General features: G+C 35.5%; 1 protein-coding gene across 3 annotated transcripts; it reads right to left on the reverse strand.

Annotated features, from left to right (window-relative positions):
* Positions 1-1746: 1746 nt before the first annotated feature.
* Positions 1747-83983, reverse strand: LOC148943368 (glutamine synthetase-like). Of its 3 annotated transcripts, none has more exons than XM_089101564.1 (9): positions 83881-83955; positions 82168-82225; positions 31400-31610; positions 23662-23823; positions 21765-21910; positions 18639-18779; positions 16970-17157; positions 8032-8171; positions 1747-2063 (listed from the first exon to the last, which is right to left on the reverse strand). In XM_089101564.1, the coding sequence occupies exons 3-9, from the start codon at positions 31575-31577 to the stop codon at positions 1915-1917; spliced, it is 1104 nt and encodes a 367-aa protein (XP_088957690.1). In that variant the 5' UTR covers positions 31578-31610; positions 82168-82225; positions 83881-83955; the 3' UTR covers positions 1747-1914. The 3 variants fall into 3 exon arrangements, with proteins under 3 accessions (XP_088957690.1, XP_088957692.1, XP_088957689.1); XM_089101566.1 differs by lacking the exon at positions 82168-82225 and adding an exon at positions 54191-54340 and having other exon boundaries at positions 83881-83932; XM_089101563.1 differs by lacking the exon at positions 82168-82225 and having other exon boundaries at positions 83881-83983.
* Between the last annotated feature and the right edge of the window lie 40133 nt (positions 83984-124116).

Below are 124116 nucleotides of genomic sequence, written 5' to 3' on the forward strand. Positions count from 1 at the left end.
TGCAAAAAGTCGTGAAGTAAAGTTATGGGTGAAAAAGATGAGTACTTCAACTTGTAAAATTGGTTTAGGAAGGACATTACGTAAAGAACTTGCTCTGAAAAGATATAAAGAAGCCTTTTAAAAAGTATTGCTTGATGTTGGGGTATTCAAAAAGTTGTAAAGTAAAGTTGCGGTGAAAAGGATGAGAACTTCAACTTGTAAAATTGGTTTAGGAAGGATATTAAGAAAGGAACTTGTTCTGAAAAGATATAAAAAAGCCTTTTGAAAAGTATTGCTTGATGTTGGGGTATTCAAAAAGTTGTAGATTAAAGTTGTGGTGAAAAGGATGAGTACTTCAACTTGTAATATGGGTTTAAGAGGGGTATTAAGAAAGGAACTTGTTCTAAAAAGATATAATAAAGCCTTTTGAAAAGTATTGTTTGATGTTGGAGTGTGCAAAAAGTCGTAAAGTAAAGTTATGGGTGAAAAAGATGAGTACTTCAACTTGTAAAATTGGTTTAAGAAGGACATTACGTAAAGAACTTGTTCTGAAAAGATATAAAGAAGCCTTTTGAAAAGTATTGCTTGATGTTGGGGTATTCAAAAAGTTGTAAAGTAAAGTTGTGGTGAAAAGGATGAGTACTTCAACTTGTAAAATGGGTTTAAGAGGGGTATTAAGAAAGGAACTTGTTCTAAAAAGATATAATAAAGCCTTTTGAAATGTGGGAGGCCCTTCTGTGTCTCAAGTGCACAAAAAAGTATTGAAAATTGGGGGGGGGGGGGTTCTTTGGGGCCCTTTGGGGGCCCGGGGGCTCTTTGGGGGCCTGAGGGACCATTTGGGGGCAAGGGGGCCCTTTGGGGGCCCAGGGGCCCTTTTGGGGGATGGGGCCCTTTGGGGTTTGGGGTAGGGGACCTCACAACACTGTTCAAATGGAGCTTGTGTATTTTAACGACCATGGAGTTTCACCCAAATCATATTCAAAAATGTCTCAAACTGTTTCGCCTAAATCATATTCTAAAATGTCTCAAACGGTTTCGCCCAAATAATCCCTAAACGTAATTTCAGCGCGTTCCTTTTGTTTTGGCATCCCTGCGCTGTCACATTTGAAATTCCCAGGAAAACTATTTCCTGCATTAATCTCTTCATCTCTAAGGTGTTCCTAGCTACCCTAATAAGGTTTTGAAAGAATATTAATTTTATCACTAAGCCTAATGAACAGAGAAGCCATATTTTAAAAATAGAATATTAATTTATCTCTGTCACTAAAGACCATTTATCCCTCAGACCTAAAGATCAAAGAAGCCATAATGTTTCTATATTCCCCTTTCGCGGATCAATAATTCTCCGCCGATTATGTAAATCAGTTTCTCAGAAATCTAGTTCCCCTCTTGTCCTAGTCGATTATGCAATCAAGTTCTCAGAAATCTGTCCCCCTTTGTGGATCAATAATCCTTGAATAAATTATAGCCTGTCAGCATTACACTCAATTATAGATGGCGGCAGTGGTGTCGTTTTGGAGTCGTAAGGGCTTTCCTACTCAGGCTCGTAGCTTTTAATGGGTAAGACTAAACTTAGTGAAACTTTTATATTTCAGCATAATCAAAATAATAATCCAGTTCTTTTGATATATATATTGGTGTCAAAATTCCGTTTTTTAGAGTTTCGGTTACTATTGAGCCGGGTCGCTCCTTACTTGCAGCTTGTTACCACGAACTGTTTGATAACCCTTATAAATTTGAAAGAAATGAACGCGTGGAAGTCGTAAAGAGAAGCACGAGTTTGTTATTTATTCATTTTTCAACTCATTAAAATAAAGAAAATGTACAGACAGCACAAGCAACAGAAATTGTTCTTGCTAAACAGAAACCTCGATAACTTCAACAGTGGCCAACAAACTATAGAGCCGAAGCTGAAGAAGATAATCCTCAAAATAGTCATTCGTCCAAACACACAGTGCGTACTAAAAGCTCTGTAACTCGATATGGATCAGCATTGGCAGCAGGACGTCTATCTTCAAAGTAGCCTTTTCGGTCTTCGGCGACGCTGCGTGGAATTCTAATGCTGCAACCCCTGTTTGCAACTCCTGTAAAATAATAAAGAAAATTATCTGTAGGGGTAATATAAAGTGAAGGTCATAAGTAACACCGACCCTGTTGATATGTTAGTCAAAGGGCCAAATAATAAATTTTAAAGATCTCCCCGTATATTTCTAGAAGAAATCTTATTTGAAATTTCCAATGTGACCTTTCTGTTTTAGCTGGCGTAAAGATTTTTTTATTTACAAAAAAAAACAATATAATTTTTGCTCTATAATCTTATTTTTATAAAAACTTTCTGCATTTATTACAAAAAAGAACGCTTACCTGCCAGATCATAGTTAACACAATCCACAGAAAAAAAGAAACAAAACTCAATTTCCAAGTAGATACTCAGGTAGTGGATGGGTTTGAATATCCCTAAGCCAGAAATGAATCTAGTCAATTTGGTATTACCACTTCCCAAGTCTTTCATCCTGACTTTTTTATTTACATTTTTCAGCCTCCCTCCCCCCTCCTTCGAACAAAGATTATTTACATACCATCATTTTCTCTACTTCGTCTTGTGGCTGATCAAATCTCATCTTAGATTGGATCAAATAAGTGTCAAACACCTGAGAATATCTTTATCTCTATTTCGTCCCTATATCACTTCTAGAGACTTTATCAGTCGACAGATTGATGATTTGTGATTAATTTTCGATTTTTGTTTCTCGAGTGAGGAGTACGGCTTTTCCGAAAAATCTTTGTCTCAAGTTCATTTGTAGGCTTGACCAACCGTGCAGACTTCCTTTGTTAAAAAAAAATCTTTAGATCTGGTGGCTTTTGATTTTTCAGTAAAGGAGGGCTATTTTGGCCCTATATCATATATAGACACTTTATCAGTTGACAAATTGATGATTTGTGACCATTTTTCGATTTTTGTTCCTCGAGTGAGGAGTACGGCTTTTCCGAAAAATCTTTGTCTCAACTTAATTTCTAGCTTGGCCAACCTTGCAGACTTCCTTTGTTGAAAAAATCTTAATATCTGGTGGCTTTTTATTTTTGGGTAAAGGAGGGCTATTTTGGCCCTGTATCATATCATATCTAGAGACTTTATCAGTTGACAAATTGATGATTTGTGACCATTTTTCGATTTTTGTTCCTCGAGTGAGGAGTACGGCTTTTACGAAAAATCTTTGTCTCAACTTCACTTCTAACTTGGCCAACCGTGCAGACTTCCTTTGTTAAAAAAAACTTTATATCTGATAGCTTTTGATTTTTGGGTAAAGGAGGGCAATTTTGGCCCTATATCATATCTATAGACTTATATATCAGTTGACATATTGATGATTTGTGACCATTTTAGACTTTTGTTTCTAGAGTTAGGAGTACGGTTTTTCAAAAAATCTTTGTCTTAACTTCATTTCTAGGCTTGGCCAACCGTCCACATTTCCTTTGTTAAGAAAAATCTTAATATCTGGTGGCTTTTTATTTTTGGGTAAAGGAGGGCTATTTTGGCCCTGTATCATATCATATCTAGAGACTTTATCAGTTGACAAATTGATGATTTGTGACTATTTTTCGATTTTTGTTCCTCGAGAGAGTACGGCTTTTCCAAAAAATCTTTGTCTCAACTTCATATCTACCTTGGCCAACCGTGCAGACTTTCTTTGTTAAAAAATCTTTAGATCTAGCGGCTTTTGATTTTTGGGTAAAGAAGGGTTCCTTCAAAACACCTTACCCATAGCAAGGCCATGTAAAATTTGTTTTCAGTAATTATTGAATTCCTATAATAGTGGGGATATATCCTCCCATAACGTTCTAAAGTACCACCAAGGAAGTTTGAAATGTTATGTCCTGAAACTGTGTCGCTTATTTATTATTAACCCACAGAGTAAATATTTGGATACACCCCATCTACTCTGAAGACTTCGATCTAAGAGAACATACGCTTGTTAGGTTATAGCCGCGATTCTCAACGTGTGGTGGAGCCCCTTGGGCGGCGCGAGGTAATATTTTGGTGAATCATGGGCAGGACCTGCACCCTTCTATTGACTGTACTTTAGAGTCTAAATTTTCAAAAAAAAACATTTTTCATGCGAATGACGTAACATTCATATGCATTTAAAGAGCAAAAATAATATATGATAGTATTTTAATGATGTCATACATTGAAAAAGTTGTATATTCAGAGATTATTCTTCATTACTACAAAATATGCCTTAAGGACAACCCAAAAAAGATACCGTACCAAATTAATGGTCTTTTAAATTTGCTTCAGATGAATGCATGTTAAATTTTGAATAACAAAATTTAAATGAAGAAAAGGGGCCTCAGTATTTTAGAAATGCCTAAGTGGGGCATGGTCCAAAATTGATTAGGAACCACTGGTTTATACTGACGATGATTTGGATCGTATTTCACAGCTTTAAACGACTGTTAGTCTCTTCATATTGTTAAAATCCCTTTATAAGTCATTAATATATTAGAGGTTCTTTAGTTTTAAATTATAAATTCGATTTTAAATTTATTTATAAATTTTAAATTGGGTTTCGGATAAATTAGAGGTTCTTCGGTTTTTCCATTATCTAGTTTCTAGATTTTTATTTTCTATGTAATTATTTTGTTTGTTCCCAAGTGAAAGTATTTCAGTTTTGGATATTTAACTTGAAAAATGTTATCTCAAAGTTTGCTTGAACAGGTAAGAGATCAAATCCACTGAGAGTTCAGTCATAGCAGAGGTTTCACCTCAGAATAAGATACTATAAGCTGGAAACTCGTAGATATTCTTATATTTGGCGTTCCAAAAGTCGTCCCAAAAGCTGTATAAAATTCACTGTCTATGTAGTAAGGTTTTGAAGGTCAAGGGTGCCAAATTGATTTTTGTCATTTTCTTGCTAGTCAGTTCATGTTGTTAAAATCCCCTTTCTAAGTGATTAATATATTAGAGGTTTTTCGGTTTTAAACTATAAATTCAGTTTTAAATTTAATTATAAATTTTAAATTCGGTTTCAGATAAATTAAAGGTTCTTCGGTTTTTTCCATTATCTAGTGTCTAGATTTTTATTTTCTATGAAATTATTTTATTTGTTCCCAAGTGACAGTATTTCAGTTTTGGATATTTAACTTGAAAAATGTTATCTCAAAGTTTGCTAGAACAGGTCAGAGACCAAATCCACTGAGAGTTCAGTCATAGCAGAGGTTTCGCCTCAGAATAAGATACTATAAGGTGGTCATTCGTATAATATTCATTTTTGGCGTTCCAAAAGTGGTACCAATAGCTGTATAAAATTCACGAGGGCGTTGAGGAGGGGACAGTCCCTTTCATGTACGGAAGAATTTCTATTCGTTTTAAGTTTTAATGTCGTTCCTTACTTTCAGTTAAAAATACTTCTTTTTTTAATTTAATTTCTGAACGTTTTTGAATTTTGAAGAAATTTTCAGGTAAGTATTGCGCATTTGAACCTGACAAAGCTATTTAAGTGTCCTTTGAAACTATGCTTTAATGTCCTTTTTGAACGACTATATAGAAGAGTTATATATTAAGAGTAATAAGAGCTCTCCGTTCTTGTTATTAAAAGCTTTGCAAGTACCTTCTCATCCTCCCACCTCGGGTCGTAAATTCCAGATTAACTACGGAATACATATCTACTAATCCTGTCGCCTCCGTCACTCGCCGTAAGCCTCGCTCTTTACACCTGCACGCCTCGTTCTTTACGCTAAAGTTTTTTATTGTTTCAAAAGATAAAGTTGTGAGACAGAGTCAAACTTTAGCGTAAAGAGTGGGGCGTTGAGGAGGGGGCAGTCCCTTTCATATACGGCACAATTTCTGTTCGTTTTAAGTTTTAATGTCATTCCTTAGTTTCAGTTAAAACTTCTTTTTTTACTTAATTTTTGAAAGTTTTTGAATTACTGCAGCTTTGACTTTGGCTCACCGTATGTGAATAATTAAAACGAAATTTACACATTAATTTTACTTTTTTTTTGGCTAAATGGCTTTTTCAAAATTTTGATCTGGTGTAAATTACGAATTAACTTACGTAACAATCTTCTATGCTCGTATATTTTTATAACGTATATTACGGGGTTCACCCCTAGTCAATACCTTACTCTTTACGCTAAAGTTCAAATTTTGTTCCAATTCTTTAAGAATAACTCCTTATTCCCAAAGGCCATTGATTAGAATAAATAGCTCTGCCGAAAGTACAAAAAAAAATTTAGTGTAAAGAGCGAGGTAATTACTATGGGGTAAACCCAGTTATATACCTAATAATCTTTGTTCATTTAAAGTTTTGATATTGTTCCTTAATTTCAATTGATTTTTCTTTATTTAATTTCTCATCTTTTTTTAAATAATGCTGGGAAACCCGGTGCCCCCTTCATACCAATGTACCTTCCCCCATGAAAAATTCCTCCATGGAAAGATCCTCCGACGTAACCTCCGACCCTCCCCCCAAATGAAAGAAAAAATCCCCACTGAAAACTTCTATATACTTCCCAATAACCAATACTATATGTAAACATTGGGCAAAGTTCATAGCTTGCAGACCTTTCCCCGGGGGCTCTGGGGGATTAAGTCATCCCCTAAGACATATTTATTGTACTTTTCGACCATGCTGAACAAAATGGCTATCTCAAAGTGTTGATTGGGTGACTTTTGGAAAAAAATGAGAGTGGGAGGGAGCCTAGTTGCCCTACATTTTTTGGTCACTTAAAAGGGGCACTAGAGCTTTTAATTTCCGTTCAAATGAGCCCTACTGAGATATTCTAGGACCACTGGGCAGATACGATCACCCATGGCAAATAAAAATAATAAAAATAAAGACGCAACCGCGATCTTTCTTCTGGCAAAAAATACAAAATTCCACATTTCTGCAGATAAGAGCTTGAAACTACTATAGTAGGGTTCTCTGATTCACTAAATCTGATGGTGTCATTTTCATTAAATTTCTACGACGTTTAGTGGCACTTTTCCCCCTTTTTCGGAAAATAAGAGAAATTTTCTCAGGCGCATAGCTATTGATGGGCAAGACTAAACTTGGTGAAAATTATATATCTGAAATTGGAATAAATATCTGATTCTTTTGATGTATCTATTGGTTTCAAAATTCCGTTTTTTAGAGTTTCGGTTACTATTGAGCCGGGTATATAGCCTATATATATAAATATATATATATATATATATATATATATATATATATATATATATATATATATATATATATATATATATATATATATATATATATAATATATATATATAATATATATATATATATATATATATATATAAATATATATATATATATATATATATATATATATATATATATATATATATATATATATATATATATATATATATATATATATATATATATATATGTATATATATATATTTACTTAATGGTTTATCCACTTATGTATAGGTAGACATGAATGTATGCTTAGGAAAGGTGGCAAGGAAAGTTGGCTACATAAAGAATAACCACGTGTCTCTTCTTCTAGAATTTTAAAATGTTCAAATCAAGAAATATATCTTAATACTGTATATGAAAAATAAAAATATAGTTCTTAAACAATCAGGAGAGAGTTCAAAAAGTAGATTTTATTTCAATCATTAAAATTATTTGAAATTTGAAATTACCTGTAATTTGAAATTACTGGTTTGAAATTTATCATACCAATCATCAGTGCCAAGTACCCCGTTCTTTTGGCGTATGCTCATTTGGTCGAAAGACAGAGTACTTAAGTGAACTTTAGCATGGATATAGTCAAATTGACTTTAGAAAAAAAAGTTTTAGTTGAGAAAAAAGACAGTTTTGTCAATTTTGTGTGCTAATTCTCATTTTCTGGTGAATTTAACAGTTGATAGTCAAAAAAGTTTTCCGGTGCTAAATCCCAAAAAGTGGATTTGATAGAATTGGTCTCTGGAACTGCCACTCCTATGAAATTAGTTCAGTTCAATACTAAGCGCTGACAGTTTTAATTTCTGGTGAACTGTAGAAGTGGGTAAAATCTGTTTGAACTCACCTGCTGAAAAATCATTGATGTTTGAAGTTTCAAGAGAGCCAATAAGTCTCCTTTCATTGTCCTTTCCTTCGCGGAGATCATATGCCTGTATGTGTTTTAAGTGACGCTTTGATAGCTTTTCAATTGCTTTTTCAATTTCTCTATAAAAGAAGATTTTAGTACATATTAAGCTTAAGGACAAAGAAGGTAGTTATGACGTAAACAACCCCCTAAGATGACTTAAGCTTCTAAGCTATACCCCAAGAAATACAAATTAAAGCCATATAGCAATGAACCTCATCGAATCTCTGTATATATGGTCACTGTCACGCAGGGTATCTAGTAAAATAAAAAAAAATCTAGTAAATTTAGAGGATCTAGTAAATTTCCCGAAATCTAGTAAAAAGTTATGATCTGTATTAAACAAATCTTTGATTATTTTCCATGAATTAAAGGGAAAAAACTAGGGTCTATTCATTATAACATCTGATTTCGATTATGTTAGATATTATGGCTACTATTGCTCTCATTTTTGCGATTTCGCGTCAACCCTAGGGCTTAAAAATCTTTACTTTTCTCTAGGCTTCTTCTTGATGCTCGCTTTGAAAGGCCAATTATTTAAAATCAGGACTGGTATGCCGGCTTAATTTGTTTTCAGAAAAATTTTCCTAGACTCTCATAACAGCTGCTACGTTTGTTAGTTAGCCTTGTCCCTTTTTAAAGACGCTGCTGGAAACGAACTTTTTCCATACTTGCCCAAGTTCTTTCTGGCTTTCTGCAGCTTACACCATTCAAGTGCTGAAGCAGAGAGACAGTATTTGAATTTGTCGGTCATCAAAATTAAAAATCGAAATAGTCTAAATGTCTCGAGTGTTTCGTCCCTGATGAAAACGAAGCAGCTTGTTCTCAAGTCGTCAAGTGGAGTACATGACTGGGTGATCCCCAGCGATTTGACTCGGGCTCTCAAGAAATGGAAACAAGTTGATCCCTTACGTCAGAATTCGACACTAGTGGATACTTTAAATTCGGATGAGGCCGAGGACGATTAAAGCCTTTTAAGTTCGACTTTTTTTAATTGTGACTACAAATTTTTCTTCTTTCTTTTCAATTTGTATGATTTGCCTGATCTGAAGAATATTGACACAATGTGATTTTTTTAAAACTAATTAGTGTATGTTTTCTTTTGTAAGTTTTCTTTTTCTTGGCAGCCCTATTCCAATTTGAGGTGTACTTTTTAATTTACATAATTTTGCAACTAAACCGGTAGCCAATTACGTCATTTCCGTTTTGAAGCGACACGGATCGTATTGGTTTTTGATTCCCTTGAGTACGAACGAGAGAGAATCCCGAAAAAATCAGTTCAAGAAAATCCTAAATTAATTGCTTTAAAATCTGTCAGAATTCTTTGTAAGCAGGTTATCTCTTATTTAAAGACCAGACCAATTAGTGTTTTAAAACTGGCAAATTTCCTCTTAAAAATGCAAAATTGAAGGGTTTAGATTTCAAACCTAAAAACAGAAACTGGGGGCAAATTTCAAAAGCCGTCACTTTTAAACACACTTCAGATTCTAAGCACTCCATCGTCTGAATTGCTTCGTGAATATGAGTTGTAGCTATTTTTCTTCGTTGATTGCTTTTTAATTTTTCAATTTTATGACCTGAAGACCATTGATAAATTTAAAGCCAGGCTTCATCAGCAGGCTTTCCAGAATCCAAGATTCCAGACTATTGTTTGACGTCTTGGATACACCGCATCTGGAACATGACGCCTATCCAGTCGTATATTCAAATAATCCAAAAAACGGATTTTTGAACTTATAGGTTGCCGGAATTTTCAATAATATTATGAAAACAAAAGAAAAAAAGACAAAAAACAAAAAAATTGAAAAAAAGATTGTGTAAGTCCTATTGATTATCCTCCTATAGTAAAAACCGGTGCTTGATGGTGTGCACGCGGAAATTTTTTTTTTGAGCATTTAGTAAAAACAGATGCGACTTAGTAAATTTTTCCTCTCAGATTTAGTAAATTCTGCCAGGCCAGGGTGGCAACCCTGCTGTCACACCTAAAGGGTATACCTGACATTTTTAAAATTCTGCAGTAATTGCCAAAGACCGAGAATATATGTATATATTGTCGCTGTCACGCCTAAAGGACATAGAGAGAGTGGCGAAATTCCCATAATATTATGACTGAGACCTCTAAATTTTTAGTCGTAAAATGAGCAACTAGCATTCCACATTTTTGTAGATAGGAGCTTGAAACCTCTACAGTAGGGTTCTCTGATACGCTGAATATGATGGTGTGATTTTCATTAAGGTTTTATAGTTTTTAGGGGGTCTTTCCCCCTTTTTCGAAAATCAGCCAAATTTTCTCAGGCGCGTAACTTTTGATAGGTAAGATTAAACTTGATGAAACTTATATATTTGAAATCAAAATTAAAATCTGATTCTTTTGATGTATCTATTGGTATCAAAATTCCGTTTTTTAGAGTTTCGGTTACCATTGAGCCTGGTCGCTCCTTACTTACAGTTCGTTACCACGAACTGTTTGAAAATGAGCAACTAGCATTCTATTTAAAAAACGATCAGAAATTAAATAAAAAAAACAAGTTTTTCGACTAAAAGTAAGGAGCAAGATTAAAACTTAAAACAAACAGAAATTATTATGTATGTGAGAGGGTTCGCCCCTCCTCAATACCTCGCTCTTTACGCTAAAGTATTTCTACTACTTTCAAAAGAGCTATTTATTCTAATAGAACGGCCTTTGTGATTCAGGGTCATTCTTATAGAATTGGAACAAAATTCGAACTTTAGCGTAAAGAGCGAGGCCTTGAAGAGGGGGCGAACCTCCTCATATACGTAATTATTTCTGTTCGTTTTAATTTTTAATATTACTCCTTACTTTCAGTTGAAAAACTTGTTTTTTTTTATTTACTCATTTAAATGAGTTAATCCCCAGTGACGCAAGCTACAAATACATGTAGTTGTGTTAAATCATGTTTCTGACAAAAAATTGAATTTAACTTGAAATATTCAGAATGATGACAAGATTTACTTTGTCTATGTTTGTTTGTCTTATCTATGATTCCAAAGTCATGGGATTATTGTTCTATGAAGTTTGAAATCTTATATACAATTAAATAAAAAACAAGTTTTTTTTTAACTGAAAGTAAGGAGTGACATTAAAATTTCGAACAGAAATTATTCAGTATATGAAAGGGTATGTCCCCTCCTCAGCGCCCTGCTCTTTACGCTAAAGTTTTTTATTGTTTTAAAAAATAAAGTTGTGAGACAGAGTCAAACTTTTGCGTAAAGAGCAAGGCGTTGAGGAGGGGACAGACCCTTTCATATACAGAATAATTTCTGTTTGGTTTAAGTTTTAATGTCGCTCCTTACTTTCAGTTAAGATTTTGTTTTTTTCATTTTTTTATATTCTGAACATTTTTGAATTAATGAAGCTTTGATTTTGGCTCACTGTACATGAATAATTAAAACGAAATTTGAATATTAATTTTCTTTTTTTTTTGGCTAAATTACTTTCTCAAAATTTTGTTCTGACGTAACTTACGAATTACCTTACGTAACAAACTTTTATATTCGTATGCTTTATTACGTATATAACGGAGTTCACCCTCTTGTCAATACTTCGCTCTTTACGCTAAAATTCAAATTTTGTTTGAATCACAAATCCCTGAATCACAAAGGCTGTTTAATTAGACTAGATAGCGCTTTTGAAAGTACTAAAAAAAACTTTAAGGTAAAGAGCGAAGTATTGACTAGGAGGCGAACCCCCTCATATACATAGTAATTTCTGTTTGTCTTAAGTTTTAATGTTGCTCCTTACTTTAAGTTGAAAAAAACTTTCAGTTGGGAAATCCGGCATCCCCTTCATAGAAATGTCCTTTTCCCCAAGGGAACATCCTCCATGGAAGGATCCTCCCTCGTAAGCCCATGCTCCGACCCCCCCACCACCAGAAAGAAATCCCTCCTGAAAACGTCTGGATACTTCCGAATAACCAATACTTTATGTAAACAATGGGCAAAGTTTATAACTTGCAGCTCTTCCCCTCGCAACTGTGGGGGATAAAGTCATCTTCAAAGACATATTTATTAGATTTTTGAATAGGATGAAGAAAATGGCTATCTCAAAATTTTAATTGGGTGACTTGGGGAACAAAATGAGCGTGGGAGGGGGCCAGGTGGCCCTCCAATTTTTTGGTTACTAAAAACGGGCACTACAGCTTTTAATTTCGAATGAGCCCTCTTACGATATTCTTGGACTACTGAATCGATGCGATCACCCCTGAAAAAAAAAAAAAAAACACATCCGTTATCTTCCTTCTGCCAAAAAAACAAAATTCCACACTTTTGTGGATAGAAGCTAGAAACTTTTGTAGTAGGATTCTCTTAAATGCTGAATCTGATGGTTTGATTTTTATTAAAGTTCTGTGACTTTTGCGGGTTGTTTTCCCTTTTTTTCGAAAATAAGGCAAATTTTCTCAGGCACGTAACTTTTGATGGGTAGGACTAAACTTGATGAAACTTTTACATTTGAAATTAGCATAAAAATATGATTCTTTTGATGTATCTGTTGGTATAAAAACTCTTTTTTTTAGAGTTTCAGTTACTATTGAGTCGGGTCGCTCCTTACTTGCAGTTACCACGAACTGTTTAATTGTGTACCTTCAAAGATGTTCCTCGAAGTAGAAAAAGAAAAAGCAGAAAGCAACAGATTTCGTTTTATGGTCTAAAAGATTTTAAAATCACAATGAAAGAATAATATTTATCATTTATTTACAATGTTCTTCTTATTGTTTATTTTACCTTGTTTATTTATTTATAGCTTTTTTACTTCTTATTGTTTATTTTTATTATTTTGTCTTTTCTATCATATTTTTTCTTCTTCTTCTTCTTCATTCTTACCAACTGTTTCCTAAATTTTCCAGATTGTAGCATAGCCTGTCTTTCAAAAAATCTTGGTACTTAAAAAACCCATATCAATAGGAAAAAATAAATCTTGGTTTCTGTATCAAACAGTTCGTGGTAACGAACTGTAAGTAAGGAGCGACCCGGCTCAATGGTAACCGAAACTCTAGAAAACGGGTTTTTGATACCAATAGATATATCAAAAGAATCAGATTTCAATGCTGATTTCAAATATATAACTTTCATCAAGTTTAGTGCTACCCATCAAAAGTTACGCGCCTGAGAAAATTTGGCTGATTTTCAAACAAAGGGAGAAAGACCCCCTAAAAGTTATAGAACCTTAATGAAAATCACACCATAATATTCAGCGTATTAGAGAACCCTACTGTAGAGGTTTCAAGCTCCTATCTACAAAAATGTGGAATTTTACATTTTTTGCCAGAAGAAAGATCATAGATGCATGTTTACTTGTTTGTTTGTTTTTTTTTTTTTTCCCAGGGGTGATAGTATGGACGCAGTGGTCCTAGAATATCGCGGGAGGGCCCATTTGAACGGACATTAAAAGTTCTAGTGCCTTTTATAAGTGACCAAAAAAATGGAGGGCAACTAGGCCCCCTCCCACCCTCATTTTTTTCCCAAAGTCACCCGATCAAAATTTTGAGGTAGCCATTTTGTTCAGCATGGTCGAAAATATGATAAATATGTCTTTTAGTATGAATTAATACCCCTAAGTGCCCAGTGGGAGGGATAAATGTTTTTAAATTTACCAACTTTTAACATTTAGTATTGTTTTTTGGTAAATTTACAGATTTTTTCAGGTGTTTTGTTTTCGGGTTGTGGGTGGTCAGGGTGGGTCAGTGGTTATTTTGGAGGATCTGTTCATGAAGGAAGTTTTCATGGGGAAAGGGAAATTGCCATGAAGGGGGCGCCAGACTTGCCAGCATTATTTATTGGCTATTGGGAAGTATACAACCATTTTCAGGAAGGATTTTTTCTGGAGGGGGGGCTAGAGGAGGGGATTACTCAGGAGAATCTTGCCGTGGAGGATGTTTCGTTGGGGTAAGGGAAATTTCTATGAAGGGGGCGCCGAATTTCCAAGCATTATTTAAAAAACGAGCAGAAATTAAATAAAAAAACAAGTTTTTTCAACTGAAATGTAAGAAGTAATATTAGAACTTAAAACCAACAGAAATTATAACGTATGTGAGGGGGTTCTCCCCCATGTCAATACCTCGCTCTTTACGCTACAGTTTTTTTTAGTGCTTTCAAAAGAGCTATCTATTCTAATTAAACGGCCTTTGTGATTCAGGGGTATGTGAATTAAATTTTTTTTTAACTTTTAACTTAAAGAGCGTGGAATTGACTAAGGGGAGAACCCCCTCATATGCGTAATAACATAGACGTAATAAAAAAAAAACTATAAAAAAACAGGCGATACGGCTCAATAGTAATCGAAACTTTTAAAAACGGAATTTTGATGTCAATAAATGTATCAAAAGAATGTGTTTATAATGCTGATTCTAAATATATAAATTTTATTAAGTTTAGTATTACTCATCAAAGGCTACGAGCCTGAGAAAATTTACTCGATTTTTTAAAAAGGGGCCCCTACAAGTGAAAGAATTTTAATGAAAATCACACCGTCAGATTCAGCGTATTAGAAAACCCTATTACATAGGTTTCAAGCTCATATCTGCAAAAATCTGCAACTTTGTATTTTTTGCCAGAAGAAAAATATACGAATATAGAAGTTAGTTACGTAAGTTAATTTGTAAAGACATTTATTTAGCAAAAGAAAAGTAAAATTTTTATGCAAATAAAAGCTGCATTAAGTAAAAAACGATCAGAAATTAAATAAAAAAAACAAGTTTTTTAAACTGAAAGTAAGGAGCGACGATAAAACATAACCCGCACAGAAAGTAGGCCGTAGATGAAAGGGCCTGGCCCCTCCTCAACGCCTCGCTCTTTACGATAAAGTTTTACTCTGTCTCACAACTTTACTTTTTAAAAAAATAAAAAACTTTAGAATAAAGAGTAAGGCGTTGAGGAGGGAACATCCCCTTTCATATACGGAATAATTACATTTCAACTGAAATGTAAGAAGGAATATTAGAAATTAAAAAGAACAGAAATTATAACGTATGTGAGGGGGTTCTCCCCCAAGTCAATACCTCGCTCTTTACGCTTCAGTTTTTTTTAGTGCTGTCAAAAGAGCTATCTATTCTAATTAAACGGCCTTTGTGATTCAAGGGGGTTTGGGGCTGTACCCGCCTCAAAGCCTTGCTCTTTAAGCTAAAGTTTGACTCTGTCTCACAAATTAATTTTTTAAAACAAAAAAAAATTTTAGCGTAAAGAGCGAGGCGTTGAGGAGGGGACAGCCCCTTTCATATACGGAATAATTACATTTCAACTGAAATGTAAGAAGGAATATTAGAAGTTAAAACGAACAGAAATTATAACGTATGTGAGGGGGTTCTCCCTCAAGTCAATACCTCGCTCTTCACGCTACAGTTTTTTTAGTGCTTTCAAAAGAGCTATCTATTCTAATTAAACGGCCTTTGTGATTCAGGGGTTTGTGAATCAAAGGTTTTTTTTAACTTTTAACGTAAAGAGCGTGGTATTGACTAAGGGGAGAACCCCCTCATATACGTAATAACATATACGTAAAAAAAAACAATAAAAAAACAAGCGATACGGCTCAATAGTAATCGAAATTTTTAAAAACGGAAGTTTGATGTCAATAAATGTATCAAAAGAATGTGTTTATAATGCTGATCCTAAATATATAAATTTTATTAAGTTTAGTATTACTCATCAAAGGCTACTAGCCTGAGAAAATTTACTCGATTTTTAAAGAGGGGGAAACATCCCCTACAAGTGAAAGAATTTTAATGAAAATCACACCGTCAGATTCAGCGTATCAGAAAACCCTATTACATAGGTTTCAAGCTCATATCTGCAAAAATCTGCAACTTTGTATTTTTTGCCAGAAGAAAAATATACGAATATAGAAGTTAGTTACGAAAGTTAATTTGTAAAGACATCCATTTAGCAAAAGAAAAGTAAAATTTTTATGCAAATAAAAGCTGCATTAACTAAAAAACGATCAGAAATTAAATAAAAAAAACAAGTTTTTTAACTGAAAGTAGGGAGCGACATTAAAACTTAAAACGAACAGAAATTATTCCGTATATAAAAGGGGCTGTCCCCTCCTCAACGCTTTGCTCTTTACACTAAAGTTTGACTCGGTCTCATAATTTATTTTTGAAACAATAAACAACTTTAGCGTAAAGAGCGAGGCGTTGAGGAGAGGACAGCCCCTTTCATATACAGAATAATTTCTGTTCGTTTTAAGTTTTAATGTCGCTCCTTACTTTCAGTTTAAAAAACTTGTTTTTTCTATTTAATACTTTTTAAAGACAAAAAAACTTTATAACCTGTTTTGCCTTTCGTCTCTGCATCCTGTGTTTTCCTGACAGGCGCAATACGACAGAAGCATTAAATTTAAGGAAAAATACGTCGGTTATTTTGCATTAGTCACGATCCAATAATAAAACTACTAAAGTTGAAGAAAAGGAGGAAGGCAATGACAATTAAAAACAAGACAAAAAAGTAAAAAACAAATAAACCTCCAGAAAAAAACAAAAAAACATTAAACTGTGTCCAGGCGCTTTTTTGACAGACATGTTAAAATCTTAAAAGGAGCTTTCAAATAAAAATCATGCTAAGATTTAGAAAAATGGAAGCAGGTTCATTTATCATTTAAACAGTGCACAAAATGCAGTTAATAAAGTTATAAATCCAGAGCTTACGTTCTAAAAAATAATCACTTTCTATTTTGGTTTTTGTAGATCTGAATTCCATTTTGGACCGGCTAGTGCTAAGTCATGTACTATGGCTGAGCTGAAGTCACTTGTCCTAATGGAAAATTTCCCAAACACCCACTACTTGAGAACAACTTTAGTCAACATAGTAGTACAAACATCAGTTCCAATGCCTTGCAATTTTAAGCAAAATAGTAAAAAAAACTCACATAATACCATTATCTTCTCTCATAGCTTGTGTTGAAAAATTAGTGTGAAGTGCTGACCCATTCCACTGACCGGTCATAGGCTTACAGTCAAGAGATACATTAACTCCAAAGTCTTCAGCAACACGATGCAAAATATACCTGGAGACCCACAGATCATCAGCCATGGTGATTCCTTCGCATGGACCGACCTTAAGAGGGGAAGGGCTTATTGGATAAACAGCGAAATATCTATAACAGTACCGTAGTTGCCCCTCAAGTTGGCTAGTTGCCCTCCAGCCTTTTTGTTACTAAAACGGAGTTTTAATATCTGTTTAAATGAGCCCTCTCCCGATGTTCTAAGACCATTGGTTCGACACGAGTCACCCATGGGAAAAACAAACAAACAAAAAATAAATAAACATACATCCGTTATCTTTCTTCTGGCAAAAAACACTTCCACATTTTTGTAGATAGGAGCTTGAAATCTGTACAATAGGATCCTCTATTACGGTAAATCTGACGGATTTTTGTTAAGGTTAATCGAATTTTAGGGGTGTCCCCTCTTTTTTAAAATCAGACAAATTTTCTCTGGCTCATAGCCTTTGATTGGCAACACTAAACTGAACGAACCTTATATATTTGGAATAAGCATAATAAGCCGATTTTTGATATATCGATTGATATCAAAATTCTGTTTTTTTAGTTTCGGTTACTATTGAGCCTTGTCGCCACTTACTTACCATTCTCTACCACGAAATGTTTTTTTTTTTAACAAAGAACAGAAATTAAATATTTCTTTTCTTAAATGAAAGTAAACAGTGACATTGAAACCAAAAAATCATAAATAATCTTGCATATGCAAGGGACCACCTCTCGCTCAGGCATCCACTCTCTGTGCAAAAGTTTGACGTTTTTCTACCAGCGTATGAAGAACAAATATTCTAATAGAAGAATGGCGTGAGAAAAGTTTGTTTATTAGTTCACATTTTCTTGAGAATTAATGAGTAACTAAAGCAGCTGCAAATACCAATTGACTATATTCTTAGCACTTTCAAAGGCCTTAAGTTAGCTCCTGTTGACTTAAGTCCTGTTGACAAAATTGTGAACTAAAGTCCTGTAGGACTTTAGTCCAACAGGACTAAAGTCCTGTTGACAAAATCTCTCATCCAAGAAATTTTCAGTTGAATAATCTATAGCTTGTGCAAAATATGAATGATTCGGTATATCTTTTTTTTTTGTCTGCGAAAATTATATTAGATCGTTAGACTGATCAGATATTTTGGGGATGTGGAAACACCGTACCCAGCTTTAAACCGAAGAAAACGATGTACATTAAGCGTAATAACCTCTTAATGTTAATATTACTTAACAGAATAAATGTATTTTATTCAAGTTATGTCTAAATCACAGTTTATATAATTATCGTATAGATAATTCTATAAACTGTGGTCTAAATGATGATTTGGTTTTTGACACATAGAGGAAGATAATATTTCATAAGAGCAACATAAAACATATTTGATAAAACTATATTATTAAGAAGCTTAATACAATGGTACATAATTGATACAATTTTTAAATAAATTAGATAACATGAATGGATTTATGTTAACGCCAACAATAAATTTAGCAGTTAACGAAACACATCTGCTACAAAGAGCAGAGAAAAACATAAACTCCGAAGATTTACCTGATATTCCCATTGACTTGCCATAACTTCAGCATTGGTTCCGCAGATTTGGATACCAGCATACAGGCATGCTCGATAATGGGCTTCAACAATGTCTCTGCCAAAGACCTTGTTTGCACCAACACCACAATAGTATGGACCCTAAAAAGTAAAATCATTTGCACTATATACAGGGGCAAATCTCTAGCATTTTAATTTGGAGGGGGGCAGAGGCTTCCAAATCTGGATAGTCAAGGGGAATGGGATAAATTTTCTGCGCATTATTGGGGGGAACTGCCCCTTCGCCCCCTCCCAACGATGCCCCTGAATATATGTGCACTGTATGCATTGTATGTACCAAATGGAGAAAAGTAGTTTAATTTAAGATTGAAGTAATTACAAAAGAAAACTGATTGGGGATTTAAAAGGAGCTCGAAAACTCTCAAAAAAAATTTGTGAAAAAAACAAACCTACCATTGATTTTACTATTTGAGAAAACCATTCTCTGGAAGTTTTCACCTCTCCACGTTAAAAATAAAAAAAAATTCAAAATTGAAAAATTGAAAAGCTTGGGTAGCGCTGAAATGCAAGGAAAGGCTTCTTTTTTTTCTTCTTTTTTTAACCAGGGTCAGAATATGACTAGAAAATATTAGAAAATAGTTAAGAGCTTAATCTTGAAACTAATGCTTAAGGATAAGAATTTAGGGACCTCCTGCCCCTGAATTATATTTATGAATTCTTTTTGACTTGTTAATGATCAAACTCCTTATAGAAATAATCCCCGTAAAGTGCACAGGGGTGGAGTTGGAAGAAGGTTGGGCTGAACTGGGGTTGAGTTCAATGGAGGTTAAGTTGTAAGGAAGTTGACTTGAATAAAGTTGAGTTAAGCAGAGGTTGAGGTAAACAAGGATTCAGTTATAAAAAGGTTCAGTTGAACGGGGCTCAATTAAACAGTGGTTTAGTTACATGGACATCGAACACGTCATTCTTCTTTTTCTACAATTTTAAAAGAAATTTACTTAAAAACTTTGAATGGTGTGCGTGTAAATGAACTCCCATTTAACTGAACATGGCTCGACTGAACCCATTCAACTCAACCCTTGTTCAGCTGAACCCTCGTTCGACTGAAATCCATGTTTTGTACAACCCCTGTTCAACATTACCCCAATGCAGCCCAACCTACGTTTAGCGAAACCCACATTTAAGTCAATTTAACTCCCTTGTAACAAAACGTTCATTTAATTCCACTCCATTTAACTCAACCCCCCTGCAACTCAGCCCCCGTTTAACTTAATCCCATCTAATTCAATTGTAATAATCGGATGTCAAAGGCCTGTTAGCCTAAATTATGTTTAATAGTGTTTAATGACTTAGAAAAATATGCTTTAAAATATTTGCAGAACAATATAGCGATATCTACACATATTGCAGAAATTCTATTCAGACAAATATTACCTGACTTCAGAGGCCAGATGGGTTTGTTTATTTTTGTGAGAAAGCATGTGGTAACCTTGGTTCTTTCGAAGTCTTTAAATGCGCGAAAGAGGGGAATTTCGGAAGATTATTTCTGCTTGGCTTTTGGGTGACAATGGGCAACAGAAAAATGTAAGTGGAGGTTAGTTTATTCTATAATGTTTTAATTCAAACTATTCTATAATTTTTATGAGGTTGCTCAAGATGCAACTTCACTTAGTTATTCTTGTAGCATAGTGCAGCTTATTAACAATTAACCAAAATTAATTTTCGATATTTTATCTTCAGAAGCATATCTTATCTTAAGAAGCATAAATTTTTAGCTTCTTTGATTGACAATCCACTGTTTTGATTATTGGTTAAATAAAGCTCCTAAAATTTAGCTCAGAAGTTCTCAAACTTATTTAGACACTTTACCCTTTTTTACCCACAAAATATTTTAGGTACCCCTTCTCAGTTACCAGTACCAAGTAAACTATAGCTAAAATATAAACAAAATTATGAGTCATAGAGTTAGTGGGTTTTTTTTTTTGCTGGCCGGCCGCGTACCCCCCAAAAATTTTTGCGTACCCCCAAGCGGTACACGTACCACAGTTTGAGAACCACTGATTTAGCTTATCAATAAACCTTCTATTCTTTTCTTTAAAATACCAAAGCAATAGGTTTTATAATAGTATTGGATTTGGTGCCTTAGACTAACATGTACAGGCTCCATCAAATTCAATCATATTGAAATTAACATCCATGCAACTCTACCACCCGTTTATCTCAGCCCTAGGTTAGGCAATTCTGCCTAACTTAAGGGTTGATCTGTACGGTGGCGAGTTAAACAGGGATTAAATTGTATGAAGACTGATTTAAATAGGTTTGAGTTTAACGAGGATTGAGTTGGGGAGGGACTCAATGTTTAAGATTAATGTGTTGATTTGTACGGGGTTCAATAAAACAAAGATTCAGTTTCACAGGAACTGTTTCCAATAAAGATATTGAATGGCAGTTCAAACGTATAGAGGTTATACATCTAGAATGACACTAACGATTGGATCAAATGTATGGCACTTGAATGCACTGTGCTAAGGGTTTAAAGATATCACAAGTTCAATGACTTGATGATCTGTGAATTGACTGGTTCACGTTTCATTTTGTTCACATTTCTTTCTGTTGATTTTGTGAAGCCACTTTACTCATTAAGGTCACAAGTGGCATGCTTGATTCATACTGCAGATCTGAAAAGATAAAGCAAAAAGAGAGTGACATAACTAGAACAGATCTAGAATTTTTTAGAATTGTTTTAACACCCTAAAGCTGTAATTGGCGAGACATCACCGTTTTAAGCCGTTTTAACCATAAACAAGAACACCAGTTTTATGCATGCTCAAGTTGGATCAAGCCCAAGAAAGCTTTCTATTTTCTAATATGTGGCAATGTTATAGCCATAAACCGATACCTGAAAACTATTAGGCTTAGGTGCGAAAGCAGCAATCGGATCAGCAATGCAGCAATCACCTGGTGTTGTAGGGTTTTTGTGAAATTTGTGGAAAATGCAAGACACGGACAAATTATGTTAAAACTATGAGAGTGTAATGGGAATAAATATCAAAATGTAACATTTTACAATTTAAATGGGGTTTAAGTAGCCACATTACTAATAAATCAGTCAAAAATATAATTTACTTGTGGACCAGGAAAGCCATTTTTGGGCCAGCCGAATGGATAATTGTCTTGATCTAAAATAGTATACTCTTGTTCGATGCCAAACCATGGGTGTTGATCTGCGGCCTTCTGCATTGCTTCTAAACAGGATTGTCTATGGCTTGTCTCTGAAATTATTTTGTTTAATTTGTGTTTAAAACAAACCAAAATAAATATAAACCGCTTAATCTGACTAATCTGACTTAATCTGACTAATCTGACTTAATCTGACTAAGCTGGAATTGTGTGTCTTTTGTCGAGACATCTGTTTCTACAGATACATTACACAGACCAAATTCACCACTTTTTCTCAGATTTCTTTTGGATCTCGTTTGGTGTGTTTACACCACAGTTCATATAATTATCCAGTAAGCTTATCGCAGATCATTTCTGGTCTTCGTTCTCGGTGCGAACAAAAAGCTCCTCCCACTTCTTTCTGCATTAGCGGGTTAGTCTGTTTCCGATCGTTTCGCGTGAAGTGCATTATTCGTAATAGCGGGTTTCCACTTGTTTCCGATTGTTTCACGCCTGACTTGTCTACCCGTGAAAAGATCTGACGCCGCTTATGTTTCTACGTTCTCTGGAGCACTCGCACCCCGGTCCGGGTTTTTTATAATGGGTGAGATAGGGAATGATCATACTGGATAATTCTATGAACTGTGGTATACACAAAAGTTTTAGCATTTCTTGTAAGCATATTGAATGTTGACTTGTCTTAAGAGCCATATATTTTGTTTTCTTTTTATCAAGTTCACCACAACTTTTTAGTAACCGAGTCCGTTGATTTTTGAATTAAAATCAAATTGGTGGACTGTGATGTAAAAATTTAAGAGCCGTGGTTAATTGGAGAAAAAGCTGACACAGTCTGAGTGAGAGGCATTAAAAGTGAGAATCAATTAATAAATAAACATAATTAATGTAAATTTCTAATTCACTATCCTCTGACACGACGCTATTCAAATAAATAATGAATAACATAGTTGGAAGTTAAAGGCTACAAACCCTAAAGAAATAAATAAAAATTACCTCTGTGATACAGTAAAGACTTCTTAATTGAGGAAGGACTTGCAATTTATTTGAGGAAGGACAAGAAAATCAATACCCACGCAAGTGCATAGGAGTGGAGTCGGGTCGAGACACCTTTTCCAAAATAACATGATTTTAATTTTGAACACCTATTTTTTGAACGTCCTCTCCCTAAATTCATTCAGGTAAATTGCTTAACAGATGTATACAGTCTATCGTTTTAGTTCTCACAGTACGTTGCTGTCTGAAATTCGTTTTTCTTTTCGTGGTTCCAGTTTTTTCCGACTAATCGGTGTGAAATCACTGTCCAACATTTTTTACCTGCACACTCCATGAGAATATCGATTTTGTGCTCATTGTCGATTGAGCACAATGAGCACCCTCATTCTCCCAAAGTTTTATAAGTAGTATTGCACAATCTTCAAAGCTTATAAACAAGTATTTATCTCGAAAACGTTGGTAATAACACTAGAATTAATATGATTATTAGTTTTACATTCACAAACAACCTGAGCGATTGTTTACATTCTTCGTCATTTAATGATGTTTTTCCTTTATTGATCCCGACTTCAAGAGCTATTCTTCATGTAAAGCACAAGATAATATTTTTATGAATTTTTACTCCTCTAATATGTGCCAACAGATAAAAATGCCGATTGAAACTAATTGTGGTGGCTGGGTGAGGAAAAACTCATTGAAGTTTATAATTCTGCTGTGTTAGTTAGAATTCAAGAAATAATAATAGGTTATTCGTGGAAACATTAAAAAAATGTCACCTAACAAACGCAACCTAAAAAATGAAATACATCAATAATCTAAAATAAAAGACGATTTATTTCAAAATATTGCCTACCTGTAGGTTTTTTGTTATATTTGTATGTCTCACACAGGACGATTTTGTTTGCGCCTTTGTTAAAAGGATCCTGATACATTGCACGGGGGTATAAGTATACATCCGAGTTGCTTCCTTCAGCTTGGTAAGTCGAACTGCCATCAAATATCCAAATTGGTAGCTCTAAATATAGACATAAAAATAAGCATCTGTATATTTGAGAGGAGATACAATAGATACTGAATGTTATGAATAGGGTTTTTGAACATCCTCTACCAATAACGTGCATGTAACATCTTTTCCCGAACAAAAGCAGGTAAGGATGGTACCCCTAAGTCATAATTGAACAGGTACTTACGCCAAATACTGATATTACAGGGGTCAAGGCCGGAAAAAGGGCGATTGGAACGATTTGGCTCGCCCGAACTCCGGGTTTGAAAGGGCCTCACGCTGCCATCAAAATCAACAATGGTAATCTCGAAATCGTGACGTATTTTTAACAGTTCCAGTAAGCGCCGGTTCTGGGAAGAGACCATTTTCTAGACTGAAACTAATAAAAAAAAAAAACTATATGATATCAACAATTAATTAAGATAGAATAAATATTTTAGCAATCATGTTGACTTAATGTGAAGACACACGGAAAATGGATTTGAAAAGACTATTTCAAAAGTATTTGCAGAAAAAAAATTTAGAAATATGTAAATTCATGTGCCCATATTCGGTAAAGTAAATTTGAAAAGGCATTTTTAGCAGTTTCATAATACCTTTGTTCCCTTTTTAATTTTACGAGTTTTTCTTCTTTTTGACAATTCGGTGATTCGGTATTGACCTTTTAATCTTTGAGTTTTCATTGTTTTTGACATTTTTATTTATTTGACATTGACCCTTTTATTATTTTTCTTGTTGTTGTTTGTTTTTGGCTTTTCTTTGTTTTATTGACGCTAAAGTGCGAATTCGGCCCATTTGGGCTTGTGATAGCCGTTTCCCCTGCAATAAATCTGATCTTATATTACTTAGGGGACACAAACTTAAATTAACGTAAGCACAAAATTAATGTAAAAAAGAACAAAAGAGGACAAAAACTTAAGCTCAAAATTAACAAACTGGACCATTAAATGAGACGACCTGAGAAATGTAAATGTACGGGTGATAATCAACAACCCAGACCATCAAAATTGACATGACCATTCCAAGCAAATAAGACAAAAGGCACTGAAAAAATGTCTGAAGCAATGATAAACAAAATAAAGATCAAAGAGATATGTAATTAAAATATTAGCGACACCGACAGTTAGAACAAGTCAAAAACGAAACTGAAGAGTATAGAAATATGCAGTTAAAAAATAAGTGGCAGCTAGAATCATAACGACTCAAAAACGAAAGTGAAGAAAAAAAATATGCGGCTACAAGACATGCGACAGTGTGGATCAGAACGAATCAAAATGAAAATGAAGAACAGAGAAATGTGTGGTTAGAAGATATACGACCACGAGAACACAGAAATATACAGTTAGAAGATAATCAGCAGTGATTATTACGATCACCAGCAGTTATAATAAATTACCCATGTTTAAAATGACGTACAAAGACGTACAGTGTTCTCATACGCACTAAATCAAATATAAAGAGTTTCAAAAATGACAGCAAAGAAGAACGAACTGTCCTGTCAAAGGAGTTTAAGAATCAGACTGAGTTATAAGTGAAAGTGCGGAAGAAAAAGAGGTACTTATGTACATAATGGTACTCACTCGAGAACAAACCGGTTTTATCTGTCTGTACTAAGAGACAATTAGCTTACGCTAGGTAGAAAACAGGTGACGGGTGACAGAATACATTGGACTTATATAATTTGGGCTATATTTTCACATTAGGGGGATGGGGATAAAGTATTTGGACATCGTGAAGTTAGAAAACAATTCCTACTTCATACTATGCAGAATAATTTTAGCTATAACATTTTGCATGCAGACCCGCTATGCCTTACCCCTCCCCCTCCTTCTAATGTGCAAACACATACACCAAATTTGTTTCTAAAGTATTATATTTTCATCATATTTTGGTATATTTCCTTAGAATTGACCTAACTTTACTTCTCGAGTGTGTACCATTATGTATGCAAGTACCGAAAAAAGTATTATGTTAGAAGAACAATGCTATCACAATCTGCGATGCCAGCAAATTTTGGCATGAAACCCAGCACAAACTTACAAAGATGCCATAAACTGCGCAATTGTTATTTGCAAGTCATTGGGACTTTGTGTGTATCCAGAGAGTCCCAAATCTGTATGTATTCACTGTGCAGTCCTCCATTATCCCCCAGGAAAATTAGCCAACGAAGATGATTTACTTGGGGGCTGCTGCCTATTTGGTCGAATTGCATTCTTGCATCAACAATTTCCAAATGAATTTGTCTGACCTGTTATAGGACATCACATGCTCTCTAAAAAATTTCCACACATGCGCACATGCGAAACTACAACTCATGTTTTGCTTTAGCTTCATTCAAAGTAAGCGATGATCAAACCAAAATTAGTCGTAATGTTTTAAGCTTCAAAATAGCTGGACAAATTTATCACAAAATCAATTTAGTGGCACACCCATCACAGACCCCTAAAGGTGATTTTGAACCATATTTATATGGCCAAATGTACGTTTTAGACCCCAATGGAGATGTTAAATAGCACCTTTCACATCTTTTAAATTATTAGATCAGTCGTAACCCAAAAGATCTCTAGGATAAAATATTGTGAGAGACAAACAGTATATATATATATATATATATATATATATATATATATATATATATATATATATATATATATATATATATATATATATATATATATATATATATATATATATATATATATATATATATGCAAAATTCAAATCCAGTATATAATATATATATATATATATATATATATATATATATATATATATATATATATATATATATATATATATATATATATATATATGTTTATTTATTTATATACTGGATTTGAATTTTGCTTGAAATTTAATATATAGAGGGGGGCCCACAAAAAATTCCCATCAGTCCCCACACCTAGTCAATCCGGCCCTGACAGGGGTATAAGTATTCATTGATAGCACAAGGGTATAAGTATATACTAATAGCACAGGGGTATAAGCATACATCCGAGTTGCTTCCTTCCGCTTGGTGAGTCGAACTGCCGTCAAATATCCAAATTAATAGCTCTAAATTTAGACATATAAATCTGTATATTTGAGAAAAGATAAAGAGAGGGGTACAATAGACATTGAAGATTATGAATAGGGTTTTTGAACCTGCTCTGCCAATAACGTGCCTTTAGTATTTTTTCACGAGCAAAAGCAGCTAAGGATGGTATCCCTATTACATAACTGAAGAGGCACTTACACCAAATATTGATATCACAGGGGTATAAACATTTATTGATAGCACAAGGGTATAAGTATGTATTGATTGTACATCGGTATTAGTGTACATCCGAGTTGCTTTCTTCCGATTTGTAAGACGAACTGCCGTCGAATATCCAAATTGGTAGCTCTAAATATAGACATATAAAGAAGTATATGTACATTTGAAGGGAGATAAAGAGGCATTAAAGTTTTTCGGTACGATAAGTAATGAAGAAAAAGAATACGTTTTTTGAAAAAGAAGAACTATCTAGTAATTTTAGAAAAAGTTTAATCAAACCCCTTTATAAAAAACCCCTTTATAAAAGTTGAAAAAGTTAATTCAATAAATGCGCATTTGCTCGATTTCTGTAGGAAGCAAATTACTTACAATAATGCTACTTTTAAGACTATACGAGACTTAGATAAAGCTTTAAGATAAGGAAAGTATGGTATGGAAGAGAGCCGGTGGATCTTTGAGAGAGAAGAGGGAGGCTGAAACGTTCCTCATCCCTACTTGTAGACATCCTGGAGCATTCAGATACATTTATTTACTATTTTATTAATATAATCCTTTTATATTATGTTTCATTATGATAATTAAACAAATGCATTTCGTTATGAAATAAATGCATTGTAATTTGCATGATAATTATATGCAATAAATGTAATAAATGCATGATAATTTATAACAAATAAGTCTAAATTTTAGCCAATTTCAAAGTAATTTATTGGAAATAGCTCTGTCTTTTACCATTTAAAAAAAGAACAGGACATCACAAATCAATACAGCCAGATTCTTTTTCTTAATCTGTCGTTTTAATTGATATTCACTTGGCCAAGAAGTTCTAAATGCCTAGTCTACAAAGACTGTAATTTTGAAGTCGGTCAGCGTAAGCAAAGTTTAAATTTCTGTGGGAGGAACTTCCGGACATCACTTTTAAAAGTTTATTGTTTTCGTTAAAGTGTCGTTGGTCCACTCAACCTACCCTGAATGTTTCCTGCAGGTTGGAGAAAATAATGTTTCACCCATTTTAATGTTTAACAAATTAATATAACCTACTTTTTTTCAATTTTTTTTATCCTCTTATGTTTTTATGGCCTAGAATACATGGCCAGTGAGCTTCAAGCAAGTTAGGGGAAAAAGGGCCACAAATGGGTATCACAAATCAATGGAACCTACTAAGTCAATATAACCTACATTTTTCAAGTTGTTTTTCCCCTTTGGTTTTTATGGCCTAGAATACGCGGCCAGTGACCTGCAAGTAAGTCAGGGAAAAAAGGGCCACAAATGGCTGTCACAAATCAATGGAACCTACTAAATCAATATAACCTACCTTTTTCAAGTTATTTTTTCTTCTTAGTTGTTTATAGCTTAGAATATATGGCCAGTGAGGTGCAAGCAAGTTAGGGAAAAAATAGCCACAAATGGGTGTCACAAATCAATGAAACAACTTCTTTAAAGATTTTTTCCTTCATTATCTTTGGGCAATGTATTTATTATTTTTGAGGTCGTCATATCTTTATATCTAACAGTTTTGTAAATGTTAGCTAGCCAGATAAAAAAAAATATTGTCCCAGTTTCACGAATCACCTAATGATATTAGGTTATTCGTTGCTACAATCATTGCTTCAATCTGAACAGAAACAAGGAAGCCTTTAGGCCAATTTCGGTGACCTCGTACCACATAGTGTCTTTTAATTTACCTCACTACTTAGACACAGAAAGATTCTTATTTATGCGGGGACTACTAGCGCAAAAATACTTAGATGAATCAGGGACAACTATTTTGGCCCCCCATCCTCCTTCTCAACACAGATTTTGCCTACACTAGCGGAAACTTTGAACTATATAGTCCAAGGCTTTACCAAGAAATTGCAGATATGCTATTTTGATTGCCTGCATTCAAGTAGTATCATTTGCTTTACCTTTGCCCCCTTTCCCAAGGCTTATCTCACATTGTAACAATCCCTTACTGTTTCAAATAAATGCACCAAGCCGTTCTTGAGATATTTCGGATGCCCTATTTTATTAACCTGGGTAAACATAGGGTCTTTCGATTCCTTTACTACTTCCCTATGAATAAATTTAGTCCTGTAGGGGCTTACAGTGCCAAAACTGTTAATTAGGCTATCTACAAAATATGTCACATCTTTTCCGCACCTCCTCCAAGACAAAATTGAGGTCTCTTAGCCTCCTCTCAAAGAATAGTCCCAAGAGTTTCAACTTTCTCTCCCAAGCCGTTCCCAAGATTGTGAAGACACTCCATCTTGATAACCTGGAAATATAATATCTTTGAATTGACCTCGCTACTTAACTGGGAGTAGATTCAAAGTCCCTCCCCTTCCTTCTCCTTCCTCTTGTTTCTCCTACTCTGCCTGACAGTTTCGACTTCCTTCCCCGACCCTTTCTTAAGATGCTGCATACATTGTATTTTGATAACATGGATACACATAGTCTCTTTTTATTCACCTCTAACCTCTCCCCAAAATCATAGCTGAATGTTTACTTCTCCCATCCCTCCTAACGATTCTCGAAAGTATTAATTTTATATCCCTAAACAGTTCCTGAGATATTATAAAAATGTCATTTTGATGGCCTGGCAACACGCTGGACCTTTTGATTTATGTCGCTATTAAACTCCGCATAAACTTTAAGTCCCATAGGAGCTTACAGTGTAAACAATTTTTTGTGAGTGACAGATAAATATTGCTTCATCCCTCCCCTCTTCCCTATTGCAAAACATGGAAGATACACGATTTTGGCTACCTGGATGAACTTATACATTTTGATTTAAGTCCATTCTATCTTCTAAGTCAAAATTGAGGCCCACTAGCCCCCATCATTTGTAAAATTTTCAGGAAATGTCATCCTGATACTCCAAACTTTTCCTTAGATATTACACGTAGGCCACACACTCATATATGCATACGTACACAAACAAACACGAACACACACACATCTCACACACACACAGGCACACACAAAAGGGGAACACACTGTTGCTAAATTGCTAAGTTTACGACACAGTATGAACATTATGGTAATTTACTCAACTATGAAGTATGCGACCAAAAATATAAAGTGAAAAAAAATTCTGAAATCTCAGTAGAAAATCAAGCATTCTTCCCTTTTGGCCCATCCAAACAGAAGACTCTGGGCACTTCTCATTCAAATTATCAAATCCGTTGTGCCTGCGAAGGACATTTTTGAATATGTACCCTAACCAATCGATGTGTAAATCATCAGTCAGGTATCTAAAGGATGTATCTCCATAATTGTAAATTTTCAGAAGAGCAGAAAAAAACCTCACAACTTTTTTTATTTCCCAAAAATTGTGAGGTTTTTTCTGCTCTTTTGGAAATTTACGATTATGGAGATATGTCCTTTTGATACCCGATGGACCAAATCTTAATTTAATCACTTTGGAAAAAAAGATCTTAGCTCCGGCACTCGTCACTAAGTTTATTATCACTGCTAAGTTTATGTGTATTTCTTCTTCTTTTTTCTTTTTTTTTCGTTTATTGCTGGGTCTTTTCCTTTTTTATCTTCTCAGATTCCAATTTTAAAGATGATTAGAAGGGAATACAACTTCGCCCCAGTTTTGGGACGGGTTCAGTTTTTCATGTTTTTCGTTTCAGACTTGTTTTCGAACTGTTCTTTGATATTACTGGTCTAAATTGCTTTCTCTTACAGTTCCATCCCTTTTTCCTTTTACCTTATTAGATATTTTCTCAAATTGTTTGTAAGCTTACTTATGCTACTTTCAGTTACAGAAATCTCACTGTCTGATAACTCAATTGCTCTGTTTTTAAGCTTTTTTGTGTTAAGAGGCTTTTTTCAAAAATTCCTTTAGCCTTGCTGATCTCACCACTTACTATTTCAATTCCGTGCGTTTCTCTTTTCAAACAGTTCGTGGTAACTAACTGTAAGTTAGGAGCAACCCGGCTCAATAGTAACCGAAACTCTAAAAAATCGGATTATGCTGATTTCAAATATATACGTTTGATTAGTCTTACCCATCAAAAGCCCAGTGATAGGAGAGCCGAGAAACGAGCTATTTCAATGAAAAAATGGGTATCGTTTCAGGGCGAAGCGTATATCTTACTCTGTAAATGGGGCGGGCCTATGCTTAGTTTTAAGTGATGGAGAGCACAATTCAGGCAGGAGAGTTTACCTTCTTAAAAAAAGCTGATGTGTGGTAGGTTTTACTAAAAGTGTTTGAGCATAAGCAAATGCCCTGGTATTTTCGGGTTGGGCCCCTGGAGACGTATATTTCTTTTTATTCCACATTTTCACCAATTGGTATCCCTCTTTCTTATTAGTCCCGCTATGTTCATAAGAAAATATTACCTGATGGATGCTTAGGACAGAAATCGACTGTCCTTGTCTTGGTTCTCACAAATTCTCCTGTACCATCAATCCAAACATAGGTCGCCAGGATTTTATTGTCCGGTTGAGGTAAGCTCATATACCTCTCTAGTACAGCCTTATTGGTTGCGGCAGAGTAGTTTGTGGGTGATAAAGCCATGCTGTTGGTCAGTTTCTCTTCTGGCTATGCTTCCTAGAAATTACAATGCTAAACCGTGAAATCTTGAATATTGATTGCAATTGTTATTTCCGCGTAAACCTGATAGTCACATAAGTTTCATGAATTTCTGACCAATCCAAAATTGGAACTGCTATAACATAGACTAAAAATAACTAAACATAAATAGATTAAAAAGTAACTAACATTAACATAAAATAACATAAACATAAAAAATAAACATAGACTAAACATAAGCACAAATTATCTGAGGGCCAGGGTTCTTGCCACCATTTAGGGAAAAATTACCATTTAGGTGATAATTCACACCATCTTCTCTCACCTAAGAAATTAATAGGGTTACTATCGAAGGTCCACAATTTAAGTTATCCATTGAACTTAACAGTTTACTGAATAATTCGTAAATCATAAGAATGGAAACTCTACTACTACTATTACTAACAATTCACTGAAGTACCAGGCCACCTGAGACCAACGGAGCTGCACACGCTCCCCCTTCAATCCCCCTCAATCCATTCAAATCTTTACTCTTTAGCCCTCCCGTGTGGTTCCAATTTTCTTTAAGTTCTTTCTTATGACTTTTTCCGATCTCATTCGTGGGCATCTGGCCCTAGATGGATGGCCAAAACGCACAATCTTTGGCAGTATGTCATTCTTCATCCGTGAAATGTGTCCCTGCCATCTCAACCTTTCTTTCACTATAGCTCTAAAAGATGGATCGAATCACATTTTTGTATAGCTTACAGTCAGTCACACGAGCACATAAGAGTACGTCTAGACAACTCCTTTGGGGAGTATTTAATAAGCTAGATCAGTGATTCCCAGTGATGACTAGACTACGACACATCTAGCAAAATTTTCCAATATTGGGACCCACCTTTTTGTTATCTTAGAGAAAAAAGGCATTAAATATTATATTCTACAACTAGATGAGTCTACCGACGTGCAATGCCTATCTCAACTACTTGTTTTGTGTGGTATACATGGCAGAACGACGTGCATGAAGATACCTTGTTCTGCAAGTCAATAAGTCGAGGAACTGCTGAGCAAATTTTCAATACAATTAATTCCCATATAAAAGAAAAAGCTTTACAGAGGAAGAGCTGTGTCGGTAAACGCACTGACTGTGCGCGGGCTATATGCGGAAACAATATTAGTGTGGTTATGAGAGTGAATTTTCTGCTGAAGAAATTTTTAATACAATTGATTCTTGTGTAAAAGAAAAAGCTTATGAGGGGAAGAACTCTATAGGTATATGCACTGACGGTGCGCGGGCTATGTGCGAGAAGATATCAGTGTGGTTATGAGAGTTAATTTTCTGGTGAAGTGATTTTCAATACAATTGATTCCCATATAAAATAAAAAGCTTTACAGTGGAAGAACCGTGTCGGTATATGCACTGCCGGTACGCGTGCTATGTGTGGGAAAAATAGCGGTATGATTAAAAGAGCTCTTGATTAAAGTCCGTGTGATTTGTGGACATACTGTAGCCTTCATAGAGAAGCACTGGTTCCTAAGGCATTGCCCGATGATTCTAAACAGTACTTGATGCAGCTGTGAAACTGTAAATTATATTGAAACAAAACGCTTAAAAACCTGCCTATTTCATAACTGTGTGAAGAAAGGGTGCATCCCACGATGCATCTCTTCTGCTACATACATAAGTCTGCTGGTTATCCAGGGGGAAAGTACTGACACAATATATGGAATTGTGGAATGAAGTTACAATTTACATGGAAGGAAAAAATGAATATATTAATTATCTACTGGACGGTGCACAGCATTGTCAAGCACACTCTTTTGGCGGATATTTTTTCCAATATAAATGAGCTTAATTTGTATTTGTAAGGTCCAAATGGATCAGACATTTTTGAAGCTCACGATAAAAATCGAGCTTTCATGGAAAAAACTTGTGCTGTGGAAAAGTTGCATTGATAATGGCAAGTATGACTGTTTTGAAACACTTGAAACTCTTATTATTGAGAACCAAGTCCAGCCTAAGATGAACGTGCTGTCTGAAATTTCCAGTTGTTTATCACTATTAAAATATAATTTTTACGACAATTTTGGGAAAGAGATGAAAACGTTTGTTTCGTTCAGTTGGATCTGTAGCCAATATCAATACGACTTACCAACTAGTATGTCAAAAAAAGCAAGTGAAGAACCCATTGATTTATCAGAAGATACGTCACGGAAAAATAGTGTTAATTGTTAAAAGTTATTGAAATTCTGGCTATCAGTTACCGACAGCATTGGATTTTTGGGATGCACAAGATTTCTAGCATTGGCATAAAAAATGATTTCCTCGCTTTCTAGCGCAAATTTCGAAAGTAAAAATGTGCTATACTCTTTTTACTTTGATTTTCATATTCAGAAGCAGTTTAGCTCAGGTTAAGAAAGTTCCTCTCTTCCTTTTCTTTGGGATCCCTGTGCTCAAGTATCTTAAATTTAAATCAGTATTAAAGGCTTTCTGGATGAGCTCCCTAACTCGTTCCTATTTTAGTAGTTTAAATAACATTTCGGATGTTGATGTAATCATCGAACGTGATTATCTTTCCCTAGAACAAGTATATCTAGGTTTGAACGCTAAGGGTAACATGACTGACTTGGAATCGGATCCCGAGCTCACTAAAAACAAATGAAAATATGGCAAGGGAAAAAGTTGTCATACAAATGTTGACAACTCTATCATATTATTAAAAAGTTATCATTAGAATTCATACAAATCTGCAGCTGTCATACCAATTGTCAATCCAGGCTGTCATACAAATCCACGATAGATCCCTCTCCAAGAGAAAATTCACAAGTTTGTTGAGCTAGAAAATCCTTCTTACGCAAACTCATGTCTTCAAAGCTCAACAATACCTTTTGGCATCATTTGGACTTCTTTCCCAGAATGAGGCAAACATTGGAAAAGAATGACAATTGTTTGCAAGAAATTCACCATTATAACGCCAACAAGATACAAAAAAAAAATTGAAAAAAAAATGCAATTTCCCCAGCTTCTCTTTTGCTGACATATTTCTTCATTTGCAGTTGAAAGGCATTTAAGTCTTTTAAAAGTAGCAAAAACTGAAAAATGCAGTAGATTAGCCGGCGTAACACTATGTGCTACTTTTCAGACGAAGTATGGAATGAAGTGAAAGATAGAAACCTAGTCCTTGACAATTCACTTCTAAAACGTTTAAAACGGGTCAAATCGAATACATCAATTTTAGAATGTTAAATGACGAAAAGGTCTAGTCTTGAGCATTGAAGGGTTGATGAAATAGTAGCCGTCATAGGAAGTAGAGTCTACTTCCGTAGATTTGACCTTTAAAGAGTAGTTTGAAGTTTTTGTAATCTTTTTTCTTTTAAAAAATAATTTTCATCTAGATATTTTTCTTACTTATTCTTTCAAACCCTATGCAGTTCCAATAAACTTACTTTTTTTCCTCTCCTATCCCTTTATAGATGGTGGCAAGTCAAAACAATCCCCTAATATATATACAACACCGCAAACCCGGGCATCTTATAGAGAAGGACCAATAAACTAATACCATTCACAATTGCTGAAGGCTGAGTAAGTGAAAAGATATGGCAAAAAATGGTGAAATCAGCTTTTTTGTAAACTCCTGAAAGATCCGAGTCACTTTAGTGCATATTCATAGTTGTTGCAGTGTTGCAACAACAGCAGTAACTTATCAAAAAGTGAACCCCGGCAGTGGCAGATCCAGGGGTGCAAGGGGGGCGTACCCCCCTAGCGTAGTCTAAAGTAGTGTAATTTACTTAATTAGTCCAAGTTTGCGTTAATAAAACTTGCTCCTAACGCAAGTTTATCGGATCAAACTATTCCCCCCCCCCTAAAATTGTTTTTTGGATCAACCTATTTTGCTCCCCCCCCCTTAAAAAAATCCTGGATCCCCCCCTGAACCACGACCCAGGTAAAAAAAGATTTGAGACGCATTTTGAGAAAAAAAAACTGTCTGTTAACGAAAAATTGCCATTTGAAAGTGGTTAAGGAACGATGAATAATATTGGAGTTAACCTTAATAGTAAAATTGTATTGCTAAAACAAATTTATAGGAATTTTGCAGAAAAGCTTAAAACCCCTTGAAAATGGCTGTGGGTAGGTATATAAAGCCTATCATTAAAACCACTTCTAAGCGTTGAAAAGTAGGTGGAGTAGGTAGAAAACCCCAAGTAGGAGAATTCCAGACCCCACTTCGAAAAACAAGGGTAATCAGTGTTTTTGTATGGGTAGGACTGCTGTGTCTACTTTTTTGCCTTCTCTTTACAGAATAATTATATCGAACAAGGTGCCGTTTCTAAGTAGCAAAAAGGACCGTGCCACATGAAAGTGGCCTATTCCACCATTTTGTGCCACAAAACATCAATTTTTGCCAAACGTGGGTCAAAATGCCGGTTGAACCAAATTCTAAGATCACCGATTGGTTTCTCATGGTCAACGACCCTGAACGCGAGGCTTCAAGCCCCTAGTATCTGTCGATGGCAGTTCATAGTTCTTTGGATTTTGTGCAAATCGCGGATATTGGCGAATGACTCGCTTTTATGGTTGTTTTATGGTTGTCCATTGTTTTTCGTTGTTTTCACATTGAATTTCCGCCATTTTTTTTTGTTTTTTTTTCTTCGGCACTTTCCTTGAATTTATTATTTCGTTTCGCGCTGAAGAAGAGAGGCGGTTGTCCTCTCGAAATATTTGCTTTATTTGTTTATTCAGTATTCTTGTTTGGCCTTAAAAAATATATTTTTGAGGGTTTGCTTTCCTAATGATAATAAACCACGACCCACAATAAGGAAAGTATTTTTTTTAATTGCCTAGTAGAAATAATTTCCATTTGAATCTGATGCTAACTATTGTAGAGAAGCTAACTTATTGATATATCGTAATAGTAAAATGTTATTTCAAAAACAAATATACAGGAATTTTGAAAAAGAGCCTGGAACCCTTGAAAAGGCCATTGGATTGAAATTAAAAGTGTGCCATCAAAATCCCCCTACACAGATAAACTACCCCGTCTAGAGCAACAAGGAAAATCAGTTTTTTTTTGTAGGGGTTGGAAAAGGACCCCTTTGTCCCCTCCCAATTGATGCGACTGGAACTAGCAGACAATTGTGAAATCGTAGAGCGATGTTTAGAGGCTCAATTTAAACATTTCATCATTTCAGATTATTTCAGCGTGTTTTGCACAGATTTATCAAACAGTTCGTGGTAACTGTAAGTAAGGAGCGACCCGGCTCAATAGTAACCGAAACTCTAAAAAACGGAATTTTGATACCTATAGATACATTGAAAGAATTATATTTTTAAGCTGATTTCAAATATACAAGTTTCATCAAGTTTAGCCTTACCCATCAAAAGTTACGCGCCTGAGAAAATTTGCCTTATTTTCGCAAAAAGGAGGACACACACCCTAAAAGTCACAGAAATCTAATGAAAATCACACCATCAAATTCAGCGTATCAGAGAACTCTACTATAGAAATTTCAAGCTCCTATTTGCAAAAATGTAGAATTTTATATTTTTTGCCAGAAGAAAGATCACGGATGCGGGTTTAGTTGTTTTTCCCCCAAGGGTGATCGTATCGACCCAGTGGTCTTAGAATATTGCAGGAGGAGTCTTTCAAAGGGAAATTGAAAGGTCAAGTAGTCATGAAGGATATAAAGGAAATTGGAACTGAATGGGAGGGGATAAACAGTGAACCGTTCAATGAATTGGGGCAAAGATGGGGCAAGCTAGTCTGTGTTGGCATCACGCTGTCTGTGCCCTTTTTAAGTGACCAAAAAAAATGGAGGGTAAATAGGCCCCCTCCCACGCTCAATTTTTCCCAGAGTCAACCAATCAAAATTTTGAGATAGCCATTTTTTTCAGCATGTTCGAAAAATACAATAACTATGTCTCTGCGGATGACTTAATAACCAGCAGTCCCCGGGGGAAGGTCTGCAAGTTATGAACTTTGCCCAATGTTTACATATAGTATTGGTTATTGGGAAGTATACAGAAGTTTACAGGTTTTTTTTTCTAGCAGTTGGAGGGGGGGGTGGGGGGGGGTCGGGAGTTACGTGGGAGGAACTTTCCATGGAGGAAGTTTTCATGGGGGAAGGGACATTGCTATGAAAGGGGTGCCGGTTTTCCCAGCATTATTTAGAAAAAAACTATCAGAAATAAAATTAAAAAAAACGATTTTTTTCAGCTGAAAGTAAGGAGCAACATCAAAACTTAAAACGAACAGAAATCATTACGTATGTGATTGGGTTCGCCCCCAGTTCATTACCTCGCTCTTTACGCTAAATTTTTTTTTGCACTTTCATCAGAGCTATTTATTCTAATTAACGGCCTTGGTGATTAAGGGGTCATTCTTAAAGAACTAGAACAAACTTTGAACTTTAGCAAAAAGAGCGGGGTATTGACTAGGGGGCGAACCTCCTAATATACGTAATGAAAATATACGAATATAGATGTTCGTTACATAAGTTAATTCGTAAGTTACGTCAGATCAAAATTTCGAGAAAGCCATTTAGCCAAAAAAGACTAAAATTAATGTGCAAATTTCGCTTAAATTATTCATGTACGGTGAGCCAAAATCAAAGCTGCATTAATTTAATAACGTTCACAAATTAAATAAAAAAACAAGTTTTTTTTAACTGAAAGTACGGAGCAAAATTCAAACTTAAACCGAACAGAAATTATTCCGTATATGAAAGGGGCTGTCCCCTCTTCAACGCCTCGCTCTTTACGCTAAAGTTTGACTCTATTTCACAACTTTTATTTTTTAAAACAATGAAAAACTTTAGTGCAAAGAGCGAGGCGTTAAGGAGGGGACAGCCCATTCATATACGGAATAATTTCTGTTCGTTTTGAGCCAAATGAACCTGAGCTTCATTTCCACAAATTCAAAATAAAAGTGGAGTGAAGTTTTTGGATTTCGTTAACCACTTTTGCTTTGAACCAACATTAATTGAAGCATCGGTATGTACCACTAGATCGTCAGATCTGATGAAAACAAGCGAAGTTTGTTAATGAAAAGTAAAAAAGCTAATTTAGAACTTAAAATGAAAAGAAACAAACTTAAAAAAGTTGTGAAATCTAAAATGAGCAAAAATTACTATCAGTGAAAAATAGACAATAATCAGACCTTTAATGTCAATATCCGATGATGTTTTGTATCAATCGTGTCATCCAGGTCTGAGTTATGGAGCTAGACAAGTGACTGTGGCTATCACGTCAGACCCAAACCCTCAAAAAAAGAAGACAAGTTCTAGCTTTTCAACAATATGAAATTACATTGAAAGCCATTAGACCCTTCTTTTGGACTCAAACAGGAAGAGTTTAGACCTTCTTAGAACAATTTGTATCTACACCTAGGCTGTAATGGTATATAGGCTATCATACGACCTAGCTCTAAGTTTGACCACTGATTTCTTCCGTTTGAAAACTAAGCTAGTTTTTTTTACTTACTTATGTAACTCATTAGTCTATAAGACAATAACATTTTATAATATAGAAGACATTTGACCTATCCATCAAGGGGACTCAATGTAAACTCTGCACCGAGGGAATGAGCGACGCAACCACAAACCGTAAAAAGAGCTGTCTGTTTATGATGAGGACTGTAATAGCAGATCTCAGAATATCACCTCAAATTTATTTTCTCTTTGGTACGCTTTCTTGCGTCTTTCCTTTTCCTACGGGAGAGGGTGCAGTGCCAATGATATTTAAGTATCCACAAATGAATCCCTCATATTCAGTTAAATATTATACTTTTACACAAGACTGTAGGGCGGTAGGGCGTTTGATCCCGCCCCCAAAAGTGTTTGTTAAACTCGTAAAAACGTAACAAAAATGAATATAAATAAGTTTCTCATGTGTTTTTAAAGTTTTTTTGTACCCCCCCGCACCCCAAGAAAATCCTGAATACGTTCCAGATTTTACAGATTATTCCTTACTTGGTTGCTCGAAGACCGAAAGTGCAAAGCTCTCGTTAGATTTCTAAAAACTTTTCTTGCTCTTTTAATAACATTTTATAAATTAGACTAAGACTAATGCATAACACTAAGGAGTTATCTGTTACAATACAAATATCATATTCCCGTCGAAATTATTACGGGGATGCCTCACTCTCAAACTACTAAAAGAAAAAAATTATTACTACCACCTTTTTTTGATAATTCCTTTCTTTAGATACCAAGAAACACAAACTGAAAGATAATTTGCGCTTCATCTGGCAACGTAAATTATCTCGATTATCTCAATTAACTTGATTGTATCCGGTCTCATTCACTCTGTCTGTTTTGGCTTTTGAATCCAAAATGTGCTTTTTTTTTATATATGAATTTCTTTTTACATATATGAGCTAATGCTGCGTTTCTTTGTCTCAAAATATAAAACTTGTGAAATTTTCATATGTTGTTGATCATGAAAAAAATTTAGTTCAATGCCTATTATCGACTAATTACAATATGAAAACCTTAGTGCTAATTGCCAAACAATATTAACTTATTATTCCCAGCTGTTGCGTAACCACTTACGTAAAGACGTAATTTTCCTACCCTAAAATGCGTTAAAACGAATAAAAAGGTAGACCCGTTAGTATCTAGCCCCTTGTCCTAGAAGAGAAACAACCTTTAAAATTCTTGTCACGCTCTGGCCTTTAGAAGGCTTAGAGGCGGTTACCCGACTCATTTTTGCTGTTCTTTCTGTTAATTATAAGCTTGGCTTGATTATTCATTTTAATTCATCTTTGTTTTAGGATTGATTTATATATCTATAGCAATATTTATTGTACTTACAGTAGGTGTGATGTGATTATTCATTATGATTTCTTTTTCTTCTGTGTTTCAATTGACTAATTGATAGTTTTGGCAGGCATGAATCCTGAGCCTTAATTTGGGATGGGCGGAAGAGTCGGGAGGAAAAAGTGGGACTTCACTCCTCCATTTAGATTTTTGCTTGAAATAAGTGAACTAAGGTCGGGTTTACTATAGACGTAACGTATCGCAACGGAAGGCTAAAACTAAGTGTCTTAATAGAACCGTTCAATGTCCAAGATCAACTGGATCAAGTTGTCCCTTGTGCAAGTCAATTGAAAACTTCGTCGAGATTGCAACTAACAGTTGACTTCCAATAGCTAATCAGAGGCGACCTCAGTAAAAAAAGGTTACGCACTTGTTGCCTGTGCGTCCAATAGGACCGTTCAACATTCAAGATCAACGTGATCACGTTCTCACTTGTGCAAGGCAACGAGAAACTTTGTTAAGACTGCAACTAGTCGTCAATTTCCGTTGGCCAATCAGGGGTGACCTCAGTAAAAGGAAAGGTTACGCACTTGTTAATTTTGCGTCCAATGCGTTTAATATGACAATTCAACGTTCAAGATTAACTGGATCATGTTGCCGCTTAGGCAAGGCACCGGGAAACTTTGTCAAGGCTGCAACTAACCGTCAATTTTCGTTGGCCAATCAGGGGCGACCTCAGTCAAAGGAAACGTTACGCACTTGGTACCTGTGCGTCCAATGCGTTCCATAGGACCATTCAACGTTCAGGATCAACTGGATCATGTTGCCGCTTAGGCAAGACAGCGGGAAACTTCGTCAAGGGTGCAACTAACCGTAAATTTCCGTTGGCCAATCAGGGGTGACCTCAATCAAAGAAAAGGTTACGCAATTGTTAACTGTGTGTCCAATGAGTTCAATAGGACCATTCAACGTTCAAGATCAACTGGATTATGTTGCCGCTTAAGCAAGGCAGTGGGAATATTCATCAAGGCTGCAACTAACGGTCAATTTCCGTTGGCCAGCAGGGGCGACCTCAGTCAAAGGAAAGGTTACGCACTTGTCACCTGTGCGTCAAATGTGTTCAATTGGACCATTCAACGTTCAAGATCAACTGGATCATGTTGCCACTTAGGCAAGGCAGCGGAAAACCTCGTCAAGGCTGCAACTAAGCGTCAATTTCCGCTGGCCAATAAGGGGCGACCTCAGTCAACGAAAAGAGTACGCACTCGTTACCTGTGCATCAAATGCGTTCAATAGGACGATTCAACGTTCAGGATCAACTGGATCATGTTGCCGCTTAGACAAGGCAGTGGGAAACCTCGTCAAGGCTGCAACTAACCGTCAATTTCGGTTGGCCAATCAGGAGCGACCTCAGTCAAAGGAAAGGTTACGCAACGTTCAAGATCAACTGGATCATGTTGCCGCTTAGACAAGGCAGCGGGAAACCTCGTCAAGGCTGCAACTAACCGTATATTTCCGTTGGCCAATCAGGGGCGACCTCAGTCAAAGGAAAGGTTACGCACTTGGTACCTGTGAGTCCAATGCATTCAATAGGACGATTCAACGTTCAAGATCAACTGGATCATGTTGCCGCTTAGGCAGGACAGCAAGAAACTTCGTCAAGGCCGCAACTAACCGTCAATTTCCATTGGCCAATCAGGGGTGACCTCAGTCAAAGGAAAGGTTAAGCACTTGTTACCTGTGCGTCCAATGGGTTCAATAGGACCATTCAACATTCAAGATCAACTGGATCATTTTGCAGCTTAGGCAAGTGAGTGGGAAACTTCGTCAAGGCTGCAATAGGACCATTAAACGTTCAAGATCAACTGGATCATGTTGCCACTTAGGCAAGGCAGCGGGAAACTTGTCAAGGCTGCTCAATTTCCCTTGGCAAATCAGGGGCGGCCTCAGTCAAAGGAAAGGTTACGCACTTTTTACCTGTGCGTCCAATGCGTTCAATGGGACCATTCAACGTTCAAGATCAACTGGATCATGTTGCCGCTCAGGCAAGTCAGCGGGAAACTTCGTCAAGGCTGCAACTAACCGTCAATTTCAGTTGGCCAATCAGGGGCGACCTCAGCATGGAAGACGGCAGGTGGGTTAGGAGGGCCATGGTCCTCTGAAAATTTGGGACTATAAAGTAATTATAAGGAAACCAAAGGAAAGAGAGCAAAATAAAGAAAAACCATGGAAAAAATATGTTTTGCCCCATTATGTTCTAATGGAAACCACCACAGCCCTCAGGGCAAGGGTTGTAAGTTATGTTCTAGTGGTTCTAAGGAAAATATATGTTCTAATTTATGATTGAGTGACCCCTAACCAGTTTTCCACAGACATTTCTTCTGTATGATTTGGTTGGAACAAAAATAAAAAAAAATCAAATACTTCATAGTAATGAATTGTAAGTAAATAATGGCCCTTGTCAATAACGAAAGTATAAGAGCCTAACTATTGATAAAATTCAATCAAAGAGTCAGCTTTTTATGGTAATCCTAAATATTTTTTTGTTTATTAGTAATTGGAGCAGTTATCAGAATACATGAATGTCCGTATAATTACAGAAAACACAAGGAAAACATCTTAATAAGGGCAGCCTCGGTAAGAATATTCCGTCAACTTTTGCTTACATTGCAAGAATACCCATGTGGTGATATATGACGCCACTATAATCAGAAATGTTTCCCCTGAACAGAATGCTGGGAATTTCTGTATTTTCCCCCTGAATAAATACGTTTTGTTGGTATATTATCATTTTTTTCTGGGAGTGATTGTATTTATATAGTTGTCACTTCGAAAATATTTAATTTTTTACAGTTATGAAGTATAAAGGTGTCAAATATACTGGCTTTTGGTATTCAAAATTAAATAAAAAATAATGAATTGAAATTTTTTATTTGATTTATTTAAACTTTGTACAGGCCAATGAGCCTTTGAGGGATTAATAACATGTAATATTATATGTGTATTTAATGAAGAATAAAACTTATCTTATCTTACCTTAGTTTTAATGTTTTACTTTGAACAAGCTACTTTGAAAATGCGTTACTTTTTATAAACACTGAATTTAGAGGCATTAAATATTTTGGTGTTTGATAACAAAGTTCAAAATTATCGATATTGTTAAAAAAAATATCCGTCCTACGCTTCGGCATTGCTCAACAGAAGTGAATGCTGGGAGTTTATATCTTAGTTTTTCTAAGTTGGCTATTGTTTTGAGTATTTTTTTAAATTACTTACTTTTAATTACTGAAAATTACTTGAAATTACTGAAATTACTTACTTTAATTGAAATTCTTTTTGCATTGCCTTTATAAAAATGTTTGTCTCTGAGCTTCATTAGATAAAGAAATAAAAGCAAGATTTTTCAACTGAAAGTAAGGAGTAATATTAAAACGAACAGAAATCATTATGTTTTTCGGCACTTTAAAAAAGTTACTTATTGTTCTAATCAAATGACCATAGTGTTTCAGGAGTCGTTTTTAAAGAATTGAGACAATATGTAAAGTTTAGCATAAGGAGCGAGGTTTTGAGAAGGGGGAAATCCCCTCACATACGTAATAATTTCTGTTCGTTTTACGTTTTAATGTTGCTCCTCACGTTCAGTTGAAAGCACCTTGTTATTTTTTAAATTTCTGATGATTTTTTAAATAAAACCAGGATACCTGGTTCCACTTCCGCGGAAAACCCCCTCCCCAGAAGGAATATCCTCTGGACAATTCAATCCTGGCGAAAATTTACCCTAAAAAATTACTCATAACATCTCCACGCGTAAAATTGAATTGGTAAAGAGAAAGCAAGACATATAAAGAAATTTCAAATATGAATTCTGGCAAATTCACCCAGTGTAAAATTTCCCCTGAAAAGTGGACTCCCCGGAAACTACCCTCTCCATAGAAAATTTTCCCAGCAGAAAATTCGTCCTCCCCTCCCCACCCGAAAAATGTATGCATACTTCTCAATAACAAATAAAACAATGGAAAAATTTATAAATTAAAAACCTTTCACCAGGGGCTGTACGGGGTCATTTTGCCTCCAAAAACTGAGTTATTGGGCCTTTTAACTATGCTGAACAAAACAGCTGTCTCAAAATTTTGATCGGACAATTTAAGGAAAAAATTGGCGTGGGAGGGGGCCTAGTTGCCCTCCAATATTTTCGGTCACTCAAATAGGGCACTCGAACTTTTTCTTTCCGTTAGAATAAGCCCTCTCTCGACAGTCTAGGCCCACTGGGTCAATACGGTCACCCTTGGGAAAAAAAGAAAGAAGAAATAAACACGCGTCCGTGATTTTTCTTCTGGCAAAATTTACGAAATTACACATTTTTGCAGATATAAGCTTGAAACCTCTACAGTAGGGTTCGTTGATACGCTTAATCTGATAGTGTGCTTGAGGGGGTCTTTTCCTCTTTTTTTAAGATCAAACAAATTTTCTCAGGCTCGTAGCTTTTGATGGGTAAGACTAAACTTATATATTTGGAATCATAGGCAGCTCAATTGCGCTGTCTAAGTAAAGAACGATGTTGGCACATTGTATTATTATTATTTTGTTTTTCATATCAAGGCACTTCGTATCGAAGGAGTTGTCGTAGAAACTTGGAAAATGGCTCATTCGATTGTAAATTGGAACAGCTAGTGCCCTTTTTAATAGTCGAAAGTGATTGGAAGGCAACTAACACCCCTTCCATGCCAACCATTACTCCAAACTCATCCAATCGAAATTTTGAGATAGCCATTATGTTCAGCGTAATTTATTTCAAGATAGAAATTATGTTCTTGAGGAGGACACTCCCCCACAGCCCTCAGGGCAATGTTTTTAAGTTATGCCCTGGGGGTAAATAAGAACGATGTTGGCACAATGTATTATTTCTTATTTTTTTCCTTTAGACCAGCACACTTTGTATTGAAGAAGTTGTCGTAGAATCTTCAAAATGGCTCATTCAATTGGAAATAGGAATGGCTTGTGCCCTTTTTAATAGTCGAAAGTGATCGGAAGGCAACTAATACCCCTTCCACGCCCACCATTTCCCGAAACACATCAAATCCAAATTTTGAGATAGCCATTTTGTTCAGCGTAATTGATTTCCAGGGAGAAATTATGTTTTTGAAAAGGACACTCCCCCACAGCCCTCAGGGTAAGGGTTGTAAGTTATGCCCTGGGGGCATATAAGGTTTTTATAGAAAGCATTGTCACATAGACTTCAAAAAGAGTTCTTTTAATTGAAAATTCAATGGGCTCCGGCCCTTTTTAATAGTAGAAAGTGATTGGAGGGCAACTAACCCCCCTCTCACGCCCACATTGTTCCCAGACATATACGATCAATATGTTTAGATAGCCATTTTGTTCAACATAGTTGACGGTTCTGGAAATCAGGTCATTGCGGTTGACAACCCCCCCATATTCCTCAGGGTAAGGGTTATAAGTTATACCCTGGGGGCATATAAGGTTTTTGTAGAAAGCATTGTCGTAGAAACTTCAAAAAGGGCTTATTCGATTGGAAACTCAAAGGGCTAGTGCCATTTCTAATAGTCAAAAGTGATTGGAGGGCAACTAACACCCCTTCCACGCCCACTATTTTCCCAAACACATTCAATCAAAACTTTGATATAGACATTTTGCTCAACGTAGTTGCAAGTTCTGGAAATTATACATTTGAGCCGGACATTCCCCCACAGTCTTAAGGGCAAGGGTTATAAGTTGTGCCCTGGGTGCATATAAGATTTTCATTGAAAGCGTTGTCGTAGAAACTTAAAAAAAGACTCGTTCGATTGGAAATTCAAAGGGCTAGTGCATTTTTAATTGTCAAAAGTGATTGGAGGGAAACTAGTCCCCCTCTCACACCCACCATTTATCTAAACACATCCAATCAAAATTTTGAGATAGCCATTTTGTTCAACATAGTTGAAAGTTTTGGAAATTATGTCTTTGAGGATGACAACCCCCCGCCCCCTTGAGCCCTCGTGGCAAGGGTTACAAGTTATGCCCTGGGGACATATTAGGTTTTTATTGAGGTTTTTACGACAACTTTTGAAGTTTTTACGACAACTTAATTATTAAAATCTTTTATGTCCCCAGGACATAACTTACAACTTTTGCCCTGGGGACTCACCTTAAATACATAATTTCCAGAACTTTCAACTACGTTGAACAAGATGGCTATCTCTAAACTTTGATTGAATGTGTTTGGGGAAATGGTGGGCGTGAGAGGGGGGTTAATTACTTTCCACTCGTCTTCGACTATCAAAAAGGGCAATTTCAATTTCCAATCAAATGAGGCCCTTTTGAAATTTCTACACCAATTTTCCATATTAACCTTATATGCCCCCAGGACATAACTTACAACCCTTGCATTGAGGGCTCTGATGGGGTTATCATCCTAAAAGACCTAATTTCCAGAACTTTCAACTACGTTGAACAAAATGGATATCTCAAAATTTTGATTGGATGGTTTTGTGAAATGGTGGACGTGAGAGGGGGTTAATTGCCCTTCAATCACTTTCGACTATTAAAAGGGCCCTAGCTCTTTCAATTTTCAATTGAATGAGCCCTTTTTGAAGTTTTTAAAACATTGCTTTCTATAAAAACCTTACGTGCTACCAGGGCATAACTTACAGCCCTTGCCCTGAGGGCTGTGAGGGGGACTGTCATCCTTAAAGACCTAATTTACTAATCTTTCAACTGCGTTGAATAAAATGGCTATCTAAAAAAATTGATTGGATGGGTTTGGGGAAAAGGGTGGCGTGAGAGAGGGGTTAGGTGCCCTCAAATCACTTTTGACTGTTAAAAAGGGCACTAGCCCTTTGAATTTCCCATCGAATGAGCCCTTTTTCAAGTCTCTACGACAATTATTTCAATATCAACCTTATATGCCCCCAGGGCATAACTTATAACCCTTGCCCTGAAGACTGTGGGGGGAGCGTCCTGCTCTAAATTATAATTTCCTGAACATTAAACTGCGTGGAACAAAATAGCTATCAAAAAATTTTGATTGGATATGTTTGAATTCGATTGAAAATTCAAAGGGTTAGTGCCCTTTTTAATAGTCAAAAGTGATTGGAGGGCAGCTAACCCCCCTATCACTCCCACCTTTTCCCCAAACACATCCAATCAAAATTTTGAGATAGTCATTTTGTTCAACGTAGTTGAAAGTTCTGGAAATTATGTCTTTGAGGATAACAACCCCCCCCTATATTTCTCAGGGCAAGGGTTGAAAGTTATGCCCTGGGCACATAAAAGTTTTTTTTTATAGAAAACGTTGTTGCAAAAACTTCAAAAAGGGATCATTCCATTGGAAATTGAAACGGCTAGTGCCCTTTTTAATAGTCGAAAGTGATTGGAGGGCAACTAACACCCCATCCATGCCCACCATTTCCCCAAACACATCCAATCAAAATTTTGAGATAGCCGTTTTGTTTAACGTAGTTGGAAGTTCTGGAAACTAGGTTTTTGAGGATGACAACCCCCTCACGGCCGTCAGGGCAAGGGTTTTAAGTTATGCCCTGGGGACATATCAGGTGTTTATAGAAAAGGTTGTCGTTGAAATTCAAAAAGGGCTCATTTGGTTGGAAATTGAAAGGGCTAGTGCCCTTTTTAATTGTCGAAAATGATTGGAAGGCTTGACATTTTGATAGTAAAGATCGACATGGGTACGATGTATTATTATTATTATTATTATTTTTTTTGTTTTGTTTAGACCAGGGCACTTCGTATCGAAGGAGTTGTCGCAGGAACTTTGAAAGGGCTCATTCGATTGAAAATAGAAAGAACTAATGCCTTTTTTAATAGTCGAAAGTGATCGGAGCGTAACTACTCCCCCTCGCACGCCCACCCTCCCATTTGCCCATTATGTTTAAAAACTAAATGTTGACTTAAGATTAAATCAAAATGCACTGTTTTAATTCTAATTCCCAATAAGGCATCTCAGCAATATCCCAAGAACGACAGAGGATATTATATTCGAACTTTATGGGCTACTTCTGCTCTTAAATATTAATCAAATCAAAATAGCGTAAGTGTATCCAAGCTATCAAAGAAAGTAAACAGATTTTTTTGCGAATAGTATCGATTTTTCCATTTCAGGTCAACTAGAGGAGGTATGAAACTAAATTAAACAGTATTATTTGTGTCCAGATTTTTAAAAGGGTGTATGTGGTTAAAAATTACTGAAAATTTTTCTCCAGCGTACAAACAGCAAGCCAAACTATAAAGTCTTAAAAAAAAACGAAAAGATTTAAAGTGTTATTTTCTTTTTCCCTGAAAAGACTATGCCAATATAAAAAGAACAGAAATTAATTAAAAAAAACTTATTGCACAAAATAAGTTTTTCAAATAAAAGTAAAGTACTCGATTAAACCAAAAATGAGCAAATATAAATGTAAATATATAAATATATAATTTATAAATGTATAAATGTAAATATAAATGTTTTTACTTTTATAGCTTTAATAAATCAAATAATATTAACATTTTGATTACTAAATATCAATATATGTATATTAAACTGACAATGCAAATTCATTTGTATTTTTTTCCGTGAAGTGCAAATTATGTTCTGGCCTTGTGAAGGCATAGGGGTTTTGAGCCCAACTTATGTTAATTTCTGGTCGCTTTGAGTTTGAATCGGTTATTTATTGTAATTTCTTTTTGTTTTGGGTTTGAATTATTTATCAATGCTGGTTTGTGGTAGTTTCAAACTTGGTAAATTATTTGATTTTATTTTTACTCATTTCTTGTTTATTGGGGTTCTTTACTTTTCTTTAAAAAACTTATTTTGTGGAAAAAAGTTTTTTAAATTAATTTCTGATCGTTTTATATTGACATAGTCTTTTCAGAGAAAAAGAAAATAATACTTTAAATCTTTTCGTTTTTTAAGAATTTATAGTTTGGCCTGCTATTTGTATGTTGGAGAAAAAATTTCAGTAATTTTTAACAACATACACCCTTTTAAAAATCTGGACACAAATAGTAGTGTTTAATTTAGTTTCATACCTCCTCTAGTTGACCTGAAATAGAAAACTTGATACCATTTGAAAAAAAATCTGTTTACTTTCTTTGGTAGCTTGACTACACTTATGCTATTTTGATTTGGTTAAATTTTCAGAGCAGAAGCAGCCCCGAAAGTTCGAACATAATGCCCTCAGTCGTTCTTGGGATACTGCTGAGATGCCTTATTGGGAATTAGCATTAACACAGTGCATTTTGATTTAATCTTATGGCAACATTAAATTTTTAAACATAAAGTCAAATGGGAGGAAGGGTGTGGGAGGGGGATTAGCTTCCCTCCAATCACTTTCGACTATTAAAAAGGGCATCAGCCCTTTCTATTTTCAATCGAATGATCCCTTTTTGAAGTTTCTACGACATCTCCTTCGATACAAAATGCCCTGGTCTAAACAACAACAACAACAAAATAAATAATACATTATACCAACATCGGTTTTTACTATAAAAATGTCAAGCCTTCCAATCACTTTCGACAATTTAAAAAGGGCACTAAGCCTTTCGATTTCCAATCGAATGAACCCTTTTTGAGTTTCTACGACAACACTTCCTATTAACACCTTATATGCCCCCAATGCATAAATTACAACTCTTACCCTAAGGGCTGTGAGGGTGGTTGTTATCCTCTAAGACCTAATTTCCAGAACTTTCAACTACATTAAACAAAATGGCTATCTCAAAATTTTGATTGAATGTGTCTGGAAAAATGGTGGGTGTGAGAGGGGCATTAATCTTTCTCCAATCACTTTCAACTATTAAAAAAGGCACTAGCCCTTTCAATTTACAATAAAATGAGCCCTTTTGAAGTTTCTAAGACAACGCTTTCAATAAAAACGTTATATGCCCCAGGGGAAAACTTAAAAACCTCGCCATGAGGCCTGGGGTGGGGGTTGTCATCCTCAAAGACCTAATTTCCAGAACATTCTGCTGCGTTGAACAAAATGGCTATCTGAAAATTTTGATTGAATGTGTTGGGGGAATGGTTGGCGTGAGAGGGGGGTTAGTTACCTTCCAATCACTTTTATAACTATTGAAAAGGGCACTAGCCCTCTCAATTTCCAATTGAATGAGACCCGTTTGAAGTTTTTACGACAACTTTATCATTAAAAACCTTATATGTCCCCAGGGCATAACTTACAACCTTTACCCTGGGGGATCTGGGGGGTTCATCATCCTGAAACACAGAATTTCCAGAATTTTCAGCTACGTTGAACAAAATAACTATCTCTAAACTTTGATTAAATGTGTTTGGGGAAATGGTGGGCGTGAGAGGGGGGTTAATTACTTTCCACTCGTCAGTAGAAGGCTATCTTATACTCCCGTACGTACCACGTGGTTTATGGTTTTCTCACTGAGAATGAAAAAACAGAATTTTTCTTACTTATCTTACTTTTGGAGTTCGACCAGTAGAATTGTTTCTGAGGCAAAGACATTAATGACTTGGATCTATTCCTGGAGAATCGTTTCTAGGCGAAAATTTTTAAGGTCTGACAGATGATGTCATTGGTTGATTGATCTGTCAAGAAAGGGGAAAAAATTTGTTGTTTCTAAGGGGAATTATTGATTCACGAAAGGGGAATTGAGGTCGACAGCACAGGTGTTCCAAATTCCCAATGACGGCATAACATTCACCTCGAACGTTGATCAACTATAGAAATTAATTGCCTCTAACTTTTGCAAGTTATTGATGGATGTTCTCTTGGATGGTTATGTGTGTCGGTCAATTTATTTGATGTTTTTCATGGATGTCAACAGCAATTCATGTCTGTTTTATGGTTTTTGTCAGTGAGAATGAAAAAACAGGAACTTTCTCACTTTCATGGATGTCAACAGCAATTCATGTCCTTCTTATGGTTTTTGTCAGTAAGAATAGAAAAACAGTAATTTTCTCGCTTTGAGGGTTTATTGAGTCTAACGGGGACCGGAGTCAATGACACTTCTTTCAAAATGTTGTTGTTGTTTTGGCCAAGTGCATGCTAGGGGTGAATGTTAAGGTGTCCAGGAATTTGGAACACCTGTGCTGTCGACCTCAATTCCCCTTTCGTGAATCAATAATTCCCCTTAGAAACAACAAATTAATTCCCCTTTCGTGAATCAATAATTCCCCTTAGAAACAACAAATTAATTCCCCTTTCTTGACAGATCAATCAACCAATGACATCATCTGTCAGACCTTAAAAATTTTCGCATAAAAACAATTCTCCAGGAATAGATCCAAGTCATTAATGTCTTTGCCTCGGAAACAATTCTACTGGTCGAACTCCAAAAGATATTAATAAACAATGCCATGGAAACAATTCTCCAAGAAACATCTTAGCGATGAATAGATTAACACGGGAATCAGGTTTCTTAGTAATTTCAACTGTGACAGCGCAGAGATGCCAAAACAAAAGGAACACGCTGAAGTTACGATTAGGGATTATTAGGGCGAAACCGTTTTAGGCATTTTAGGGAATTATTTCGGCGAAACAGTTAGAGACATTTTAAAAGATGATTTTAGAAAAGGTTATAGAAGAGGATTTGAGGGTGAAACTCTGTGGTCGTTATAATACACAAGTTGTATTTGAACAGTGTTGTGAGGTCCTCTACCCCAACCCCAAAGAGTCCTCATACCCTACCCCTACCCAAACGGCTCCGATCCCCCTACCCCCACCCCCCAGGAAGCCCCCCGTCCCCAAACGCCCCCGGGCGCCCAAAGGGCCCCCCGGCCCCTCAGACCCCCAAAGGCCCTCCCCGGGCCCCCAAAGAGTCCCCTCCATATTTTTTAATACTTTTTTAAAGGCTTTTTTATATCTTTTCAGAACAAGTTATTTTCTTAATGTCCATCCTAAACCCATTTTACAAGTTGAAATGGGCGAAACCGTTTTAGGCATTTTAGGGAATTATTTCGGCGAAACAGTTAGAGACATTTTAAAAGATGATTTTAGAAGATGTTTTAGAAGAGGATTTGAGGGTGAAACTCTGTGGTCGTTATAATTTGAACAGTGAACAGTGTTCAATAATTTGAACAGTGTCGTGAGGTCCCCTACCCCAATCCCAACGGCCCCCGGTCCCCCTAATGCCCATCGAGCCCCCAAAGACCACCGGAACCCCAGCCCCCCCATTTTTAAAAATAATTTTTGAATTGTTTTAACATGGTATTTTTTTAACTTTTTTACGTATCTTAAAATGACATGAAATATGCTTACAGCTCTACCAATCGTACACTGTGCTTGTTCATGGACACGACGCGGCTGTCTCACTGGTACTCTATGGCAGGTTATCGACACTACCTAGTTTAATGCGTGCATTAAATCAGTATTTTTTACCCAGTGGTAGGATAAACACACAATTCATATCTGTAAAAAAGTGAAGATGAATTATTCGACGAAAGTATGTGCACATGAAAAAATCATCGTCGTGTTGAATTCTGACAAGGAGAAATACCTGAACTATGAAATGAGTGCAAGTGGTAACACTATTGGAAATGTATGCATGCGTTGTCATGACAGCGAGAAGTTAGATTTCTTTGGAGTACCCAAGAATTTCAATCGTGTAAACGGTGGATATGCGAGAGTAACATTACCAGAGGAATTAGTGCTCAAAGAGAATGCAAACTTAAAAATAATTGTAGATGATTGGGGACAACTCCTTGCTACTTTTGCTGGTAACAAATTACCTGTTGATACATCCTATCATCATCTTTCCGGTATTAGCATTTTAAAGAGAACAAGAAGAAGACAAGCATACTCCTGCAATAATGTCATTAATCATATCTTGTCAATATGTCAAAACTGCTATCTTTGTAAAAATAATGTGACAATAGACAGTGAAATCGCAGGCAGAATAAAAAGGACATTAGCAGAAAATATCATCAATGAATATAAAGATGAATTGACGGAAAGTGAAGCGCAAGTGTACTAATAATGTATAATAATGTATTTAATGTATTTTTATATTAATATTCTACATGTCGTTATTTCATTAAAAATATCTTATGCATTATTTTGTTAAGTGTTCATTATTTTTAGGGCATGCTAGAACGTCAAACGTTCAGAATATCTATTAAAAAGGTCAGAGATGTAAAAAAAGAAATTTAGAGATAAAGATACTGCTAGAGGCTCAATTTTTCTTAGAAGATAGAAAAGTTCAAGATCTCTTCTGAATTTTACCAAAGAACACAATTCAATTCTAATTTCACCAGAGAAAATAAAAAGCTTCCACTTCAGTTTTATGTTTACCAAGACATAAGAAATTTAAAGTTCACTTCTAAATTTTTCCATAGAAGATAGGAAAAGTTATACTATGGTTGTGATTATTTTCTATGAAGATAAAAAGTTTCACTTTAATTTTAAATTTTCTGAAATTCAATTCCGACCTTTCTCAAAGAGTCAAATTTAAAGTTCTATTCCAAATATTTTCCCGAAAGAAGAAAAGTTCAACTTCGATTCTGAATTTCCTCAATGAAAATGAAATAAGTTATTGATCATTTCTATTCTCCCAAAATAATATTAAAATTTTCCACTTCAGTTCAGATTTTTCTCAAACATATTAAAAAATTTTAAATACTATTCCAAATTTTTCATATAATATATAAAATTTCAAGTTCTCCTATTAATTATACCAGAGAACACAATTCTATTCTAGAATCACCAGATAAAATAAAAAGCTTCCACATCAGTTTTAAGTTCACCAAGACATACGAAATTTAAGTTTACTTCAAAATTTTTCCTTAGAAGGTAGGAAAAGTTATACAATGATTGTGACTATTTTCTATGAAAATAAAAAGTTTTACTTTAATTCTAAATTTTCTTAAATCTTAAAATGACATGAAATATGCTTACGGCTCTACCAATCGTACTCTGTGCTTGTTCATAGACACGACGCGGCTTTCCCACTGGTACTCTATGGCAGGTTATCGACACTAGCTAGTTTATTGCATGCATTAAATCTGTATTTTTTATGCAGTGGAAGGATAAACACACAATTCATATCTGTAGAAAAGTGAAGATGAATTATTCAACGAAAGTATGTGCACATGAAAAAATCATCGTCGTGTTGAATGCTGACAAGGAGAAATACCTAAAATATGAAACGAGCGCAAGTGGTAACACTATTGGAAATGTATGCATGCGTTGTCATGACAGCGAGAAGTTAGATTTCTTTGGACTATCGAAATCATTCAACATTTCTCAAGGTGGATATGCGAGAGTGAGAGCACCAGAGATGATAGAGCTAAAGGAGAATGCCAACTTAAAAATAATTGTGGATGATTGGGGACAACTCCTTGCTAATGCTTCTGGTAGCACGATACCTATTGATAGATCCTATTCCCATCGTTCTGGTATTAGCATTCAAATGAAAGCAAAGAGGAAAAGAAAGGCCTACTGCTGCACTAGTGTAATAAATCATATCATGTCTATCTGCCATAACTGTTACCTGTGTAAAAATAATGTGACAATAGACAGTGAAATCGCAGGCAGAATAAAAAGGACATTAGCAGACAATATCATCAATGAATATAAAGATGAATTGATGGAAAGTGAAGCGCAAGTGTACTAGTAATGTATAATAATGTATTTAACATATTTTTATATTAATATTCTACATGTCGTTATTTCATTAAAAATACCTTATGCATTATTTTGTTAAGTGTTCATTATTTTTAGGGTATGCTAGAACGTCAAACGTTCAGAATATCTATTAAAAAGGTGAGAGATGTGAGAAAAAAGAATTTTGGAGATAATGATCCTACTAGCAGGTAAAATTTTTCATAGAAGATAGAAAGATTCAAATTCTTTTCTGAATTTTATCAAAGAACACAATTCAATTCTAATTTCACCAAAGAGAATAAAAAGTTTACACCTCAGTTTTAAGTTCACCAAGGCATAAAAAATTTAAGTTCACTTCTAAATTTTTCCGTAGAAGATAGGAAAAGTTATACTATGATTGTGATTATTTTCCATGAAGATAAAAAGTTTCACTTTAATTCTAAATTTTCTTAAATTCAATTCAGACCTTTCTCAAAGAGTCAAATTTAAAGTTCTGTTCCAAATATTTCCCCGGAAGAAGAAAAGTTCAACTTCGATTCTGAATTTTCTCAATTAAAATGAAATAAGTTATTGATCAATTCTATTTTCTCAAAATATTATAAAATTTACCACTTCAATTCAGATTTTTCTCAAAAAGATGAAAAAAATGAAAATATTGTTCCAAATTTGTCTTAGAAGATAGAAAAGTTCAAGTTCTAATCTGAATTTTACCAAAGAACATAATTCAATTCTAATTTCTCCAGAGAAAATAAAAAGCTTCCACTTCAGTTTTAAGTTCACCAAGAAATAAAAAATTTACAGTTCAGTTCTAAATTTTTACATAGAAGATAGAAAAAGTTATACTATGATTATTTTCAATGAAGATAAAAAATTTCACTTTAATTCTAAATTTTCTTAAATTCAGTTCCGACTTTACACATATAGATGAAAAACTTTAAAGTTCTGTTCCAAATTTTTCTTAGAAGATAGAAAACTTCAAGTTCTCTTCTGAATTTTATCAAAGAACACAATTCAATTCTAATTTCACCAGAGAAAATAAAAAGTTTCCACTTCAGCTTTAAGTTCACCAAGACATAAAAAATTTAAAGTTCAGTTCTAAATTTTTCCGTAGAAGATAGGAAAAGTTATACCATGATTGTGATTATTTTCTATGAAGATAAAAAGTTTCACTTTAATTCTAAATTTTCTTAAATTCAGTTCCGGCTTTTCTGAAAGAGATGAAAAAATTTAAAGTTCTGTTCCAAATATTTTCCCGGAAGAAGAAAAGTTCAACTTCGATTCTGAATTTCTTAATGAAAATGAAATCAGTTATGTATCAATTCTATTTTTCCAAATAATATAAAAAGTTTCCACTTCAGTTCAGATTTTTCTCAAAGAGATGAAAAAATTTAAAATACTGTTCCAAATATTTCTTAGAAGATAGAAAAGTTCAAGTTCTCTTCTGAATTTTACCAAAGAACACAATTCAATTCTAATTTCACCAGAGAAAAAAAAAGCTTCCACTTCAGTTTTAAGTTCACCAAGACATAAAAAATTTAAAGTTCACTTCTAAATTTTTCCGTAGAAGATAGGAAAAGTTATACCATGATTGTGATTATTTTCTATGAAGATAAAAAGTTTCACTTTAATTCTAAATGTTCTTAAATTCAGTTCCGACCTTTTTCAAAGAGATGAAAAAATTTAAAGTTCTATTCCAAATATTTTCCCGGAAGAAGAAAAGTTCTATTTTGATTCTGAATTTTCTTAATGAAAATGAAATAAGTTATTGATCAATTCTATTTTCCCAAAATAATATAAAAATTTTCCACTTCGGTTCAGATTTTTCTCAAAGAGATGAAAAATTTTAAATACTTCCAAAATTTTCATAGAAGATAGAAAAGTTCAAGTTCTCTTCTGAATTTTATCAACGAACACAATTCAATTCTAATTTCTCCAGAGAAAATAAAAAGCTTCCACTTCAGTTTTAAGTTCACCAAGACACAAAAAATTTAAAGTTCTGTTTTGAATTTTTCCGTAGAAGATAGGAAAAGTTATACTATGATTGTGATTATTTTCCATGAAGATAAAAAGTTTCACTTTAATTATAAATTTTCTTAAATTCAGTTCCGACTTTTCACATAGAGATGAAAAAAATTTAAAGTTCTGTTCCAAATTTTTCATAGAATATTGGGTAAGTTATACTTTGATCGTGAATATTCAAGTTCTCTTCTGAATTTTACCAAAGAACACAATTCAATTCTAATTTCTCCAGAGAAAATAAAAATCTTCCACTTCAGTTTTAAGTTCACCATGACATAAAAAATTTAAAGTTCAGTTCTAAAATTTTACATAGAAGATAGGAAAAGTTATACTATGATTGTGATTATTTCCTATGAATATTAAAAGTTTCACTTCAATTTTAAATTTTCTCAAAGAAGTGAAGAAAAGTTCAACTTCGATTCTGAATTTTCTCAATGAAAATGAAATAAGTTATTGATCATTTCTATTTTCCCAAAATAATATAAAAATTTTCCACTTCAGTTCAGATTTTTCTCAAACAGATGAAAAAATTTAAAATACTGTTCCAAATTTTTCATAGAAGATAGAAAAGTTCAAGTTCTCTTCTGAATTTTACCAAAGAACAAAATTCAACTCTAATTTCTCCAGAGAAAATAAAAGGCTTCCACATCAGTTTTAAGTTCACCAAGACATAACAATTTAAAGTTCAGTTCTAAATTTTTCCATAGAAGATAGGAAAAGTTATGCTATGATTGTGATTATTTTCCATAAAGATAAAAAGTTTCACTTTAATTCTAAATTTCCTTAAATTCAATTCCGACCTTTCTCAAAGAGATGAAAAAATTTGAAGTTCTGTTCCAAATATTTTCCCGGAAAAGAAAAGTTCAACTTCGATTCTGAATTTTCTCAATGAAAATGAAATAACTTATTGATCAAATTCTATTTTCCTAAAATAATATAAAATTTTCAACTTCAATTCAGATTTTTCTCAAAGAGATGACAAAATTTAAAATATTGTTCCAAATTTTTCATAGAAGATAGAAAAAGTTATACTATGATTGTGAATATTCTTCATGAAGATATGGAGTTCAACTTTAATTCTAAGTTTTCTCGAAGAAGTGCAAAATGTACAAATTCTCTTCTGAATTTTCTTAGAGAGGAGAAAAAAAAGTTAGCTCAATTCTGAAATTTACCAACGAAAATGAAAAAGCTTCCATTTCAGTTCATAATTTCTCAAAGGCATAAAAAATTAAAGTTCAATCCTAACTTATCTCATAGAAGATAGAAATGGTTATACTATGATTGTGATTATTTACCATGAAGATAAAAAGTTTCACTCTATTTCTAATTTTTCTTAAATTCAGTTCATTCATCTAACCACCAAAAACAATAGGTTAGGTTAGGTTAGGTATAAATAAATATTAATAAATAATTAGAAACATTTCTCCATGTTTAAGTTAGGCTAGTTTATATTGACTTATCATGAGCACTCATTATAAGCAAACCTAGACTTACTTAAACATGGTAAAAAGATTAAATTAGGTTAGGTTAGGCTAGGCTAGATTAAGTTAGGTTAGGTTAAGTTAGGTTAGGTTAGCCTACGTACGCGCGCGTACGTAGGCTAACCTAACCTAACCTAACTTAACCTAACCTAAGTCAGGAAGAGTACTTAGTCAGGGTCAGAGAATGATTTAAAGAAAAAAACATGTGGATAAAGGGGATGATAAATGGTGTTGCGGTACCTGGCCCTAGCAAAAGAAATTGCATCCCCCAAGGAATGTTCCCGCGTAAACGACCCCAGTGTTGTGTGTCAGAAAGGCTAGTTGGCCGTTTGGTGCCATGCAATGGGTTCCACTTGTAAGGATAAATAGGATGGTAGCCTTAGGGTTTCTCACCAAGTCCAGAGATATATTTAGTGGTCCTCCTCTGTGCACCTTAATCAGCTATATCAAGTTCAAGCACATTCAGTCAGTTCAATCTGGAGTATTATTAATATACATCTAAGGTAGCGGGCAGGTAGGACATTAATGTGTCAATCTAAGGTAGCGGGCAGGTAGGACATTACAGTTTCAATCTAAGGTAGCGGGCAGGTAGGACATTACTGTATCAATGTAAGGTTCAAGAGAGGTAGGACATTACTGCGCCAATGAATGGTAGCGGGCAGGTAGGACATTACTGTATCAATGAAAGGTAATAGAAAAGTAGGACATAATTATGTGTGTTATTATATGGTTGATTATGTGTTTTGTTGTATGGCTGGTGTTTTATTTAATGTTTTTTTTGTATGGATGTTTTATTGTATGGATATATGGATTTTTATTTTAATTCTTTTTCATTGATGTCTTTTTTTGTACTCTAATGATTATATGTTTTCTTGATTATATGTCTTGTTGTATGGCTGGTGTTTTATTTAATATTTTTTTTTGTATGAATGTTCTATTGTATGGATATATGAATTTTTATCTTAATTTTTTTTCAGGCTGATATAGATGTTATGATGTTAGGCATGATTCATCCTTGTGTTAGTGTTTGATTTGATGTTTTATTGTATGGATATATGGATTTTTATTTCAATAGTTTTTAATTGATGTCTTTTTTGTACTCTAATGATGATATGTTTTCTTTTCCAACGATACGTTTTTTTACATTCTAAGCAACTTCCCGTTAATTTTATGAAGATTTAATGCAATTTGTGTTTGATCTAGGAATCGAACTTGAGACCCGTGATTTAAAGAACGACAGGTTACTCAACTGAGCCAACAAGCCATTGAAAATATTATTATTTTAGGATACATTCAATGTATTGGTTCCGGGACATTGGCCAATTGATGTTAAGCGTCACAATATCATAACAAGTTATTTGCACATTCGATTTATCAATTGGATTTTTGGTAGGTGTTAACAGTGATCTGTATCAGGGCATCATTTATGGCATCATCCTGAGAATATGCATACCACGTTGATTTGAGACGTATACTGGACAGAGAATTTCGTCTGATGCTTGGGCCCCAAGTCCTCCCCCCTATCCCTCAACCCCATCCCTATATATTGTCGCTGTTACAGTCTGATGATGTTTCAGTGACTTTTGGAATTTTTTCGTTGAAATATAAGACTTCGAATATTTTGTATTGCTGTGTCGTGGTTTACCTTGTCACTGTTACATTCTGTTGATATTTCAAAGTTCATTTTGGAATTTTTTCATTGAAACGTAAGACATGGAGTATTCTTGTTATTTTCTGTCATGGTTCAACTTGTCACTGTTACATGCTTTTGATGTTTCAGAGTTCAGTTTGAAGTATTTTTCGTTTGTAATGTAAGACTTTAAATATTTTTGTAGTGTTGTGTCGTGGTTTACCTTGTCATTGCTACATTCTGTTGATGTTTCAAAGTTCATTTGGATTGTTTTAATTCAAATGTAAGACTTTGAATATTTTTATAGTGTTGTGTCGTGGTTTACCATGTTGCATTCTATTGATGTTTCAAAGTTCATTTGGATTTTTTCGTTGAAAGGTAAGACTTGGAATATTTTTTTAGTGTCGTATCTTGGCTTATCTTGTCACTGTTACAGTCTGTTTATCTTTCAAATCTCATTTTGGAATTTTTTCTTTGAAATCTAAGACTTGGAATATTTCTGTAGTGTTGTGTCGTGGTTTACATTGGCAGTGTTACATTCTGATGATGTTTCAAAGTTCTCTTTGGAATTTATTCGTTGAAATATAAGACTTGGAATATTTTTGTAGTGCTGTGTCGTTGTTTACCTTGTCACTGTTACATTCTGTTGATGTTTCAAAGTTCATTTTGGAATTTTTTCGCTGAAACGTAAGACATGGCGTATTTTCGTTGGGTTGTGTCGTAGTTCACCTTGTCACTGTTACATTCTGTTGATGTTTCAAAGTTCATTTTAGAATTTTTTCGTTGAAATGTAAGACTCTGAATATTTTTGTAATGTTGTGTCGTGATTTACCTTGTCACTGCTACATTCTGTTGATATTTCAAAGTAAATTTTTGAATTTTTTCATTGAAATGTAAGACTTGGAATATTTTCATAGTGTTGTGTCGGGGTTTACCATGTTACATTCTGTTGATGTTTAACAGTTTTTTTTGGAGTTTATTCGTCGAAATGGAAGAACTGGAATATTTTTCTAGCGTTCTACCTTGATTTACCTTGTCACTGTCATATTCTGTTGATGTTTCAAAGTTCATTTTGAATTTTTCTGTTGAAACGTAAGATTTGGAATATTTCTATAGTTTTGCGTAGTGGTTTATATTGTCACTGTTACATTCTGATAATGCTTCAGAGTTCTCTTTTGAATTTTTTCTTTGAAATATAAGACTTGGAATATTTTTGTAGTGTTGTGTCATGGCTTACCTTGTCACTGTTAAATTCTATTGATGTTTCAAGGTTAATTTTGGAATTTTTTCGTTGAAATGTAAGATTTGGAATATTTTTGTAGTGTTTTATCGTAGTCTATCTTGTCACTGTTACATTCTGTTGATATTTCAAAGCTCATTTTGAAATTCATTCGTTGAAATGTAAGACATTGAATATTTTTGTAGCGTTGTGTCGTGGTTTACCTAATCACTGTTACATTCTGTTGATGTTTCAAAGTTCATTTTGGAATTTTTTCGTTGAAATGTAAGACTTAGAATATCTTATAGTGTTGTGTCTTGGTTTACTTTGTCACTGTTACATTCTGTTGATGTTTCAAAGTTCAAATTGGAATTTTTTCATTGAAGTGCAAGACTTGTAATATTTTTGTAGTCTTGTGTCGAGGTTGATAGTATAATATTAAGGGTATTCAAGTGATAGTTCTAGCAAATAAATGATACACAAAAGACGCTTTGGAGAGTATTCAAGTGATAGTACAGTATTAAGGGTTTTCAAATGACAGTTCTAGCAAATAAACGCTACACAAAAGCAGTTTTGTCCTACCAGCTTTTCCAATTTAAACATAGATGGCAGCAAAACTGATTTTTTTTCCTCCAACTGGACTCCTGCAGCCAACTTACAAAAGCTCCTTTTTTCAAATAACTCCATTCAAGGTAGATTCATTTAGGTTCACCTAGCGTGGCGCGCCATGCTGGAGGCCTGGATGGTGGGGGGAGGGAGTGATGGGATTGGGTATAGGGATGGGGTTGAGGGATAGGAGGGAGGATTTGGGGCCCAGGCATCAGAAGAAATTGTCTGTAAAGTATGCATCCCAAATCATCGTTGTATGCATATTCTCACGATGATGCCATAAATATTGCCCCAAAATACATCATTGTTAACACCTACCAAAAATCCAATTGATAAATCGAATGTGCTTGAACTTGTTCCAGTTCAATGGAATGAACTTGTTACGATATTGTGACGCTTAACGTCAGTTGGCCAATGTCCCGGAAAAAATACATTGAACGTATCTCTAAAATCAAAATATTTCAATGGCTTGTTGGCTCAGTCGAGTAGTGTGCCGTTGTTTTGCTTTAGGAAGTCACGGGTCTCACGTTCGATTTCTAGATCAAACACAAATTTCATAAAATCTTCATAAAATCAATGGGAAGTTGCTTGGAATGTAAAAAAAACGTATCGTTGGAAAAGAAAACATATCATCATTAGGGTACAATAAAAACATCAATAAAAAAGTATTAAAATAAAAATCCATATATCCATACACTAAAACATCAAATAAAACACCAATACAATGAACAATCATGCCTATTATCATAACATCTATATCAGCATAAAAAAACATCAATACAAAAATCCATATATCCATACAATAAAACATCCATACAATAAAAAAAAAACAATAAATAAAACACCAGCCATACAACAAGACATATAATCAAGAAAACATCATCAGTAGAGTACAAAAAAAGACATCAATAAAAAAATATTAAAATAAAAATCCATATATCCATACAATAAAACATCCATACAAAAAACACATTAAATAAAGCACCAACCATACAACAAGACATATAAGTAGAGATGACCCTATTGGTCGTGTCAGGGCTCCTTATATGGGCATAGAATACTGACAGGGCTCCAAATACGGGCATAGCCTCCCTAGGGAGAAAGATTGCGTAATGGGGTCAATGACCTCTTTTTCCATGCTCGATTTATTTGATGTTGTGAGTGCACGCTCTCAGCGAATGTCAAAGTCGAGTTATTTGTTGTTGTTGTTGTAAGTGCACGCTCTCAGCGAATGTTATGATCCAGAAATAGTATTTGTTGTTGTTTTGGTCATGTACATGCTCGAGGCGAATGTCATGGTGTCCAGAAATAGTATTTGTTGTTGTTGCTCTCGAGCCAAATGTTAAGAGTTTCCCGGAAACAGTTAGATCATGTGTTTCCTTCTCAGCCAATCAGCGAGTCGGTTACATCCCCCCTCTCAGCCGATCAGAGGGCTAGCTACATATGGTTTCCCCAGTTACATAACAATTCGCCATTGAGATTTCGTATATATAGGGCATGCAATGTGATTCAATTATCAGAAACTATTGTGACACAATGGATAGAACATATGAAATTATTGATGAATTTGAAGCCTTGGCAGCCACAATTAGCAATTTAAGTTCTGTTTTCATTTTTATTTTCAAAATAAAATTGTTTTCCGTGGTCACCCTGTACTATATTCGGGTAAACCCCCCCCCCCTTAACAAACGTCCCTATATGATGTTTATACTCGATAAAAAGTGTAAAATACGCTCTTTTTTCGTTACGTAAACCCCATCCTTCCTTCCCCCTCTGTTTACGACCTTAATTCTAGCAAAAAGAAATAATTTTCTTTCGTTAAATTTATGCAATTTTAAGTGTCTATATCCTAGCTAAAAGCGATCATTGACTTCCGTCACTGTTGTTATTAACGGAACCTGGTTTTGACACAGGAATCTCTGGTGCGAGGCCTATAATTAGCTGTCACCCCTTTTCCTATGTGTTTACGAGCGCGGCAGCCAAAGTCAAAGGGAACTGTTTCTCCGTCAAAATTAAATACATAAAATATTTTCTTTTACCCTCAAAACCTAACCCCCCCCCTCACCGTTTTACAACAAAACTCTCGCAAAAAGAAATAATTATTACTTCGTTAAATTTATGCAATTTTCTCAATTGTAATCTTTTCTCTGAGACATCCATCGCTCTATTGTTATTAGCTCGCTCTGATTTGACACAAGGCTCTCTGGTGCGAGGCCTATAATTAGCTGTCACCCCGTTCCGGTGTGTTTACGAACGCAGCAGCCAAAGTCAAAAGGAACTGTTTCTCCTGTCAAATTAAAACGCTTTCATTCAGACAATTGCAATTTATTAAGCGCAGGCATATACAATCTCTTTTTGGAGAACCGGTGAAATCTCGTTATTTTCAAATTAAGATCTAACAATATATTTAGGACATTGGCGAAAGGGGGAGGGGGCCATGCCTAAAGTCTATCGCCATCATTGTAAGGTGAAAACAAACTGTTTCTTCGTGTGAAAAGTAAGGGGGGGTGAGTTTAAGAAAAAGATACATTGCTTTATTATGCGTAAATTGAATAGCATTTTTACCATATCTTTCGGTGGAGGGAGGGGGTATTTTCCTATGTCTTTTCTCAGGGATATTTTCCGTGGGGGTTATTTTCCGTGGGCTGTTTTTTCTGGGTGTGTGATAAATACCAGCTATCGTAAAAGGATATGGAAAGATAAAAAATACCGTTAATACTTTAAATGCATCAAACAAGGCGTGCACAATGCAGATTAAAACCAGAAAAGAACAGAAACGCCTAAAAATAAGAAATTAGGCCGATTTATATAGGCCGGCTTTTGAAGGGCTCAGTGAACCGTAATTCTTAGATTCAAAAAAGGATGCAATTAGTATATTTCACGAAATTTTTTACGTTGTGCTTTCTTAGTGATAAATGCCTTTTCTAGACAAAATTACATGTATGATGATACTAACTTTCTGTCTGTAAAAAAGGGGGCAAATTATTTAGGTATTAATTTTTTCTCTTCTTTTTAAGGCTAATTATGAAGAATGCGTGCCCCCTCCATCCAAGAAAGCCAGAGATGACAAGACAGCCCCATCAGTGCCAGCCCCAATGCAGCCTGGGTTTAAGTTAAAGAGAGAGTGGACGGCTTCTTATAATATGGTGAACCCTGCCGAAGCTATGCAAGATCGTGAAATAGCCGGCCCAGTCGCGCAAGAACATAGCGACGTCGCCCCGTCCACCCTCCAGCATGCACTACCTGGTCCTTCGGATGCCCAAGTGCAGCCGGGATATACAAATATAAGTATTTTTTCCTACCTTTCTATTTATTCATTTTTCAGTCCTTTTCAATCCCAATATAAACTTATCTCTGTGAGATATTAACCCCTCACCCCAACCAATGTTTTAAATTTATCTCCCTCGGAGATATCTAAATGTAATTTTTTACAATTAAACCACTCTTTTCTCTGCTCCCCCCTCCCTCGGAGATATCTAAATGTAATTTTTGCAAAGAAACCGCTCTTTTCTAATCTTTGCTATCGCTTCGATATCTCATAAGCGAATATTTTTAGGTAATTTCTATTAATAATCACTGCCTTTGAAACTTAAAATGCTATTTTTTCTAATCTTTGCTATTTTCTATGCATTCCCCCCTATCTCTTCGACGTTATCTCATAAGCGAATATTTTTCATGTGTAATTTCAATTAATGCTCACCATTTGAAACTCAAAATCCCCTATTTTTCACAATTGATTATCACAAAGTTTCAAGAGAAGGAACTGAGTGAGATTATTCATATATATCTATTTGTTACATATGGACCCCGTAATGTGCGCAATGACATTTTAAGATAACTTTCAATCTTACAAAGCCTTGCCAATATTTTAGTGATGTGGAAACATTGTTGACGATATACTGAGTTACCCGTTCTCAAATTTAATTGAACTGTTTCCCAGAGAATACGCTTGGAAACAGAACAGACACGCAATTAAAAATAATGTAGGCTCATTTGGAGTCATAGACAACCTGTACGGAGAGTAGGCGAAACGACTTGTGCCTCCTAACAATATGGTTTTTTGGGACATTAGGTAAACGGCTGGGAGCCACGGAGCCCGGAATGCGCCGATGGGCCCGGGGAGTGCTGTGGGGGCAAGGTTAGGCAAGCGCCGGGGGATGCGCCACGGGTCTGGGAAGTGCCACGGGCTCGAGAAGCATCGCGGGAAGCGATGTGGGCCCCGAGAAGCTTCACAGGGATGCGCTGTGGCTCCGAACAGCGCCACGGGTCAGGGAAGCGCCACAAGGATGCGCCACGAGTCAGGGTAGCGTTGGGGGAAGTGCCACGGGTCAGGGAAGCGCCACGGGCTCGAGAAGCATCGTGGGAAGCAATGCGAGCCCCGAGAAGCTCCACAGGGATGCGCTTTGGCTCCGAAAAGCGCCACGGGTCAGGGAAGCGCACCAGGGGTGCACTGTGGGAAAGTGCCGCGAAAAAAAAAAAAAAAAAAAAAAATTTGAACACTGAAAATAAACGAACAAATTGTCGCCTTCTATGTCATATCTTAAGTTGGAACTTTCAGTTGAATTAACCAAATGTTATTAAGCAATAATAATCCAAATTTTTACAGTAGGGATGATTTGAAAACTTTGAAAATAAGCTATTTTTTCATTTACAGGTTGTCCTGGTTCCATACTCACCATCTCCCCTCTGCTCGTCAATTGGAGAAGAAGAGGAGACACACATGGAGTCCCCCGACAATTCTCTATGGGATAATTTAGATCAAATTCCAGATAATATTGACGACTTTTTTGGTGATTTTTTAAATGTTGATTATCGCGCTGTTGAGCTTCTAGACTTGAGTCAAAACACTTTTCAATTTTTATCTGTTTTTCCCCGTGAATTAACAGGGACCCCCCCAACCACCGATCCCATATCGACTCCACTTCGAACACCTGAAGTGGGTCATTCGCCTGATATTGTTGACCAACTTGGGGGAGGGTGTAATAGCGAAGCGGGGGAGGGGGGTAAAACTCCCCAAGACTGTCAGCTATGCAGCAGAATTTTAAATCATATAGTTTTTTCACTGAACTGTTTGGGGATCCCTTTATTACACAAATGGGGGGAAACTTTGTTTTTGATCCTGTAGAGATTGTGCACAACTATGTAGATAAAATTCGTGCACTTCTGGAGAATCGAATTCAGTTGTGGGGGAGGGATTCAATTAAGGTTCCCACTGTTTTGAAAGTTTTTTATTTGAATGAGGGAAAAAGCGAGGTTTACTATCATTTTATACATTCCGAGATGCGTTTGGTTTATTCAAATTTAGAAAATTTTGAGGGAGCTTTCATAGATTGGGTCGCTCAAATTATAACGCATCTCGAGAACTTTAATGAAAACAGTAGTGGGTCTCTAGTTCTTTTTGTTGAAAATTTAAGCGTTAATATTTGTAAATTTAAGAAAGATTTTATTTTAAGAGGGGGGCATTGGGGCACGGGTACAATTTTAAAATATAATCCAGATCTAGAGGGCTGTCAAGGTGTCCAGCGGATTTTTTTTGAAACAGGTCAAAAGTGTTTCCGATGTACTTTCCTCATATCGGCATATGAGCCTCTAGCTCGGGACGCTACCAAGAAAAATTTAGACGTCTGGGCTATGCATGGGAAGGAGGGGTCTAGTTTTCCCGTTGTAGATTTTGCTTGCTTGGAGGGAAAATACCCAGTAGCGCTTCGATCCATTGACATGTTTGAAAGGGATAATGCTCATTTAAATATCGGCGTTACTGTGGTACAATATGAAACAGAATTTGAAGATGGGGTTCACTCTAAAAAGAAGGGGGTGGTCTTCCCTGTAAGGGGTCCCTCAGTTGATTTGGTTAAACACTGGGTTTGGTTGCTTTACACGCCACCAAGTCAACCGAACACAATCGGTCATTTTAACCCTATCACTGACATTAGTAGAGTTCTGGGGGAGGGTAAGCTTAGGGGGACTCGTTTCTACTGTCCAACATGCCTCTCTAGATTTTGGACTGAACTAAAGTTACAAAATCATATGAGGCATTGTAGCCGCCACGGCTACCAGACAGTGGAAACGGTTTCAGGGGATAGGGCCATTCTACGTTTTAAAATTTTTCAAAATACCCTTCTCCAGTGCAACAAAATATCTTTGGATTGTGAAGCTAAGCTGGTGGAGGTGAATGACCCCCAATATCCAAACCGAGTCAAAGAACATCATGCTATTGCAGTGTCCTACGCCCACGCGCAAAGAGACAGTTCTAACACCATGCGGTTGTTAGAAATAGTTGAAACATTGGATGAGCGGGAGTGCATGGACAAGGCTTTGACTAAACTGATTGGCACGGCTAATGGTGCTATTTCTCGTTTGATAAATACCCATTATCCAATGGTGCTGTCTGCAGAGGATCGTCTCGCTATTAAAAATCAAAAATTCTGTTGGGTTTGTACGGGTGAGTTTGCAGAGGTGGATAAGGGCACTACCGCAACCCGAGGGGGCCGGGGGAAAGTCAGAGATCCGGACCATTTGGGGCCGGAAAGATACTCGGGGGGTCGTAATTTTAGAGGGGTTGCGCATCAATCGTGTAATTTAAATGTTAGCCAGCAGTTTCTTATCCCTGTTTTTATTTATAATTCCAATTATGATTTAAAATTTATTTTACCGGCACTGGCACGTATGCATAGGGAGGGAGGGGAAGTAGATTGTCCATGGGTAAATAGTTCATTTACCTACAACATAATTCCCAAATCAGCTGAGAAGTCATTGCTTTTCGAGCTGAAATGGCAGGCAGTGGATAATGGGCGTACGTGCTGGAATAAAATCAGGTTTTTAGATTCCTTTAGTTTTTTTCCCAATGCATTGAGTCAATTGATTCAAGTGCAAAAAAGCGACAATTTTGATAGCTTTCCCTTGCTTAAACAGCACTTTCCAGACGGTGAAATGTATGATCTGTTGACTTGCAAAGGTATATATTCATCCGATTATTACTGTTCTGGCGCACGCTTAAGTGAGGAGAAACTACCTCCAATTGAAGCTTTTTACAAGTCACTGACCAACAGTGAATGCACAGCCGCGGAGTATGAGTTTGCCAAGAAGGTGTGGTCCAAGGGGGGTTGTAAAAATGGGTGGGATTATTGTAGACTGTACTTGGCCAGTGACGTTCTAACTCTGTTGGATATAATCTGTAAGAACACAGACCAGATCTATTCAGAGTTTGTGTTAGATATAGGCTACTAATTTTCTACACCCCATTTAGTGATGGATTTAATTTTAAAAATTAGCAGGGAGGAAATAGGCCTAATCACCGACGTAGATCAGCACCTTTTTGTAGAGCGTTCAATGAGGGGAGGGTACGTTTTTCATGGGGACCGCGTCTTATCAACCGATCCGAGCGGGCAAAGCATCGGTGCAAAGTCAAACGCAGTTTTCTTTGACATGAACTCATTGGACCCCTCGGAAATATTCAACTACTCTTTGCCTTATTGAAACTATAAATGGCTTGAGAATCATTGTGAGTTCCACGAAATTAACATAGTCGAGGTCAACGGGTCACAAGGATGGTTCTTTGAAATAGATGGTCACATTCCGCTGGCGCTTCACGACTCAGTCAAAGATTTTGTTTGTCCCTGTATCAATCGGCCCGTGAGCAGGGACTTTCTGAGCCTCTACACTCAGTCAGAGGTTGAGGAGATAGGTATGCATTGGATTCACTACAACCATAATATGTTATATTTGTTGGAACATAAGTATACGGCCTGATTTAAACAGTTGAGTGTTAATGGTTTGGTTTGAGCTTGCTAAAAACTAAACCCACGACCTAGGGTAATGAATTACAAGCTTTAAAAAGATTGTAAATCATTTATCAATACCATGTTTGTTAAACAATCTCGGACCCCTGAACAGGTCAATACTGACGTATATAAGATTATTCTAAATTCAGTTTTTGGCAAAATGTGTGAGAGCGTACGTAATAGATCTCGGTGTGACGTCGTGACTGACCCTCTAGAGTGTGCACGAATTATTGCCGACCCCAATTTTACATCATTCACGAGCATAGAGGCCGGCATGGTTCTTCTACACAGGCGAAAGCGAAATGTGGTACTGAACAAGAATATTGAAGGTGGTAGTTCAGTACTAGAAATTTCAAAAAAGCTCATGTTGTCGTTCTTTTACAATGTGTGCAAGGTGCAATGGCCACGGGAGGGGGAGGTTCAAGTTTACTATGGTGATACAGATTCTCTGCTGTTAAAGGTAAATGGGACTGAAGATTTATTGGGTGATTTGCAAAAGGGGGTGCACATCAGCTCGCGGATGGATTTCACCAACTGGAATCCATCGCTCTACCCCGAGTTGGTGAAACGTCAAGCCCCCAACCAACTATTAAAATTAAAATCAGAGACGGGGAGTGATTTGATATCCAAGGGGGTGTTCCCGGGCCCCAAAGTCTATTGCGTTGAAACTCATAGTGGGGATGAAAAGAAGGTATGTAAAGGGGTGCCTACACACTTTGCAAAGATCAATTTTAACATGAGCTTATACAGAGACTGTGTATAAAGTAGCCTAGTGCCGAGAGCACAAGTGCTTGCAATTCGCTCTCTACAGTCTAGAAATTATACTGTGAGAGTGGAAAAAAATGCAATGTCATGTATATCCGACAAGGTCTATGTGCTCGAGAATGGTGTGACAGTCCTACCCCACAGCCACTACCGTATTTCGGACCGAGTTGAATGCATAGACTATCGCATTCAACTTGGTCTGGATAAATTAACCTAATCTGACTAACCACTCAACCTTTCACTACCTTAACTCAACCTCATCTAACCCAACCTCAACTAACCTACAGTAGCAGTGACGACAACTATTGTTTTTCCATCGCCGTTCCCGGGGGGTGAGGGGACCCTTCCCGCGGCCGGCTCCCGGGGGTTGGGGGGTCCCGTCCGCAGCTCCCGGGGGGTGGGGGGGTCCCTGCCCTCGGCCGCCCAGGGGGGTGGGGGGTCCCGCCCGCGGCCGGCCGGCCTTCGGCCCCGCGGTCCCCGGGGGGATCCCACACCTTTAAATTCATAATCAAGTTCAACTGTGCTATTGTTCCAAGTTAGTGTCTGTTTTTCTGTTGTACAAAAAGTGTCTTGTATATAAAATTTTTTAAGTTGACAACAAGTGTTGTACAGAAAAGTGTTGTTGATGATGGGCAAAAAGTGTTTTTTATTGTACATAAAGTATTGTAAATAAAAGTGTTTAAAGACACATAGTGCTTATTTATAAATTGTTATCATTGTTCTTGTTGCAAATAGAGTTTTCATTTTGACCATGAAATTTTGTCACGTTGAATAAGTGTTATTATTTTTATCGTTGTTCATGTTGACTGCAAGTGTTTTCATGCAGTGTCGAAATAAATGCTGCCATGAAATATTGTTTTTGTTGTTCTTGAATAGATAGATCTATGAGTAAAATTATTACTACTTATTCATTGAGCACATATGATTTACAGTTAGTCGTAGTCCGGCTGTTGTCCCCAACAGCAGCAGCAGCACGTATTAATTTAAAAAACCCTTCAGATCGTTTCTGTGCAGGCCGTCAATATCGTGGAAAACAACGCTGTTAGCTAAAATAATTCAAAATTGTTATAAAATGTTTTTGGAAAAGCTGAAAAAAATCTACTATTGCTATAGTATTTGGCAGGAGTCCTATGATAAAATAAAAGCTATTGACACAACCATACCAATACAATTCATACGGATACTTGATGTTTTTCAATAGTATTGAACCGAACTCGTGGATGATTATTGATGATTTGGCTGAATCCATTGAACAGTTCTCACAGGAAATGCTACAACTGTTCACCGTTCGCTCCCATCATGAACACATTTCCTTTACTATGGTTCTACACAATCTGTTTCATCAGAGCAAATGTATGCGAACCCTTGCTTTGAATTGCACCGTCTATATTATCTATCGAGTCATGCGTGATTATATCTCGCGCATAACACACAATAATCAGATATATCCCGGCGCCCCTAAATTTCTGTTGTCAGCGTACACTCAGGTGACTAGCAAGCCCTACGGTTACATTTTGCTGGATCTTAATCAGAGCACGCCCGAGGATCTACGTGTAGTCACCGACATTTTCAACAATGAAATTACAGTATATCTCCCCGTGAACACTAGAAAAGACTATTAGTCGCCATTATGACACTGAAGAAACTACACGAACAACGGCATCTGTTTTCCGTTTTAAGCACTTCAAAACCGTTGCTTAGGAAGGCTATACTCAAACACGGTGTTGACAATGATTTCATTAATCTAATATCTGAACTTTGTTTAAATTTAACTGCGGGCAATGTACAACTGCCATACGGTTTTATAAAACAGAAAAAGCAACACCGTTCCACGGTCCGAATGTTGGCTTTTAAAAAAATATGAAAAAATTTTAAAAGAACACGGCTCCTTCAAGCAGGTGGTAGCTTCTTTACACTTTTACTACCGATAATTGCAGGACTTGTAAACAGTTTTCTCTAGTGAGAGAATGGCAAAACCCTATAAATTGACACCATTTGAGCTTGTCCTCTCGCCCGTTGAAAATTTTGAAGACAATCTAAGCAAATTCATTAACGATGAGAATATTGCCGATGACAAAAAACTGCTTTTACTTCAAGATGCATTGCGACGTGTGGAAAAACATAAACCATATCGTGAGAGACCCACCATCGCCGATCCCTCTAAACAGGAAACATCTCCTCAAGATTCTTCAGCACTGCAATCAAAGGAGAAGGAATTGAATTCGATTGTATTGAAAATTGGAAACCTATTGCCTTTGACCTATCGAGAACAGAGTAAAAGAGTATTATCTTATCTCATGTTGGAAACTGGCGATCAAGTTCAAGTCGAGAGCACAGGGACATGAACTATAATTCAGGGAAAAAGTTATAATCTAGTTGATTTAATTTGTGATATGGTGACGAATCGTAAAGGACTCTTATCCTTTGACGATAATCTATACACCTTTCTCTGTGTATCAAACTTTCCCAAAAGTCTTATTGGCACTAAGCAAATTCTAAACAAACTAACAGAATATAGCCATCCAACAATACCATTTAAGAAAAAAGAAGATTCAATATTTCAAGATACTAGCAGCGCCGCTGAGTTCAAAACACTTGTTTTTAATATTGCAAATTGCGGACAACTTGATTCACACATCAGTAATCGAATGGGGAATGGATATTACAAACCATTTCTACGTTCGACACATATAATGTTCTGAAAGTTGTCTCGAACAATGTCGGTAAAGCAGGAAGTTTAAGTTATCCCCAAAACGCTTTCCAAAGCTGTCGCCGGCACCACCACATTGAAAAAAGTAAAAGAGTATCTAGATAATGAGTCGAGTTACACACTGCATCGAAATCACAGGCTTCGCAGCAAACAATATCGACAAACTAAAGCCTTTTTCCCTGTGCATATAATGCAAATGGATCTTTTAACTTTAGAAGCAGTTTAACGACATCACAATGCACCCCACAAATATAGTCTGGTGGCAATCAGTATCTCTAGTCGCTACGCATATGTTATTCCACTGCGAGCAAAGAGAGGTATTGAAGTTGATAGAACCATTGAAAGTATTCTAGAGCAGGATTCATATAGAAAAAATCAATCGGATCATGTTAGTGAATTTGTTTATCCCCATGAACAAGGGATTCTTTTGAAATATAATACAATACTTTATCATACTCAACGTCCAATAAAGGCTTCATTGGCTGAAAGATTAATAAGAATGATTCATCTATTAATTTCAAGACATTGCACTTTGAAAAATATACTGGATGTTATTCCCGATTAAGATAAAATCATGTTGATTTATAATAAACGACCCCATCTATCTCTGTCCAACTCTACACCAAGGGATGTTTACTATAGTGAAAATACATTTGATGCTTTTCTAAAGCAATACTCCAAGGGTGAAAAAGAGAAAAAGAAGAAGAAATTCAATGTTGGTGATACTGTTCGAATTAATAGAACAACCAATGTTTTTGAAAAGGGGAATTATTTATGGAGCACTGAACTTTTTAATGTGTCCAATATTCTGCACACTAAACTCATAACTTATCGACTGCGAGACACCAAAGATGATGAGATTTTCGGTGGCTTTTATGACTATAAATTGCAAAATGTTAGAAACACTAGCGACAGGTATCAAATTGAAAAGATATTAAAGAGTCGTACACGCCATGGCAAGAGACAGTTGCTTGTTCGATGGCTAGGATACAACTCAGGTTTTGATTCTTGGGTCAGTGCTGAAGATATTGACAATGCCAAATGATTTCTATGTGACTTTCATGTCCAATGTTTCTGATCCTCTATACAATGATCTGAATAGAACCAGTGATTTTTGGACGAAACTCTCCCCCACCATCAAATTCGACGGAAAGTATGAAGTGGCTTTTGTCGACTGTATTCTCAAAAATACCTACGACATCCTGAGAAAGGATCGTAAATATGAAATAAAAATTAGACCCTATGATTGGCCACCACCACCAGGTGATCAAGAACAAATTCAAAAAATCAATTGGTTGGATTATCCATATATTGAATTACCCTACGAGGAACTCACCTGTATGAATGATTTATGTCGTTCTATTAATAAAAGAATTTCCGCTCGTAAAAAAGGAGCTTTTCATTTCAACTATTCAAAGGAGGAGGGCAAGATCTACATTAGTTCACCTATTGCCAATGAAAAGGTTATTCTCAATGATAATCTAAAGTATGTTCTTGGCTTTAAGCTCAATATAATCACTGGCAAAAGTGCGAGAAACACTAATTTCATTTTCGCTGACTACCCGCCTGCCTTCTCCATGGACACCGGTATATTTCCCTACGCTTCATTTGTGGAAACATCTCGGGTTGGTAACTCAAATGTCCCCCTCCAACGAGTTCTTGAATGAAAAACCAATAAGGAACATATTCATCACTATAATATAAAGCATCTTCAGTATATCCCAGTAAACACTTCCTATTTGGAACTCTGTCAGTTAACACTAAGAACCAAATTGGGTGATCCCATAGCAATTTCAAAAGGTTTGGCTGTGATTACATGCCATTTTCGACCCATCGTTCAACAGCAAGATGTCTAATAAAAAAGTGGTATTCACTTGTCCTGATATTGACTGCTATGTTAATACTCTTGGCCCAAGACAACAGGGCAATGGAATGGACTATTACAAGGGGCGTACTACAATGTCTGGCTATGGTCTTGGCAGTTGGTTTGCTAAGCTTTTTCGCTCTTCACTACCACTGGCTAGAAAATATCTTGGACCGGCTGCGACAGATTTTGCATCCTCTACACTATACGATTGGGGCTCTGGTAAGGATTTTTAAAAAAGTGATTCGGAAAATCTTAGGTTCAGTGCGCGAACCCTTTGCTAGAGATTAAAACAGAAAGGTAAAGGTTTAAAAAGGTCAAGAAACAACGCATCACTCATCAGTCTCTACTCAGGACGGAAACGTAAGACATCCCTTTTGTCAAAGAAAAGAAGGAAAAAGCCGACACGTAGTGTAACCGGAAGTCCCAGGAAGAAAATTGTCAGATCGAAACTAGATTTCTTCTCCTAAAATGTCCTACCTACCGCATAAGGATTCTCAACCTTCAATCACCGCCTCATTGAATCTATTCAATGCCGAAAATGTTGATGTGAGTGTCAAGCATGGATACTATGAACAATTTTATCCACTACAACCCCTCTCCGACAATATCAACTTTCAAATTTATTCAAATGAACACTACTTCATAGATTTATCGACCACATTTATAGATTTACAAATGAAAGTCCGGAAATCCGATAGTACAATGCCATTTCGGGCCGATGGAATATCCTTTGAAAATTGTATACTACATAATTTATTTCGTCAAATTAGTGTCTACATCAATGGCACGCTGGTGAGCACAAGCAACAATCTCTCCAACTATGCAAGCTATATGCAATTCATTCTGAGGACACCCAAGTCATACAAGGAATTGAGAGGCGCTTCCAATGGAAATGAATACATTACTAATACTGATAGTACAGATGAACTTAAAAATGCTACAACTACTGAATTACATCTAGTTGGAAAAATATATCATGAAATATTCAATATACCCCAATGGCTACCGCCCAATGTTAAAGAGGATATAAAATTGACGCTTGCACCCTCCAACTTCATATTGAGAAAAGAACTTGCTGCCAATCCCAATGTAAGTCTCTCCCTCACCTCAGCAATACTACATGTACGCAAACAACAGGTCATGAGTTCTGTTGCTTTGGCCGTTGAAAAACTGAGAGCCAATGGCAACAATATTAAACTAATTGTTCCTCATACAATCACCAATCAGCGTCATATTGCAATGGGCTCACGCACCTTCACCGATTGATCCTTTATCAATGGTGAAATCCCCTCGAAATTGGCTTTGACATGGGTAAAAAGCGCTAGTGCAATAGGATCATGGACTGAATGCCCACATAAATTCGAGATGTTTGGACTTTCATCTCTTGTGTGCAAAGTAAACGGCATCCCACTCTACAATCTATCTTTTGATAAATCATATAGAACATTGTACGAGTTGACCATGCAAACCCTAGATCATGACTCTCAACTATTCGAAAATGGTATAACCGAAGATATGTTTGCTAAAACACATGGTATCATTGTACTGGATTTGTCGGGTACACAGGATATGAGTATAGTACGTACGGGGAGTGTGCGTTTAGAGTGTACATTTGCCGACCCATTGGCTGAGAGTATTGCCTTAATCTCACTAAATCAATATGAAACCTATTGGGAAATCACTCCCGAAGGCAGTGTTCTACTAGACTTGGCTCCATGAACACCAGTCAAATAATCAATGTATTTAATATGGACCCCTACATGTCCTAGTACAAATCCTATTGTCTACCCTCTAACTTTCTTCGAAAAATTCAAAGTGTCAACAATAACTTGATTATTGTTAATAGCAGTCCATCGACTGTGCTGACGGGTCATTGGCTGTGCATCTTTCAAACAATGAAGACGATTGAATTTTTTGATCCTCTTGGCCTACACTATAAATTTTACACACCCCACATCAGCAACTATATTGAGAGCAGTGGGAAAACTATTATTCAAAATCGGAAGAGGGTGCAGGATCTAACGACTAAAAGCTGCGGCTTCCATGCACTACTATATTTTGTGTTCCGATGCCGTGGCTATACTTACAAGCAGTTTCTCCACATTTATGGTGACAATCCTCGTCTGAATGACTTTCTAGTGGAAAATATCCTCTCAGACCTATACAGTATTGATTTCAGTGCCCTAAGAGTAAAGTGCTTAAAAAATGTATGTGAATTTGCTTATTAATAAAATGTATATATACAACAATGTCTTTAAATCTTCACTTTAGATTTCTTCATCTTCGATGTATAGGCAACTGTCGTGAACCACTAATGCCGGTAAATCATTTGGATTCACTCTATATTGATCTTGATTGACTGCAAAGTCAGGGTCACATTTTCTACAGTACAATGTAACTTCACTCTTGTCACATCTCTTTGTAGAGTCAATTATACTATTTTCATTCATATTATGAAATTCAAGTGTTTCAAGCTGTTTATTTGAAGCAATATCATATATAGTGTTTTCAAATGGTGAATCAAATTCGTTCACAGCCAAATAAAAATCATTTGGTTTATAGTCATAGTAGGTAGTGTCGTCACAACGGTGACGTAGAAACCTGATTGTCTGGTTACTCCAACAGTTGAATCGTAGACCAGATTCCTCTTCCCAGAATAATTTAAATCCGCGACGATACCAATCTCGTAGAAATAAACTGAAATTACGTTTGGGATTCTTTCCAATCATAGCGGGGTAAGTATTCTCCCACTGATCACATTTATCATAGTGACAATTGGAGCAGAGGTGCCCTCTAGGATGAGAGTCACACACCTCCTCAAGACATGAATTACATCCTTTAATTTGTACTGCATAGCCTCTATGTAATTTACAAGGATTACATAATTTACACTTTTCACTATAGTCATCAATAATTGTACAATTCTCACATTTATTCCAACTGCCAAGAGTGTACATGCACAATGGAAATATATAGAACATTTTTCGGTTTCCAATGTCAACTCACTCACATATAAAACGAAACTTATCCTCTTCGTTAGATAAATTCAACAAGAGGGAAATGGAGGAGAGAGGAGTAGCTCTGTAACGGTACCTCTTTCGAGGGAGGAGCCATCTACATTGAATTCATCGGCAATGTTTTCAAAAGTATATGCACAATATGATTCTGCTTTGTTCTAATTAATATATCAATAAAATGAGTATAAGAATTTGTGACACATTTAAAAAGTTTCATACAATAGTCCAATGGGGGAGAATCACTCCTCATTATATTGTCAAGTGCTTCCTGACAAGAGAATATCCTGCGTTTAAGAGATAACTCGAAAAAATCATCATCCAAAATCAAATGTTTTTCCATAAACATTAGATTTGATCTAATTCTCTCTTTCTCAAATTTATTCATTTTTCAATCCTTTCACTCTGACTGCTGACTCTAGACTGACCCTGATTCGTTAGCCCTAACCAGAAAAGATAGGGAACATTTTCGATTTCGAAACAATTTTATTGAATAATTAGAACAACATCAATAATACAGAGCATGTACAATCAGCGATACTGTTTATTGTCTTCAACATGTTTCACCAATGCACTTAAAGCACATTGAAGTCTATTCACATGTGCTATATCAACTTTAGCGGCGAAACATAATTGATCCTCCATTTTAAATTTGCTCAAGGATATTACATATCTTGCACATACTGCATCCCATTCCAGACAAATTCGCGATCCTTTCGTAATTTCCACCGCAATGTTTGGTGCTCTTGTACTATTATCAGCAACTCCACTATCACCTTCTAAGAGGGTAAGCATTCCACTCATCGCCAATCAACACAAATATAAATCCAACTGACTAAAGTCAAAACTGTTCTTCTTCTCACTCCATTGAATTCTATTCACACACTAATAAAACTATTTCAAAAAAACCCGTTCTTTATAGTCCCACCGCCAATAATATATAAGCAGACCTCTGATTGGTTGAGAAGGAGGATGTATCCGACTCGGTGATTGGCTGAGAAGGAAACACGTGATCTAACTGTTTCTGGGAAACTCTTAACATTTGGCTCGAGAGCAACAACAACAAATACTATTTCTGGACACCATGACATTCGCCTCGAGCATGTACATGACCAAAACAACAACAAATACTATTTCTGGATCATAACATTCGCTAAGAGCGTGCACTTACAACAACAACAACAAATAAATCGACCTTGACATTCGCTGAGAGCGTGCACTTACAACATCAAATAAATCGACCTTGGAAAAAGAGGTCATTGACCCCATTACGTAATCATTCTCCCTAGGGAGGCTATGCCCTTATTAGGAGCCCTGTCAGTATTCTATGCCCATATAAGGAGCCCGGTCACGATCAATAGGGTCATCTCTACTCATATAATCAACCATATAATAACACACATAATCATATCCTACCTGTCTTGTACCTTTCATTGATACAGTAATGTCCTACCTGCCTGCTGCCTTAGATTGACGAAGTAATATCCTATCTGCCCGCTACCTTATATTGACACAGTAATGTCCTACCTGCCCGCTAACTTAGATTGATATGAAACTTTTTCAATCAGCTTTTAATTTAAGTTCAACATTAATTTTCAAAAAAAAATTTATTTGTTATTACTACGACAGCCAAAAAGCCAGATTCGCACAAATAAGACGTTGCAAATAGAACTAATACTCGCAGAGCTTTAGCCTACAACTAAGCGGTCGATATTCTTCTTTTACTCATATTCAAAATCCAAAAGTTCAAATTTACCAATCTTTTTCTTCAATGTATTATCGCCAGAAAACCCTTCAAGAGGTTCTCCTTCTGAAGAAGTATATCCAGATGAAGCCTTGGCTCTAAATGGGTCTTGAATCCTTGTGATTTTTAAATTTTATCTGCTCTGGAATTTTTTTTGAACCACTTCATTTTTCCACAAACGTAGATCTTCATCACCTGGTGACGACATTCTAGTTGCCTTGGTTGGCGACATCACCCTTGGCACTACTGTTAGAATGGAGCCTGAGATCCGTTTTTAATTGAATGTTTTTTTCAGAGTTTAATTCTTTGATTTAATAATAATTGCCTGACGTTAAATTTTACTAAGGCAACCTTCCAGACTTTCTTGCGAATTTCTCAGGCTTGCCCCCAACTTTCAGGAATTCATGCTTCAAGGGGCTCTCTATGTAGACCTAGTAATTGTTACGTTCGGTTCTTGTGTGCTATATTGTTTAGAATCTCTCCTATTAGTGAGATTAAAATTAAAATACCGAGGAGTCTCGGAATTCATAGGAAGCCCAGAAACATTTTTCATGAGTCGATTTAAAAAAAAAAAACTCTTTCGTACTTTAATTCAGTTTTACGTCTTTTATTACCCCATTCAACGAATGTCAACATTTTCTTTCCGTCTGAAACCACGCTCTAAGGTATAATATGAAACAAGGAACCTTTTCCACGCTCTAAGGTATATTATGGTATAACCACACTCTAAGGTATATTAAGGTATAACCACGCTCTAAGGTATATTATGAAACAAGGAACCTTTTCCACGCTCTAAGGTATATTAAGATATAACCACGCTCTAAGGTATATTATGAAACAAGGAACCTTATCCACGCTCTAAGGTATATTATGGTATAACCTCGCTCTAAGGTATATTAAGGTATAACCACGCTCTAAGGTATATTATGAAACAAGGAAGCTTTTCCACGCTCTAAGGTATATTAAGGTATAACCACGCTCTAAGGTATATTATGAAACAAGGAACCTTTTCCACGCTGTAAGGTATATTAAGGTATAACCACGCTCTAAGGTATATTAAGGTATAACCACGCTCTAAGGTATATTATGAAACAAGGAACCTTTTCTTCAACTACATGGCGATGCCCCGCCGTCCTTAAAACTAAACCATTTCTTGTCCCTGACTATTCTACATACTATCTTCGTAATTGTGATGATATTCTTATTCCATTCAGTTCATTAATGGACTTTAAACCCTAGATGAGATTCAACCCCTTGACTGCTTGTCATTCTGTCTGGACTATTTCACCTTAGGTGGCTGAAAAGTATCAAACCGAATTGTAAACGCATTTTCGGTCTCTGGATAAAATTTATGCATTTATTTATATTAATATATGTACATATTTTTTCTATACCCACGTGGGGTAGATATTTCTGATAAACTTTTTTTGTCTTTTTTACACTTTGCTGTGGCTCAATTTTCAGGGAATAGTTAGTTGGCGAATGATTGACATTTTTTTTTTAGTGCCCTTTCAATATTTCCTTTTCGTGTATTTTTTCTTTCGTTTGTTTTTATTTTCCCCTGTACTCCCTGCTTTAGAACCTTCCGGGTGGGGGAGGGTGGACGCATTTGATACTTGAAGTTTCTTATGGTTAATAGTATCTTATCCAAATTATCTTTTAATAGGTTATCTTCAAAAGTAGATTGCATATTGTAAGACAGATTAATTTCATTGGAAGTTACAAACTAGCGTGACAAGGGCTAACAATTATTGATACCATCTTCATTAACTTTTGATTTTCATTGCTGTAATTTTTTTTCTCTAGCAGCTAGAATCTTTTTTCTGAAAAATTTGGGATTGGGAATTCCAATAAATTTGCCGAAATGCTTAATTGAGTATTCCATGTAACTCTTATGACGACACTACACCACTCGATGGAACTCTGTTTTACAGTTTGAGAACTATTAAGTTGAAATGCTGTTATATCATACCAGGGTAGGGCCTCTAATAAAGATTTTATAGCCTCAGAGGGTCCAAGCCTTCATAAACTATAAGCTATTCAGTTTAAAACCCTAAGGGCTCATAGGGGGCATCAATTGATGAAAATGCAGGAGGGAGGGATATATATTTCAAATTTCAGGGGAATTTGTTTTTTCTTTACGATGAAAAAGCACAAAAAGGTATTTTCAACCCCCAAAAAGATACTCTTCGAAATACAGGGGTGGGCAGTAGGCCTAGTGCCCCCCGTCTTGGTTGACGCCCCTAACTGCTCGTGAAAGGCCCCTTTCAGTTAGTTTCATAACTAAATTTTAGGTATTTATGACCCTGACAGACTCTAGGATAAGAATTCGCACGTGAAAACTCCAATTGTATGGACCAAAGAGTCCTTCGATTCTTTTATTCAGACTCAAGACCAATGCCATGTACAAATAGCAGAATATGCACTTACCATGTTTTGATTTATGACAATCCTTAAATTCCTAGTTGGACTATTCCCGAATTCATCCCTAAAAACAAATTGAGAGGGATAAAACACATTTATACTTACAAGTTGAAGAGAAGGTCAGCCACCAGGGCCCTATTCTGGGCTCTGTAAAATCATGGTTCAAGATAAATGGGCCTCTGGCCCCAGAACCCCCAAATAATTAATATTAAAAGTTCATATTCTAATAATAATATTAGAATATGAGACAAGGAATTCTTCATTTATTAGAAAACCGGTTAAAAGGTTTACAAGGTCTGCATTTTTGATTCGCCATGTCCTTCCTTCTATATGGGGTCTCTTCCTTATGATATAGGCCTAATTCACGAGAATGATAGGCCGACTTTTCGTAGGCTGCTTAAGGACAATTGTTTCGGTGTTTATGATTTGTTTTATATTGTAGAGAAATAGTACAGAATAGTATTGTTATATTAGATTAGTATAGAACAAGGTCTCAAGTGTTTTTTTTTTTTTTTTTTTTTTTTTTTTTTTTTTAGGGAAATCCCTTGATTGTTTTGAAGTTTTGAGAATGGATGCACAAGCCATAAAGCTTTTTGGCAAATATTTCTTAGTGTATTTTTTTTTTTTTTTAATAAATTATCTCTCTCATGCATGATTCTTAGCACAAAAAAGGCATAGCGCTTTCATAGCTACTGCAGTGACAGCTGCATTACCTTTCATAGCTGCAGCGACAACTGCAACCTTGTAAAGAGTGAACCAATGACCATAGTAGCCAAAACCTTAAAAAAACGTTTTGATAAAAGAAAATTGTCCTGTGAGGAACAGCTGCCAGTTCAAGCTGATTCAGGTATGGTAACTGTTATTTTGATTCATATTTGATAGTAAAAGTTCATTGCGAAAATAAATTGGCGGGATTAAAAAAATCGAGACTTGAACACCTTGAAAATGGCGTCGGATCAAAATAAACTGTGAACCATTGTAGTCACAATGGTTAAAAACCTTTTGCAGGAGAATTGAAATATTTTTTTTTCGTTTTCTTCTTTTTTCAGCACAGGGGCGATCATATTGAATAAATGGCCATAATATTAGTTATGGCCATAATAAATGGCCATAATACTATGGCCATAATAAATGGCCATAGTAGAGAACTCATTTGAAAGAAAATACTATATCTAGTGCCCTTTTTGAAAAATAAACGAAATCATGCCACAGTAAAGAAGCATTTTCCTATATTTTTTACCCCCAAGAAATCAATCTTGTTCAAAGGCCAAAATGCTGGGAATTCTAATATTCAAATTGCCCATCAAATTCTTAGGGTCTCGACCAGGGATTTTTAGGCTCCCATCTTGACAAAAAAAGAAACCAGGTTCTTGTTTGCTGTAACCTCTGATGACTTATGAGAAGTGCAAGACATCTCCTGGTAATGATCTTTAAACAAGAAAGGAAAATACCTAAATTTTTCTTACAAAATTTTTAAGACACCAATAACTGCATATCCCTCGGACTCTTTATTTACATGGTAAAATTGTACATATCTTCTGCGAAATCTTAAGGGATCCGAGAAGTAAAACTTCCATCTATTCCACTATTTAAAAAAAAATAATATGAAAACTTCTTAATTATATCACCTAAGTTTAACACCTAAACTTTTTGGTAAGCCTTACTGTGTATAATTAATAAAATGAAAACGAGTAAAATTAATTGAAAATTTTTTCTTACGTAAGTAAAGAGCGAAGTTGAAACTTGAAACGAACAAAAATTATGGTTACGCTGGTTATGCGAGATATATCTACAAACTTTGCTCTAAATAAACTGAGTTGTGATATTTTCTGCAGAGTTCTAATCTATAAAATTCTTATCTGTAGAATTCTAAAAACTCTTGCTTTACTGAAAAGCAAGCCTGCTTAAGGTTTCTTAAGTAATTATAGTTATATGCTAAAAGCTATTGAATCATGGCCGGTAAAAGACTAGTAAGGGCTTTATAAATTGATCTTCTATATTTTGTAGACTACTTATGGACTTTTCTAATCCTAAGAGAACACCAAGTTTTTGTGGCCGATTCTGTGTTTTCAGTGAAGCGCTAACTTTGAGAATTCCACGGATATTGGAAAAATATAATGACTCCGTTTATTTGAGCTAGTTTTGTTGTTATATCATGCATAATTTGGGAATTAATAATTTTGGTTCATTAATTTTTCAAATTCGCTTCCGCAAGAAAAAATTTGTTTTTTTTAGTTAATATGCTCAAGCGCGTCAACAAGGCCTTTGTTTTAAATGGGATATTCGTATATTTAAGAACCCTTATCTCTAGATTATTGCAGTACTGTATAGATTATTTTACCTCTGAAGGCAATTTTTTCAACCATTATAAGTAAATTGACTATTCTAAAATGTTTAAAATCTTATGTGTATTACAAAGCTGTTAAAACCTTGTACACAACTGATACAAACAACTTATTTTTATCAGTTTTGAAATAAGCGCATTTAATAAGCAGATACAACAAATAAAAGAAAATTACTATTTTCGTGCCTTTAAACCCTTTAAAATAAAATTTTCTACCGCCACTATATATATAGGAGACGTTGATTCAAGGATCCCCAGTTGCAGCTCCTATTTCCACCATTAAAAAAATCCTCTCTTAAATTTACCCTGTCATTGCACCTAAAAAGAAAGTGTCCCAATCCATCCCCCAAAATATCGCATAGCGGACAAATTCATAATCTATTTGAAAAATTAGTATCCCTCTAATTTGTTAAAAGTGGTAGACGTAAAAATAAAAGTATTTGTTAAAATTAGCTCACATTTGAATCCAAATTATGATATATGTAATTAGTAAGTTCAACTTGAAATAATATTGTTTACCAAAATCATCTTTTAAACTTTTATAGAAAAACATCACTTGTGCCAGTTAATTAGTGTTGAATCTCTTGGTCTTCTAACCTAATCCTTAAATATCTAAGAATACGTCCACACTCGCTTGTGGGCCTTGGCCATTATTCCACACATAGGAGAAAGCACTTTCATCTGGCAAGTTTTTGATTTGGATTGACCACGAAAAAATTATATTCAGCTCTAGCAATTCGTCATATGCGGCCCTGGCTAGCCTGTGTTCTGGATTTCTTTTATTCTGTGCTCCTTGTATCTTTCTATTTATAATTAAAACAATGTCAGAGACTAAATTTACAATAAACAATTTACGATTAAGTGGTTTAATTTACAATTAAACAGAGGTTCAATTTACAATTGAACCTATCCTAGGCTTCAACAGTCCTTTGTTCCGTAAAATGAGGCCAAAAAAGTATCATCAGCCGGATGTTTTGGCCAGCTGAAAAAGTATTTCGCTTTTTAATCGAGTTTTAAGATAAAGTTTTAGACTATTTTTGTATAACCAATAAGTTTTAACTTTTAAGTTGTAACCATGTAAAACTCAATAGCTCTTCAAAAGGCTTACTGAAAATATATAATTAATTTTGTGACGCAGTTCATTGCATGCTAATTGTTTTTCAAAAGTTCAAGTCATTGAAAATTTTAATAGCCTAACTAAGAGATTTAATTTAAAATTGTAATAACATTTACTCCTTAAGGTTATTTATAGGATAGTATCAGTTTTATTTTGTCTGTGGAGTTGTGCAAACCAAAAAATCATGCTTAAATACGGAGTTTATATATTTGTGCTAAGCATTGTGAATTGTGAAAGTGACAGCATAAACAGTACTGCTCCAGGCAACTTTTGCCAAGGAAAATTATTGTTGGCTATCATAAGAGAACTGGATTAGCCCCCGTTGCAGATGAAGCACAGCCACTATTCTTTTTCGTTCCGCAACCCTCAGTAGCAATAAAAACTGAAAACAATGTTGCTTCAAATGCGCAAAGCCTGCAACAACAGTATCCACTACTGCAGCAATACCCTCAAATCCCAACGCAGTTATATCCACAACCAATGCAGCAACAGTACCAATCAATGAGCTACAAGAATCCAGTGCAAGATCAGCAGCAATATGAATATTCAATACAGCAGCAACATGATCAACCGATCCAATATCAACAGCCAATGCAGTATCAGCAGCAATATCCAATGCAGTACCAACAACACTGTTCAGCCACTGCAGTATCAGCAGCAATATGGAAAACCAATGCAATATCAACAGCAACACAACCAGCCCAGCCATTTCCAGCAACCAGCACAGGTGAGTTATCCACCAACAAACAAAAAAGACCAGAATGAACAACATGACGAAAATTTGCAAAATCAATCCCATGAATCGAATGGACAGGAATTTGATAATGCAGATGAAGATGAATTCGGCGAGGGAGACATTTAGCTTACTGTTTGTGATATTATTTGTTTTGCATATTATTAGACGATTTTATTAAATTAATCATCCATGTAAGTTTGTTCTTCTACTGGATTAATGTTTCTATTTTTAGTTGATGGGTTAGTTTTTCGATACGGTTAGTTAAATTTATTCCCCTTCAAGTTTTCTTTTTAAATCATATATAGAGGGTGAACCCAAAAAAGGGATAATTTTAAAAATAATCTACTTTCATTTACATTTTCTTTAAACTGAACAAATATACCGGGGGTATGTATTTAAAAATCTCCTTCATCCCCCCCTTCCAGTAAAGGTTTGGTTATAACCGGGTATCCAAAATACACAACTATAGCTCTTACCTCCCTCAAAATTCGGCTGACATCAAATGCCAAACAATCTTCGATTATTCCAACATTTTGTAGACACACTCATAAAAAGAGCTTAGGAATCCCTTTTTACTTCCTGAATTGTGCTTGGATGGGACACAGACTTATTAATGAAATAATTGCTACACTATTCCTTGCTCTAGGCCAAGTTTTATTGAGTTCCAACGAGCCCTTCTGGAAAATGTTAAGGTGACAGAAATTCAGAGTGGCCAGACTCAGTTTTTGGTATACGAACGCTGCAGTCTATTGTTGCATAAATTAGATGTGGTTTTTAGCCAGTAAAAATTTCTCCCTGCTCTGATGCAAAGCCATTAACCATGAGAAATATAGAAGATATTTTTCATTTTACTAATAATTTCAAGCAACAGGTACTCTATCCAAGCATTTCTCAGCCTTTTTTTGTTTTGGGAATCCGCCAAAAGCGCATTAACAAGGGTGTTTTCTGCAAAACTAAGTTAAAAATTTGGGACACTTGGCGACGGATTTACCACCCCATTTTCTCCTCTATGGGTGTAGCACGTAATGACGCTTATGAATGGGCCTGGTGTAACAAAAAAAACGATAGTGAAGATGGGTTTTTCCATTTTTTTCAACCAAGAAGGAATGGGAGGGGGGTAAGCAACAACTAATTTCTTGCTGTTATTGCTCTCAAGCACTAGTCCTGTGTTCACAAATCAGGTAAAAACCAGAGTAACTCCTTCCCTCCTGATCTGGCACCAGGGTTGCCACCCGGTGAGAAAAAATCACTAGTTTCGTGAAAAAAATAACTAAATCAGCACATAAATCACTATATTATTGACCAGAAATCGCTACATATCACTAGAATTATAATACTCTTTATCATTGTAATTAAATTTTGTTTTGTTTCTTTATCATGTTCTATACAGGCCCACCTACAGGAAGAGGCAAAATTACCCCTAGATGTGGAAAAATACCTTTAGTTTGATGGTTTTTTTTTCTCAAGCTAAAAATACCCTTGAAATTTTGAGAAATGCTTTTTTGTATCTTTATGCGGAGGATGGAGCAAAATTCTTGCTTCCTCCCTGTTCCCGAATTGGCATCCTTGGCTTACACACCGGTCACAAATAATCGGCTATTGTTAATCAAATCAAACAATTTGCTTTTTCTTTTTAATTTTTTTTCCTTGTCGATCCAAAAGCCCATTTTTTTTCCAAAAAAATAGAGAAACTATTTTTCTTTTTACTCTAGTTCAGCTAGTATAATTACTGGAACATCAGCGACAATTTTGAAAATGGCCTTTTTATAATCAGAGGCAACGCTATAGCCTTGCCTATAGTAAAGGCAATACGGCTCCAATGTTTTATTATTATATTTTTTTCCCAGAGGCACTTGATATGGAAGGGGTCGTCGTAGAAACTTCAAAGGGGGCTCATTCGATTGGAAATCGAGAGTTCTAGTGCCCTTTTTAATAGTCGAAAGTGATTGAAGGGCAACTAGCCCTCCTCCCACACCCATCATTCTCCCAAACACATACAATCAAAATTTTGAGATTGCTATTTTGTTCAGCGTAGTTGATTTCCAGATAGTAAATATGTTTTTGAGGAGCACACTCCCCCAAAACCCTCAGGGCAAGGGTTTTAAGTTATACCCGGGGGGGGGCATATAAGAACGATGTTGGCATAATGTGGTACTTATAATTTTTTTCCTTTAGAGCAGGGCGCTTTGAATCGAAGAAGTTGTCGTAGAAACTTTGAAAAGGGCTCATTCAATTTGAAATTGAAGTGGCTTTTGCCCTTTTCAATAGTCGAAAGTGTTTGGAAGGCAACTAACACCCCTTCCACGTCCACTATTTCCCGAAACACATTCGATCAAAATTTTGAGAAAGCCATTTTGTTCAGCGTAGTTTATTTCCAGATAGAAATTATTTTTTTGAGGAGGACACTACCCCACAGCCTTCAGGGCAAGGGTTTTCAGTTATGCCCTAGGGGCATATAAGGTTTTTATAGAAAGCATTGTCGTAGAAATTTCAAAGCAGGCTCATACGATTGGAAATTCAAAGGACTAGTGCCCTTTTTCATAGTCGAAAGTGATTGGAGGGCAACTAACCCCCTTTTCACGCTCACCTTTTCCCCAAACACATCCAATCAAAGTTTTGAGATAGCCATTTTATTCAACGTAGTTTTAAGTTCTGGAAGTTAGGTCTTTGAGGATGACAACCCTCCCCCCAAAGCCCTCGGGGCAATGGTTGTAAGTTATGCCCTGAGGGCATAAAAGGTTTTGTATAGATAGCGTTGTCGTAGAGACTTCAGAAAGGGCTCATTCAATTGGAAATTTAAATGGCTAGTTCCCTTTTTAATAATCGAAAGTGATTCTAAGGCAACTGACACCCTTTTCAAGCCCACTATTTCCCCTAACACATCCAATCAAAATTTTGATATAGCCATTTTGTTCAAAGTAGTTGGAAATTCTGGAGATTATATGTTTGAGCAGGACACTCCACCCACAGGCTTCAGGGGCAAGGGTTATAAGTTATGCCCTGGGGGCATATATTGTTCTTATGGAAGGAATACTAGTATAAACTTCAAAGAGGGCTCATTTGACTCGAAATTGATAGTTCTAGTTCACTTTTTAAACGTCAAAAGATATTGGAGGGTAACCAGCTCCCCCCCCCCAAACCGTTTTTTCCCAAATGCATCCAATAAAAATTTTAAGATAGCTATTTTGTAAAGAAATAGTTCAAATATCATATAAAAAAAATTAGGTGTCGAAATGACCCCCCAGGGCCCGCGGGCAGGTGTTGTAAGTTATACCCTGGGGGCATATATGGGTCTTATGGAAGGAATGCTCGTATTAACTTCAAAGAGGGCTAATTTGATTGAAAATTGAAAGTTCTGGTTCACTTTTTAAGAGTCAAAAGAGATTGGAGGGCACCTAGCCCCTCCTCTCCATGCCCTTATTTCCTCAAACCCATCCGACAAGAACTTTGAGATAGCTGTTTTTTTTTAAAATAGTTCAAAGACCATATAACGAAAACTCCGGGGTTGACACAGCCCCCCAGGGCCCGAGGGCAGGTGTTGTAAGTTATGCCCTGGGGGAATATATGGTTCTTATTAATAAGATGTTTGTAAAAAATTCAGAGATGGCTCATTGGATTGGAAATTCAAAGTTCTAGCTCAGTTTTTTAGAGTCAAAAGAGATTGGAGGACAACTAGCCCCCGTCCCACGCCCCTTTTTCCCCAAATGCATCCAATAAAAATTTTGAGATAGCCATTAAGTTAAAAATTGCTCAAAAGTCAGATAACAAAAACCCAGGTATCGTCACATCCCCCTAGGGCCCGGGGGCAGGCGTTGTAAATTACGCCCTGGGATATATATGGTTCGTATGAAAGGGATGCTCGTATAAACTTCAGAGAAGGCGCATTTTATTGGAAATTTAAAGTTCGAGGTCACATTTTAATATTCAAACGAGATCTAAGGATAACATGCCCCCCCCCCACGCCTTGTTTTTGACAACCCATTTAATGAAAATTTTTAGACAGATATTTTGTTAAAAATAGTTCAAAGGTCGGATAAGAAAAAATCCGTTGTCAATAGAACCACCCAGGTCCCAGGGGAAGGCTTTTTAAGTTATACCCTAAGGGCATGTATGGTTCTTATGAAAGGGATGCTCGTATAAACTTCATAGAGGGCTCGTTTGATTGGAAATTGAAAGTTCTAGTTCATTTTTTAAGAATCAAGAGAGTTAAGGGCAACTAACCCCCCCCCTGCTGTTTTTTCCCCAAGCCCATCCGCTACAAATTTTGAGATAACCAGTTTTTTGTAAATTGTTCAAAAATTATATAACAAAATCTCCTGCCAGGGCCCGAGGGATATGCGTTGTAAGTGTTGTCCTGGGGGCGTATATGGTTCTTACGAAAGGGATGCCCGTAACTTCAGAGGGGCTCATTTGATTGTAAATTGAAAGTTCTAGTTCAATTTTTAAGAGTCAAAAGATATCCGAGGGCAACTAGTCCCCCCCACACACCCGTTTTCCCCTAGCCCACCCGATAAAATTTTTAAAATAGCCATTATCACAAAAACTTCCTCCAGTGCCCGGGGGATAGGCGTGGTAAGTGTTGTCCTGTGGGCGTAAATGGTTCTTATGGAAAGGAAGCTCGTATAAGCTTCGAAGAGGGCTCATTTGATAGGAAATTGAAAGTTCTTGTCCACTTTTTAAGAGTCAAAAGAGATCGGAGGCAACTAGCCCCCCACCTCCACGCCCTAAATGCATCAGATAAAAATTTTGAGATAGACATTTTGTAAAAAATAGTCCAAAGTTCTGATAACAAAAAACTCCGGTGTCAACAAAGCCCCCCAGGGCCCTGGTGTAGGCGTTGTAAGTTATGCCCTGGGCATATATGGTTGTTATGGAAGAGATGCTCGTATAAACTTCATAGAGGGCTCATTTGATTGGAAATTGAAAGTTGTAATTCACTTTTTAAGATTCAAAAGTGACTGGAGGGCAGCTAGCCTCCCCCACACTCCATTTATTTTTTTCTCAGAGGCACTTCATACAGAAGGGGTCGTCATATAAACTTCAAAGGGGGGTCATTTGATTGTAAATTGAGAGTTCTAGTTCCCTTTTTAAGAGTCATAAGTGATCGGAGGGTAACTTCCCCCCCAAGCCCTTTCCCCAAAAATATATTTGATAAAAAATTTAAGGTAGCCATTTAGTTAAAAATAGTTCAAAGATCATCAACTTCGGAGGGCTCATATGATTGGAAATTTAAAGTTCTTCGGAGGGCAACTAGCCCCCCTCTCCACGCCCTATTTTCCTCAAATCCATCCGATAAGAACTTTCAGAGAGCCATTCTTTTTAAATAGTTCAAAGGTCAGATAACAAAAGCTCGCCTGTTAACACATCCCCCCAGGGGCCGGGGGGCAGGCATTGTAAGCTATGTCCTGGGGCCGTATGTCGTTCTTATGAAAAAGATTATCTTATAAACTTTAGAGAGGGTTCATTTGAATGGAAACTAAAAGTTGTAGTTCATTTTCTCAGAATTAAAAAGATCTGAGGGCAACTAGCCCATCTCGCCCTCCACGCCTTTGGGTTTATCGGATGGATAAACCCATCCGATAAAAATTGTAGGGGAACATTTTGTTAAAAATAGTTCAACCATCAGATATTAAAACTCTGGGATCGACACAACCCCTCAGGGCCCAGGGACAGGCGTTGTAAGTTATACTCTGGGGATATATATGGTTCTTAATGAAGGGATACTCGTATAAACTTCAGAGAGGGCTCATTTGATTGAAAATAGAAAGTTCTAGTTCACTTTTCAAGAGTCAAAAGAGACTGAAGCTTGATTAGTCCCCCCACGCCTTTTTCCCCCAAACCCATCGGATAAAAATTTTGAGATAGAAGTTTTGTTAAAAATAGTTCAAACATCAGATAACAAAAACTCCGGGGTTGACATAAACCTATTTTTTCATTTTGATATTGTTACTTTGATACCAGTTTTGATACTTGATGAATATTTCAATTTTTTTTTAATTTTTGATTTTGAAATAATGAATTTTAAAAAACTAAAAAAATTTTGAAATCAAAAACGAATAAAATTAATTAAAAAAAGCTTTCCGAAAAATAAGTTTTTCAAAGAAAAGTGAAGGCCATTTTAAAATTAAGCTCAGCAGATACACATACGTTTTAAAATTCAAACTCAAAGCAACCATAAATTACTATTAAAGAATAAATGAAACCCCCCCCCCAAAAAAAAAAACGAAAATAAATAAACAATCATAGCAAAAACATACAACAAGTAATAATGTAAATGAACAAATAGATCTTAAAGCGAGTAATGCTTAGATTGAATATAAATAATAAGCTTAAAATGAAAAAAAATATTTTCCTATTGAATTATAAATAAAACTTAAAACTCACAGATATTAAATAAACAATCAATTCAAAATAACATTCAATAGATAGGCTATTAATGTAAATTAATAAATAAATCTTAAAACGAGTGAAACTTAAATTGAATATGTAAATCAAGCTTAAAACGAACAAAAATCACTACAAATAAGAGTATGGGTATGACCTACTTCTCTCACTGTAAAACTCTAAAACCTACTGCGTTATTGGCGCTTTACTGAAAACTATATGCGTCTTGAACCGTCTTGAAAAATAGATACAACATCAAATTGAATATTTGATGTATAATGATATTAATTGTTGAAAGATTCATTCATTCAAGAATTTATTTCACTGTAATTTTATTTATATTTTCAATGCTGTAAGAACTGGAACAAAAATATTTGTAATATAATTCGTTTTCAGTTAAGCGCCAATGACGCAGTAGGCTTTTGGTTTTTATTTACAGTTAGGAAAGGAAGCAGTATCCAAATACTTGTTCGTAGTGAAACTATATTCGTCTTTAACATCTTTAAAAAGAGCCAATAAATTCAATTGAATATTTGAAGCATAATGATATTAATTGCTGAAAGCTCATCAGTTCAAAATGTTACTATAATTTTAATGTCTGTTTGCAATATTAAGTACAGATGAAAATATTTGTCATAAAATTGGTTTTCAGTAAGGCTCCAATGACGCAGTAGGTTTTAGACTTTTACAATGAGAGAAGATGGTCATACCCAAACTCTTGTTTGTAGTGATTTTTGTTCGTTTCAAGCTTTATTTGCATATTCCATTTAAGTTTCACTGGCTTTAAGATTTATTTATTAATTTACATTAATATCAGTAGGGAAGCCATAAGGACTTCCGGGGGCACCACTGCTGCCATCTATAATTGAGTCTAATGCTGACGGGATATAATTTATTCAAGGATTATTGATCGAGTCTAATGGGGTCAAAGCCCCCTTTTTCAAGGTCTATTTATTTGTTGTTAATAGGTGTGATGACTCCGGGACGAAGTTTGCACATGCGCATTGAATTCTAACCACATAGACAATGTATTGATTGACTCGAGGGGAACTGGATTTCTGAGAAATTGATTGCATAATTGACTAGGACAAGAGGGGAACTAAATTTCTGAGAAATTGATTTACATAATCGACGGTGAATTGTTGATTCACGAAAGGGGAATTAAGAAACATTATGGCTTCTTTTGATCTTTAGGTCTGAGGGATAAATGGTCTTTAGTGACAGGGATAAATTGATATTCTATTTTTAATTATGGCTTCTCTGATCGTTAGGTCTGAGGGATAAATGGTCTTTAGTGACAGAGATAAATTGATATTATATTTTTAAATATGGCTTCTCTGATCTTTAGTGACAGAGATAAAAATTATTATTCTATCGAAACCATAAAAGTGTAGCTAGGAACACCTATAAGATGAAGAGATTAACGCGGGAAATAGTTTCATGAAAATTTCAAATGTGACAGCGCAGGGATGCCAAAACAAAAGGAACACGCAAAAATTACGTTTAGGGGATTATTTGAACGAAACCGTCTGAGACATTTTAGGGGATTATTTGGGCGAAACCGTTTGAGACATTTTAGAAGATGATTTAGGCGAAACAGTTTGAGACATTTTAGAAAATGATTTTAGAAGACGATTTAGAAGATGATTTGGGGTGAAACTCTGTGGTCGTTATAATACACAAGTTCCATTTGAACTGTGTTGTGAGACCCCCTACCCCACCCCAAAGGGTCCCCTACCCCAAACCCAAAGGCCCCCCGGGCCCCCTAAGCCCCCAAAGGCCCCCAAAGCCCCCCTTGCCCCCAAAGGCCCCCAAAAGCCCCCGAGCCGCCAAAGGACCCCCAAATACCCCCCGAGCCCCAAAAGGCCCCCCGGGCCATTTTTAATACTTTTTTTTTGCACTTGAGACACAGAAGAGCCCCCACATTACAAAAGACTTTATTATATCTTTTAAGAACAATTTTCTTTCTTAATGTCCCTCTTAAACCCATTTTACATGTTGAAGTACTCATCTTTTTCACACACAACTTTACTTTACAACTTTTTGAACACCCCAACATCAAGCAATACTTTTCAAAAGGGTTTATTATATCTTTTCAGAACAAGTTCTTTACATAATGTCCTTTCCTAAACCGCTTTTAAATGTTAAAGTACTCATCTTTTTCACCCACAACTTTACTTTACAGCTTTTTGCATACCCCAAAACCAAGCAATACTTTTAAAAAGGTTTTATTATACCTTTTCAGAACAAGTTCTTTACGTAATGTCCCTCCTAAGACAATTTTACAACTTGAAGTACTCATCCTTTTCACCACAACTTTACTTTACGACTTTATGCATACCCCAACACCAAGCAATGCTTTTCAAAAAGGCTCTATTATATCTTTTCAGAACAAGTTCTTTACGTAATGTCCTTTCTAAACCAATTTTACAACTTGAAGTACTCATCTTTTTCACCACAACTTTACATTACGGCTTTTTGCATACCCCAACACCAAGCAATACTTTTCAAAGGCTTTATTATATCTTTTCAGAATAAGTTATTTACGTATCGTCATCCCTAAACCAATTTTACAAGTTGAAGTACTCAATCTTTTCACCCACAACTTTACTTTACGGCTTTTTGCATACCCAAAAACCAAGCAATACTTTCTAAGGCTTTATTATATCTTTTCAGAACAAGTTCTTTTCTTAATGTCCTTCCTAAACCTATTTTACGAGTTGAAGTACTCGTCCTTTCCACCCACATCTTTACTTTACGACATTTTGAATTTTCCAACACCAAGCAATACTTTCAAAAGACTTTTTTATATCTTTTCAGAACAAGTTCTTTTCTTAATATCCCTCTTAAACCAATTTTACAAGTTGAAGTACTCATCCTTTTCACCCACAGCTTTTCCTTATGGCCTTTTGCACACCCCAACACTATGCAATACTTTTCAAAAGGCTTTATTATATCTTTTCAGAACAACTTCTTTACGTATTGTCCCTCCTAAACCAATTTTACAAGTTGAAGTACTCATCCTTTTCACCACAACTTTACTTTGCGACTTTTTTACATACCCCAACATCAAGCAATACTTTTCGAAAGGCTTTATTATATCTTTTCAGAACAAGTTCTTTTCTTAATATCCTTCATAAACGAATTTTACAACTTGAAGTACTCATCTTTTTCACCCACAACTTTACTTGACGGCTTTTTGCATACCCCTACATCATGCAATACTTTTCAAAAGGCTTCATTATATCTTTTCAGAACAAGTTATTTTCTTAATATCCTTCCTAAACCCATTTTACAAGTTGAAGTACTCATCTTATTCACCCGGAACTTTACTTTTCAGTTCCGATTTTTCTCAAAGAGATGAAAAAATTTAAAGTTGTGTTCCAAATTTTTCCGTAGAAGATAGGAAAAGTTATACTTTGATCGTGAATATTCGTGATGAAGATAAGGAACTCCACTTTAATTCTGAGTTTTCTCTAAGAAGTGCAAAATGTAAAAGTGCTCTTCTGAATTTTATTAAAGAAGAGAAAAAAAGTTAGCTCAATTCCGAATTTTACCAATGAAAACGAGAAAAGCTTCCATTTCAGTTCTTAATTTCTCAAAGACATAAAACATTTAAAGTTCAGTTCTAAATTTTTCCGTAGAAGATAGGAACAGTTATACTATGATTGTGATTATTTTCCATGAAGATAAAAAGTTTCACTTTAATTCTAAATTTTCTTTAATTCAGTTCCGATTTTTCTCAAAGAGATGAAAAAATTTAAAGTTCTGTTCCAAATTTTTCCGTAGAAGATAGAAAAAGTTATACTATGATTGTGATTCTTTTCCATGAATATAAAAAGTTTCACTTTAATTCTGAGTTTTATCGAATAAGTGCAAAATTTTCAAGTTCTATTCTGAATTTTCTTAAAGAAGAGAAACAAAGTTAGATTAATTCTGAATTTTACCAATGAAAATGAAAAAAGCTTTCATTTCAGTCCTTAATTTCTCAAAGACATAAGAAATTTAAAGTTCTGTTCTAAATTTTTCCATAGAAGAAAGGAAAAGTTATAATATGATTGTAATTATTTTTCATGAAGATACAAAGTTTCACTTTAATTCTAAATTTTCTTAAATTCAGTTCTGATTTTTCTCAAAGAGATGAAAAATTGAAAGTTCAATTCCAAATTTTTCATAGAAGATAGAAAAAGTTATACTTTAATCGTGAATATTTCCCATGAAGATAAGGAGCTCCACTTTAATTCTGAGTTTTCTAGAAGAAGTGCAAAATGTTCAAGTGCTCTTCTGAATTTTCTTAAAGAAGAGAAAAAATTTAGCTCAATTCTGAAATTTACCAATGAAAATGAAAAAATCTTCCATTTCAGTTCTTAATTTCTCAGAGACATAAAAAATTTAAAGTTCAGTCAAAATTTTTCCGTAGAAGAAAGGAAAATTTATACTATGATTGTGATTATTTTCCATGAAGATAAAAAGTTTCACTCCAATTCTAAATTTTCTTAAATTCAGTTCCGATTTTTCTCAAAGAGATGAAAAAATTTAAACTTCTGTTCAAAATTTTCATAGAAGATAGAAAAAGTTATACGTTGATCGTGAATATTCGTCATGAAGATAAGGAGCTCCACTTTAATTCTGAGTTTTCTCGAAGAAGTGCAAAATGTTCAAGTTCTCTTCTGAATTTTCTTAAAGAAGAGAAAATAGTTAGCTCAATTCTGAATTTTACCAATGAAAATTAAAAAACCTTCCACTTCAGTTCTTAATTTCTCAAAGACATAAAAAATTTAAAGTTCAGTTCTAAATTTTTCCGTAGAAGATAGGAAAAGTTATACTATAATTGTGGTTATTTTATGTGAAGATAAAAAGTTTCACTTTAATTGTAAATTTTCTTAAATTCAGTTCCGATTTTTCTCAAAGAGATGAAAAAATTTAAAGTTCTGTTCCAAATTTTTCATAGAAGATAGAAAAAGTTATACTTTGATCGTGAATATTCGCCATGAAGATAAGGAGCTCCATTTTAATTCTGAGTTTTCTCAAAGAAGTGCAAAATGTTCAAGTTTTCTTCTGAATTTTCGTAAAGAAGAGAAAAAGAGTTAGCTCAAAATTGAAATTTACCAATGAAAATGAAAAAAGCTTCCATTTCATTTCTTAATTTCTCACATACATAAAAAATTTAAAGTTCTTTTCTAAATTTTTCCTTAGAAGATAGAAAAAAGTTATACTTTGATCGTGAATATTCACCATGAAGATAAGGAGCTCCACTTTAATTCTGAGTTTTCTCAAAGATGTGCAAAGTTCAAGTGCTCTTCGTAATTTTCTTAAAGAAGAGAAAGAGTTAGCTCAATTCTGAAATTTACCAATGAAAATGAAAAAAGGCTTCCACTACAGTTCTTAATTTCTCAAAGACATAAAAAATTAAAGTTCAGTTCAGTTCTAGGTTAGCTTATCATGAGCGCTCATGATAAGCTAACCTAACCTAACTTAAACATGGAGAAATGTTTCTATTTATTTATTAATATTTATTTATACCTAACCTAGCCTAACCTATAGTTTTGGAGGTTAGATGAACGAGATTGAAAGATTGTCTTTAATAATCGAATGACGCACTCATTTTCTAATTTAAAAATTTGAGGGGTAAATCCATAAGACAAAGGAGCTAAAATTTAATTTAAAATTAGAACAGAACTTTAAATTTTTCCTCTCTTCGAGAAAAAACCAGAACTGATGTGGAACCTTTTTATTTTCTTGGAAAAATTAAAAGAGAACTTGAACATTTTGTACTTCATTGAGAAAATTTAGAATTAAAGTGGAACTTTTTATCTTCATTGTGAATATTCACGATCAAAGTATAACTTTTTTCTATCTTCTACGAAAAATTAGGAACAAAACTTTAAATTTTTTCGTCTCTTTGTGAAAAATCGGAACCAAATTTAAGAAAATTTAGAATTAAAGTGAAACTTTTTATCTTCATTGAAAATAATCACATTCATAGTATAACTTCTCCTATCTTCTACGGAAAAATTTAGAACTGAACTTTAATTTTTTTATGTCTTTGAGAAATTAATAACTGTACTGGAAGTCTTTTTTCATTTTCATTGGTGAATTTCAGAATTGAGCTAACTCTTTCTCTTCTTTAAGAAAATTCTGAAGAGCAATTGAACATTTTGCACTTCTTCGAGAAAACTCAGCATTAAAGTGGAGCTCCTTATCTTCATGGTGAATATTCACGATCAAAGTATAACTTTTTTGTATCTTCTACGAAAAATTTGGAACTGAACTTTCAATTTTTTATGTCTTTGAGAAATTAAGAACTGAATTGGAAGCTTTTTTCATTTTCATTGGTAAATTTCAGAATTGAGCTAACTTTTTTCTCTTCTTTAAGGAAATTCAGAAGAGAACTTGAACATTTTGCACTTCTTCGAGAAAACTCAGAATTAAAGTGGAGTTCTTTATCTTCATCACGAATATTAACGATCAAAGTATAACTTTTCCTATCTTCTATGAAAAATTTGGAACAGAACTTAAAATTTTTTCATCTCTTTGAGAAAAATCAGAACTGAATTTAAGAAAATTTAGAATTAAAGTGCAAATTTTTATCTTCATGGAAAATAATCACAATCATAGTATAACTTTTCATATCTTCTACGTAAAAATTGAGAACAGAACTTTAAATTTTGTATGCCTTTGAGAAATAAAGAACTGAAGCGGAAGCTTTTTTCATTTTCATTGGTAAAATTCAGAATTGAGCTAACTTTTTTTCTCTTCTTTAAGAAAATTCAAATGAGAACTTGAACATTTTACACTTCGTCGAGAAAACTCAGAATTAATGTGGAGCTCCTTATCTTCATGGCAAATATTCACGATCAAAGTATAACTTTTTTCATTTTCTCAGAAACTTTTTCATTTTCATTGGTAAAATTCAGAATTGAGCTAACTTTTTTTCTCTTCTTTAAGAAAATTCAGAAGAGCACTTGAACATTTTGCACTTCGTTGAGAAAAATCAGAATTAAATAGAAGCCTCCTATCTTCATGGAAAATAGTCACAATCATAGTATAACTTTTCCTATGTTCTACGGAAAAATTTGGAACGGAACTTTAAATTTTTCATCGCTTTGAGAAAAATCGAAACTGAATTTAAGAAAATTTAGAATTGATGTGAAACTTTTTACTTTCATGGAAAATAATCACAATCATAGTATAACTTTTTCTATCTTCTACGAAAAAATTTAGAACTGAACTTTCAATTTTTTATGTCTTTGAGAAATTAAGAACTGAAATTGAAACTTTTTTCATTTTCATTGATAAAATTCAGAATTGAGCTAACCTTTTTTCTCTTCTATAAAAAAATTCAGAAGAGCACTTGTGCATTTTGCACTTCTTCGAGAAAACTCAGAATTAAAGTGAAACTTTCTATCTTCATGGAATATAGTATCTTCATGGAAATCATGGTATAACTTTTCGTATCTTCTACGGAAAAATTTGGAACGGACTTTTAAATTTTTCATCTCTTTGAGAAAAATCGGAACTGAATTTAAGAAAATTTAGAATTAAAGTGAAACTTTTTATCTTCATGGAAAATAATCACAATCATAGTATAACTTTTCCTATCTTCTGTGGAAAAATTTAGAACAGAACTTTAAATTTTTATATGTCTTTGACAAATAAAGAACTGAAATTGAAGCTTTTTTCATTTTCATTGGTAAAAATCAGAATTAAGCTAGCTTTTTTTGTCTTCTTTAAGAAAATTCAGAAGAGCACTTGAACATTTTGCACTTCTTCGACAAAACTCAGAATTAAAGTGGAGCTCCTTATCTTCATGGCGAATATTCACGATCGAAGTATAACTTTTTTTATCTTCTATGAAAAATTTGGAACAGAACTTAAAATTTTTTCATCTCTTTGAGAAAAATCGAAACTGAATTTAAGAAAATTTATAATTAAAATCACGCTTTTTATCTTCATGGAAAATATTCAAAATCATAGTATAACTTTTCCTATCTTCTACGAAAAAAAATTAGAACTGAACTTTAAATTTTTTATGTCTTTGAGAAATTAAGAACTGAAATGGAAGCTTTTTTCATTTTCATTGGTAAAATAAAGAATTGAGCTAACCTTTTTTCTCTTCTTTAAGAAACTTCAGAAGAGAACTTGAACATTTTGCACTTCTTCGAGAAAACTCAGAATTAAAGTGAAACTTTTTATCTTCATGAAAAATAATCACAATCATATTATAACTTTTTCTATCTTCTACGGAAAATTTGGAACAGAATTTTAAATTTTCATCTCTGAAAAAAATCGGAACTGAATTTACGAAAATTTAGAATTAAAGTGAAACTTTTTATCTTCATGGAAAATAATCAAAATCATAGGATAACTTTTCCTATCTTCTACGGAAAAATTTAGAACTGAACTTTAAATTTTTTATGTCTTTTAGAAATTAAGAACTGAAATGGAACCTTTTTTCATTGGTAAAATTCATAATTGAGCTATTTTTTTTCTCTTCTTTGATAAAATTCAGAAGAGCACTTGAACATTTTGCACTTCTTCGAGAAAACTCAGAACTAAAGTGGAGTTCCTTATCTTCATGAAGAATATTCATGATCAAAGTATAACTTTTCGTATCTTCTAAGGAAAAATTTGGAACAGAACTTTTTTGAAAAGTGTTGCTTGATGTAGGGGTACGCAAAAAGCCGTCAAGTAAAGTTGTGGGTGAAAAAGATGAGTACTTCAACTTGTAAAATTGGTTTAGGAAGTACATTAAGAAAAAAACTTGTCCAAGAAAGATATAAAACAGCCTTTTGACGAGAATTGCATGGTATTGGGGTATGTAAAAAGTAGTATAGACCATTTGTAGTGAAAATGATACACACTTCTACTCTTTACAGAGTCATAGTTGTAACAGTGCGCAATGAACTTTTTCTTGAAAAATATAATCAATTCTTTAAGGGAGTATTCCTTGATGTTGGGCTATGCAAAAGACAGTAAAGTTAAGTGTTGGGTGAAAATGATGAGTGTTTCAACTTGTAAAATTGGTTTAGGAGGGATATTAAGAAAAGAACTTTTTCTGAAAAGATATAAAAAAGTCTTTTGAAAGTATTGCTTGGTGTTGGGGTATTCAAAAAGCCATAAAGTAAAGTTGTGGGTGAAAAGGATGAGTTCTTCAACTTGTAAAATTGGTTTAGGAGGAACATTAAGAAAAGAACTTGTTCTGCAAAGATATTATAAAGCCTTTGAAAGTATTGTTTGGTGTCGGGGTATATAAAAAAGTCGTAAAGTAAAGTTGTGGGTGAAAAGGATTGGTTTAGGTGGGACATTAAGAAAAGAACTTGTTCTGAAAATATATAATATAGCCTTTGAAAGCATTGCTTGGTGTTGGGGTATTCAAAAAGCCATAAAATAAAGTTGTGGGTGAAAAGGATGAGTAATTCAAGTTGTAAAATTAGTTTAGTGAAGACATTACGTAAAGAACTTGTTCCTAAAAGATAAAATAAAGCCTTTGAAAAGTATTGCTTGGTATTGGGGTATGCAAAAAGTCGTAAAGTAAAGTTGTGGTGAAAAAGATGAGTACTTCAACTTGTAAAATTGGTTTAGGAAGGACATTACGTAAAGAACTTGTTCTGAAAAGATATAATAAAGCCTTTTGAAGAGTATTACTTGATGTTGGGGTATTCAAAAAGTCGTAAAGTAGAGTTGTGGTGAAAAGGATGAGCACTTCAACTTGTAAAAAATTGGTTTAGGAAGGATATTACGAAAAGAACGTGTTCTGAAAAGACATAGTAAAGCCTTTTGGAAAGTATTGCTTGTTGTTGGGCTATGTAAAAAGCTGTAAAGTAAAGTTGTGGGTGAAAAAGATGAGGTCTTCAACTTGTAAAATGGGTTTAGGAGGGACATTACGTAAAGAACTTGTTCTGAAGAGATATAATAAACCCTTTTGAAAAGTATTGCTTGGTGTTGGGGTGTTCAAAAAGTTGTAAAGTAAAGTTGTGTGTGAAAAAGATGAGTACTTCAACATGTAAAATGGGTTTAGGAGGGACATTAAGAAAGGAACTTGTTCTAAAAAAGATATAATAAAGCCTTTGAAATGTGGAGACCCTTCTGTGTCTCAAGTGCACAAAAAAAGTCTAAAAATGGCCCGGGGGCCTGTGTCTCAAGTGCACAAAAAAATTATAAAAATAGCCCGGGGCCTTTAGGGGCCCGGGGGCCTTTGGGGGCCCAGGGGGCTTTGGGGGCCCGGGGGGCTTTTGGGGACAGGGGGACCTTTGGGGGCTTTTTTGGGCCCGGGGGCCATTGGGGGCACAGGGGGCCTTTGAGGGACCGGATGGTCTTTGGGGCTCGGGGGGCCCTTTGGGGTTGGGGTAGGGGACCCTTTGGGATGGGGTAGCGGACCTCACAACACTGTTCAAATGGAACTTGTGTATTATAACGACCACAGAGTTTCACCCCAAATCATCTTCCAAATCATCTTCTAAAATCATCTTCCAAAATCATCTTCTAAAATGCCTTAAACGGTTTTACCCAAATAGTCTCCTAAAATGTCTAAAACTGTTTTACAAAAACTATCCCCTAAAATATCAAAAACGGTTTTACCGAAATAATCCCCTAAACGTAATTTCTACTTGTTCCTTTGTTTTGGCATCCTTTCACAGTCAAATATGAAATTCCCAGGAAACCATTTACCGTGTTTATCTCATCATCTTATAGGTGTTCCTAGCTACACTATTATGGTTTCGATAGAATAATAATATTTATCTCTGTCACTAAAGATCAGAGAAGCAATATTTAAAAATAGAATATTAACTTATCACTAAAGACCATTTATCCCTCAGACCTAAAGATCAAAGAAGCCATATTTAAAAATAGAATAACAATTTATCCCTGTCACTGAAGACCATTTATCCCTCAGACCTAAAGATCAAAGAAGCCATAATGTTTCTTAATTCCCCTTTCGTGGATCAACAATTCCCCGCCGAGTATGTAAATAAATGTATCAGAACTTCATTTACCCTCTTGTCCTAGTCAATTATGCAATCAATTTCTCAGAAATCCAGTTCCCCTCGAGTCAATCAATACATTGTCTATGTGGTTAGAATTCAATGCGCATGTGCAAACTTCGTCCCGGAGTCATTACACCTAGAAACAACAAAAAAATCGACCTTTAAAAGGGGGCATTGACCCCATTAGACTTGATCAATAATCCTTGAATAAATTATATCCCATCAGCGTTAGACTCAATTATAGATGGCAGCAGTGGTGCCCCCTGGGAGTCGTTAGGGCTTCCCTACTAATATATATTGTATGTTTGTTTGCATTGATGGTTTATTCAATTTCTGTTCGTTTTAAGTTTCATTTATACTTCAATAGGAAAATATTTTTTTTTAAGCTTGATTTTCATATTCAATCTAAGCATTAATCGCTTTAAGATCTATTTATTTATTTATGTTATTACTTGTTGTATGTTTTTGCTATGATTGTTTTATTTAATTTCTGTTCGTTTTGGGTCTCATTTATTCTTTAATAGTAATTTCTGGTCGTTTTGAGTTTGAATTTTAAAAGGTATTTGTATCTGCTAGTAGATTGCTAACTTATACTTTGCTTAGACGTATAGGAATTACCATGCTATTTGCTTAGACGTATAGGAAAAACATTTCCAGAGCATGTACTTATGGATTTGCTTGCCTTATGTTCCTTGGCGTCTTTCCAGAGCATGTACCTATGGATTTGGGTGGATTATGTTCCCTTAAAGGTTTGAAACCTACGCCTGAGGCACTAAAGTTTGATATGCACATTGCAAAAAAAAGCGAGCAGTACAAGCGGGGATTCCCCACTGGTTCTTAAAAAAATTGGCAACCTACAAAGTGGCCAAGCATGTTTTGAAACTATAGTCAAGGGTGTATAAGATAATCAGACGGGTTTTTTGTTTTTGTTTGTTTTTTTTTAAATCGAAAACTAGAGATTGTCAAATTGCGTATTTAGGAATGATTTTGTAGGGAAAGCTGTCTATCACCCATGTGTTATCAACAGTTCCATTTCTTTGAAGTCTGTGCTATCAAGAGCGGCTTCTGATTTTTTTTTGGACAATTGCCTTTAGCCAACAATAGTTTGATATGAATGTGTCGGTAGATAGGATTTGCGAATTTGATCCTGTTAAGGGGGAGAAAAAAAGGGTTTATCATTTGCGAATGCTTCGATGTGTACTGTATAATGCACATGTGGTGTTTGAAAAGTGTTGTCAATTTAAAATAGAGTTTAACGTTATAGTCTACTAAAAATTTGATGTAGATGGCAAGAAAAGAATTTTAATAACGGAAAGCTTTACTTCTTCGATGTGTTCTGTATAATACACAAGTGTTGGAGTGATGGGAGTGGGGATGTCTTAGAGTACTTATAGTGTGATAGTGGAGGGCGAGTTGCTAGCGAAAAACCCGTGTGGATGAGTTGAAATAAAAATTTTTAACAAGAAATGGCTGAAAAGTGTTTTGGGGGAAATGGGTTGATTGGCGGAGGGATGTATTAGCGTAGTTATAGTGGAGGGCGAGTTGCTAGCGAAAAACCCGTGTGGATAAATTGAAGTAAAATTTTTTAACAAGAAATGGCTGAAAAGTGTTTTGGGGGAGATGGGTTGATTGGCAGAAGGATGTATTAGCGTAGTTATAGAGGAGGGCGAGATGCTAGCGAAAAACCCGTTTGGATGAGTTGAAATAAAATTTTAACGAGAAATGGGTGAAAAGTGTTTTGGGGGAGATGGGTTGATTGGGAGAAGGATGTATTAGAGTAGTTATAGTGGAGGGCGATTTGATAGCAAAATACACGTGTGGATGAGTTGAAATAAAAATTTTTAACAAGAAATGGCTGAAAAGTGTTTTGGGGGAAATGGGTTGATTGGCGGAGGGATGTATTAGCGTAGTTATAGTGGAGGGCGAGTTGCTAGCGAAAAACCCGTGTGGATAAATTGAAGTAAAATTTTTTAACAAGAAATGGCTGAAAAGTGTTTTGGGGGAGATGGGTTGATTGGCAGATGGATGTAGTAGCGTAGTTATAGTGGAGGGCGAGATGCTAGCGAAAAACCCGTTTGGATGAGTTGAAATAAAATTTTAACGAGAAATGGGTGAAAAGTGTTTTGGGGGAGATGGGTTGATTGGGGGAGGGATGTATTAGCGTAGTTATAGTGGAGGACGAGTTGCTAGCGAAAAACCCGTGTGGATGAGTTGAATTAAATTTTTTTAACAAGAAATGGCTGAAAAGTGTTTTGGGGGAGATGGGTTGATTTGCAGAAGGATGTATTAGCGTAGTTATAGTGGAGGGCGAGTTGCTAGCGAAACACCCGTGTGGATGAGTTGAAATAAAAATTTTTAACAAGAAATGGCTGAAATGTGTTTTGGGGGAGATGGGTTGATTGGCAGAAGGATGTATTAGTGAAGTTATAGTGGAGTGCGAGTGGATTGCGACAAACCCGTGTTGATGAGTTGAATAAAAATTTTTAACAATAAATGGCTGAAAAGTGTTTTGGGGGAGATGGGTTGATTGGCAGAAGGATGTATTAGCGTAGTTATAGTGGAGGGCGAGTTTCTAGCGAAAAACCAGAGTGGATGAGTTAAAATAAAATATTTTAACAAGAAATGGCTGAAAAGAGTTTTTTTTCGGGGGGGGGGAGATGGGTTGATTGGCAGAAGGATGTACTAGCGTAGTTATAGTGGGGGCGAGTTGCTAGCGAAAAACCCGTGTGGATGAGTTGAAATAAAATTTTTAACGAGAAATTGCTGAAAAGTGTTTTTTTTTGTTGGGGGGGGGGGGAGATGGGTTGATTGGCAGAAGGATGTATTAGTTTAGTTATAGTGGAGGGCGAGTTGCTAGTGAAAAACCCGTGTGGATGAGTTGAAATAAAGTTTTTTAACAAGAAATGGCTGAAAAGTGTTTTGGGGGAGATGGGTTGATTGGCAGAAGGATGTATTAGCGTAGTTATAGTGGAGGGCGAATTGATAGCGAAAAACCCGTGTGGATGAGTTGAAATAAAAATTTTAACGAGAAATGGCTGAATAGTGTTTTGGGGGAGATGGGTTGATTGGCAGAAGGATGTATTAGAGGAGTTATAGTGGAGGGCGAGTTGCTAACGAAAAACCCGTGTGGATGAGTTGAAATAAACATTTTTAACAAGAAATGGCTGAATAGTGTTTTGGGGGAGATGGGTTGATTGGCAGAAGGATGTATTAGCGTAGTTATAGTGGAGGGCGAGTTGCTAGCAAAAAACCAGTTTGGATGAGTTGAAATAAAATTTTTAACTAGAAATGGGTGAAAAGTGAAAAGTGTGGCAGAAGGATGTATTAGTGTAGTTTTAGTGGAGGGCGAGTTGCTAGCGAAAACCGTTGTGGATGAGTTGAAATAAAATTTTTCACGAGAAATAGCTGAAAAGTGTTTTGGGGGAGATGGGTTGACTGGCAGAAGGATATGGGGAACATGGGGGGATTGACACCAGCCTGACTTATTATAGTGAGCGCGGGGGGCAAGTTGCTAATGCAAAACCCGTGTGAATAACTTTAAATAAAATTTTTTAACAAGAAATGTCTTAAAAGCGTTGCGGAAGAAATGGGTAGATTGGCAGAAGGATGTCTTAGCGTAGTTTTAGTGGGGGGCGAGTTGCTAGCGAAAAACCCGTGTGGATGACTTTAAATAAAATTTTTTCAACAAGAAATCTCAGAAAAAATATTTTTGGTTCAAATGTGAAACTTAAGTCCAGCTATGAATCGAAAAATAAACTATTTCTGTAAAATCTGAGCTAATAAGAGTTTTTGACCGTAAACTCTATTTTTTGTAAGAAAATTATGGAAAATACAATTCTGTGGTTCAAATGTGAAAATTAGGGCCATTTTGTGTCGGAAAATAAAACTGTTACCGTAAAATCTGAGCTAATAAGGGTTTTTGACCGTAAACTCTAGTTTTTTGTAAGAAAATTATGGAAAATACAATTCTCTGGTTCAAATGTGAAACTTAAGTTCATTTTGGATCAAAAAATAAAACTATTTCCGTAAAATCTGAGCTATTAAGGGTTTTTGATCGTAAACTCTAGTTTTTTGTAAGAAAAATACGGAAAATACAATTCCCTGATTCAAGTGTGAAACTTAAGTCCATTTTGGATCAAAAAATAAAAATATTGCCGTAAAATCTAAACTAATAAGGGTTTTTGACCGTAAACTCTAGCTTTTTTTGTAAGAAAATTATTGAAAATACAATTCGTTGGCTCATAGGTGAAACCTAAGTCAAGTTTTGGATCGAAAAATAAACTATTTCTGTAAAATCTGAGATAATAAGGTTTTTTGACCGTAAACTCTAGTTTTTTTGTAAGAAAATTATGGAAAATACAATTCTCTGATTCAAATGTGAAACTTAAGTCCATTTATGGATCGAAAAATAAAACTATTTCCGTAAAATCTGAGCTAATAAGGGTTTTTGACTGTAAACTCTAGTTTGTTGTAAGACAATTATGGAAAATACAATTCTCTGGTTCAAATGTGAAACTCAAGTTCATTTTGGATCAAACAATAAAACTATTTCCGTAAAATCTGAGCTATTAAGGGTTTTTGACCGTAAACTCTAGTTTTTTGTAAGAAAATTATGGAAAATAAAATTCGTTGGGTCATAGGTGAAACTCAAGTCCAGTTATGGACCGAAAAATAAAACTATTTCCGTAAAATCTGAGCTAATAAGGGTTTTTGATCGTAAACTCTAGTTTTTTTTTTGCAAGAAAATTATGGAAAATACAATTCTCTGGTTCAAATGTGAAACTTAAGTCAATTTTTGGATCGAAAAATAAAACGATTGCCGTAAAATCTGAGCTAATAAGGGTTTTTAACCTTAAACTCTATTTTCTTGTAAGAAAATTATGGAAAATACAGTTCTCTAGTTCATATGTGAAACTTAAGTCCAGTTTTGGATACTCATAATGATGAGGACTGATGATTCTAATTCAATATTTTTTTTTTCATAAAAACAAACTATTTTTTTTTAAACTTCGAAATTATTCAACTTTATTTTTTTTTATTTTTTTTGTACGTATCTTAAAATGACAAAATATGCTTAAGACTCTAACAATTGTACTCTATGATTGCTCAGAGACACGATGTGGCTTTCACACTGGTACTCTATGGTCGGTTATCGACACTACCTAGTTTATTGCATGTATTAAATCAGTATTTTTTACGTAGTGGAACGATAAACAAATAAGTCATATCTTTAAAAAAAAGCGAAGATGGGGCATTTTACTAAAGTGTGTTCACATGAAAATGTTCTTGTAGCATTGAATGCCAACAAGGAGAAGTATTTAAACTATGAAATAAGTAAAAGTGGTAGCACTATTGGAAATGTATGCATGCATTGTCATGACAGTAAGGAATTAAATTTCTTTGGAATACCGAAAAGATTCCGTTGTAAAAATGGTGGATATGCGACATTGAGATCTCCGGAGATAATTGCACTCAAAGAGAATGCCAACATAAAGATAATCGTTGATGATAAAGGACAACTCCTTGCTACTGTTGCAGGTAACACATTACCTACTGATACATCCAATCGTCATCTTTTAGGTATTAGCATTCAACAGAAGTTCAATAAAAGAATGGCCTACTCTTCTACTAATATCGTAAACCATATCTTGTCTACGTGCCAAAACTGTTACCTGTGTAGGAATAATGTGATAATAGACAGTGAAATTGCCAAAAGATAATTAGGGCATTGTCAGAAAATATCAATATGAAATATCAAGATGAATCGATGAAAAACAAAGTGCCAGCAAACGTTACTACCATTAATCAAACAGTCGATGAATCAAATAATACCAAAGATGAAACGTATATTGAACCTGTCGGTGACACACCAGTAAATATTTTGTATGACTCAAAATGGAATAATGATTATTCTACCGATTACGAGTTAAGAGAAGACAATTGCTACAATATCAAGAGAGAACATGGTGAACTATTTTATGGAACGGATTCAAAATGTCCAAAGTTGATCATTGATATTAATAGTGTATTATAATATATTTTTGTATTAATATTCTACATAGCATTATTTCATTAAAAATATATTATACATTACATTGTTATGTGTTCATTATTTTTTAGAGTAAGCTAGCAGATCAACCGTTTAGAATGTCTATTAAAACATTGGAGATGTAAGGAAAGGAATTCGCATACATCTATTGTCAGACCCATGGGATAGAGTGAATAAATTTTATTTATCAACATCCTTTGTCAGATACATCATATAAAATTGACAGAATCTAAGTGTCAGAGTGAATAATTTTTTCTTTTATCAACATCCCTTGTCAGATACATCAAATAAAAATGACGAAATCTAAATTTCAGAATGAATAAATGCTTTAACAACATCCTTTATCGGTTATGTCGGATAAAATTGACAAAATCTAAGTATCAGAATGACTAAATTCTATATCAGCATCCTTTTCTCGGATACATAGGATAAAATATCGGATAAAATTGACAAAATCTAAGTATCAGATTGATTAGATTCTATGAAAAAAAAAATTTAGACGGGGTTACGTGCGCGCACGTAACCCCGTCTAATTTTTTTTTTCAAAATTTCCTGAATTAAATTTCTGTATTGTGTATCCAAGAGGTCCATTCAAGAAAGAGTTTGTTACTTACTTACTTACCTACTTACTCACTTACTTACTTACAATTTTTTGATAATGACATAATGACATATCCAACAACGGATGTTCATAAAGAATTTATTCATTCTGATACCTAGATTTTGTCAATGTTATTCCCATGCACCTGAGAAATGGATGTTGATATAGAGTTTAATGAATCTGTTACTTAGATTTTGCCAATTTTATCCGATATTTTATTCTATGTATCGGAGAAAAGGATGCTGATATAGAATTTACTCACTCTCATACTTAGATTTTGTCAATTTTATCCGACATATCCGATAAATGATGTTGTTAAAGCAATTATTCATTCTGAAATTTAGATTTCGTCATTTTTATTTGATGTATCTGACAAGGGATTTTGATAAAAGAAAAAATTATTCACTCTGACACTTAGATTCTGTCAATTTTATATGGTGTATCTGACAAAGGATGTTGATAAATAAAATTTATTCACTCTATCGCATGTGTCTGACAATAAATGTATGCGAATTCCTTTCCTTACATCTCCAATGTTTTAATAGACATTCTAAACGGTTGATATGCTAGCTTACTCTAAAAAATAATGAACACATAACAATGTAATGCATAATATATTTTTAATGAAATAATGCCATGTAGAATATTAATACAAAAATATATTATGATACATTATTAATATCAATGATCTACTTTGGACATTTTGAATCTGTTCCATAAAATATTTCAGCATGTTCTTTCTTGATATTGTAGCTATTGTCTTCTCTTAACTCGTAATCGGTAGAATAATCATTATTCCATTTTGAGTTTTACACAGTATTTACTGGTGTGTCACCGACAGGTTCAATATGCGTTTAATCTTTGGTATTATTTGATTCATCGACTGTTTGATTAATGGTATTAACGTTTGCTGGCACTTTGTTTTTCATCGATTCATCTTGATATTCCATAGTGATATTTTCTTTCAATGCCCTTTTTATTTTTCTGGCAATTTCACTGTCTATTATCACATTATTTTTACACAGGTAACAGTTTCGGCACGTAGACAAGATATGGTTTACGATATTAGTAGAAGAGTAGGCCTTTCTTTTATTGACCTTCCGTTGAATGCTAATACCTAAAAGATGACGATTGGATATATCAGTAGGTAATGTGTTACCTGCAACAGTAGCAAGGAGTTGTCCTCTATCATCAACGATTATCTTTATGTTGGCATTCTCTTTGAGTGCAATTATCTCCGGAGATCTCAATCTCGCATATCCACCATTTGTACAACGGAATCTTTTCGGTATTCCAAAAAAATTTAATTCCTTACCGTCATGACAATGCATGCATACATTTCGAATAGTGCTGCACTTGTACTTATTTCATAGTTTAAATACTTCTCCTTGTTGGCATTCAATGGTACAATAACATTGTCAAGTGAACACACTTTATTAAAATGCTTCATCTTCACTTTTTTTAAAGATATGACTTATTTGTTTATCGTTCCACTGCGTAAAAAATACTGATTTAATACATGCAATAAACTAGTGTCGATAACCGGTCATAGAGTACCAGTGGGAAAGCCGCATCGTGTCTCTGAGCAATCATAGAGTACAATTGTTAGAGCCGTAAGCATATTTCATGTAATTTTAAGATACGTACAAAAAAAAAAAAAGTTGAATAATTTCGAATTTAAAAAAAAATAGTTTGTTTTTATTAAAAAAAAATATTGAATTAGAATCATCAGTCCTCATCATTATTTGTATCCAAAAATGGACTTAAGTTTTACATTTGAACTAGAGAACTGTATTTTCCATAATTTTCTTACAAGAAACTAGAGTTTACGGTCAAAAACTCTTATTAGCTCAGATTTTACGGCAATAGTTTTATTTTTCGATCCAAAAATGGACTTAAGTTTCACATTTGAACCAGAGAATTGTATTTTCCATAATTGTCTTGCAAAAAAAACTAGAGTTTACGGTCCAGAACCCTTATTAGCTTAGATTTTACGGAAATAGTTTTATATTTTGATCTAAAATGGACCTAAGGTTCACATTTGAAGGAGAGACAATTGTATTTTCCATAATTTTTTTACAAAAAAAACTAGAGTTTACGGTCAAAAACCCTTATTAGCTCAGATTTTACATAAATAGTTTATTTTTCGATCAATAACTGGACTTAAGTTTCACATTTGAACCAAAGAATTGTATTTTCCATAATTTTCTTACAAAAAAAACTAGAGTTTACGGTCAAAAACCCTTATTAGCTCAGATTTTATAGAAATAGTTTATATTTCGATCCATAACCAGACTTAAGTTTCACCTATGAGCCAACGAATTGTATTTTCCATAATTTTCTTACAAAAAAAAACTAGAGTTTACGGTCAAAAACCCTTATTAGCTTAGATTTTAAGGAAATAGTTTTATTTTTCGATCCAAAATGAACTTAAGTTTCACATTTGAACCAGCGAACTGTATTTTCCATAATTTTCTTACAAAAAACTAGAGTTTACTATCAAAAACACTTATTATCTAAGATTTTACACAAAAAGTTCTATTTTTCGACCCAAAAATGGACTTAAGTTTCACATTTGAACCAGACACCTGTATTTTCCATAATTGGCTTACAAAAAACTAGATTTTACGGTCAAACAATCTTATTAGCTCAGATTTTACAGAAATAGTTTATTTTTCGATTCATAACTGGACTTAAGTTTCACATTTGAACCAAAAATATTTTTTCTGAGATTTCTTGTTGAAAAAATTTTATTTAAAGTCATCCACACGGGTTTTTCACTAGCAACTCGCCCTCCACTATAACTACGCTAAGACATCCTTCTGCCAATCAACCCATCTCCCCCAAAACACTTTTCAGCCATTTCGTGTTAAAAATTTTTATTTCAAGTCATCCACACGGGTTTTTCGCTAGCAACTCGCCCCCCACTAAAACTACGCTAATACATCCTTCTGCCAATCAACCCATCTCCCCCATATCCTTCTGCCAATCAACCCATCTCCCCCAAAACACTTTTCAGCCATTTCTCGTTAAATTTTTTTATTTCAACTCATCCTCACGGGTTTTTCGCTAGCAACTCGCCCCCCACTATAACTACACTAGTACATCCTTCTGCCAATCAACCCACCTCCCCCCCCCCAAAAAAAAACACTTTTCAGCCTTTTCTCGTTAAAAATTTTATTTCAACTCATCCACACGGGTTTTTCGCTAGCAACTCGCCCCCCACTATAACTACGCTATTACATCCTTCTGCCAATCAACCCATCTCCCCCCCCCCCCGAAAAAAACACTTTTCAGCCATTTCCTGTTAAAATTTTTTATTTCAACTCATCCACAAGGGTTTTTCGCTAGCAACTGGCCCTCCACTATAACTACGCTAATACATCCTTCTGCCAATCAACCCATCTCCCCCAAAACACTTCAGCCATTTCTTGTTAAAAATTTTTATTTCAACTCATCCACACGGGTTTTTTGCTAGGAACTCGCCCTCCACTATAACTAAGCTAATGCATCCTTCTTCCAATCAACCCATCTCCCCCAAAACACTTTTCACCCATTTCTCGCTAAAAATTTTATTTCAACTCATCCCCACAGGTTTTTCGCTAGCAACTCGCCCTCCACTATAACTACGCTAATACATCCTTCCGCCAATCAACCCATCTCCCCCAAAACACTATTCAGCCATTTCTTGTTAAAATTTTTATTTCAACTCATCCACACGGGTTTTTCACTAGCAACTCGCCCTCCACTATAACTATGCTAATACATCCTTCTCCCAATCTACCCATCTCCCCCCCCAAAAAAAAACACTTTTCAGCCATTTCTCGTAAAAATTTTTATTTCAACTCATCCAAACGGGTTTTTCGCTAGCATCTCGCCCTCCAGTATAACTACGCTAAAACATCCTTCTGCCAATCAACCCATCTCCCCCAAAACACTTTTCAGCCATTTCTTGTTAAAAATTTTTATTTCAATTCATCCACACGGGTTTTTCTCTAGCATCTCGCCCTCCACGTTAACTACGCTAATACATCCCTCTGCTAATCAACCCATCTCCACCAAAACACTTTTCACCCATTTCTTGTTAAAATATTTTATTTCAACTCATCCACACGGGTTTTTTCACTAGCAACTCCCCCTCCACTATCACACTATAAGTACTCTAAGACACCCCGCTACCATCACTCCACCACTTGTGTATTATACAGAACACATCGAAGAAGTAAAGCTATCCGTTATTAAAATTCTTTTCTTGCCATCTAAATCAAATTTTTAGTAGACTATAACGTTAAACTCTATCTTAAATTGACGACACAGTTCAAACACAACTTGTGCATTATACAGTACACATCGAAGTATTCGCAAATGCTAAACCCTTTTTTTCTCCAGCTTAGCAGGATCAAATTCACTAATCCTACATCCCGACATATTAATATCAATCTATTGTCGGCTAAAGGAAATTGTCCAAAAAAAATCAGAAACCGCTCTTGGTAGTACGGACTTCAAAGAAATGGAACTGTGGATAATACACGGGTGACATACAACTTTCCCTACAAAATCATTCCTAAATACTCAATTTGACAATCTCTAGTTTTCGATTTAAAAAAAAAAAAACAAAAACAAAAAGCCAGTCTGATTATCTTATACACCCTTGACTATAGTTTCAAAACATGCTTGGCCACTTTGTAGGTTGCCAATTTTTTTAAGAACCAGTGGGGAATCCCCGATTGTACTGCTCGCTTTTTTTTGCAATGTGCATGTCAAACTTTAGTGCCTCAGGCGTAGGTTTCAAACCTTTAAGGGAACATAATCCACCCAAATCCTTAAAAACATGCTCTGGAAAGACGCCAAGGAACATAAGGCAAGCAAATCCATGAGTACATGCTCTGGAAATGTTTTTCCTATACGTCTAAGCAAATAGCATGGTAACTCCTATACGTCTAAGCAAAGTATAAGTGAGCAATCTACTTCTGCTGAGCTTAAGTTTAAAATGGCCCCTACTTTTCTTTGAAAAACTTATTTTTCGGAAAGTTTTTCTTTAATTTTCAATAGAAAAAATGTGTCCCACTGTTCACAAATTTCGATAAGCATCGGTCTTATTGCTTCTTAAAAGTCAAGAGGCACTTTTAATTATACAGAACATAACCAAGAAGTAAAATTATGATCCTAATGAAATATGCCAAAATATGATGATAGTATAATACTTTACTTTATATAATAATATACAGTAATTTGGGATATATAGTTGCACATTAGGGGGCTATAGGGGTAAAGTAACCTTACCCCTACCCCCCCCCTAATGTGCACATATATAGCCCAAGTTATACAAGTCCAATCCATTATGTTGCCCGTTATTTGTCTTTGTGACTATGAAACTGGTTTTCATAGACCGTACATTATCCTTACTATTCTTATAAAATTATCTTTAGCATATTTTCTTCCCAATACCTATCCTCAGGGGCTGCGTGGGTCATGTTAAATCTAAAGGTATGGATTTGGAATCTTTCAAGTATGATAAAGAAAATGGCTATCTCAAACCTTTGATCGAACATTTTTTTGGGGGGAAACGACGTTAGAGAGGGGCTAGTAGCCGTCTGATCTATTCGGTCAAATAGAAGGGATACCAGAATTTTTAACTTTCGTTCAAATGAGCCCTCTCCCGATGTTCTAGAACTGTTGGTTCGATAAGATCACCCTGGAAAAAAGGAAATTAATATGTATCCGGGATTTTTTTCCTTCTGGCAAGTAATACAAAATTCAATACTTTTGCAGATAGGGGCTTGAAACATCCACAGTCTCTGATACACCGAATCTAATGGTTTGATTTTGATTAAAATTCTTGGTACTTATATACTATCTGTAACACACGCAAAAAGTGAAGTTTGGTTATTGCTAGTGAAATAAAACCAAACAGGATAAAAATATAATAGTTTAGAAACAAATTGCAGCTACATATGTGTACATTAGGGGGTGGGGGTAAAACATAGGATATATTAAATACGTAACCTAACCCAACCTAGGTACCTTTTACCCCCTGAACTACAAAGAACAATAGTTTAAATATTGCAATCCAATTATCTATTGAAAAAACCCATTTGACTGGTTTCTTAAGCATCTTCCATATATAATAAGGCACGTGTGTTATAGATAGTACATATGTACCAAATTCTTCAACTTTTATTGGGTGTTTCCTCCTTTTTTCAAAAATCAAGCAAAGTTTCACAGTTTCTTAGCCTTTTATGGGTAAAACTAATCTGTAGTGTTAATGTTTCCCTTTTATCACTTTCGACTATTAAAGAGGGCACTAGCTCTTTCACTTTCCAATTGAATGAGCCCTTTTGAAGTTTCTACAACATCGCTTTCTATAAGAACCTTATATGCCCCCTCCAATCACTGTTTTGTTTGGAGAAAGGTGGGCCTGAGAGGGGAGTTATTTGTCCTCCAATTACTTTTTATTCAGTCTTATTTCAAAGTTCAGAGCAAACATCTAAAACTTAAAATCGGATAACTTATGAACATTATTAAATCAGTGAATTTCGTAACATCAATTGGTTTGGGATTATAGTGACGTATACTCCTGTTCTATGTGTATCAATTAATTCGTTGGTGATAGACTTTTGGCGAGAATTTAAGATTGGATATTTACTGATTGAATAGTTCCCTAACGCTGGTCGGAGAAACGTCAAATTTGGATTTCTCAAACACTGGATTTTCTGAAAGCGGGCCCCGAGTGATAGTTGGTTCTATTACCATACAGGGGCCCTTGCGAGTAAATATCACTTCATGTTTTTTTGAAAATTTTTGAAGGCATAGTGGTATTATAGTCGAGAATTATGGAACTCACGAAACAACATTTTGATGACCGAATGGACGAAGTTCTGCAGAAAATCGCAAAGCTCCAGCAGGGAAATAAACTTCTACGGTCGGTAAACAGGTCGCTCAGATCCGAGCTTTTAAGAGTTAAATCAACCGCTCTTCGGTCAGAACTATACTCGAGAAGAAACAATCTTGTTATCCACGGTCTAGAATCTTCAGATGGCGAAGATCTCCGTCAGAAAGTAGTTGGTTTCTTCGAATCAAATCTCGGAATAGCTACCACGAATGAGATGCGGATGAATCGGGTATACAGAATTTCGAAGAAACCGTCAAATGCCGAGTCGTCTGGCTCTAGCAGTATAACACTGAGAAACAGCGCGCAACGAAAAAAGTCCGCTGATCCGATTTTCGCTAGCCTTGAAAATTTTGATCGGTCAGAAATAATGAAAGAGTGTGGTAAACTGAAAAAAAAACTGGTTTTAGCGTATCTGCTGACTTGTCAGCTGATCTCAGGAAACGACGCAAAGAACTTTTATCACTTGGCTATAAGCTACGAAATTCAAAAGTAGCGAGTGAGAAAATAGCGGAAACGCGTCTGATCCAAAAAGGGATCAAACTTTGGTCACAAACCAAGAAATCCAAGACGGCTCAGTGGATGAAGTTTCCAGACGAATGCTACGATCCGCTCAAGCTTCCTCGCGCTGGCTCGGACGATGCGAATGATTCTTATTCGGACGCTTAGAATTTTTCTTTTTTTTTGTTAATATTTTGTGAAGTTTGTGGGGCAGCTATAATACTGAAGTAATTAGGAGTGAATATTGGTAAAATTGGAGTAGTAAAATTGATGAAAAATTTAAATTTAAAAAGTATTATAATTGCGCTATGAGAGAGTGTTTATTTGTAATTTGCCGCTTGCATATTCTTGATTTCTGTTTATCCAATGAGATGTTTTTCCTTTTCGTGTGTTCTTGCTTTGTTTTTCTTTTCCAGAGTTATAAGAAAAGTTCAGGTTTACAAACTTCAGTGGTCTACTGCTCTTCTCAAAGGTACAGCCATTGCCTCTCTTCAGTATGTTGGTAAGTAATGAATTCCAGTTCTAATCCTCCCGGGGGTGCCTCCTCATCAACAAGCCAAAGTAATGCTAAATTAGTAGAGCTGGAAGAAAATTTTTTGGATTTAGAAAATATTTTTGATTTAGAAATTAATAATGAATCAGATACCCCGTTATTTGATAAAAGTATATTTCCTAGAAGCCGTTATGAAGAAGTGTGTAATTTAAGTACGGGACGCTCTGACTCTCAGCTCACTGTTCTTCAACTGAACTGTCAAGGGTTATGCTGATCGGTCGCGGATATAACGAATCTTTGTCAACAGTTGCAGCCAGATATAGTCGGACATTGCGAAACCTTTTTAACAAGACAAACAGATACCCTTCTGGAAATACCTGGATATACTTCCCATTTTTTGCACAGAACAGCATTGAAGAGAGGAGGTTTAGCTATTTACACACGGCAAGAGTACTCGGTATGCATTAAAAAGAATTAACCTGGAATATAGAACAAATTTATGAATCACTTTTCCTGGAAATATGTTTACCTTCACAGAAGAAATTAACTGTTGGAGAAGTATACCGCCCACCGGCAGGATCTGTTTCTTCATTCTTGGAAAACTTAAGCCAAATACCGGATCATCTAGAAAAACAAGGGAATGAAGCTATCTTAATAGGGACTTCAACATCAATTTTGCTCTTCCTCTATCTTCCGGTGCAACAGATCTGCTTAGTATAATGTCTGCTTCGAATATGTACCCCTCGACGACGATTCCAATCCGAGTAACTGCCACTTCCCACTCACTGATTGACAACATTTTTTCGACTCTGCCTCCAACATCAGCCTCAGTTCTGCAATCCGACACTTCAGATCACTTCCCTCTGCTTACAAATTCCAACATACAGCATAAATATCCAAAGCCTAATGCTTTGATTAAGTAGGGGTTCACTACCTGGAAACTAAATGACGAGAACTTGAAAACTCTTAATCAAAATCTGGAGAGCACATCCTGGGAAAGTGTTATGAATACAGATGATGTTAATTCAGGATTTGAGGAATTTCATAACATTTTCATGAGAATATATACGAATTGCTGTTGTGAAAAGCGTTCAAGGAAGACGGGACGGAAAAATCGACCCATAAGCCCTTGGATTAGTCATAAACTGCTCCAGTGTATTAACAGGAAAAATAAACTGTGGATGGATTACAAAAATGACTCATGTATTGCACCGCTGGGGAAATATGAAAAATATAAAAAATGTGTTTGATCAGTTTTACGTAAAGCTAAACGAGATTATTTTAGTGGGAAAATTGCTGAAAGTGGCAAAAATTCTCGGAAAATATGGAAGGTTCTTAACTCTATACTGCGTTCCTGGAACCCCCCACCTGAGTTTCCATCTAAATTATCTGTTAATGGGGAGACAGTAACAGGACCAGATAACGTTGCAAATGCATTGGGAACATTTTTTGCAGAAGTGGGCAGAAAAACAGCAGATTCTGTTGGGAATTCCGCGAAGAGTTTTAAAGATTACCTTGGCCCGGTGGGCACTAAGTCCATGGCAATAACACCTGTCTCTCCATCTGAAATTCTGCTAATCGTACTAAATCTAAGAGGCAATTCGGCTTCTGGGTTCGACCGAGTACATACCAAAGTGTTAAAAGCAGTTGCCCCTCAATCATAGAGCCCCTTACTTACCTCATAAATTTGTCTCTGCACAAGGGCACTTTCCCAGAACTGCTAAAGAAAGCTAGAATAATTCCACTGCACAAAGGGGGTTCCCGAGTTGACCCGGCTAATTACAGACCTATTTGTATCCTCTCATTTTTTTCAAAAGTTTTTGAAAAACCTATGCAACAACAGCAACTCCAGTTTCTGGAGAAGAAAGGGTTTCTTAATAATCGCCAATTTGGGTTCAGACCAGGGCACTTCACACAGGATGCACTAACGGCGTTAAGTTTATGGATAAACAAAGCTTTGGATTCTGGTCTACTACCTGCAGCGGTTCTGCTTGATACCAGGAAAGAATTTGATAGCATTTACCATTTAATTCTCCTCGGGAAACTGGAACATATAGGAATAAAAGGTGAAGTTCTGGATTGGTCCAGATCATATCTGAGGGACCGCAGGATTTATTTGGGAGAAGATCCTGGAAACGATGTGCTTGTTAACTCCGGTGCCCCTCACGGCTTAATATTAGGACCATTAATTTTCCTGATCCATGTTAACGATCTGCGTCGAGTGCTGAACCCGGCAGGAACAAATATTCACTGCTGTAACTTGTGCCAGGATAAAAACTCCTTCCAGTCTAAAGGTGAAGATGATGAGCTCAAGGCCTTTGCCGATGACACCACAGGGTGGTTCTGTAACACTAACCGGACAAAATTCTTATCCAAACACAGGAAGGTTCTGGAGGGAAGACATTTCTGAATTGATGTTATCCAACTTGTTATGAATGTTGAGAAATCACCTTTTCTATTTTTTTTCCCGAGGCTGATGTACCTATCTGGAGATATGTGGTATCCGGACATCCAGAGGTGTGATTAGTCGGCCAGAAAAGCATTTTGCAAAATACCTAGGAATCGTCCTCGATGAGAAGCTATCATTCGTGCATCATATTCAAGCAGTAGAGTTGAAGCTATCCTGGAATTTTGGAATAATAAAAAAACTGAAAAGCGCTTTGCCGCAGAAAACGCTGGTCCTCCTGTGCAACGCTCTTATAAAACCCCATTTACAGTATTGTGCAATGATCTGGCAATCAAATTTTAAATCCCACCTGCGAAAACTGAATTCGATTCATCAACGATGCCTGATATTAGTTGGAAAAAATGAAGAGTACTTGTCATCTAGGGTCCCTGCATCAATTATCATGCTTGACCTTTGTGTTCAAGTTTTTAGCTGGAGAGCTGCCATCTGCGTTTAAAAGATTATTTCGACCTATTTGAGACCAGCATAATTTGCATACCTGATCATCATCAAACCTGCAATTACCCCTCACCCCGACCGTAAGATCAGATTTCGCTCCTAACGTATCTTGTGCAAAGATATGGAACCTGATCCCAGAAGAGCTGAGAGGTAAGAGCTCCCTCGCATCATTTAAAAAAAAGAGTAAAAAATCATTGAATAGCATTACAAATGAATAGTTAATAATAAAAAAAAAGAAAAAAATAGAATTAAATGTAAGTAGTAAATTTAAATTACAAATGTATGATTTTTAAATATGACGGGGTGGTTTCCCCTGAGGGTAAAGAACGGGAAGGTAATAGTTTTAGTTATTTGGTAAATGAGGGGTATGGTTGTGTCTGGGATTAGGAGCGGTGACCGTTCTGCGTATTATGTTAAATTGTGAAGATTTTGGTTCTCGGCGTGAATGGACTGAGTATTTTGATTATGTGTGATTTATTCTTTTCATTTGTTAATAAACCCATTGAACATTGAACATTGAAAATGGCACTAGCCCTTTGAATTTCCAATCGAATGAGCTATTTTTAAAGTTTCTACGACAGCTCCTTTGATACGAAGTCCCCTGGTCTAAAACAAAAAAAAATAATACATTGTGCCAACATCGTTCTCTACTTAAGCAGTGCTATTGCGCTGCCTAAGATATTATTTTACTCAACATTTCTTATGTTCTTATAAATACGAACAAAAAGAGAAATAGTTGTATAATAATTCACCTTTTTCACTCTTCAGTTGTGTAGGTACCTACATTTTATGTTACAACTTTTTGCGCTTTTTCAGTAGAAGTGACCCTATAACCCCCACGATTCACCCCTGCTGCCACCTACAACTTTTTTTAACACCATATATTGGCACGAGAACCACGTGGTTTATGGTTTTTCTGTCAATGAGAATTTGAAAAACATGAATTTTGTCACATTTATGTATGTTTTCATGGATGGTTATGTGTGTGGGTCTATTTATTTGATGTTTTTCATGGATGTTTAATGGTTTTTGTCAGTGAGAATTTGAAAAACAGGAACTATGTCACATTTATGTATTTCAACAGCAATTCATGTCTGTTATATGGTTTTTGTCAGTGAGAATGAAAAAACAGGAATTTTCTCACATTTATGGATGTCAACAGCAATTCATGTCTGTTTTATGGTTTTCTCACTTGTTGTTCGATTTATTTATGGTTGTTTTCATGGATGGTTATGGATGATTTATGGTTTTTGTCAGTGAGAATTTGAAAAAACAGGAATTTTGTCACATTTATATCTGTTTTTATCGTTTTTGTCAGTGAGAATTTGAAAAACAGGAACTTTGTCACATTTTTGTATGTTTTTATGGTTTTTGTCAGTGAGAATTTGAAAAAACAGGAACTTTCTCACTGTGAAAACCATAAACCACGTGGTGCTGTCACGAGTCAGAACACCTGTGCTGTCGACCTCAGTTCACCTATCGTGAATCAATAATTCCCCTTAGAAACAACAAATTAATTTCCCCTTTCTTGACAGATCAATCAATCAATGACATCATCTGTCAGACTTTAAAAATTTTCGCCTAGAAACATTTCTCCAGGAATAGATCCAAATCATTAATGTCTTTGCCTCGGGAACAGTTCTACTGATCGAACTCCAAAGGATATTAATAACCAAAGGCCATGGAAACAATTAGGCAAGAAACATCTTAGCGATGAATTGTTTTAGCGCGCGAAAAGGTTTCATATTAATTTGAATTGCGTTAGCGCAGAGATGCCAATAACAAAGGAACACGCTGAATTTACGTTTAGGGATTTTTTGGGCGAAACCGTTTTAGACGGGTTATGGAACTATTTCGGCGAAACAGATAGAGACATTTTAAAAGAAGATTTTTGAAGAGATTTTAGAAGAGAATTTAATGGTGAAACTCTGTGGTCGTTATAATACACAAGTTTCATTTGAACAGTGTTGTGAGGTCCTCTAACCCAACCCCAAAGGGTTCCAATCCTCCTACCCCAACCCCGAAGGAAGCCCCCGGTCCTCAAAGCCCCCCAAACTCCCAAAGGGCCACCGGCGCCCCCCAGGGCCCACCCAGCCCCCCAAAGGCCATCCCCAGGCCCCAAATGTCCCCCAGGCTCCCAACTGTCCCCCGGACACTCAAAGGCCCCCCAAGCTCCCAAAGGGCCACCGGCGCCCCAAAGGCCCACCCAGACCCTCAAATGCCATCCCCGGGCCCCCCAAAGGTACATCGAGCTCCCAAAGGACCAACGGGGTCCCAAAGGCCCTCCACCGGTCCCCAAATGTCCCCCAAAGGCCCTCCCAGCGCCCCAAAGGCCTACCCAGACCCCCAAAGGCCATCCCCGGACCCCCAAAGCCCATCCACCGGTCCCCAAAGGTCCCCCTGAGCTCCCAAAGGACCACCGACCCTCACATTATGATTTGGGATGTGTAGTTTGCTATTTCAGGCTTTTCTGAGCTAAGGTTTTCTAGTATTTCGTAGGTGAATGTTGTCTGAAACCAATAGTTTGGGATGTGTAATTTGCTATTTCCGACTTTTCATAGCCGGATTTCTTAGTCTTTCGTAGGTGTGTGGTGTCTGAAACCTATGATTTGGGGTATGTAGGTTGCTATTTCAGGCTTTTCTGAGTTGGATTTCTTAGTCTTTCATAGGTGTGTAGTGTCTGAAACCTATGATTTGGGGTGGGTGGATTGCTACTTTTGACTTTTCTGAGCTGGATTTCTTAGCCTTTCATAGGTGTTTGTTGTCTGAAACATATAGTTTGGGATGACTAGTTTGCTATTTTTGACTTTTCTGAGCTAGGTTTCTTAGCCGTTCATAGGTGAGTGTTGTCTGAAACCTATGATTTGGGATATGTAATTTGCTATTTCTGCCTTTTCATAACCGGATTTCTTAGTCTTTCGTAGGTGTTTGATGTCTGAAACCTATGA

Source organism: Artemia sp. Qi Xiang Cuo, chromosome 15 (genome assembly GCF_049724085.1).
Source record: "Artemia sp. Qi Xiang Cuo chromosome 15, ASM4972408v1, whole genome shotgun sequence".
NCBI classification, from domain to species: Eukaryota; Metazoa; Arthropoda; class Branchiopoda; order Anostraca; family Artemiidae; genus Artemia; species Artemia sp. Qi Xiang Cuo.

What these genes read in the sequence shown, in the direction of transcription:
- LOC148943368 (XM_089101563.1), bottom strand. Translation starts at nt 31,577, where the DNA reads ATGGCTTTATCACCCACAAACTACTCTGCCGCAACCAATAAGGCTGTA. An exon ending in CTGTCCTAAGCATCCATCAG is followed by an intron (nt 23,824 to 31,399) that starts GTAATATTTTCT and finishes GTCTATATTTAG; the next exon opens with AGCTACCAATTTGGATATTT. An exon ending in CAAGTCAATGGGAATATCAG is followed by an intron (nt 17,158 to 18,638) that starts GTAAATCTTCGG and finishes TCCCCTCTTAAG; the next exon opens with GTCGGTCCATGCGAAGGAAT.